General features: G+C 50.3%; 1 protein-coding gene, 2 long non-coding RNA genes and 1 other non-coding gene across 5 annotated transcripts; 2 read left to right on the top strand and 2 right to left on the bottom strand.

Moving 5' to 3' along the window:
• Window positions 1–26,598: 26,598 nt before the first annotated feature.
• RNF212 (ring finger protein 212) lies at window positions 26,599–76,471 on the bottom strand. 2 transcript variants are annotated; one of them, XM_032135365.2, is made up of 12 exons: window positions 76,263–76,471; window positions 71,672–71,733; window positions 65,130–65,204; window positions 60,030–60,086; window positions 55,650–55,708; window positions 51,349–51,401; window positions 51,201–51,249; window positions 49,424–49,469; window positions 43,803–43,866; window positions 28,687–28,759; window positions 27,141–27,307; window positions 26,599–26,806 (listed from the first exon to the last, which is right to left on the bottom strand). In XM_032135365.2, the coding sequence occupies exons 1-12, from the start codon at window positions 76,369–76,371 to the stop codon at window positions 26,802–26,804; spliced, it is 819 nt and encodes a 272-aa protein (XP_031991256.2). In that variant the 5' UTR covers window positions 76,372–76,471; the 3' UTR covers window positions 26,599–26,801. The 2 variants fall into 2 exon arrangements, with proteins under 2 accessions (XP_031991256.2, XP_058286133.1); XM_058430150.1 differs by lacking the exons at window positions 26,599–26,806; window positions 27,141–27,307; window positions 28,687–28,759 and adding an exon at window positions 43,227–43,338 and having other exon boundaries at window positions 43,799–43,866; window positions 76,263–76,438.
• A 75-nt stretch (window positions 76,472–76,546) lies between these two features.
• Window positions 76,547–94,749, top strand: LOC116456634 (uncharacterized). The gene is made up of 3 exons (XR_004244771.1): window positions 76,547–76,659; window positions 94,101–94,212; window positions 94,483–94,749. It is a non-coding gene; the product is annotated as an uncharacterized LOC116456634 (long non-coding RNA).
• LOC116456633 (uncharacterized) lies at window positions 78,026–85,970 on the bottom strand. The gene is made up of 4 exons (XR_004244770.1): window positions 85,924–85,970; window positions 79,975–80,100; window positions 79,097–79,243; window positions 78,026–78,238 (listed from the first exon to the last, which is right to left on the bottom strand). It is a non-coding gene; the product is annotated as an uncharacterized LOC116456633 (long non-coding RNA).
• LOC116457161 (small nucleolar RNA SNORA48) lies at window positions 81,717–81,850 on the top strand. Its single transcript, XR_004244932.1, has one exon. It is a non-coding gene; the product is annotated as a small nucleolar RNA SNORA48 (small nucleolar RNA).
• Window positions 94,750–121,995: the final 27,246 nt, after the last annotated feature.

Raw genomic sequence — 121,995 nt, 5'->3', positions numbered from 1 at the left:
GGGCCGGAGCCACAGGGGCTGAGACGTGCTCCCCCCGGCGGGAGAGTTCGGGTATTCTGGGCTTCGGGTGGTGTTGGGTGTGAGCAGTGCCCACGTGCCTGGCCAGGCCAGCATCCTGCACCCTTGTCTGAGTGGCGCCCTCCCTGTGTCCTAGGGCTGGCCCCTGTGGCCCTCAGTGCAGGGCCTGGTCACTCCCCAGCCCCTCCTCAGGCTTTGGTGGGTGCCCCTACAAGAGGCAGCAGACCGGCCTCAGAGCTGGGGATGGGGCCAGGCTCAGGTCACCTCTGACCTCAGGGCTCCGTCCAAGTGCCTCCCAGCCACCCTGCAGTGCTGCGACGGTGGCCGCCCCCGTCGTACCCGGTCAGCAGGAGAGGTTGGGGCTGCTCCACCCGGGGCCTTTGCCTGCCCAGGGCTTCCATTAGCTTCGTAAGAAAAGGCACCGGGGCCCCTCGTGCGTTCAGCAAAGCGTGAGGCCCGTTGCGTCCCCAGAGCCTGGTCTTGCTGGCGTGCAGGGCACTTTCTGACCCGCGCTGGTGCTGAGGGCTTTTCCCTGGAGGAAGCTCAGCCTGCCTGGCTTCAAAGACGACAGGTGGGCTCTGGGGAGGTGTCAGGGACCTCTCCCCAGCTGGGGCTTCTGAGGACCCCATGGCCTTCAAGATGTCCCCTTTCCGTCCTCTGTCCTCCCTAGGGTAGGCCCTACCCCTCTCCCCTGAGGAAGTCCTGACTCCAGGCGCAGTGACAGCTTCGGGCATGGCCCTGCTGAGGGCTGCGTGTGGCTGGCGGATGCTGTGGGCGGCCTGGCCACCCTGACTAGGGGGTAGTGGGGGCTCCAGGCGGCCCACAGCTGGCAGCCAAACAGATGTTCCCCAGACAGAACAGGCTGCAGGCCGATGCCTGGAGCAGGGGAGGGTGGAAGGGAGACCTCAGGCATCTGGCCACCTCGGACATCAGGGAGGCCTCAGGCAGCGGGTCATGGGGTCGCAGAGGACAGGCTGCCCCTCCCCAGGGAGTGGGCGGAGGGATGGGCAGTCCGAGAGGGCTGTCCCCTAGAGCCTCTGAAGGAGACGCTGGGACCACAGACCCCACGCCTGCACCCTGCCTGCTCTGAGGTTCAGGCCCCACTCAGGGCCACCCTCCACTTGTGGTCCAGCCCATCTTGCGCCTGCCCATGGGAGGTGCTGACTGATGCTGTGTGGTCCTCGACGGACAGGACAGGCCTGGCACAGCCTAGCCTCTGCGTCCTGGGCTCTGGACTTTGTCATGCTGTGGCCATGTTGGATGCCAGGCTGGCCAGGGGGACCCCAAGGAGTCAGGACAGACCCATCTCCTGCCTATCGGGCCCCGGCCACCCCCGGGCAAATAGCCTGGAGCTCAGACCCCTCAGTCTTTCCCTAGCCTTCCTCAGGGACTGCCTAGAGCCCCTGCTTTCTCCCCTGCGACCTCCAGACCCTTCCCCCTTGGCCGTCCAGTCCCGAGAGCCTTGCTCCCGCCCCCACGCCCCTCTGTTCCTGCGGTCTCCAGCCTGAGCCTACTGGGGCCCTGCCCTGTGGACGCCTGACCTGTGTTCCTGGCTGTCTCTTGCCTGGCCCTGCCCCGTGGACTCCTGTGGCTGTGGCTCCTGTCCCTCCACCAGCCACACGGCCATCCCGATGCCGTTTCCCACATCTCCGTCATGGCAGCACAGGTCCGTGCCCCGTGCCGGCTCCCTCATCGTGTGTGCACCTCCACACTTCCAAGAACAAAATTGCGTTCTCCTCCCCTCCGCGTGCAGGAGGCCTGGGAGCACAGAGGCCCCTGTGCTTCACGGACTTGAGGCAGGAGGCGGGCAGAGGCGCCCAAGGCGTGAGTGTGACCAGCAGGACACAGGGCAGGACTCGGCTTCTGACAGTGGTCCGCCCCGGCCAAGCACCTGAAAGATGGGGGGCCCTTCACCCCAGGCTCACTGGCCAGGAGGCTTGAAGGGTCGGGCGGGGCCTGTGGGAGGTGGGGATGCCGCTCTGTGGGCCCCATCTCACCTGTCCTGCACCGGTCACCTGCACACCATTGCACCATGGGGGCTCCAGGCCCAGGAAGACACAGACACACATGCATGGGGAGGCTCCTCGGGGCCAGCGGGCTTCTGGGCAGTGCCCTTGCAGGGGTGGGGCAGGGGCATGGAGTCTGAGGGGCAGGGCGACTGAGGGGGCCCAGGGAGAAGGAGCCCTGAGTGGCAGCTGTCTCACCAGGGAGGGGCTGCAGCTGGGGCTTCCTGGCTCCTCCACTGCCGCCCTTCACGTGGGCAAGACCAGGTCCCATGCCCCTGGCCACCACAGGAAGGTCGTGGGGCAGCCCGTGCTGTGGGGACGGGAACGGGGATGAGCGACCCCCCGGCTCTGTCCTGGGCTCCTGGGGGTGTGGGTTGTGGGGGTGGGGTTGCAGCCCAGGAGTCAGCGGAGGGGACCCAGCTGTGTCCTCGGGGTGGCCCCCAGGCCAGGTCCTTTGGGTACGAGACGGTGATGCCCAGGGGAGGCTCAGCATGGTGGGGCAGGGTGTGGGCACGGCGCCAGGCCCATGGTCCTCCCTGGCCCTGTCCGGGTGGTGATAAGCTGCTTCCCTGTAAAGCCCGGCTAACTTGAAAGGGCTGCCCAGGCTCCAACACCCCCGGGTGTGACTCGCCCCACCCGGCCCTCCTGGCTTCAAAGGGGTGCCCGCAAGCTGCCTGCAGCTGTCCGGGGGGTGCCTGCGCCTGCTGCCAGGGACAGGGTGGCAACGTGAGGCAGAGATAGGGGGATGTGGGCAGCCCCCGCTATGGGCCCGTGTGTCAGAGGACCTGGCCAGAGATCACAGCCTTGTCCCAGGCCTGGGCTGGGGGCGGGGGGACCGGGTCGGGAACGTGGGACGAGGAGCACAGATGGGGGCACAAGCCAGGAAGAGGGGTGCAGGCCGCGTGCTCGGGGTGCATGATGGAACTCCCTGTGCAGCAGAGATCCGGCCCTGGGACACAAGGCTCCAGGATGCGGGGGCCAGACAAGCCTCCCTGGGGCACCATGTGAGCCTGGGACCTGCCGCGGGGCTGGGGTTTGCCAGGGGTCCCCCAGGATTCGAACGTGGGAGCACCTCCTGGAGGCAGAGGCAGGGAGGCTGCAGGGCCAGGTGTGTGGGGCACTGGGCTGCTCGGGCTGGGCTGGGACATGGGGAGCAGTTCCCCTCCCACGGCTGGAGCCGGCTTCTGGTAGGAGAAGCTTCCAGATGTCCCGGAGGACAAGAGTGCTCGGTAGAACCACGCTGGGTGAGGCGAGGCAGGGACGCAGTGGGCGGGGCCTGGTGGTCTCAGGCTCTCTGTGCCCTGTGCTGGCCTCACAGTGTGCCTGGCCCAGGTGGCTGCCCGGGTTGGGGAAGCTGGGGAAGGGGCTCTCCTGGGGGCTGGTGGGGCCTGCGTTCCAGGGCTCTGGGTTGCCGATGAATTTTAGGCTTGCATTGCCGTGCCTGAGGAGAGACGCCTGTCCCTGAGAAGCACTGGCTCTGCGCAGGGGCCGCACTTGCCACCGTTGGCCTCCTTGGCTGGGCCTGTCTCTCCCTTGCCTCCTGCCTTGGGAGGAGTGTGGCCAGCGAGGGGGGCAGGTGGGCCCCGCCACTGCGCTGCATGCTGGGCCTGAGTGGGTGTGGCCAAGGCTGGGGCTCCCTGTGGCCTCCTGAAACAGAGGCAGCCTCAGCCCCAGGGGAGGGTTTTCCATTCCCTACTGCAGCCTTGGGCAGTAGCCCAGGTGGGTCTAGGGTCTGGGCCCACCTCTGGCCTCGTGACCCAGGCCAGCCTTGATGCACTCGGGAGGTGGGGGTGCCACTCTGTACGTCCCAATCGTGCCTGTTCTACACCGGTCACCTGCAAAGCCTGCTGCTCCCCTGTCCCCCAGTCCCCCAGTGCCACCCACAGAGCCACCCTCAAGCCACACAGGCTGGTCAGGCAGCCTCCTTGTGACCTGTGCCCAGGTTCCTCCTGGTCAGCCCCTTCCCCAGCCGCCTGGTCACTGCCTGACTGTGTGCGGCTCCTCAGCAGTCCTGACCCCGTGGGCAGCTCTGTCCTCAAGCAGCAGCTCCGCTCGCTAGACCCAACCAGGGCAGAGAGAGGTCCTCCTAATTCAAGCCCCCCAGGGCACCCCAGCTCTCTAAAATCCTTGCCTGAGCTCCAAGGCCCCCAGACCCGGGGTCCTGGGCTCGCGGGTCTGTGCAGGGGCAGGGGCCGCCCACTCAGGCAGTTTGATTCAGTGACTGGGGAGAAGGGGGGGCCGGTGGCTTCAGGGTGGGCTGGGGGCCCCTGGAGCAGCTGCCATGCTCTGAGACTTCCTTGTCCCCATGGCAGTGCTGGGGCAGCCGGGCTTGGCACGCAGCACCCAACACGGTGGAGAGAGTGCTTGACCTGGGGTCAAAAGGTGACCTCTCTGGCCCCCTCACCCTGAACCTCTGCCTGGGGGCTGAATTTGGGGGTCCTGCTGGGAGTGTGAGTCCTGAGCACAGTGGGGCTGGGGCACCCGGGGTGGCTCCTGCAGCCTGAGAGATGGGGACCAGTGGGCGCCCAGGGACATCCAGCCCTGCAGGACCCTGTGATGGACGCCAGGTCCCGCCTGTCTCCCCGTGCCCCCGTGCCGGTGTGTGGACTGCAGCAGAAACTCCCTGGTGTCCAGCAGAAAGACCGGGACTCGGAGGCTGGCCAGAGTGTCATTTTATTCTCTTTAACAGGAGGTCTGGCCACCAGTCCTGGCCTCTGGCGATTCGGCCAGGGCCACGGCCGACAGAAGGGGTGGTGAAGCTCCACTCTCCACAGAGGGACCCAGGGATCCTGAAAAGGCCTCAGATGCCCTGAGACCCCTGAGGAAGGCAGCAGAGTGGGCACGGCCGTCCTGGGAGCCCAGAGCCCAGCTGCTAGGAACCGGGAGCCACAGGGGCTGCCCCGGGATAGCCCTGGACGTGCCCTGCTGGGCATGCAGGCCGGCCCGGATTCTGTGGCCGAGGCCGTCAGCGTGTGAAAGCCACAGACACAGGTGGGCCCGGAGCGCCTGTCCACCCCGAGGCGCCTGCCCTGGCCTGGCCTCTCCTGGGTGTCGGAAGACCTTCATCCATGCCCCCGCCCTGTGCCCGCTCAGTGGGCTGAGCACGCAGGGTGTGGGTCTGAGGGGCGACCCCACCAGCCTGCTTGGGCCCCAGCGTCTTCTCAGCGTCTGCCTCCCGTGAAACCTTCCACTCAGTGAAGGAGCACAGTAGGTCGGTTGCCGGGCCAGGCCGAGGGCGCAGTGGCTGCTGGGGGCTGAGGCGGCTCCTGGAGTGTGTCCTCTGGGAAGGCGCTGTCTGCCTCAGGGGCGGGCGCCGCCGTGTCCCTTGTACACGGGCGTCAGATGTGGTGGGAGAGCCGGGGGGAGGGAACTTCGGGACCAGCTAAGGGCGAGATGCCCACTCCGGGGCCCCCCAGGTGAGGGCTGTGGGAGGAGGAGCCGAGGCAGCTGCAGCCCCGCCTGCTCTCTGTGGCAGCCGCATCTGGCCCAGCCGGCAGGTGGTGACAGCTGCCAGCAGCTGGCTGGGCGAGGGCTGGCCTGAGTCCGGGGTAGCGGTGGAGGCGGGGCTGTGTGTCCGGATCCTCCAGGAGCCCCTGGAGTTACAGCAGGTAGGCGGTGGTCCAGGGAAGGGAGGACCACCTACCCCGAGCCCTGAAAGACCTTTGGAGACAGAGAGCAGCCCAGAGCGCCGGGGACCGGTGGGAATCAGCCCTGATGCCATGTGGGGCTGGGGACTCCAGGAGGCTCCGTCTGCCTCTGGGGGCTCCCGGTGTCTGGGGGCTCCCCTGGTGGGGAGTAGAGCTGCAGAGGGCAGAAGAATGAGGGTCACTGGCTAGAGTTGGGTCCTAGCCTCTCCCTAAGGCGCAGGTCTTTGCTAGAAAGCAGCGGCCCCATGGTGGGGCCAGGCCAGGTGGGCTGCAGCTGGGAGTTCCTGGGAAGGAGAGGCCACAGGCTTGCTGGGGAGAACTCAGCAGAGCCCACCCTAACCTTGACTTTCCTGGAAGCGTCCAGGGTCTCCAGCAAGTAGCTCCTCCCACACCTAGACTAGGGTGAGAGAGGGGTGTGGGGATGAGGACCGTGGCCTCCTCGTCCTCCAGCCCCCACCCACCTGTGCCCAGCTGTATCTCAGCAGCTGTTTTGGGACCGCCTACCCGGGTTAGCCCCGGCACTGGCTTCTCCTTGGCTGGGATGCCTCACCCCCAGCACCCTGGGGAACAGGTAGGGTGGGTGGGTTTGTGCCTGGGACCCCAGGGGTGCCTGGCTTCAGGCAGCACCAGCTGTGGAGGGTAGACTGCCTTTGCTGTGGCAAGACCAGCTGGACCCCTCTCCGGCCCTGCTCCGGGGCCACCTGCCATCTGTGAGCCTCCTTGAGGAATGGGCATCGGGCCGGACACCTTCTGTGGTCCCCTCACAATGCAGCCTGCTCCCGGCCTGGGCCCTGACCCTCTGATGTGTGGCAGGGAGGTGGAGCATCCCAAGGGTGGCCACCCCCACTCCCTCCTGGCCCCAGGCTGCGGGGAGCAAGGACCCCAGACTCCATCTCATTGTCCAGTGTGGCCTGGTCAGTGCCCTGAGCAGCTCCCCACTCATGGTGCACCTGAGCCAAGTCCTCTGGGGCCAGGCGGCCTCTCTGCACTGTCAGACCCCAGGCAACCACCTTGCCCCTCTGGCCCTCGGTGTCCTCATCTGTGACAGGGAGGAGCCATCGGCGACTGAGTGGATGGGAGGTGAGTCCAAGTCGCCCCGGAGCCCGCAGAGCTCGGGCCGGGCCCAGGCTCGGGGAGGGGCGGGGCGGTCAGGGTGGCGCCGGCCTTCATAGAGGCAAATTCCTTCTCTGTTCACAGCTTTTTCCTCCGCTTTTTTTCCTCTTTTTTCCTACACCATTCCTTCCTGGAGCCCCTCCAAGACAATCGGCACCCGGCTCCACTTGGCGGCCACAAAGCCTCTTGGACGGCCCAGGCTCCAACAGCGGGCGGCGGGGGTGGAGGCTGGGGCAGCAGACGCTGGAGGCCGGCAGGGCCCCAGCTGGGTCCGGCTGGGTGGGACGGGACAGAGGGGGGCTTCTGCTGGGGCTGGTGAGGCCTGAATCAGCCCTGGGGGTGTTGGGTGGGGGTGTCTCTTGTACACCGGTGTCAGACCCAGACTTCCCTGCCAAAGGCTCTGCCCAGATGAGCCTGCTGTGAAATCGGTGCTCCCTGCCCGGCCAGCTGGGAGCTGCGTGCTCAGAACTCAGCACCTCCCAGCTCCTCTGGTGGAAGAACAAATGGCTAGGGCCCGCTCGGGGCCATCCCTTGTGCCCCAGGTAGTTTTGGGGCAGGCTTACCTCACCAGCACCTCCTGGCCCAAGGCCTTGGGGCATCGTTCCCCTGACCCTGCGTCTGTCCTCAGAACTGGGTTCTGAGTGTGGGCGTCCAGCCAGCCAGGGACCAGGCCTTGCACCTGGGACGGAACGGTGCTTGCCATGGAGGATGGTGCTTGCTCATGGATTGCCTGTCCGCCTCCAAGGGCTCGGGTGGGCTTGCAAACAGTGGTGCTCATTAAGTGCTTGGTTGGGGCCGGGCGCGGTGGCTCACGCTTGTAATCTCAGCACTTTGGGAGGCCGAGGTGGGCTGATCACGAGATCAGGAGATCGAGACCGTCCTGGCTAACACGGTGAAACCCCGTCTCTACTAAAAATACAAAAAATTAGCCCGCTGTGGTGGCATGCGCCTGTAATTCCAGCTACTCAAGAAGCTGAGGAAGGAGAATCGCTTGAACCCAGGAGGTGTACGTTGCAGTGAGCCGAGATCGCGCCACTGTACTCCAGCCTGGGTGACAGAGGAAAACTCTGTCTCAAAAAAAAAAAAAAAAAAAACGCTTGGTTGGAGGAGCTGCTGAACTTACGCTGTTGAGGCCTGTGGTGCAGGGCAGTGTTGGTGAGGCTTGGCCACTCTCCCCTCCTGGGAGCAGAAACTGGGCTCCCTTTGACTTCCCAAAGCCAACCCTGCACATGGGCACCCCAGGGGCCTGGGGTCAGGGTGGCCTGGCCACAGAGGGACAGCAGAGCCACTCGTTCCTGGCCTGGCACAGTAGACGGGCAGTGGCAGACATTGCCAGACACAGGGGCGGGGGTGCAGGCAGGGTGGGGGTGCAGGCAGCGTGGGCCAGGGCCAGACACCCTTGAGCCAGGGGTTATGCCACCAAGTGGCCGCACAGAGGGAGGTGCCCGTGGGCACAGGCGAGAGGCCGGCCGCTGCCCTGGACCACGGGAAAGAGCCGTGGTCCACGCAGCATAGGACTGGTGGCTGGGCTCCTGGCCTGTGGTCGGTGCTGCATGCTATCCCGGCTGTCAGGGCTTACGAGGGTCGGTCTGGCCAGGGGAGCCTTACTTGGCTGGAAGCACAAACGCTGTCTGCAGAGCCCTGCTGGGGCAGCAACCAGGCGGAGTGAGCATCGGGCCGGGGCAGCGATTGGCCCCAGAGTGAGGCACAATCCAGCCTTTGTTCCGAGGCAGCCCGGCCTGCAGGCCAAGAGGAAACGAGAGGCGCGCCAGGCAGCACCCCCGCCCGCCGGGCAGCACTCGGCCGCCAGGGCCTGGCCCTGCAGAGGAGCTGCGGGGGCCCCACTCCGGAGAAGCAGGCACGGCCTCAGGCTGGCATCGGGACGTGGGTCCTGGAGCACAGCCCCGGGGCCATCCTGCCAGGAGTACGGAAGGTTCTGGAATTTGGAAGGCCGTGCAAGGCCTGGGGTGGGGTGGGCCCAGGGAGCCCCCCCAGGGGAAGAGACAGTGCTGGGCCCACTGAGGGGCCCTGAGAGGGTGGCCCTGGGTGAGGGTCCCAACTGTGTGGGTCGGGAAGCTCCATCCCCAGCTGCTCCCCCAGCCGGTGACCCAGCCTCCCACCCCAGGAGGCTCTGGCACCCCTCCCTCCACCCCACACCCTCCCGGCCCTCCCCTTCCCTGCCCCGGCCCTCACTCCTCCTCCACCCTCCCTGCGCCTCCCCCACCATGCCCCGGCTGTGCGCTGACCTTTTGGGTAACTGTGCTGGGGCACCCATGGGGGATTGGCCTGGCCTAAACCTGCAGGGTGCGTGTGGCCGCAGCTGCGTGTGCCTGGTGCTGGCTGCAGGCGGGTCTGAGGTGCAGGTCCGCACGGACCCAGCTCCCCAGTCAGCAGCCCACATTCCTCTGCCCTCTCGCCCCTCTGGGCCCAGCCCTTTCCTGGCTGTAGTGGAAGGCAGGGTCAACACAGTGCCCAGCCCGGTGGTCTGCAGGGCTCTGCTCTTCTTGCCATTCCCCAGGGCCCCCAGATGTGGCAGAGGGGTCTGCCACACACAGCGCAGCTCCCCTGTCCCTCTGCCCTCGCTGCAAAAGGGCAACCAGGCAGGCAGCTCTGCAGGGATCTGTCCCCGGCCACCTCAGAGTCCCACCCTCTGCCCTGATGGGGGTACTGGTGTGTGCTCGTGTGTGTGGGGTGTGCATTGAGACCCTGTCTGCCCCTTTCCTTCACACCCCTTCCCTGGTGAGGCTGGGGCCAGGGAATTCGGGGGCTGGGGATCAGGTGCCAGTGCTCCCTGGCTGGCAGCTGCCCTGGGCCCCACACCCCACAGGCTACCTGAGGGGTCTCCTGGCCCAGGGCTGAGCGGGGACAGCTGGGAGGCCCTTCTCAGGAGGCATTTCAGCCTCCCCTGTGCCCAGCGGAAAGGTGGTGCCTGCACCCCCACACTGGGCCAGATCCTTATCTCGGCCTTGGCTCCTTCCCAGCAACTCGGCTGCAGGGGCCTGGCCGTGACCCCTGTAGACAGAGGTCCCCACGGAAGCCTGGACTCCCAGGGGGCACACCTGGCTTTCCCGTCGGCAGCCACGCGCTCCTGCGCAGGCCCTGGGCTCAGCCCTCAGTTGTGCTGGGCAGCTGGAGACAGCCCCCCATGAAAGGGAGGGTCCTGGGAGGGCCAGCGGGGCCTGGTGGGGGCTGGGGGTTGTCACTATGCTCCTGAAGTGGTGCCAGGCAGACAGGGGCCGTCCAACTCCCAGGACTGATGCGTGGGCCAGAGTGGAGCCCCCAGGGCTGAGGGTACCTGCCCGGGGGGGCAACGGGGCTGCTGTGGAGCCTCTCCAGTGGGGCCTCAGCCTCGGCCGCCCAGCATGGAGGGACTGAAGGCCTGGGGCCCAGTGAGCCGGAGAGAGTAGGGCCCCTAAGGTCTGGGACCCCAGCTCCCTGCCTGAGGGAGGGGGAGGGTCTGCCCAGGCCCGAATGGCCTGACCTCCTGGCTATGAGTGTGCACACATGGGAGTGTGTGGCCCTGGAGGCAGCTGTCCCCAACCAGGCTCCTGCAGGCAGCCCTGAGGCCTGGGCCGAGGTGCGGGTGGCTGCTGCTACACACCTGGGGGACCGCACAGCAGAGCCCTCCCCAGGCCCCGCCCACCCCTGGTTTCAGCAGCACCCCCGGCCCACCTGGCTGCCCTGGGTCCCTGAGGCCTCCTCCTGACCACCCCCGCCCCCCCACAGCCCAGGCCTTGTACCACAGCCAGCCTGGGCGGCCTTCTGGCTGGGAGACCCCAGGGCTGGGGGTCCCGGCCCACCCCCCTCCCCTGCGATGCTCCCCACTCAGTCCATGCCGGCTGGAGCTTCTGTGACATCACTTGGCGAGGGGCCTGAGCTTGCAGCCCTGGCTCTGCCAGGATCACCGAGCCCCCATGAGGGCCTACTTCCTGTGACCCCAGACGAGGCCCCAGCCCACCCTCTGCCCTGGCGCTCCAAGGCAGAGCCAAGCTGAGTCGGGTGCAGACCCCGGTGGCCGCCGACTAACAGGTGACCCTCCTGGGCTGTGGGAGGGCTGACAGTGCCCCCCTTCACTACCTGGCAGGAAGGGCCAGGGGTGCTACACACTCAGGATAAAGAGGATCTGCCGAGAAGGTGCCAGGAAAGCCCCTGCCCACCCCGAGCTGGTCCTACAACCCATCCACAGACACCACCTACTTTAAAGGAGGCCCCCGTGGCATCGGCCAAGGGTGAGTCAAGATGGCTGAGCTGCCAGGGTGGGGCTGTACGGAGGGGCCTCCTGTCCCTGACACCCCACGGAGGCCAGGGGGCAGTGGTTTTTCTCTGGCGGGAATAGATGGAGAGCTGGGAACTTTCATGCCACAGAATCTTAAATACTTCCCAAGGTCAGGGCCATGGCAACCAGGGTGGCAGGCTGGGGTCAGGCCCCACCAGACAGCTTGACCCGCCCTCCCTGGGGCCGCCTGCCCGCCTGCCCCAGCAGCCCCACCTGCTCCCAGGGTGCGTGTCAGCTCAGGCGAGGGCAGTAGCCCTGCTGGGTCAGGGAGGGGCCTCAGCTTCCTCATGGGGCTGGCCCCGGGGGCTGGACAGGCGGACGCTATGGGGCACGACCCCCAGGAAAGCTGCTCTGATATTCCTATTTTTTTCTTGAGAGAGAGTCTCGCTGTGTCCCCCAGGCTGGAGTGCAGTGGCACAATCTCGGCTCACTGCAACCTCCGCCTCCCGGGTTCAAGCGATTCCCCTGCCTCAGCCTCCTGAGTAGCTAGGCACTCACCACCACGCCCGGCTAATTTTTGTATTTTTAATAGAAACGGGGTTTTGCCATGTTGGCCAGGATGGTCTTAAACTCCTGACCTCAGGTGATCCACCCGCCTCGGCTTCCCAAAGCGCTGGGATTCCAGGCGTGAGCCCTGCACCCGGGCCTTCTCTGATGTTCTGCCCAGCAGCGTAGCTGAGGTCTCAAAGGGCCCCCATTTATTTGATCTTCTCCACAAACATCCACAAAGCACTGGGCACGCTGCCTTCGGGAAGCTCTTCCCGGGTGTCAGGAGAGGCTGCAGTCACAGCTGTTGTCTTCTGTGTTTGTTGGTGAAGCTGGTGGCAGGGTGATGTCCTCCTTCCAGGACGATGAGCAGTCACAGGTTCACCCAGCCTGTTGGGCGCAGCCCCTCCGAGGTGGGGAGGTCACAGCGGCTGCCCCAGCTGCCTCAGGACTGTGGGAGCAACGGGGTCCCACCATGTCGGGCAGCACCTGGGCCCACGGACCCCAGAGGCAACCTCACTCCTGCTGGCTTCGTCCAGGGTGTGGTGTGTCGGCCACGAGGGCCCCGTGGAGGGGAAGGGTCTGCCCTGTGGTTGCCGGGTTGTCTGTGGCACCTGGGGGGCAGAGGGGCCTGGCTGTGTGAGGCCAAGCTGCCCTTGATTTGAGTGAACACCCCTGAGACACAGCCTACCCGGCCATGGCAGGGGGTCTTCAGGGCCTTCTGCCTCCCCCTTGCGCCCTTGTCTGCCCTGGGCAGCTGCCCTCAGCCTCTCCTGCACACTGGTCTGAAGGCTTCAGGTGTGTGTGGGGGTGGCGGGTGCTGGGCCGGGGCCGCAGGAGCTGGTCAGGCTTGGCCCTGAGTAAAGCCCTGGCCCCAGGCGTGGCGGCAGTGGTGGGGGCAGGCCTCTGTGTGAGCGGGAGTGGTTCTGGCCTCATGTTACATTTTCCGCTGGAAAAACAGCCCCATTTTGAGTGTTGGCTCCAAGCTTTTAAAAATTGCAAATATATCCAGTTTCCCAAACGAGTGCTCACCAGGCGAATGCGGTCGTTCCTGCTGGCCCTGCAGAGGGTGGGCGCCCGGCCCGGTGGGAGTGAGGGGTTGGGGGCCTTGGGAGGGGAGGGCTGGTGTTACAGCTCTGGGGAGCAGCCCTGTTGTCACAGCCTAGGGACACTGGGCCCCTGCCACCTAGATGGGCAACTGGGGCCCAAGCCCAGGTCCAGGGAGACGGGGAAACTGAGGTCCTTTTGGCCTGGAGCCTGCGGGCCTGTCACCGAGGAACCCTCGGTCCTGAAATGGGCAGCACCTGGCCGCGGCAGGCTGCAGCCCACACCAAGGTCAGGAAGCCCGGCTGTGGGAGGCCTCATCTCCCAGGTGCACCCAGGTTCTGCGTTCCTGCCGCTCCCTCAGGCACCTCTCCAGCCTGGCAGGGCCGCACTGACAGGAGGCGAGGTGCAGATCCAGGCTTCCGGGCTCTGAGTCCTGACTTGGGTCTGAGGCTTCACGATCCCTTTTCTGCAAAGGTGTCACCTGGTGCTGTAGTTGTGTGTGGGGCTGGGGTTTCATGTGTGTGTGTGTGTGTGTACATGTGTGTGCACACATGCATGTGTGCATGAGTGGGGATGTACACGTTTACTGGGGTTTCCATGCACGTGAGTCTGTGCACACTTGAGCAAGTGCACATGTGGGTGCCCGTGTGTGTGTGTGTGTGTGTGTGCATGGTGTGTGTGTTCATGTGTGTGTGTCCCTCACTTCCCCACTGCCTAGGGTCAGGGCAGTGCTCAGGGTCCCAGCACCTCTTGAACAATGGGGCGACCAGGACTCCAGAGGGGCACGTGGCAAGGGAGTCCCCAGGCCGCCTCCGTCTGTCCACCCAGGCAGGGTGGGCTGCAGAGGGTGCTGGCGGGCAGGCTCCTGGTTGGCCTAGTGCCCCTGGGGAGCAGGCTCACAAAGGTGCCGTGCACTCTTCCCGCTGTGCCAAAGCTTTGGGGCCTGTAGGGATGTCCCTGCCGTACCAGGCCCCTCCCCAAGCTGGGGTCAGGGCCCGTGCCCACCGCCCAGCACAGGCCTCCTGCTGGCTGGCTGCTCTCCTTGGAGGGCAGAGAGCATTCTTCAGAGTGGCACGGTTGCCAGACCAAATGACAAAAGTGCCCACGGGGTAGGCCAGAGACCCCAGGCCCGCAGCCCGGCTGCACCCCCAGTTTCACAGGAGACACTTTAACGCCAAAAACATCTGGAAATTGTTCCAAGGACTGGATTCCAGCCTTCGCCTTTGGAAGCTCAGCTGCCCCTGTGGAGGGTGGGAGGGCTGCTGGTCCGCAGGGCTGGAGCTGGGGCCATGAGTTCCATGAGCAATTCAGCCTCATGGGTGGCAGGCCCACGGCCACCGCAGGGCTGGCGGGCCTCCGCTCCCCTCCCGCTGCTCTTGCCTGCTGGCGCTGGCCACTCGAGCCGCCGTGCCTCTGAGTGTGGCTCCTCTGATGGCCAGTCTTGAGGTGGTGAGGGTGGTCATTCTAGAACTATGTGTCCGTGTGTGTGTCAGTGCACATGTGTGCACGTAGGTGTGTATGTGTGTGTGCTTAGCTAAGGCTGCACCCCCGGGGGGAGGAGCTGGCGAGTGCACACATACACACACACACACACCCCTACATGTGTGTGCTGGCGCATCTCAGCTCCTCCCCAGGGGGTGCAGCCTCAGCTAAGCCACCTCCCCCAGCCCCACTGGAGCAGGCAAGGAACCACGGAGGGGACCCCAGGGGGTGACCCCAGCCCCTGGGGGTCATGTGAATGGGGCTCCACCCAGGCCAGGAATCCGGCAGCACTTTTGTTCCTTTTCACAAAAGGCGAGCACGACGCCCTGTCTTGCTCACCGCTCAGTGAGCGTTACAAACGCTTGCCAACACGCACCTCCCTCGGCGCTGCCTGGCTGCAGCCAGCCAGGAGTGTCCGTCGGCTTCCCCAGTTCCACTCGGCAAAGAAAACAAACTCAACAGCAAGGATGTTCTCCTTGAATGCTCTGGGCCGTGCTCTGGAATCAGCAGCCAGCCTGTCCTCAAAGGGGTCTTGGCTCAGAAACATCCTATCGTGCACCGTTTTCTGCCAAGCTTCAGTCTAAGATGTAAAAGTGGAGAAACCAGAAGCACTGGAAGTGAAAATAAAATAAAGAGAGACATCCCGTGCGGGAGGAAAGGAAGAGAAGCGACCAGCACAGCGGGCAGGAGGGACACTCATGCCGCCACACTCCCGCAAGCCCTACCTCCCCTGGGGGCCCCCGCCCACCAGGCCACACTCCCCTGCTGGCTGGAAACATGGAGTCAGGACCAAGTCACCTGCACCTGGGGCCAGAAGGAGCTGAGCAGCCACCAAAGACCACCGTCCTCCAAACCGTCCTCCAAAGCGTCCTCCAAACCGTCCTCCAAGTCCAGGGTCCTGCTGCTCTCCCCAGCTCCCTCAGCCTCCCCAAATACTGAGTCTGAGAGTGCCCCCCAGCAGGGGCTGGGGAGAAGTTTACACACACACAGACACGCCCACATGCACACCCACACACCCCCCCACACCAACACAGACACATGCACACCCACCCCCACCCAACCCCCCACACCAACCCACTCCCACACCTACACCCACACATGCACACACATGCACATCTACACACACATGCACACCCACCCACACACACCGACACACACCTCCACATACACACCCCCCGCACACTGACACACACACGCACACCCACCTCCACACACTGACACACATCCCTGCACACCGACACACACCCATCCACCCCCGCATACCAACACACACCCAGCCCACCCTGCACACCGACATACACACACACACCCCCACACACTGACACACACACCCAGCGACCCCCACACCAACACACACACCTGCACATGACACACCCACCCACACACACACACCCACCCTTACATGCACACACAGGCACACATATACACATACACCCACATGCACACCCCCATATACATGCGTGCACACACGTATATACACATACACATACACCTACACACACCTACACGCACCTACATACACCTACATGCACCTACATGCACACGTACACACCTACATGCACACACATGCATGTGCACACACATCTGCACACCAACATGCATGCACACACACATGTCCACTGGCACAGAGCAGTGATGTACAGACACATTTCCCAGGCTGCCTGAGGTCTGGGTGGCCACGTGTGGTGCTTTGTGGCTGGGGTGTGCCCCAAGGGGTCAGGAGGGGCTGGGCCACACCCCAAAGGGTCCACACACTGAGGGCAAAGGGAGCTGTGGAGGACCTCGTCCAGGAGAGGCAGGCTTCCTGTGTGCGGTGTGCAGGCTGCATGGGGAGCAGGGCCTTGGCTTCCCCGACTGCAGCCACAGACTGAGCGCGTCCATCCCCACAGCTCCTGCCAACTCCAACACTGTGAGTCTGTTTGGAAGCCTCCAGTGACCACTGGCTCTGCGAGTGATGACTCACACCCATCACTCATCCCTTTCCTGAGTCAGCCGCGGGACCCTCTGCAGGGAGGCGTGCGAGTCATTGAGGTGACGCAACCCCTGCCTGGTCACTTGCTGACTCATGGACACCCCCCGCCCCAGTCCAGGGCCTCCCCTTCCATCCCAGACGGGCCTGGGGTGAGCTGCAGCCGGGCCGGGATGGCAGAGCAGGGGGCAGGGACCTGGGGGCAGGAGAGGCATCCGGAATGGGGTGGCCGGGAGCAGGGCTGCTCTGAACCCAGACTGCTGGCCCTGGCTCCGCAGCGCCCCCTCTGCTCTCTTGCTTGGTTTGAGGGACCCTCTCAAAGCCTGCTCTCCAAGCCTCATGTGAATTGAACCAGTCACCACGTGGTCCCAGGAGGCGCTGAGCTGGGCTGAGCCTGGTCCCTCTCATCCTGGTGTTCTGGCGCCAAGACCCCCAACCCACCCTAGATGCAGGTCCGAGCCCTCCGGTGCCTGAATCGCAGACAGCCTTGGGCTCCATCGGGCTTAAGGCCACGTTTCTCAGTGTTTCTATGAGGGCAGAAAAGACATTTCTTGAGAGTGGATTCCTGAGGTTTCTGAAGGTCCAAGAACCACATTCTTTCCAGCCCTCCTGAGTTCCTGCAGCCACGTTTCCCTTCCCTTGGGGAAAACGCAGCTCTGAGGGTCTGGAGCAGATGAAGGTCCCGTAAGTCCTGCCCTCCCCAGCTGCCAGGGTAGGTGCCTGGTGCTCTGAAGGTCCTGGGGAGCCCCGGCCCCGTGCCAGGCATGTGAGGCCTTCCCAGCCCACACGTTCCGTGAGGACGGAGCCAGGTCCTGCGTTGCTTTCTGCTGCCTGGACGGCTGAGAACCGAGCTGGAGCTGCCCTGTTTAAGGCAACTCCTGAGCTGTGAGCCCTGGTGGGGCCACCTGGCGGGTGTCCGCCAAAGCAACCTCACTGCCATGAGTGTTTTTCTGTTCCTGCGGTCATATGGGCTCTTGTGAAAGCAGTTTTCCAAGTAACTATGGTGATGATTTAAGTCTACTACATTTGGAAAAATGAGGGATGAACCTTGCAGCCCCGGTCCTGTCTCGCAGGCAGCTTTGGAGAACATCTTTTGCTGCCTTTGGAATCACCTGGTCCTGCCTGGGGGCAGTCACTGGCCCAGGCCAGCTCCCGAGCTGCCCTCCTGCCAGACTCGGAGAGGGGCTGAGTGTCTGTTCCCAGCCTCAGACCCCTGCCCCATGCCCATCGCCTGAGACTGTGGTCAGACCCAGCCACGTGTCTGAATGAGCCTGGCCCGAGGAACAGTGGCTCTGAGAGGCATCTGAGCCCTGAGCCCCCCATACAATGCAGGCCAGGGGCCGCCTCTGCTTCCCCCAAGATTCCAGGCTTTGTCTGATTTCCAGTGGCTCTGGTCATCCTCACCCTGGTGCCTGTGGAGACTCTGGTGATAATGGCAATGCCCTCCCTTCCCCACACGGGTGGAAACTGCAGGTCCCGGCCCCTGGGGTCCTGGCTGTGCACTGCTCTCAGCCTGGCGTGGCCAGGAAGGATGCTGCCTAGCAGCCCCAGCCGCTTGAGGCCAGGAGAAAGTCAGGGTGGGAACGTCCGTCTCTGCACGTTCCTGGCATCACGGCCAAGGTGGCCACACGTCTGTGGCAGGCCAAGAGCAGGGCCAATCCCAGGAACGACCGGAGTCCTGCACACGACTGTGGGTGTGTGCAGCCCGCATGACAAAGCAAACAGACAAGCCATCAACAGCGGGGGAATCCGTGTTAGGGCAGCCGGGTTCTGGCATCAACGCTAATATCGTTAACTGTTCTTTAAGTGTGGCATTCTTTCCCAGCTGAAAGTCACAAAAGGCTCTATTGATGGGGGGTGTGGGTGGAGGGGGGGCCCCTGAGCAGACCCGGTATGAACGGGCACAGCACTCTGGCCAGGGTGGGTGCCGGAGCTGGCTGGGCGCTCTTCCGTGAGCTGCGTCTGCAATACTGGTCATCCCTCTGCGGGGACATGGGGGCCTCTCCAGGTCTTCAGAGAAGGGTTTGCAAAGACAGTGGTGAGAACTGGAGTTCGGAGTCTGGCGGAGGGGGTGCCCGCCGAGCTGCCTCTCGAGGAAGGCTCTCAGGAAATCGGCCGCCTCTGCGAGTCTCAGTGCCCGGTGCCCTCTGCCTCCGAGCCCTTCCCCAGCAACCCCCCAGCCCTCCCTGAGTCCTCCCCGACCCGTTCCCCAGCCCTTCCGGAGGCCTTCCCGAGCCCTCCCCGAGCCCATCCCGAGCCCTCCCCGAGCCCTTCCCGAGCCCTCCCCGAGCCCTTCCCGAGCCCTCCCCGAGCCCTTCCGGAACCCTTCCCGAGCCTTCCCGAGCCCTCCCCGAGCCCTTCCGGAACCCTTCCCGAGCCTTCCCGAGCCCTTCCCCTGCCCTTCCCGAGCCCTCCCAAGCCTTTCCCCACCCCCTTCCCGAGCCTTCCCGAGCCCTTCCCGAGCCCTCCCAAGCCTTTCCCCAGCTCTTCCCGAGCCCTCCCAAGCCTTTCCCCACCCCCTTCCCGAGCCCTCCCAGCTCTTCCCGAGCCTTCCCGAGCCCTTCCCCGCCCCCTCCCCGCCCCTTCCCGAGCCCTTCCCGAGCCCTCCCAAGCCTTTCCCCAGCTCTTCCCGAGCCCTCCCAAGCCTTTCCCCACCCCCTTCCCGAGCCCTCCCAGCTCTTCCCGAGCCTTCCCGAGCCCTTCCGAGTCTTTCCCCAGCCCTCCCCGAGCCCTCCCCGAGCCCTTCCCGAGCCCTTCCCCAGCCCTTCTCCAGCCCTTCCCCAGCCCTTCCCGAGCCCTTCCCCAGCCCTTCTCCAGCCCTTCCCGAGCCCTTCCCCAGCCCTTCCCCAGCCCTTCTCCAGCCCTTCCCCAGCCCTTCCCGAGCCCTTCCGGAGCCATGCCTCCCCAGCCGCGCTCCAATGTGAATTCGGTGTGTAGTCTTGGTTTTACCACAGAAGAATTTTAGGAATTTCCTCTTAGTCTGAAAAGAAAACGTGTTCAAAACCTTTCTTCGTGTTTATAGTTGCTTGGGTTTGAACGCATTTTCATCCTCTCCAGAGCGGCAGCAGAGGCTTCCTGGCAACCAAGCTCGTGGCTGGGGAGGGGGCTCTGCGCCTTCAGGCTGCCCGGCCCCAACTCCCCTTGATTTGGGGGTCCAGGTCAGGTCAGCGTCAGGGTGCCACCCGGCAGCTGGCCAGGTGCACGCGGCTCCTCCCGCCTGGCAGTGGGTGGGCACACCTGCCTGGAGGTCCATGCAGAGGCGCGGGAACCGCTGAGGCGACTCAGGCCCGGGTGCGGGGATTTGGGTGTCTCTCGGAGGCGGCGAGCATCCAGGCCGAGCCCAGGCTGCAGGGGCGTCCACCGTGACAGGTCTGCAGGTGTGGCCGGACCCATCTCCTTCCAGCCTGCCGACTTCCCGAGCCTGGCTTCTCCCTGGCCTTCCTGTCAGTTCTGGGGGCTTTCTGGATTGTTCTTTCAATAAAATTCTGTCTGCCGCGGCTGGCGGTGGAAGCCCAGGGTTCTCCACGCCCTCCAGGCAGCCTGTTTGCTGCACACCGCCCCCCCCCGCCCCCCACACCAAACCCAGGCCATCTCACCTGCTCCTGGGTTCCCAACGCCAGGCCCAGGGCAGGGCAGCCCCACTGCAGATGCTGTGTCCTGGTAGCGACAACTTCGCGAAGGTCAAATCGTCACCCCCTCTCGGCAGCCTGCAGGTGTTTACTTTGCTGCAGTTGGGAAAATAGTGCTAGCTGGAAATTCTTTCACTTTTGATAAACACATCTAGCGATTGTAAACCAATACCTTGCTTTACACTATTCATCCATGGAGATTTTAAAGCTAAGAATGAGACTTCTGCCAGATGCCAGTCAGTTGCACTCCTCGAGGTGGCTGCCAAGGAAGGCCGGGCCCAGCCGGCCGCCACAGTGTGCAGTGGACACTCGGCCTCGGGAAAGCCACCCGATCCGACGCGGAGCGAGACCCTCACTTAGGAAGGCTGGTCTCTTTCCAAGAAGTACCCAGCCTGCTTTGGTGATGATTTAGGTGAAGAAGGCGGGAAAGGGTGGTGGTGGTGAAAACTCTTCAGGGCGAGGAAAGGAAAGGCCATCCTGAGGGCGGGGCCCCAGCGTCTGTGGGGAGCATCTGTTACCCCTGGGGCTTTGTGCCGGCCCGAGGGGCCTGAATATGAACTCTCTCCTATTAGAAATGGAAGCACACCCAGAGTGCCCCAGATAGACGCCCAGCCTGCTGCAGGAGCTCCTGTGAGCTCATCTGCCTTCGGAACATGCACCTGCATCAGGCGACTGCAGCACAGTTAGACTGATGGGCTGCCCCAAGCACAGGGCACGAGGAACCTTGCGCCCCTCCGCGTATCCGATGGGAGGCGCCCACACATGGGTCTCCCGGAGGGTCCCCGCGGGAGGCTGCAGTGTGGGGCAGAGGTTCGGACGTGGCCGGATACCCACTCTCCCGTACCAGGGGCCCTACGCTGGCCACTCCGGCCACATGTGGCTGCTTCTGCTTTGTAGTGAGTGACTTTCTCAACCAAGCCTGGCCATGGCTCTCCACATGCCAGTCTCTTGAGCTGCAGGAGAGACCCCCAGATGTCTCAACCCAGTGGCACTGTCTACTGTCCCCTTCTGTGCCTGTGCCTGACTTGCCCCCAACTCGGCTCCAGCTCTGCCCCTCAGCCTCTCACCTGCTGCCCTTCCCCATCTTGGCTGAGCCAAAGAATCACTCACGCCCTTCCGCGGCGTAATAGTCCATTCTCACGCTGCTATAAAGAACTGCCCAAGACTGGGTAATTTCTACAAGAGAGAGGTTGAATTGACTCACAGTTGAGCATGGCTGAGGAGGCCTCAGGAAACTTACAGTCATGGTGGAAGGCAAAGGAGAAGCAGGTCCCTTCTTCACAGGGCGGCAGGACGGAGTGAGTGCAAGCGGGGGAAGTGCCAGACGCTGATGAAACCATCAGATCTCATGACTCACTCAGTATTGCAAGAACAGCTTGGGGGAGTCACCCCATGATCCAGTCACCTCCACCTGGTCCCGCCCTTGATACGTGGGGACTATGGGGAGTACAATTCGAGGTGAGATTTGTGTGGGGACACAGCCAAACCCTGTCACTCAGCTTCCCTTGGGTTTCCTGCCCTCTTCTCCATCACTGCCCCCCAGCACAGCCGGCAGCTCCTGCCCAGGGTCCCGGGGCCCTGGCCTCCCCTGTGGCCACAGATCCTGGCTCTCTGTCCCACCACTCAGGCAGGCACTGCTCAAATCCATCTCCTCACTGAGGCCCTCCTCTGTGGCAGCTCTGAGCCTTGATCCCCCAATCCCCGTCCGGTCAGGACTGACAGAACTCATCAGAGGAATCGTTGGAACTCTAGTCACCCTTGCCCCTCCAGACCTCCCAACTTCTCCCCTCCCCACCAGCCCTAGCACCCCCTCACCCCAGGCTGCCTGGGTCCTACCCAGTCCCCAGCACTGAGACCGGCCTTCTGCTCCCCTCCCTCAGCCTTGCTCCCCTCCTGGGACAGGGTCTCAGAGTGCGGCCTGCTCATGACTTGCTCAGGGTCTCAGCCCCCTGCCTCCCACTGCACCCGTGTCCTCGGTCACGTGTTCCGTCAGGGTGCTGGGCATGGCACCGACATGGAAGCGCTGCCTGTCTGCTCCTCAGTATACCCCTTGCAGCTTGGCTGGTGAGTGCCGAAGGGGCGGAGGAGGCTGGTGCCCGGCAAGAGATGTGGCCCAGGAGGACCCCCGGGCTTGGCTCGTCGCCGAGGACGATGCAGTGGTGCTCACGGCTGCGCTGTCTGTGACAGGGAAGAGAGGAAGCCGCGGTGCCTCTCAGAGCGGAACACGCAGTCGTGCTTCACTTCTGTGAGTGAGCTACAAGAGCTCACGCCACACAAAGGGGCCAGTCCATGGAACAACCTCAGGTGTGACCCCCCCTTTTTTTTGAGATAGAGTCTCACTCTGTTGCCCAGGCTGGAGTGCAGTGGTACGATCTTGGCTCACTGCAACCTCTGCCCCCCAGGTTCAAGTGATTCTCCCATCTTAGCCTCTCAAGTAGCTGGTATTCCAGGTGTGTGCCACCCACGCCTGGCTAATTTTTGTATTTTTAGTAGAGATGGGGTTTTGCCATGTTGGTCAGGCTAAGTGTGACCCCATTTTTATTAAAATCAAAACAAAGAACCTCAGTCCAACAAAATAGGAATTCTGAAAGACCAGAAACAGATGTAGAAGGTGCTGTGCTACGAGTGGGGGAGCCCCTGAAGGTGGAGGCTGGGCCCAGCAGCTGGGGAGAGGCCTGGGGATGCCCCTCAGCCACTCCATCTCCAGGTGTCTGCCACAGTTGGGGCCACGAGGAATCGGGAGCCATGATGGTGGAGAAATAGTCAAATATTGATTTAGTATCTACTGGAGTAAAATGCTGATTACCCATCAATGGATTAGGTAGAAGATGCAAATCACATCATTGGACACATTTGAATATAATGCATCGTAAGGCACAGCCCAGGCTGTGGAGCCACCCTGAGAAGTTCACAGTTGGTCTCATCGTTTTATGTCCATGCTGTGCATTTGCTTCTGAAGGACCATGGTGGGGGTCTGCGCTACTTGTAGAAACAAGAATCCAGTCTAAAGACTTACCCTATGGCTCCGCCTGTTCTCTAAATACGGCAGTTTCTGAGCGCCACGGCCTCTGCCTCTGCATTCTTTCCTTGAATGCTGAGTGTCTAACCTCGGCTTCTGGGTTTGCTGCTGCTGTTTCACAGAGAGCACCCCACACAGAGCAGCTTGAGGATGCCCCGCTGCTTCCCTGGTCGTGGATAAGCCAAGCAGCTGGCGGATGGCGTGGCACGAGCGCTGGCCGTGCCTGCTGGGCACTGCCTTCACGCACAGCAAACGGAGCCTCCGAATCCTGCCTCATCAGCCCAGGTCGTCGCTTTGCTGAGTTGCTCAACGCTTTTACACTCGGCGGGCAGCACTAAACAGTTTCCCAGACGGGCGCGGGCACCGCTCAGGCTCCCTTGGTCTAGTGCCCTCTAGTGTTGCCGGCCAGCACTGCTGCAGAGGCCGCGGGTAGCTCGGACGGGAATGGACGGAAAGGTGGCTGAGGCCACTGTTAACCCGGAAGTATTTTGCCTATGTTTGTTAACTAGCTATGAAACTAAACATTCTCACACTGCCAGCAAAATGACCATTTTTCATTTAATTTGCAGACAACAGCATTATTAGTGGCAAACATCTTGAAGGAAACAAAGTGTGGTCAGGTTGAGCAAACATCACATTATTTTCCTGAGGAATGCTGTCCGTCTGCACTAATCCGTCCAGTGAACGGCTTCCTTCCTCCTGGCCGAGTTCCTTCTCCAGCATTTCCTCCAAATCCCACCCAGCATTAGTGACATCTGTCTATAAACATTAGTTTTAGTCTCAAATATTTTTTTTCCCTCAAAACTCAGAAGCTTAGCGAGAAAATAAAAATCACAGTGAGCAATGTGTCCATTCCCCTGGCACTTCTGGACTTCCTGTAACACACACAGCTCGAACCACATGTCTTGTTGGCAACTGCCTCCCTATGCCATCACCAAGAGGGCCTTGCTGTGCTGGTTGATGAGATGGACGTGGTGCTTAGACGGGCAGGTGATGTGGTTTGGCTGTGTCCCCACCCAAATCTCATCTTGAACTGTGGACGTGGTGCTTAGACGGGCAGGTGATGTGGTTTGGCTGTGTCCCCACCCAAATCTCATCTTGAACTGTGGACATGGTGCTCAAACGGGCAGGTGATGTGGTTTGGCTGTGTCCCCACCCAAATCTCATCTTGAACTGTGGCTCCCATAGTTCCCACATTGTGGAAGGGACCGGGTGGGAGGTAACTGAATCATGTGGGCGGGTCTTTCCCATGCTGGTCTCATGAGAGTGAATAAGTCTCACAAGATCTGATGGTTTTATAGGAGCAGTTCCCTGCGCACACTCTCTGCCTGCCGCCATGTAAGATGTGCCTTTGCTCCTTCTTTGCCTTCCACTGTGACTGTGAGGCCTCCCCAGCCATGTGGGGCTGTGAGTCCATTTGACCTTTTTCCTTTATAAACTATCCCGTCTCGGTTGGGTATGCCTTTATTAGCAGCGTTGAGAACAGACTAATACCGCAGGGAACCATTTTTTTCACCAAAAAAGGCAAAATTTAGTAAAACATCCAGACAGTGGCACAAAGCTATTCCTTGGACAGAGCCAATGGATAGCACTGCCGAGGCGGAACTCCCACCTGTCCTCACGGCAGTGCTGGGCCTGAGGGATGATGAGTGAGGCTGCACAGCGGTGGGGGACTCAGCCCCAGGTTATGTCTTGGCCCTGAATCACAGCTGCGCCGCGAGTGGTGGAGGCAGCCCCGCACTGCCTGCAGCACAGCCCACAAGACACCACCGGGCAGGACAACTCACGGCAGGTGGTGGGGGGTGTGGGGAAAGGCTTGGCTGCAGTACACCCACATGTGGGAGTGGCAGAGCCCGCAGAAAAGGTGCCGCCCACTTCTAGCCCAGGACGCGCATGAAGAGCTGAGGGCACTGCCCCTCCGTGGTCCTGCCCCCTGCCAGTCTCTGCTGCTCCATCACGACCCCACGGCTGACCCTGGGCTTTCACAGTCTTGTTTCACACAGCTCGTGCCTTCACGCATCATCCCTCAGGCCCTGCGCTGCTGTTCCTGGGCTGAACGTGGCCTTTCCTGCACTGCGTGAGGACAGGAGGGAGTTCTGCCTCGGCAGTGCTGTCTGTCGCCTCCATCCACGGAGTAGGCTCGTGCCACTGTCTGGGTGTTTTACTAAATTGTGCCTTTTCCGGTGACAATCAGTGGAAAGGAAAGAAAGGTGTGCCGAGGTGGGCCCGTGGCAAATCGAGGCGCGAGGGCTGCCCCTGGCGAATGTCTGGACAGAACCAGGTGCTGCGGGGTGGACCCTGGCTAAATGCAGCCTCAACTGTGAAAAACAACAGCACTAAAGAACAGAAAATGCTACAAGTATGGCCTCAAGTTTATGTCTCGAACGATGAAGTGATGGAAGAAACTGCAATTTTAAAATCAGGCACCACTCATCAGCCCCCAGACAGAAGGGCCCGGCGCTGCCTGGAGGGAGGGTGAGGCGGTGGCGGGCGGCCCTGGGGCAACATTTCTTGGCAAAGTTTTCAAAGAAGTCCCCTAAGGAACACCACAGGCATGAGGACGGCCCTGGCCACGTTCCTTTGCGGGATCAGGTCCAGCAAGTCCACCTGCCAGAACCAGGGCGGCCGCTGCAGACTGAGCCGAGCCCTGCGAGGTAAACCGTGAGAACGGCAGCTGCAGGAAGAGAAGCGATTCCTACCGCTTGTATTTCACATGTAGCCTGCAGCTGGACGTGTGAAGCCCGCATGTACATATCACATAGCACACACAGGGAATGAAACACCAGTGCCATAATTTGATTAGTGATTTTACGTTTTGAAATTTCTGGGAATGAAACCAACTTAGAACATGCACGTTACTACAAGATTTTTGCATATCTGATTTCAGCACGAGTTTTTGGAGCACAGTAAGCTCCCGGAGGGGACAGTCAGCTCCCGGTGGAGCGGACAGTCAGCTCCCAGAGGGGATAGTCAGCTCATAGAGGGGACAGTCAGCTCCTGGAGGGGACAGTCAGCTGCCAGAGGGGAAAGTCAGCTCCTGGAAGGGACAGTCAGCTCCCAGAGGGAACAGTCAGCTCCTGGAGGGGACAGTCAGCTCCTGGCAGAGGGGACAGTCAATCCGGGACAGCCATGAATGCCATGACTTCCAGAAGGACATGGGCACCCTGTGTCCAGCAGCCCAGGCATCCTGGCATCTGGAGGGCCCAGGGGAGGCGCCTGGGAGGCTGCTGTGAAGGCAGGGACGCCTCACCTGAAATAAAGTTTCTATTGCAGCCTGGCAGTGCCTCAGCTCCGCCTACAGTGAAGGTGAGGATTCTCCTGCTTCACGTGGTGCTCGGCTGCTGTTAACTTGGTTAACTCGAGTGAGATAACAAAGTTCTTTGGCACTTTTTAGGTAAATGCAAACTAAAAGATTAGAACGAACCCCATAAGCCTCTTTTCCAACCCTGTGTGGTCCCGGAGACGTGAGCTCTGAGACTCTGGGAGCCACGTGCACAGGGGCGTCTCCTGCAGGAGACCCCACCCTCCTGACGGAGGCGGCGGCTCCACCCACGCAGGCCGCATCTGCAGGGCGAGCTCAGGCCCGGAATTCATCTCCAGACCTGACAGAGATTCATCTGCTGAAGCCGGCATCACAGGCCAGCTGTGAGCGCTGTGAGAACAGAATGCGTAGTAATCACCTAACACAGGATGTGGCGGAGCCGACCCATGCTGCGTGCGCACCCCACAGCAGACCTGTCTCCCCCAGGAGCTGCAGCCAGAACCTTCTAACAGTAAATCAACAGGCAGGTGTTCGTTTTGCCTCCAGCATCAACATTTTAAGGAAGTTCCAAGTTGTTAAGAGTAAAGTTGCAAACATATCACATATATGCTACTCCTGATAATCAGAAACACACTGTATTCGACTACATTACTTAATTATTTAATCAAGAGAGAAAGTACAGTCGCACTGGCTGTGTAACGTACACATGCTGGTGGGCACGAAGGCTGGAGGACTGGAAGGGGGCAGAGCGGGTGGCTGGATGCCCCAAGGTGAGCAGGTCCCGCAGGAGGTATCGAGAGTCACGGTGAAAACACATCAACTTTGTGTTTGAAATGACTTCAGAACTTCACACTGTTGGGGAAAATGAGGGTGCACATGTTACACACAAAAAATAAGGTGGGGACAAGAGTTTATTCACTAAAATGTGTATTTTAAAAAATTCAGATGTCATCTTAGTATTTTCAGAGTATTATCAATATGTTTAAGTCATAATTTTGGAAGTTCACAATGAATATAAAAGTGAACATTACTGCGTTTCTGAACAACTAAGGCAAAGCTCAGAAACACAGCTCTTGAGAACGTTTAGAGCTCCGGGTCTGCCCTTGGCACACGCTCAGTTAAAGGGCTTCTTTACACACGCGCTTTCCCAAGAGCGTTTTCTTCCTGAGGCTGGCTGAGCACTTGCCTAAACACTGCCTCTGCAGCAGGCTGGAGATGCTGATGGGCGGCCGGTGGGGCGGCCTTGCCTGGGAGCCCCCGAAGCTTGGAGAGTCCCCTCTTCCTGCTCTCCCTGGTAACTGTGGTGTTGGCGTTAGCGGTGGTCCCTTGTAGGGGATTTGCAGAGGTGGAACCCTAATAAATTCAAGAAACACAAAATCATGAATGCTCCGAGCATCTCTGGTGACACGACAATTACAGCACTGACCGTTTTGTGGTTTTAAAGGCCTGGATTCAAAAGCATCTCTGAGTACCTCTGACCAGCATGCACACCCCCGCCAGGCAGCCAGCAGAAGATGTGGACAGATGCTGCAGGGCCCGTGGGCACCCAAGGAGGGTCGACAACCCAGGCCAGCGGGGACAGGAGGGGGGCGTGAAAGAATGCTGAGGCCTGCAGGCAGCCAGGGGTGGACTGGACCACAGGCATCAAAAGCCGCTCAAGGGCTCTGGGGGGCTGACATGGGAGGGTCTGCCTTTTAGAGAGACCACCAGACCTTTGAACACACGCGTTCAGTTGACAGAGACATCGGCGTGTGCTTAAATATGCAGCAGACAGAGTGGGAGGCCACCCAGAGGTCTGAGAAGAGCATGGAGAGGTGAACTGTGCTCTGTTCCGGGGCTGGGGCTGAGTCCAGCCTGCCACCTGTTTTTGTAAATAAAGTTTTACTGGAACCCAGCCACACCCATTAATTTACACACTGCCTGCCCCGGCCTTCTCAATACAGAGGCGGAGCTGAGCAGCTGCCCCAAAAGCCAAACATATTTACTACCTGCCCTTTATAGAAGACGCCTGCTGACCCACGGCCTATTCCTGTGGTAAAATAGCATGCAGTCACCACGTGGTTCTTTTGAAGTTTTTAGCAACAGGGCAAATGCCTACGTTATATCTTAGCTTCAAAAAAGCAACCTCCCGGCCAGGCACGGTGGCTCATGCCTGTAATCCCAGCACCTTGGGAGGCCGAGGCAGGCAGATCACCTGAGGTCGGGAGTTCGAGACCAGCCTGACCAACACGGTGAAACCCCATCTCTACTAAAAGTACAAAATTCGCTGAGTGTGGTGGCACATGCCTGTAATCCTAGCTACTCGGGAGGCTGAGGCAGGAGAATCACTTGAACCCAGGAGGCAGAGGTTGCGGTGAGCCGAGATCGCACTACTGCACTCCAGCCAGGGCAACAAAGAGCGAGACTCCGGCTAAAAAAAAAAAGCAAACTCTAAAGTGGTATATACAACAAAACCTGACTCAAAGCGCTAAAAACAGGGATGAAAAGCAACATATTAAACTTTTAGCAGTAATTCTCTCTGGTGAGTGGGATGATGATGAGTTTTATTTTGCTGACAACTTCCTTTAAAACGCTGTGAAAGAAGGTGCTTGCAGGGGTTAAAATGCTGTGAAGAAGGTGCTTGCGGGGGTTAAAACGCTGTGAAGAAGGTGCTTGCGGGGGTTAAAACGCTGTGAAGAAGGTGCTTGCGGGGGTTAAAACGCTGTGAAGAAGGTGTTTGCAGGGGGCACTACCTGAGAGACTTTCCCACGCTCCTCTGACTTGGTGTCAGGCCGGGATGCTCGGGGCCCCGGGAGGAGACGCTGCCTGTGGTGGAACAAGAATAAAACACGAGTCGTTCACATTAACACATCACGGTGCTTTGAGGACGACGACCAGGCCGGCCTGCTGCGCTTCTCTGTAGCTGTCACTGCCTCCCTGCCACGAGGGCAGTGGCAGGCAGAGCCACACAGGCACGCGAGGTCCTCTTAGGTCGCGGGCAGCCCTGGTGCCAACACGACACTCTGAGAAGCCCCAGGTTTTCCACAGGAGGGTGTAAATATCCTACATTTTAATCTTTCTACCTTGATGCACCTCTGCAGCTTACAGAATATGTAAGCCATCTGAATCATCGGCAGCTGGATAGCAAGACCTGGAAACGAACTGGCCAGCCCCAGCTGAGTTTCAGCCTCACTGAGGGGCCCTCGGCCCGTGGGCTCTGCGAGGGGGGCCTGCCCGTCACGGGGGCAGCTGTGGGCATGCGGACTGTGCCTGGCATACACGGGTACTCAGTGAGCATCTGGAGCACGAGCTTCCTCTCCCTCCTCTCCCAAGCCTTGGCTCCTGCTACCCTGAGAACTGCCGGAAGGGCAAAAGCGCATCCAGAAGTTCTTTCAGTGCCCCACCCATGTTTGCTTTCTCCAGGCGCCTTGTAACGTGAAAGGGGACATGTGGCGACTGAGTTCTCCAGCAACACCTGCTCCTGGACCCCAGGCTGGGAAAGCCACCCAGTGAGGGAGCCCGAGCATTAGGCTTCCCCAGCGCAGTGACTGGTGACTGGCCAGTGCCCTGCCTGCTGCGGCACGTCGGGGGGTTGCGGGCTTGTGGGGTAGGAGGACCCGAGCACAAGGCAGCCTCCGTGCCCCCGACGGGGGTCTTGTCTTTGCCCCGGGGCTGTGCGGACCTTGTGAGGATGCTGCCTGCGGGAGGCATCGTAACTCCTCAGTCTGCAGGTGACCCTGAGAAGGCTCCAAAGAACAGCTAAGAGCAAGAAGGAAAGCTGTCTTACTAGGCTGTGTGAGTGCTGCCTTCACTTCTGTCTTGTATCACGGTTTGGCATCTGGAGGCTTGTGGACCCTGCAGAGACTGCCCTCCTAGGGACAGCCAGTTCCTAGAGGCAGGAGGCCACGGTGAGCACACTTCTGACATGAAAGCCAACAAATCCAGAGCCCGTGTTCAGAGCCAACCCCAAGCCTGGGCGGCCTGTTCCACTCACCCTGCCTGATCCTCCCATGAGAACCACAACCAAGGAGCTTGGTCTCCCCTCACTCCCTCCCTGGGGGTCTCTGGGAAACTATGAGTGGAAACTCCTTTCCTCATAGCCGTTGCCTCCTCATCCGTCAGCCTCACACCACTTGATTAAAACGAAACCCTGTACATTGAACACACAACCACAAATAATAACGATGGCAGGTATCTTTTGTTAAGTAACTCATGCTCAATACTGTATGGTCAGTTGAAATTGTTGGCTGGGTGTGGTGGCTCACGCCTGTAATCCCAACACTTTGGGAGGCAGAGGTGGGCGGATCACCTGAGGTCGGGAGTTCAAGACCAGCTCGACCAACATGGAGAAACTCTGTCTCTACTAAAAATACAAAATTAGCCAGGCGTGATGGCGCATGCCTGTAATCCCAGCTACTAGGGAGGCTGAGGCAGGAAAATCACCTGAACCCAGGAGGCTAAGGTTAGGTTGCGGTGAGCTGAGATCGCACCATTGCACTCTAGCCTGGGCAACAAGAGTGCGAAACTCCGTCAAAAAAAAAAAAAAAAAAAAAGAAAGAAATTGTTTCCTATTTACTCAATGGAAATTTTTCAAGATAACTATTATCAACAGAGACGAAGAGACTGAGGACCCAAGAGGCCAACAATTCACCCAGGGTCTGGCAAGCAGTGCTCAGAGAGCCAAGTGTGGGCCATAGGATCTCAGACCCAAAAGACCCCTGCCGCTCAGCCCCCTGCGTATCCCACAGGGCTTGGAGAATCCTGAGGAGTCCTTCAGGTTCTGCTGAGAAGTCGCACCAGGCGTCATCCTGAAGAGCGGTGGCTTGGAGAAAGGGGCCGCCAGGGAGTGCTAGAGGAGGGCCCGAAAGCCACCCAGAGCCAGAACAGCTCTCCAGAGCACAGCAGCCCTCAGGTGGGAGGAGCTCCTCAGGGTGCCAAGGGGGTGCTGGGTTTCAGTCCCACTAAGAAGCAGGTGACCAGAGGGACAACCCATTCCCACACACCTTCCAGCACAGCGGTCTCCGTTCAGGGGAGTAATGCTATTTAATATGTTTCACAAAGATGTCCATTTGAAAAATTTAACTGAAACATGCTGACATTTGAAGAGAGTAAATTTCACCATCTGGATGCCCAACAGCCTGTTTCCCTGTGATGCCAGATCCACTGTGTTGTGTTCTGGAGGGGAGCGCGTACGGAGGAGTGAGCGCCCTGCGCCCCTGCTGACAGGTCAGACAGCCCCACACACTGCTCAGTGAGTCTGCAGGGCAGACAACGCAGATGGCCTGCCTGCCGCTCCAGCATGTGAGGGGTCCAGGACCTGCCGTTCACCAACTCATTCAATGAGTGCTTGTTGAGGAGGACTGCTGGCTACAGTGGAGCAGAAATCAGTGAGTTATCTCTACGAAGCCAAGTGCGAAACTGGACAAAATGGTAGAAACAACCATTCAGGCCTCTGGAAATCAATTCAAGGCAGACAACAAATCAGAAAACATTGACTCCTGAAATCGGAACACACTGCCCCCTGAAATCAGAACACACTGCCCCCTGAAATCAGAACACACTGCCTCCTGAAATCAGAACACACTGCCCCCTGAAATCAGAACACACTGCCCCCTGAAATCAGAACACACTGCCTCCTGAAATCCCGCTGCAGCTTTGGGAGGAGCGGGACTTGGCTTCCCAGCCTGAGGGCGAATACAGACACAAAATTCCTCAACAAAATACCAGCAAACCAAATCCAGCAGCGTATAAGCAGCTGCTCCACCTCCCCCTACCCCACTCTACCCAGCAAGAGCACAGCTGCACCAGGGTGGGTAGCTGAGGACCAGCAGCTTTGCTTCCAGAGAGGGTGGGCTCAAGGTGGGAGGGGAACACTTTCATCAGCCACAAGGGGTCCATCTGCAGGACCTGGAGAGGCCCACAGCCCTGGCCGGGGAGGGGTAAGGAGAGCAGGGACCAGTCAGAAAAATAACAGGGAGATGCTGAGAACAAGAGAGCCAGACAGAGGCAGCTCCCCCGGAACCCTGGCCGACAGAAGCAGCACAGGCATGTGCAGGGGGATCCAGTGCGGCCACAAAAGTGATGCCACAGGGGACCGGGAACTGACTGGATATCGGCTCCCCACATGCACAGATCGTTGGCCATGGGGAGCCTCGGGGATGCGTGGTGTTGGAGCACAACCACAGACACAGCAGCGGCCAACCGCTGAGCTGTAAAGACAGGTGGACACCCCGGGACATCTCAGCTCAACAAGAAAAGAGCAGAAACCATGAGCGGACACATCTGCGGCTGCCGTGGACACAGATTCTCCAGCTTAGGTCCAGGTAAAATACCCAAGTAAACAAAAACCAATCAAACAACCTTGGATAAAAATACAAGAATCCAGACTTGCTCAAATACAGTACCCAGGTTGTCCAGATTGCAGCCCCAAATTATGGGATAAGCAAAGAAACAGAAGCGTGACCACACTCAGGGAAAAGGGCAGATGGCAGAGGCCCAGGCTGCGCGGCCCAGATCGCATTTCCTAAGGACTTCAGGGCGGCTACTGTAAATGAGCCAAAGAATTAAAGGAAAATATGATAGTGACTCAACGCATAGGGCTTTCAACACAAAATCAGAAATGCTAAAAAAAAAGAACCAAGAAGGGAACATTTTCTAACTCATTCTACGAGGACAGAATGAGGTCCTGACGCCAAAAGCAGACAGAAACGTTACAAGGCTGAAGTGTGCTGACCAGTATCTCTTATGAATACAGACACAAAATTCCTCAACAAAATACCAGCAAACAAAATCCAGCAGTGTATAAGAAAGATCATACACCATGACCAACCGGGATTCATCTCAGGAATGCACAGTTCCTTCAACATACAGAAATCAACACCATATTAATATATTCTATCAATGGAAGTAATTCCATCTATGAACACATCATGGTAACAGAACAAGACCCAACGATCATCTCAAAAGAGAAAGAGAAAGCACGTGAAAAACTTAACACTTCTTCCTGACAAAAAAGGACTAGAAGGGCACTTCTCAACCCTATAAAGGGCGCCTCCAGGAAACCCTCAGTGAACACCATCCTTCATGGTGAAAGGCTGAAAGTTTCCTCCTAAGATCAGGAACAGAACAAAGACAAGGATGTCTGTTCTTGCCACTTGTATTCAACACTGTATTGAAAGTTCTAGAGAGGGCGGTTAGGTGAGAAAAACAAATGAAAGTCCTGCAGTGGGATGGGAAGTGAAAAAATAAAAATAAAAGTAAAAGATAAATAAAAGGCATCGTGGTTGGAAAGGAAAAAGTAAAATAACCTCCACTTGCAGATGACATGATTTGCCATATACAGAAAACCCTAGAGAATCCACAAAAAAATCCCCAGAGCTCATAAATGAACTCAGTAGATTGCAGGATACAAGATCCATCTATTAAAAATCAGTTGTATTTCTATGTACTAGCAATGAAAATCTGAAAATAAAGGTTAGAAAACAATTCTATTTACAGTAGCACCAAAATAACAAAATACTTAGGAATACATTTTACCAATGAAATGCAAGATTTCTTCACTGAAAACTGCAAAATACCGTTGAAAGAAATCAAAGACCTAAATAAAGGGAAAGCTATGTCCAACATTCAGGGATTGGAAGACGCAGTGTTAGTATTAGATGGCAATACTCCTTACATTGATGTACAAGGTGAATTAAAACTCTACCGAGATTTCAACCTGCTTTGTCAGCAGAAATGGGAAAGTTGATCCTAAAATTCATATGGAAATGCAAGGAACTCAAAATATGCAAAACAATCTCAAAAAAGAACAAAGTTGGAAAACTCACACTTCATAATTTCAAAAGTTACTATAAAGCTTTAGTAAGTGAAAGACAAAAAGAAAAATACTTAAAGCAGCAAGAGAAGAGCAACTCGTCACCTACAGGATAATATGATTAACGGCTGACTTCTCATCAGAAATAATGGAAATGGCTGGGTACGGTGGCTCATGCCTGTAATCCCAGCACTTTGGGAGGCCGAGGTGGGCAGATCACCTGAGGTCAGGAGTTTGAGACCAGCCTGGCCAAAATGCTGAAACCCCGTCTCTACTAAAAATACAAAAACTAGCCAGGTGTGGTGGCAGGCACCTGTAATCCCAGCTCCTCAGGAGGCTGAGGCAGGAGAATCACTTGAACCCAGAGGTGGAAGTTGCAGTGAGATCACGCCATTGCACTCCAGCTTGGGCAACAGAGTGAGATTCAGTCTCAAAAAAAAAAGAAAAAGGAAAAATTAGCCAGGTGTGGTGGCGCATGCCTATAGTCCAAGATACTCAGGAGGCTGAGGTGGGAGGATCGATTGAGCCCAGGAGGTCCAGGCTGCAGTGAGCCGTGGTCAAGCCACTGCACTCCAGCCTGGGTGGCAGAGTACCCAGTCTCAAAAAAAAAAAAAAAAAGAAAAAAGAAAAAACCCAATATTAATAATAATGGAAGCCAGAAGACAGAGGAATGACACATATACCAAGGGCTAAAAAGTCGACCAAGAAAATGTATATTCAGTGAAATTATCCTTCTAAATGAAGACAAAGACATTCAAATATGGAAAAAAAAAACAAAAAAAATGAAGAGAATTCACTTCTAGCCAATCTTCCCTGCAAGAAAAAACTGGAAATGGTTAATATGTTGTGAATGATGGAATAAAAGATTTTTTTCCTCTAAAGGGCTTTAAGAAATGTAAGTTTAATTCAGAAAATAATGACACCATATTGTTAGATTTATAACACATAGATCCCACATATATGTACATAAATAAACATGACAAAGTAGGTGGGAGCAAGTGGAGCTATATGGGAGCAATGTGGTTACGTTCCACTGGAATTCAGTCAGTGTTCACCTCAGTGAGTGTTCACTGTGGTGAGTTCAAGATGCATGTTGTAATCTCTAGAGGAATCACTAAAATAATAAAGCACACAGATAAAGTAGCAACAGAAGAACTAAAACATGTATTAGTCTGCTTGGGCTTCTGTAATAAAATACCACAGACTGGGTGGCTTACACAACAGAAGTTTATTTCTCGCAGTTCTGGAGACTGGCAAGTCCATCAAGATGCTGGCTGATGTGGGTCCTGGCTTGCAGACAGCAGCCTTCTCACTCTGTCTTCGTACGGCCTCTTTTGTGTGTGTGCAGAGAGTTAGTGAGCAAGCTCCCTGGTGTCTCTTTTGTTTTTCGAAAATTTATGATGATACAATTTCCTACCTTAACCATTTTCAGTGTACAGTTCACTGGTATTAAATACATTCCTAATGCTGTGCAACCATCACACCACCCATCTCTATAACTGTTTTCATTTTGTGAAAATGAAATTTTGTGAAACTCCCATTAAACGAGAGCTTCCCACCCCTCCATCCCACAGCCCCTGGCAGCCACCATCCTACTTTCCATCTTTAAGATTTTGACTGCCTCACACACGTGGACTCACACAGCATTTGTTTCTGTGACTGGCTTATGCACTTAGCATAGCGTCCTCAATGTTCATCCACGCGGTAGCATGTGCCAGAGTTTCCTTCCATTTTAAGGCTGAATCATAGTCCATTGTATGGAGACACACATTTTGCCTATCCATTCATCTGATGGACACTTAGGTGGCTCCCATGTTTTAGCCACTGTGAATAATACTACTATGATCTTGGGTATACAAGCATCTCTTAGAGACCCTGCTTTCAATTCTTTTGAGTATTGAATTGAAATGCAGGATCATCTGGGAATTGTGTTTTTAAGTTTTGGAGGAAGGGCCACACTGTTTTCCACAGAGGCCACACCATTTCACATTCTCACCAACAGTGCACATGCTTCCGATTCCTCCGTGTCCTTAACACTTGTTATTTTGGGTTTTTAAAAATGATTACAATAAACATTTATTTAAAGTAAAACATCTGCAGACCAAATAATTCTTAAGTTTGTCTCAGGTTTAACCATCTTCATAAAAATACTTTGAGGACAGCTGCATCCACAGACTTCAACTATGTGATTACTTCTTTGTCCATTCTCCTCTCTCGTTTTCTTTTCTTTTTTTTTTTGTGAGATGGGGTCTCACTCTGTCAACCAGTCTGGGGTGCAGTGGTATGATCACTGCTCACTGCAGTTGACCTCCCAGGCTCAGGCAATTCTCCCACCTCAGCATGCCCAGAAGCTGGGACCACAGGTGTACGCCACCAGCCTGGATAATTTTTTGTAGAGAGGGGGTTTTGCTCAGGCTGGTCTGGAACTCCTAGGCTCAGCTCCACCTCGGCCTCTCAGCTTCCCAAGTAGCTGGGACTACAGGTGTGTGCCACCACACCTGGCTAGTTTTGGCATTTTTAGTAGAAACAGGTTTCACCATGTTGGCCAGGCTGGTCTTGATGTCCTGACCTCAAGTGATCTGTCCGCTTCGGCTTCCCAAAGTGCTGGGATTACAGGCATCTGTGCCAGGCCTGTTTCTGTTTTTAAGAGACAGGATCTTACTCTGTCATCCAGGCTGGAGTGCAGGGATGCAATCACAGTTCAATGCAGCCTTGACCTCCTGAGCTCAAGCAATCCTGCCTCAGTGTTCCAAGTAGCTAGGACTACAGGTGCAATTTTTTTTTTTGTATTTGTTTTTTTCTTATTTATTTATTTTTTCACAAATCCTTGTGTTGAGGGCTGACTTTCAGTAGAGCGCAGCGAGGGAGCTGCTCTGCTATGTACGAAACCCCAATCCAGAAGCAGGTTGTCTACGAATGGTTTAGCGCCGGGTTCCCCATGAATGTGCGTTGCGTGACGGGTGAGTGGGTGGCTGCCTTTCTGGCTGCACCCCATTTCCCAGGACGAAGGGCACTCCGCACCGGACCCTGGTCCAGAGGGGCAATTTTTTAAATATATAGTAGCCATCCTAATGGGCGTGACATATTATCTTGCTGTTTTTTTTCTCTCTCTTGCAGATGAGGTCTTGCTATGTTGCCCAGGCTGGACTCCACCTCCTTGGCTCGAGCAGTCCTCCCACCTCAGCCTCCTGAATAGCTGGGACTACATGCATGAGCCACTATACCCAGCTCTTGCTATAGCTGTGATTTGCATTTCTCTAATGATGAATGATGAGTATCTTTTCATGTGCTTATTGATCATTTGTGTACTTTGCCCATTCAAGTCATTTGCCGCCCTCCGCTTTTCTTTTTTCTGAGACAGGGTCTCACACTGTCACCCAGGCTGGAGTGCGGTGGCGCAATCTCTACTTACTGCAACCTTTGCCCCCCAGGCTCAAGCAATTCGCCCACTTCAGCTTCCCGACTAGCCGGGACTACAGTTGTGTGCCACCATGCCTAACTACTTTTTAAGTTTTTTTGTAGAGGTGGGGGTTTCACCATGTTGCCCAGGCTGGTCTGGAACTCCTGAGCTCAAGCGATCCTCTTGCCTCGGCCTCCCAAAGTGATGGGATGACAAGTGTGCACCACTGCGCCCAGGCTTTGCCCATTTTTGAATCAGGTTGTTCGTTGTTAAGTTTTAGTTCTTTATGTATTCTGGATTGTAATCCCTTATTAGATACATAAGATTTGCAAATATTTTCTCTGATTCTGCAGGTTGCCTTTTTACTCTGTTGATGGTACCTTTTGATGTGGAAAAATTTTAAATTTTCATGAGGTCAGTTTGTTTAATTTTGTTGTTGTTGCCTGTGCTTTGGGATCATATCCAGGAAATCACTGCCACATCCAACATGTGAACCTTTGGCTCTATGTTTTCTTCAGAGAGTTTGCTATTTTATGGTGTTAGGTCCGTGATCCATTTTGAATTAACTTTTGCACATAGTGTTAGGCAGCAGTCCAACTTCACTATTCTGCAGGTGGATATCCAGTTTTCCCAACACCATTTCTCGAAAAAACTGTCCTTTCCCCCACTGAATAGTGTCTTTCTCCATTGAATAGTGTGTTTTGTTTTGAGGACATGAATCTTATTGGATTAGGGCTAATTTAACTTTACCTCCTAAAGGTTCTAACTCAAAATACAGTCACATTGGAGGTTAGGGCTTCAACATACGAATTTTGGGGGGACTCAAATCAGTCTATAGCAAAATGGTATGATAAAAATATTTATTGCAAACAAAGGCAGTTAAGGAGATACCGATAAACTAAAAATCCTGTCATATATAAAACAAGAAACAGAAAGACAGCAGGCACAAATCCAACCACAAAAATTAATAATTATATTAAATACCAATGGACTAAACAATCAAATCAGAAGGTATAGATTATAATAGATCAAAAAACAAGATCTAACCATATGTTGTCTATCAGAGGCACATCAGGGATTCAAAGACACAGGCAGGTTGAAAATAGAAGGATGGAAAAAGACATACCATGTGAACTATAACCAATATAAAAATTAAATGAAGAAAATTACACCATAAAAAATAATGAAATACCTAGGGCCAGGCGCGATGGCTCACACCTGTAATCCCAGCACTTTGGAAGGCTGAGGTGGATGAATGGCTTGAGGCCAGGAGATCGAGGCCAGCCTGGTCAACATGGTGAACCCCGTCTCTACTAAAATTACAAAAATCAGCCGGGTGTGGTGCTGCACGCCTGTAATTAATCCCAGTTACTTGGGAGGCTGAGGCATAAGAATTGCTTGAACCCAGGAGGTGGAGGTTGCAGTGAGCTTAGATGGCACCACTGCACTCCAGCCTGGGCGACACAGTGAGACTCTGTCTCAAAAACAAACAAACAACACAAAAGAAATAACTAAGTATAAGTCTATCAAGAAAGTACAAGGCCTGTAGAGTGAAAATTACTGAGGATTCTTGAGAGAAACTAAAGAAGCTCTAATCAATGGAGAGACATAGCACACTATGGACTGAGACAGTTAAAACTGTGAAGATGGCAATTCTCCCCATACTGATGTAGAGATTCAGTCAAAATCAAAATCCTGGCAGACTTTCTTTGTAAAATTTGACACTATCCTAAAACTTACATGGAAATGAAGAGAACCTGGAATAGGCAAAATTATGTTGATAAATTAAGAAAAAGGTTAGAGGGCTATGCCATCTAATTCCAAAACTTACTGTAAAGCAAAAGTGACCAAGATATTGTGGTATTTGTGAAAGGAGAAAATATACTCATCGACAGGGTCCGGAAGAAAGCCCTCACTGGCCGTTCTGCTATTTATTCTCCAGTGCCTCTGTCTCCTTTGTCCTTCTATTGTCTTGATTGTCTTTGTGTTTAACACATGCTTTACACGTCATTTAAAAATCCCTCTTGATTTTTCAGCTGTGTTTTTTAGAGTTATGTTTGCTGTGGTTGCTTTAAACAAGTCTAACTTTCTGCTCCACTGTTGCTCCATCTCCTCGCCCTTCCTTTGTGCTTATTATCCTCTATGTTATATCTATTTGTTATAACTCCAACAATACAGTGTTACAATTGTTGCTTCAATGTTATGTTTTGTAAGGCAATGAGAAGATAAAATAATTAACAATGCAGTATCTTATTCTCATCCCATATTCACCATTCCCCATGCTCTTCATTCCTTCTAACAGATTGAAGTTACTGTGTGGCGTCAGCCTAAATGCCTTCCTTTACATTTCTTGTAGGGCAGGTCTATTAGCAATGAATTCTGTTTCTGTTACTCTGTGAATGTATTTAGTCTTCATTTTAAAATGTTAATTTCATTGGATACAGAATTCCTGGTTGAGGTTTTAAAAATGCATTTTGAACACAACCATATCTGGGAGGATTTTAGCAGAAAATACAAACCTCTGAACAAAATAGAAATCTATGAATCTGGCTGGACGCAATGGCTCACACCTGCAATCCTAGCACTTTGGGAGGCTGAGGCAGGTGGATTGCCTAAGCTCAGGAGTTTGAGACCATCCTGGGCAACATGGCGAAACTCCATCTCTACTAAAAATACAAAAGAAATTAGCTAGGTGTGGTGGTGCATGCCTATAGTCCCAGCTACTTGGGAGGCTGAGGCACAAGAATCGCTTGAAACCGGGAGGCAGAGGTTGCAGTCAGCCGAGATTGCACCACTGCACTCCAGCCAGGGCAACAGAGCAAGATTCTGTCTCAAAAAAAAAGACATCTATGAATCCATATTGTTATAAATTAGTGAATACATAGATATCTGAATTGGATAGAAGAAAAAGCTGTTCTTTATAGTAGAATGACAATTAATACATATAAAAGGAACTGTGGAAACGGAAAAATTGCGATGAGGCAGTCATCAGGTGGCTGATTGTTGGGGGGTGAGGCCGGATGAGGAAAAAGGTATCAGTGTCATTTGGACTATCTCTCCACAAGACACTCATCCATTATGGGGGACATAGTGACTGCAGTGAGAAAGCCTGATAGATGCCTGTGTGGTCAGGCGACCAAGGTGAACATCCTCCTGGAGGAATCAGGAGACCAAGGTGAACACCCTCCTGGAGGAATCAGGCGACCAAGGTGAACACCCTCCTGGAGGAATCAGGAGACCAAGATGAACACCCTCCTGGAGGAATCAGGAGACCACGGTGAACATCCTCCTGGAGGAATCAGGAGACCACGGTGAACATCCTCGTGGAGGAATCAATCAGGTGACTAAGGTTAACGTCCCTGTGGCAGAACAGGTCAACTCTGTGCTCTGATGTGATGTGCTAAGCAGAGCAGTAGCATTTCCGGGGGCATTCCTGCCAATAGAGGATGGCCTGGTCTCCGGAGGAAGTACCAGACAACCCAGGTTATGGGTCACCCTTCAGAATTTGAGGCCTTTATTCCTCGAAACTATTGAGGACGAGAAAAAGAAGCAGGAAGAAATGTTCCAGTCAGGAGGAGAGAGAAGAGATGTTACAGCTGGATGTAGCTCATCTTTCCATGAGATTCTTGACCAGAGGAGAAGAGAAACTCTGTGGTGACAGCTGACGGGACGGTAGAGCTGTGTCAGCATGGACGCCTGGCCTGAGTTGCGGGTGGTTTTGTAGGACTGTGTTCTTGGTTTTTCACGGTGCTAGGGCACCACATTGGTAACATGCTCAGTGGTTCAGAGAAATACCAGTGATGACAGATTGGGAGCAAATTAACAAAATGTTAACATTTGGGGAATCTGGGCAAGGGAGATGTTGGAGTTTTTTTTTTTTTTAATACTGTTCTTACAATTTTTTCTGTGTGCTTGAAGTATTTTCAAAATAAATTATTTTTAAAAACTAAGTTGTTTTAAATACTGTTCTTACAATTTTTTCTGTGCTTGAAATATTTTCAAAATAAATTATTTTAAAAAACTAAGTTGGTTTTTAAAATACTATTCTTACAATTTTTTCTGTGTGCTTGAAGTATTTTCAAAATAAATTATTAAAAAAACTCATCTTACAACATACCTCAAGATAAACTCCAAAGAATTTGGAAGAAGGTAAACATTAAAAACTAGAAGAATTCTGTTCTGTGAAAGATAATGTCAAGAGAACAAAGGACAAGCCACAAAATGGAAGAAAGTATTTTCAAGACACATATTTATCTGATAAGGAAATGTCATGCAAAAAAAGGACACGCAAAAAAGAAATGTCATCCAAAATATACACAGGACTCTTAAAACTCAACAATAAGAAAACAATCCAATTAAAAAATGGGCCAAATACCTTAACAGACACTTCAGCAAAGAAGATATGCAGATGAAAAATCAGCATAAGATGCTCCTAGTCATATGTTATCAACGAAATGCAAAATAAAACAGCAAGATACCACTACATACCTATCAGCTGGCCGAAATCCAGAACGCTGACATCATCAAATGTGAGGATGTGGAGCAACAGGAACTCTCGTTTGTTGCTGGTGGGAATGCGAAAAGCTGCTGCCACTTTGGAAGGTAGTTTGGCAATTTCTTTCAAAACTAAACACCCTCTCACCATCTGATCCAGCATTCACACTCCTTAGTATTTACCCAAAGAGCTGAAAATATGTCTACACAAAACCCTGGCACATGGACATCTATAGCAGCTTAATTCATAATTGCCTAAACTTGGAAGCAACCAAGATGCCCTTCAGTAGGTGAATGGATAAACTACGATACATCCAGATAATGGAATATTATTCAGTGACTAAAAAAATGAGCTAGCAAACCATGCGAAGAGATGGAGGAACCGTAAGTGCGTGTTGCTAAAGTGAAAGGAGTCAATCTGAGAAGCCACATACTGTATAATTCCAACTCCAGGATAGTCTGAAAAACGGACCGTAAAAAGATCAGTGGCTGTCAAGGGTTGGTGGGAGGTGGGGGAAGGATGAACAGGTGGCGCACAGAGGATTTTTAGGGCGTGGCACTATTCCATATGCTGCTACGATGGGGGATACATGTCACTATATATTTGTTCAAACACACAGAACATACACCACCCAGAGTGAACCCTAATGTAAACCATGGACTGTGGGTGATAATGATGTGTTCATGTCGGATCATCAGTTTTAACACATGGACTGCCCTGGTGGAGGATGAGGATGATGGGGGAGCTGTGTGTGTGTGGAGTCAGGGGGTATGTGGGAAATCTGTACCTTCCTTTTTTTTTTTTTTCTGAGACGGAGTCTCGCTCTGTTGCCGAAGCTGGAAAGCTGGAGTGCAGTGGCACAATCTTGGCTCACTGCAAGCTCCACCTCCTGGGTTCACGCCATTCTCCTGCCTCAGCCTCTCCGAGTAGCTGGGACTACAGGCGCCCGCCACCACGCCCGGCTAATTTTTTGTATTTTTTTAGTAGAAATGGGGTTTCATCGTGGTCTCGATCTCCTGACCTTGTGATCCGCCCGCCTCAGCCTCCCAAAGTGCTGGGATTACAAGCGTGAGCCACCGCGCCCGGCCGAAATCTGTACCTTCCTTTCAATTTTTCTGTGAACCTAAAACTGCTCCAAGAAAAAGTTTTAAAAACCACCCACTTAGAAAAAAATGATTTAGGTATGTGAAAAAAACCTCCCTGAGCATGAGAACCTATAAAATAAAAGGGATAGTAACAATAGATATGAGTATATAAAAATATTAAGTCTCTAAAATTCAAAGGTCAAATATAAAATTACAAAGCAAATTGGGTAAAAGGTTAATATCCTGCACACTGAGGGCTTCCACATAAATGACAAAGGAATAAAGCATATAATTCATAGAAAAACACAGAGGAATAAATTTAAAACACTCAGAATCATTAATAGTCACATAAATGCAAGTTAAAATGACTATTTCCTTTCAAATTGGCAAAGAGGAAACACAGCAGACACAGTGGGTGTTCTGAGCATGTCCAGGGTGCCCTCAGCCTGCTGGAACAGAAACAAGGCAGCCCTTTGTACCTCAGCATACATTGGAAGTGTTTAGAGTTGGTGTGCTCCCCGTGCCTTCCAGAACTGAATGCTAGGGGAGGACAGACGTCTATGCAGAAACATGGTGAACCTCTGGAAACAACACACTCTCCGGGAACGGGGGCTTAGACAAGGCCAACCATGGGATGAAACAGAAAGAAGCTGTTAGACGTGGCCTTGTGGGAAGATGCGGGAGACAGTGTGCGGGGAGGTGGCCTGTGTGGGCTGAGGTCGATGTGTGCTGAGGGGTGAGGGAGGGATTCACTTTGAAAATGGACCAGCAATTCAAAGCCAATTACCAGGAAGCAAACCCAGTGACACTATTTTTGTCTAAAACCAAGAGGACATAGAACGCAAAGGAGCCAGTTATCTCCTGTGACTTGTTACACGGTCCTCAGGAGCTTCTCCCTGGAAGGACTCAAAAGCTGCACCATTTTGGTAAATATGTAGCCTCCCATGCACCTGGAGGAAGGACAACACTCCCTTGGGTGGGTTCTGACGGCTTTGATTAAACATGACCTTTCAGGGAACATATTTTAATTGATACGTGTATCGATCTGAGGTAAGGTTACAGGAAATTTTACTTACCCATGCGTCCATCTTGCGGCGGACTAATCATGGAGATTCTCGCAGGGCCGGCTGCTATCTCGGACTAAGAATGCAACAAGAAAACAATGGATAAAATTCCAATATTGCGGCTTACGAGATTCGGACTCCCACTGTCTGTTAGGAACACATTTCTGGGAACCCCATCTCCCTCATCTTTATCGCCCTCTGACAAGTTCCTAACTTGATTCTGTGGTTCATCTCCCGACTCTGCCTGCTGGTGTCAGAGGGGGTGTGGGTGGGTATTACCTGTTTGATTCCCTCTGTTCCACCAGGGCCTAAAACAGTGAACGGGTAAAGGGCTCTACTAGGAATTTTAGGTGAAAAAAACAAAGTTTGCGGCTGATGTTAGAAAATGTGAAATCCTGAGTAAATCATTCTTGGGTGCATAATTTTGTCACCTTGAAATCCAGATGCTGACGGACAGGGTGGAGCTAATGCCGCTCAGAGCTGTGTGTGCTGGGCCCTCCTCTGTGCCCACCCTTCACCCTATCCAGCAACCACGAGGCCGCTTCTGCCACCGTCCCTCCTCCACCCACAGGAACCTGTGAACCCAGAGCTGCCAGCGCAGGTTCTGAGACTGGTAAGGGAGGCTGCTCTGCTCTGAGCTCCTGCTGCCTCTCAGTGCGACTTGGGGGCATGACAAGGTGCTATTTCTAGTCGCTGCCCCTTTCTGGGCTCGTTCTTCTGGCTCTCCACTCACTGCTGGCATCTCCTGTTCCCAGGCTCCTTGCCTCACCCCGCTGGTCCTCAGGCTCTGCCGTCATCAACTGTGCCCTGCCAAGACCTCTGTTGCCCACCTTCCTGGCTTTTGCCCCCGGCACAGCCACCCCACAGATCCTTTAATCTACAGGCCCTTCCAGTACACCATGGAAGCCCCTCTGTGTCCTCGTGGCCTCACTACCAGCACAGGTGTGCCCTGCTCCAGGGACACTCTCTGCCACACCCTTGGCCCTGCCCTGCCAGTCCTCCACTCCTGCTCGCTGGCAAGACTCTAACCTTGGAAGGACGGACCCCCCTGCTTGGCACGGCCCTCTGAGCTGCCTGCAGGCCAGCTTTCTCATGGAGTTGTCCCCTGAGCACATTCCCCATCCACCTGAAGCTCATGACCTCACTCCTACCCCCAAGAGACAGAATCTTGTGCAATCGGGAGCTTTTGTCTCTGTACCTTTAGCCTCTGCCTGCCATCCTGTGAACACCAGACATATTCCTGCCTCATCAGGACAGGCTCCAGGTACTTCCTTTCACCTGCCTGGAGTGCTGCTATGCCATCATTTCTGGATCCTTCCCATCCGCTAGGATGTCTTCAATATCACGTTCATCCTAAGAACCCCCGTGACATCACTGGCCCTTTGAACTACGTTCCATTTGCTGCTCCATTTAGAGAAAATCTCTGCAGAGTGTTCGAGTGCTGGTGTCTTTCCCCGTCCTGGTGCTGACTGACAGCTGTGAGTTACAGAAGAGAGCGGTGCAAACCTTTCTTGCCCATGGGCCATCGCAGACTTGGCTGGGCAAGACGCTGGTTCCTGCCACGTGGGAGGGGCTGTGTACGCACTGGTGTGCTCACATCTGCATTTGGCTGCCTACACGCATGTTTGCTCTTTGGATTCTCCTTTAAACCAGTTTTCACATTTAACTGGTGTATTAGGCCATTCTTGCACTGCGATAAATACCAGAGACTGTGTAGTTCAAAAAGAAAAGAGGTTTAACTGGCTCATGCTTCTGAGGGCCGTACAGGAAGCACGGCAACAGCTGCTTCTGGGGAGGCCTCAGGAGGCTACAATCAGGGTGGGAGGCCAAGGGCGGGCAGGCACATTGCAGGGTGAGCAGGCAAGAGACTGGGGGGCGGTGCCACATGCTTTTAACCTGCCAGATCTCGTGAGAACTCACCCACCATGGCAAAGACAGCACCAGCCATCAGGGATCTGCCCCCATGACCCAAACTTCTGCTACCAGGCCCCACCTCGAGCACTGGGGATTATAATTCCACATGAGATTCGGGCAGGGACAAATATCTAAACTATATCAGCTGGTTTCCCTCATTAAGTCATAACTTTTTTTTTTTTTGAGACAAGGTTTCACTGTCGTCCAGGCTGGAGTGCAGTGGGGCAGTCACAGCTCACTGCAGCCTCAATCTCCTGGTGGTGATCCTCCCACCTCGGCTTCTCAGTAGCTGAGACTACAGGTGTGCACCACCATGCCCAGCTAATTTTTTGTAGAGATGGGGTCTTGCCATGTCGCCCAGGCTCAAGGGATCTGCCTGACTCAGCTCCCAAAGTGTTAGGATTACAGGCGTGAGGTACTGTGCCTGGCCAACTCATAAGTTGAAGGAAGTATGTGGATGGTATTCATTTTGTATTTGTGAGTCATTATTTTACCTTTTCAAAAAGATGTTAATCCTGGTCAATTTTACATAATAGAAAATGCCGTGCTCATTTAAGGTTAACAGGCTTAACTTAGAAATTATCCCACCAAGCCCGATACCTTAGTCAACACTTTCATCTCCATGTGAAGGCAGACTCTCCCTCGCCTTCCCGGGCACCTTGTCCAGGAGGGTGGGGGCCTTAGGCTCTGCTTCCCCTCCTCCCCAGCGCCAGCAGCCTGAAGTCCCCAGGCCTGGAGCAGAAAGGGTGGAGGAGGAAGGAAAAGAACCAATGCCCTCTGGGCAGGCCCAGCTGTGCCCCAGGCGCTGTCATGGGATGGCGCTGGCTTTGCTTCTCCGAGTCCACCCAGTGAGAGACCCTTGCACTGTGGCCCTCCCTCTGACGAGCCTTTGGGGCAGGAACCCCACCAGGAGCACCCCCGATAATGCTCTTTCCCAGGCAGCCCTGGACAGTGTGGGAGGTTCACCTCGAAGGAGGCCTGCACACTGCTCTCTGCAGGCCAGAGTGAGACCTCAGTCTGCACAGGCAACAGGTAGTGTCCCAGAACCTCTGCTCAGGCTGAGGGTTACCAGAGCACCTCTCACTCTAGGCCATCATGTGGGGCAGGGAGGACAGGAGCTCTTTACAAAGGAACTGCTACACATATCCACTCCAGGGTGACAAGGCGTTTCAGGAGGTGAAAAGTTGGTTTTAGACACTTTCCTTGAAACTTGCATTCTAGTGTGGCACAGGGGTTGGCAAACTATGGCCTGCAGCCTGTTTTTGTTAGTGAAGTTTTATTATAACACAGTCATGGTCATGCCTATTAGCTTCCGTACTTTCTATGGTTGCTTTTGCAATTCCATTACAGAGTTGAGTAGCTGTGATGGACTGTCTGGTCTGCAAAGTCCAATTACTATCTGGCCCTTTAAAAAAATGTGTGCCGGCTGGGCTGTAATCCCAGCACTTTGGGAGGCTGAGGTGGGCAGATCACGAGGTCAGGAGTTCGAGACCAGCCTGACCAATATGGTGAAACCACGTCTCTACTAAAAATACAAAAATTAGCCAGGCATGGTGACGTGCGCCTGTAGTCCCAGCTACTCGGGAGGCTGAGGCAGGAGAATTCCTTGAACCCAGGAGGCGGAGGTTGCAGTGGGCCGAGATCTCGCCACTGCACTCCAGCCTATAGACAACAGAGTGAGACTCTGTCTCAAACAAACAAACAAACAAACAAAAAACAAAAGACAATATGTGCCCATGTCTGGTCTTTGCCCCTCAGGAACTTTGATTCATTACATTCTCGTTCCTCAGCAATAATTTCCAACAGTAGCACCAGGTGAAGTGCCAATCAATTTAGCCTGCCAGTCTTTTCTTTCTTTTTTCTCTTTTTTTAGAGACAGGGTCTCACTATGTTGCCCAGGCTGGTCTTAAACTCCTGGGCTCAAGTGATCCATCCTCCTTGGCCTCCCAAAGTGCTGAGGTTACAGGCATGAGCCCGACATGCCTGCTGCGTGCAGTCTTCTGTATTCTCTATCCTCCTCAATTACTCAGATCCTAAGGAAAGGTAGAAAGCTGACCTGACAGAACCAAGTTCTTCCTCCTTAAGCCCTGGGGACTTGGAGGCTGTGAGTTCATCCGTGAAACAAGGCCCTAGTGCACCAAAGGACAGCTGGAAGCAGGTGTCCAGCCTTGGGGGAGCCAAGGCAGGTGGTGGGGACCTACAGGGACCTGGGGGAGGGTTCCATAAGAGCTTCCAGAGGGGCCTGAGGGGGCAGGTGGGGTCCTCGGTGTGGGCCAGTTGTCTAGGGAGGAGGTGCACCCACGAGGAAGTGTGTCCCTCTGGAAGCACGGCTCCAGTGTTGCCGGTAGATGTGGGCGTGGCCATGAGGATGGGGGAGGTGAGCTGGGCAGGGAGAGGATGCGTGTACTTGACCCAACTGCCAAGGAACTGGAGTTTCTCTTTCACCGAAGCTGTGGCAGCTCTTCGTTCCCTACTGAATCCAGTTCTGCCTTCTTATCCCGACTCCAGGTTCCTCCATCATCTGGTCCCAGGTGTGATTACTCATGTCACAGGGCTGCTGGGACGACTGAGTTCATATCTATAAAGGGCTCGGAACAGTGCTTGCCAATGAGCCACACTGTGTCGCACAACCGGAAGCAACACATAAATCAAATAAGCCAATAACTGGCACTGTGGAACACAGGCATTCACTGCCGCTAGAACCCACTCGGTTTTCCTGCCTTTGCTCCTTGGCCCCCTCCTGCCCCACAGGCTTCTCAAGTCCTGATCCCTCCCATGGGGTGCAGCTCACTCTGCCCTGAGTCCTTCCCAAACTGCCTCCTCTCTCCCGTTTCCGAGCTGCCTGGTGTGTGGCCGATGTGGTGCATCTGGCGCTGAGCTCTGCCCACCCGGGCAGACGACGGGAGAGCTGGGCCTGGACTCTCCCTGAGTTCTGGGCAATTTCCTCTGGTCTTGCTTCTCTCCAGCTTGAAGTTGTTGCTTCCTGTTTCCCAGAGTCCTTAGCTTTTCTGACCCATTTCTTTTCCTGGGCTGACAAAGTTTACTGTTGTCTTCTTCAGCACTGTTTGTCACTTCATGAGACAGCAAGTGAAGGCAGGTAAAGTACAGGGCCACCAGCTTTGCTGCCGTTTCTCCTTGACACCAACAGAGACCGACAGGGACCAGCACAGGACCAACATGGGACCAGCAGAGGATCAACGCAGGATCAACACAGAACCAACACAGGACCAATACAGGGTCAACACAGGACCAACATAGGACCAATACAGGGTCAACACAGGACCAACACAGGGTCAACACAGGACCAACATAGGACCAATACAGGGTCAACACAAGACCAACATGGGACCAACACGGGACCAACATAGGGTCAACATAGGACCAACATGGGACCTGCACGGGAACAACGCAGGAACAACACAGGACCTGCGTGGGACCCTGCCACACTCCATCTGCATTTGCTTTTGTTTCTCCAGATGCAACTGCAGTCCTGGCCATTCAGGCAGAACAGGAGCGTTCTCATGACCCAGCTTATAGCCACAGCCCACCCCTCTCACCCACGGGACCAGCACAGGATGTGGGAGCCAGCACACGATGCGGGGGCGCTGTGCAAAGTCTGTCTACTGTTGCACGAGACGTTATGTTTTTCAGTACTGAGGAAAATGGGAAATGCCACATGTCTGGTATATAGAGGAACTCGGCAGGAGAGATGCACTTACTTTTCTAATCGGAGAAGGAGAGAGATCAACTTCCATCGACTCCAGTCTGTTAAACACATAGTGAAAGGCTTTGAGTGAGCCCAGGACTTACCTATAACAACGTCAGTTGAAATACACACATGACGAGACCATGAGTAAATGTCTAAATCTTCCTCTAGCTTTGTGCTGCAGCCAGAGTTTAGCCACTTAGGCATCTGATCACTGCCATTTTCCTCCCTCTTTAGGGCCACCTACCATCCGCACTGGGATGTAGCCTCTCTAGGACACAGAGGCCACTGGCCGGCCCATCCTGGCTGGGCTCTCCCTGGCATTCCACTCTTGCACCTCTGCACACTCGGCTTCTCCCTCCAGACCACCCCTTGTCTTCTCTCTGCCAACACCTGCCTGGAGCCTGCTGGACTAGGACGTTCTGAGAGTGGGATCCCGAATTGACTTCTGTTATCACTTGCGCCTGGCCACACATACCACACCGTGCACGCTCAGTACGCACTAGTTCCTTCATTTGCCAAAGGCAGACAGGAAAACATCGGATTCCTTTTGCGTTGGCCCCCTCCTAGCCCTGCCATCCTTATGGCTCGTGATCTCTGCGGAAAGAGGCTCACTCTTTTCCAACAGCTCCAGCAAGAGTCCCAGGGATGACTCCCATTAGTCCAGCCTGGCTGGAGTGAATTCTTCTAATTTTAGGTGGCCTCAACATTCATTTTGAAGACAGGTTTAACTTTCTCATACCAGAGGCAGAGCTCAGTCACCTTCAACAGTTTCCAGTTCTCCACCCCCTCCCAGTGTCTCAGTGTGGTCCATCCGGACACTTGCCTTCCAGTGGCCACCTCCCTGTGGGAGGGTGGACAAAACCCACTTGGCTGGCCCCGCTGACCCCTCACCCTGTGCCACAGTGACGCCCTCAGTCACAGCGGGACCCCGTGGAGCTTTCGCCTGCCTGCTCTAAACCCACCAATTAAAACTCCCCACGGGAAACCTGCCTGGATGATGCCCTGAGCCCCAATGAAGGTGCTGGCCCACGGGGCCCCCTCTCTGCCTGAGCCTTCTTTCCTGCCTCTTGCTACCTGTGGACAGAGCACTGTCCTCCCCACGCATGGTGCCCTCTCCGTCCAGGACCTGTAAGTAATAAATCTGAATGTGTTTCCTGTCACAGGGGTGGACTGAATTCGTGCCTTCCATCTGAAGAGCTAGGAGCTACCCCAGGCCGGGTTTTCTCTGGGACGCTGGAGGGAACATGAGGTTGGGCTCCCTGTGCCAGAGTGATGGCCAGGCAGGCATAGCCTGGAGATGGGGCAGACACAAGCCACAGGACATCTGCCAGTATGAACGTTTCCTGTGTGAGGGACCCCCAGCCATGGGTTGGGTAATAGGTTCAGACCATCCCCCAGGTGAAAGAAGGATTCCATGAAAGGCACACCAGGTCAGCCCCTTAATTTCCTGTTAGGGCAGGGCTGTCAGCTGCCGGGCACTGGAATCCCAGTTGGCAGTGGGTGGGGGGGGAAGGGGGCACGCAGAACACGGGGTCACATGATCATTCCCAAACCAATCACTGTAGCTGCAGGGATGGAGTGCTCTGATTGGCCAGCCTGGATCACACAGTTTGGGACCTGAGCCTCACAGGGATATGAAATAAGTACCAAAATGAGTTGATGTCCAGTCAATTGTCTGGATTAGCAAAATCTGGGGACTTGGAGAGGGGATGGGGTTGGGATGGGAAGGGAGGTACAGAAGCGGAAAGACCTGTGGGTCCTGTGATTTCTGCGAGCGACCCACACACCTGTCGGGGGTTGATGAGTGAGGTGGCAGCAGGCATCCGTGTGGTTTTGCTGGAAGAGTGATGAGGAAAATGCCAATGTCAGGGCACACAGTGTGATTTAGCAACATGCATCTCTATTTTGTTCTCTTTCTGGCATGATTTTACTTACTTGAAACTGAACTTTTTATTGTGCTGAAAGCTGTTTGTTGTGATGATCTCATACTAAATAGATGGAGAAAAGGTATTGAATTAAACCATAAAAACTGACTTCCCCCCAGGCCATTCCAACTGAAAGTGTAAGAAGGCTCTGAATCAGTGAAATGTTCTTACTGGGTTTGGAAAGGGCATTTCACATGAATTCAGCAGTTCCCAAAGCGTTCTGTGAGTCCCACGGCCCTGCTCCTCCCCAGTGCTGAAGCCAAGTGAACTCAACACCCCACTGCCATTTACATCACTGGCTCTTACAACTGCAACTGTCACTCAGCACATGGCCACCACAGGTGTTAAAGGTGTGAAATTAAGACCTGACAACAGGAGCCACTAATGCACCAGCTTTGAAAGGCCACTAAGAGGCCAGCCATGGTGCCTCATGTCCATCATCCCAACACTTTGGGAGGCAGGGGTGGGAGGATTGCTTGAGTCCAGGAGTTGGAGGCTACAGTGAGCCGTGATTGTACTACTGCACTCCTGCTTGGGTGACAGAGCAAGAACTCGTTTCAAAAAAGGGAAAGGAAGGGGAAATGGAAGGGAAAGAAAAGAGAAAAGAAAGAAAAACAGGCTAGCAAGAGAAATATGGACAAGTTACTTGGTCATGTTTTCCGGTCTAGCAACCCTAGACTGATCTCCACGACGGCCGGTAGCAGAGACCGCCTGCTGTGCCCCCGACTCCCGGCCACAGAAGGCTGCTGCACCTGGGTCCTCTCTGCCTCACGGGGCCTGGTGGACATGCTGAGACGCACATGTAAGACTGAGGGAGCGTGTCTGTTTCTGCGGACACACTGAGGTGCATGACTGCAGATGAGGGGTGGGGCTGTCTCCTGGCACCGAGTGCCTGTCTATGCTGGCTGGGTTTTGAGGTACGAACAGTCTGCCCTCAGCAGTTTCAGTTTGGGACCAAGCTAGCTACGAATAGGCAGTTGCGCAACAGCTCAACCACTCGGGCCTCTGCTCTGCAGTCACCTCCTAGAGCCTGCCCTGGCACTGCCCCTCAACCTCTTCACCCAGAGTCACTTACCCTGACAGCCTGTGTCCCGGCCTGACATACAAGCTCACTTTCTGCCTCCTCTCCCCCACACAGAAGCTCCCAGAGGACGGGCACTTGGCTTGTTTGGCTTACTCCGAATTGCCAGCCCCCAGAACAGCGCTGAGAATGCACCTGGTGCTCAGTAAACACTGGCTGCCTTGCGTGGCTGACTGTGGTGGGTGGAAGTACCTGAGCCTTCTGCGTCTGGCAGGGCTGTGGCCTGGCTCCTCTGAAGGGCACTTGCTCCTGCTTCCAGACCACTCTAAAACACACTTTGTTTAGTGGGAGCAAGAGGACGATGACAAAAACAACAACAAAAGTGGGTGGCATGAACACCACAGTGAGGCTGGGCAAGACGGGGTTGGGGGCGCAGCGGTCTGGGGCGGGTCAGCCAGGCTGGCAGAGCACATGGGAATCCTCTCTCGAGGAAAATGCAGGCAATACCAGGTATGTAGAGAGTGGGATTGACCTGTGCAACCTCACCAGAGATCAGCAGAAATATACCTCCTCCAGCGAGAGTGGAAGAAAAGAAGGCAGATTTGGATTCCTGAGGATATCAGGTAAGGAAAATAAAAAGGCTGCCTGTGAAATGACTACATAAAAGACGAAGATGCAACAATGAGCAAGGACTATTTTCCAAATGGTGAAATGAGCAGGAATGTTCTAGAAATGTTAACTGTAATGGACAGAACAAAAACTCAATGGGGGCCGGGTGTGATGGCTCACACCTGTAATCCTAGCACTTTGGGAGGCTGAGGTGGGCGGATCACCTGAGGTCAGGAGTTAAGAGACCAGCCTGGTCAACATGGTGAAGCCCCGTCTCTACTAAAAATACAAAAGTTAGCTGAGCGTGATGGTGCTGTAATCCCAGCTACTCAGGAGGCTGAGGCAAGACAATCGCTTGAACCCGGGAGGTGGAGGTTGCGGTGAGCTGAGATCGTGCCACTGCACTCCAGCCTGGGTGACAGAGCGAGACTCAGTCTCAAAAACAAACAAACAAACTCAGTGGGGTTCACTGGCGTAACTTGAAAATCAGGGAGCTGGAAGAAGCAACCTGTGTGGTTGTGACCAGTTGGCCTAAGATGACGGAGATCACAGCAGAGGCTGACGTGGAAGGCGGGGAGCTGCAGGTTGTGGCTGGGGATGCAGAGGGTGCTACTTGAAAAGATAATGGGCAGGAATTTTACAGAATTGATGCAAAACATGAATCCACAGAATGAAAGAAAATGGAAGGAGAAGGAGAAGCTGAAAGTTAATTCCATACTTTGATGCATTTTTTTGTTTTTTGTTTTTTTTGAGAGATGGAGTTTTGCTCGTTACCCAGGCTGGAGTGCAATGGCGTGATCTTGGCTCACTGCAACCTCCGCCTCCCGAGTCCAAGAGATTCTCCTGCCTCAGGCTCCTGAATAGCTGGGATTACAGGTGTGCACCACCACACCTGGCTAATTGTGTATTTTTTTTTTTAGTAGAGATGGGGTTTCTCCATGCTGGTCAGGTTGGACTCAAACTCCCGACCTCAGGTGATCTGCCCACCTTGGCCTCCCAAAATGCTGGGATTACAGGTGTGAGCCACCGTGCCCAGCCTCTTTGATGCATTTTAAGTATCTGCCTTTCCTCTTGTGATGCTTTAAAGGAGGAATTTGCAAACGTTTCTGCAAAGGGCTAGCTAGTAAATGTAGGAGGCTTTGCTGTCCACATAAGGTCTCTGTTGCAATGTGTTTACAATCTTCTAAAAATGTAAAAGCCATGGTCAGCTTGGCGGCTACATGAAAATACATTGTGGCCGGGTGCAGTGGCTCACATCAGTCATTGCAGCACTTTGGGATGCTGAGGCAGAGGATCACTTGGGCTCAGGAGTCCAAGACTAGCCTGGGTAACATAGTGAGACCCCATCTCCACACAAAATAAAAAAAATTAGCTGGGTGTGGTGGTGCGTGCCTGTGGTCCCAGCTACTTGGGAGGCAGAGGCAGCAGAATCACCTGAGCTTTGGGAGGTCGAGGTGTGAGCTGAGATCATGTCACTGCACTCCAGCCTGGGTGACAGAGAAAGACCCTGTCTCAAAAAAAAAAAAGCGAAGGAAAGGAAGGAGAAGAGAATACACTGCAGGCTGGATTTGGCCTGGAGTTTGCTTGCTGACACCTGGAACACACCCTTCACAACACAAGCCCATGGCAACTCTTAGAACCCAAAGTAACGACAGGGGAAAGAATCCCTCTTCACCAGAGGCAATCAGAACCTCGTGTCAGGAGCAGCGCCACCAGCCAGTGTGACTGGCGTCCCCAGCTTCCCTCAGGCCCCAGGGCCCCAGTGAGGCCATGCCATGCTCAGCTTCCTGACACAGCAGGGAGGCGGGCACCTGCACACACGCTGGAGGCTCACCCGCTCCTACACACACAGCCAATGGGAGGCAGACAGGGCTCCTGACTCCTCGACCACCACGTTAGTATGCAGCCAGCAAACGGGGGCTTGTGACTATTCAGCACGTCTCGTAAAATCTAAGGCATCGCTGAGCGTAGGATGTGCTGCATCTATGTATTACCATGGTAACTGAACTCTGGCCTGTTATTGACTCCAAGTTCCAGAAACACTGAATACAGTAAAACTGCATTCAGAACAGAGGCAATACGGCAAAGGCACGGATGAGCTAAAATGCACAAGAAAGGAGGGTTTCAAATGGCTAGATTTTCCAGATATTGAAATGTAATGCTTTAAGTCCCCATTTTGGTTAATCCTAGCAACTCTGGATGTTTCTTCCTAAGATGCATCACCCATTCACAGCAGTGCCTTTATACACAGAATGTGCCACATATATGTATGTGCCTTTTGCAAACGGCTGCGACTCCTGGCAGAAAGCAGGCTGCCAGGCTGCAGGTGGAGTCCCGCAGTCCCTGGCTGCAGGGTCACCCCGCCTGTGCTGGGTCACTCTGAGAGGCTAGGGCCACCTGCTGCTCTCTGAGGCCCCTCACACTGCCTCAGCAATCACTGGGGCACCTGCCCCAAGGGGAAACCATTCATCTCTTTTTCACTTTTTCTTTTTTGTCTCCCTTCTTCCCTTCGGTTTTCCCACAGCATTTGTGCTCTGACGAAAGTTTCTAGTAAATGAATGAGCTCTTCCCTCTGCATCTGCAATCATCTTTCATTCTTGATCTTGGAGAGCCAGACGACCAATGCATGTGGCAGTCGCTGCCTGGACTGCGCACTCACGGGGGGTTATGGGGGGCCTTACCTTTGTAGCTGTTCTATCTGCAGCACTGACTTCCTAAGGGATTCTTCCAACCTAGAAATCTAAACATAATTACACAACCTCTTGTTATCAGACAGGCTATGCTGAGTGACATTGTGACCCTCTAAATTTCTTAAACCCTGAATCAGAATGTGGGTTACTCTGCATGGAGTTGCCCTCACGTTGTTCATGAGTAAATCTGCCTGGAGTCCGGCCCATCAGATACTTAGGAAATCGGCCTTGGGGGCCCTGCAGAGCGAAGTCAAACCCAAGCCCCAGGGGACAAATTTCAGTGCTGCACCCCCCACAAGCCGGCAGGATGCAAATTCAGTGTCAGCCCTTCCAGGGGAGCACCCGGCCTCAAAGTCAGACACAAGCACCTTCCACACACGGCCACTGCCAGGTCATCCCACAGCACAGCCTCTGCTGTCAGGCTGGAACCCCGCCCTGTGTGTGGGAGCTGCCAGACCCCGAGGGAGTGACTAGAGTCTAGGTTCCCACTGTCCAGTCTGTATTCATGGCTCATGCCCATCCTCGAGGTTTGCTGGGAGGATTAGGAGATAGCATACACAAAATATCACAAAATCTGAGCCCAGGCTGCCTCCTGCAAGAAGCCTCCAGGCAGGGTTTTGGGTGGTTGCCAAGGAGCATGATGGGGCTGTGGTGGCCTGGGAGGGGTAGGGAAAAGAGGATGGCATGAGGGTGGCAGACAGGGGTGGGGGTGAGAGGATGGGGTGGGGGTGAGAGGATGGGGTGGGGTGACAGAGGATGGGGTGGGGTGAGAAAGGATGGGGTGGGGGTGGAAGGACAGGGGTGGGGGTGACAGGATGGAGTGGGGTGACAGGATGGGGTTGGGGACAGAGGATGGGGTAGGGGTGAGAGGATGGCATAGGGGTGGAAGGACAGGGGTGGGATGAGAGGGAGGAGGGGAGGGGGAAGAGGAGGGATGGGGTGGGGGTGAGAGGATGGGGTGGGGGTGAGAGGATGGAGTGGGGGTGAGAGGATGGGGTGGGGGGTGACAGGATAGGTGGGGGTACCAGGATGGGGTGAGGGTGATAAGATGGGGTGGGGTGAAAGGGTGGGTGGGGGTGACAGGATGGGGTGAGGGTGAGAGAACCAAGGTTGGGGGGGTGACAGGATGAGGTGGGGGGCTCACAGGACAGGGGAGAGGCTGACAGGAGAGTGTGGGTGTGACAGGGGCAGGGAGTGGGTAATAGGATGGGGTAAAGGGGTGACAGAATGGGGTTGAGAGGTGACAGAATGTGGTGGGGGTATGATATGGTTTGTCTGTGTTCCCACCCAAGTCTCATCTCAAATTGTAATCCCATGTGTCAAGGGGAAGGATCTGGGGGACGTGACTGGATCATGGGGGTGGTTCCCCCATGCTGTTCTCATGACAGTGAGTTCTCACGAGATCTGATGGTTTAAAAGTGTTTGGCAGTTCCCCTCACCCCCTCTCCTGCTGCTATGTAAAATGTGCCTTGCTTCTCCTTTGGCTTCTGCCATGATTGTAAGTTTCCTGAGGCCTTCCCAGCCATGCAGAACTGTGAGTCAATTAAACCCCTTTCCTTTATAAATCACCCAGTCTCAGGTAGTTCTTTATAGCAGTGTGACAATGGATTAATATAGAAAATTGGTACCAGTAGAGTGGGGCACTGCTATAAATATACCTAAAAATGTGGAGGCAACTTTGGAACTGGGTAATGGGCAGAAGTTGCAACAATTTGGAGGGCTCAGAAAAAGACAGAAAGGTGTGAGGAAGTTTGCAACTTCCTAGAGATTTGTTGAATGGTTTTGACCAAAATGCTGATAGTGATATGGATGGTGAAGTTCAGGCTGAGGAGGTCTCAGATGGAGATGAGGAATTTATTGGGACTGGAGCAAAGGTCACTCTTGCTATGCTTTAGCAAACAGACTGGAGGCATTTTGCTCCTGCCGTCAAGATCTGTGGAACTTTGAACTTGAAAGAGATGATTTAGGGTATCTGGCAGAAGAAATTTCTAAGCAGCAAAGCATTCAAGATGTGACCTGGCTTTTTCTGAAAGCATACAGTCATGTCTGTGTTCACAAAGAGATGATCTAAAATTGGTACTTATGTTTAAAAGGGAAGCAGAACATAAAAGTCTTAAAAAAATTGCAGCACGACCATGCAGTAGAAAAGAAAAACCCATTTTCTGGGGAGAAATTCAAGCCGGCTGCAGAAATGTGCATAAGTAACGAGGAGCCAGGACAGTGGAGAAAATGTCTCCAGGGCATGTGAGAGATCTTCACAGCAGCCCCTCCCATCATAGGCCCAGAGAAAAAAAAAGTAGTTTTATGGGCCGGGCCAAGGCCCCCTGCCCAACTCTCGTGCAGCCTCAGGACATGGCGCCCTGCATCCCAGCCGCTCTGGCTCCAGCCATGACTAAAAGGGTCCAAGGTACAATTTGGGCTGCTGCTTCAGAGGGTGCAAACCCCAAGCATTGGCAGCTTCCACATGGTATTGGGCCTGCATGTGTGCAGAAGACAAGAGCTGAGGTTTGGGAACCTCCACCTAGATTTCAGAGGATGTATGAAAATGCCTGGATGTCCAGGCAGAAGTCTGCTACAGAGGCAGAGCCCTCATGGAGAACCTCTGCTAGGGCAGTGCAGAAGGGAAATGTGCAGTGGTTGCTCCCACACAGAGTCCCAACTGGGGTGCTGCCTAGTGAAGCCATGAGAAGAGGGCCACTGTCCTCCAGACCCCAGAATGGTAGACTCACTGACAGCTTGCACTGTGCACCTAGAAAAGCTGCAGGCACTCAACCCCAGCCCAGAAAGCAGCCACTGGGGCTGTACCTTACAGAGCCACAGGGGTGGAGTTGCCCAAGGCCTTGGGAGCCCCCCTACCCTTGCATCAGCATGTCCTGGATGTAAGACATTGGGTAAAAGATAAATTTAAGATTTAATGGCTGCCCTGCTGGGTTTTGGACTTGCATGGGGCCTGCAGCCCCTTTGTTTTGGTCAATTTCTCCCATTCGGAATGGGAACATTTACCCAATGCCTGTACTCCCATAGTATCTTGGAAGTAATTAACTTGTTTTTGATTCTACAAGCTCATAGATGGAAGGAACTTGCCTTGTCTCAGATGAAATTTGGGGCTTGGACTTCTGAGTTTATGCTGGAATGAGTTAAAGCTTTGGGGGACTGCTGGGAATGTATGATTGTGTTTTGAAATGTGAGAAGGATATGAGATTTGGGAGGGGCTGGGGGTGGAATGATGTGGTTTGGCTCTGTGTCCTCACCCAAATCTCATTTTGAATCGCAATCCCCATGTGTCAAGGGAGGGATCTGGTGGGAAGTGACTGGATCATGGGGGCAGTTTCCCCCATGCTGTTCTCATGATAGTGAGTTCTCATGAAATCTGATGGTTTAAAAGTGTTTGGAAGTTCCCCCTGCCCTCTCTCCTGCTGTTAATGTAAGATGTGCCTTGCTTCCCCTTTGCCTTCCGCCGTGACTGTAAGTTTCCTGAGGCCTTCCCAGTCATGCGGAACTGTGAGTCAATTCAGCCTCTTTCCTTTATAAATTACCAAATCTCAGGTAGTTCTTTATAGCAGTGTGAAGACAGACTGATACAGGGTGACAAAACAGGGTGGGGGTGAGGGGTGACAGGATGGGATGGGGGTGACAGGACGGGATGGGGTGACAGGACAGGGTGGGGGTAGCAAGACAGCCTGAGTGGTGACAGGATGGGATAAGGGTGACAGAATGGGGTTGGGGTGACAGGACAGGGATGGGGTAACAGGATAAGGTGACAGGATGGGGTGAGGGGAGAGATGGGGGTGACAGGACAGGGCAAGGTGACAAGACAGGGTGGGGGTGACAGGATGGAAGGGGAGGCCAAGGGTGATCTGTCTGCTCCAGGTCTGGGTGTACATAGAATGCTCACGCACAGACAGGAGGCAGCAGGGTCACAAGCTGGCTTCCAGACTCAGGGAAGCGGCCCCAGGGTCCCTTGTCTTTAAAGCTGGGTTCCTGACTTTACCAACTACATAACCTTCAAAGTTTTTTAAAAAGGACTTGTGTTTTAAAATGGGATGGTTGAGCAGAGAAGCCTTCAAGCTGCCTCCCAAACTCCCAAAGCCCCAGTGTTGCCCCCGTGGCTGAGGGGATAAGTGTGGCCGGGCAGGGAGGCCCATGTGGTGCTGCACCCAAGGGGCTACTTGGTAACTACAGACAAGGGTTGGGCAAATAGGCTGCTCAGAAGGGGACAGTGACAACATCCCCATAGCTAGAAACACGCAGAGAAATAGATATTGCATCTAGCAGCCTGTCCCCTTTGAGAACAAGGTGTTAATGAACAAGACTGCCATTTAAATCTAAAGGTCAAAAAAATTCAAGTGGCGATGAATCAATTCAACTTACCTTTTCTCTGTAGAAGGCTAACAATCTCTTCCTGTGTTTTTCTTGAAATTCTAAAATCTGAAAAGAGCACACGTTTCAGCTGCTGACACGGATGCACAGTCTGTGGCTGGAAGTTTTGTTGGGGGAGGAGGAGGCTGGAGGGACTCTCAGGACAGCTCACAGTGCTTGTCTTACGTGTGTCCTGCCCTCACAGATGCCCATGGCCAGTGCTTGCCCAGGGCAGACACCCCCCACGGGTGGGCAGAGAAAGCGTGAGTGCCAGCAGGCAGGGCCAAGGGCAAACACAGGGGAGGCTTAATGGGCACGACAGGAGTCTCCCCAGCAACGTGCTCCATTCAAGTTGCGAGTGGTGCTCCACCACGGCCAACCACAGAGTGCTGTCCCTCTGATAACGGCCACTGGTTTGAGGAATGGCCTCCTGACCAAACAGTGCTGGACCAATGGCTGGGGCAGGTGGAAAGAGAGCCGGCACACAGAATGAGGCTAAGCGAGACCCACAGAGCTGGCAGATGCCTGGTGGGCCTGTCTGCACTCCCAGAGCCAGCCATGCCCGACACCAGCACCTTCCCATGTACAGGAGCCCTGGGTTCCAAGCAAGCTGTCTAGACAGCTTGAACTGGGTTTCTGAGAGTACCAACATAAGGAGGAAAGAGAGGCCTGTGATTTCCTCAGAGGAAGAAAAGAGCTATTTCATATGAGTTGAGTGTTCAGACAATGGTGCCTACCCTCTGGAAAGACCAGGCTGGAAGGGCGGACAGACAACAGGGCTAACTGTGGCTCCACTGGACTGAAAGTCGGCGTCCTCTAGCTCCATCCCCCACTTCACTCCACCTTGCCATCTGCGATGATAATACAAGCAGGTGGGAATGGCCTGTGCCTGCCCATGGCTCACTGGCCCGGTGCAAACACAGGGCAGGCTTCTTCCCTCCTGTGGAAAGGCAGGCCCAGCACATGCCAGGCCTTTGTTCCCAACCTCCTCCATGAGAGGCTGTTTCCAGAGGATGGGGCTGCACAGGGGCCCTCCTCCAGGACAGCAGGGATAGCAGCCTCACGGTCTCCTGGCTGCTGTGTCCTCAGAGTGACTCGGAGCTCTAGGGTTGTCCCCTACTCGACAAGGGGACTGCGTCTCCACCAAGGAGGTAAGACGGTCCTGGTTGCTACCCCGTGGGCTACGAAGTGAAGTGGACAGAAAGACTCTGCAGGCTGCCCTGACCCCAGTTCTCGTGCACATCACAGGCCATGGCTAGGGCACCTTTCCCACCTTTGCTGACGCTTCGCAAGTCCTGCTGCCTGTCGGGGACAACTGCACATGCCCCTCAAAGTCACACTCAATTGTGCCTGTGTGGGAAGCTTCTCCAAAGCACCCTCAGCAGGAACATTCCACCCTGCAGGCAAGGGCCTCTGCTCCTCAGCTTCACATGTTCGTGGAGGAACCTACTGGCAGATGCGCCTCATCCCAACTGTGGGGGTGCCTGGTCTGGCTGTTCTTAGAGAAAGGCCTTGGGGAGACGAGGTCAGTCTGTGGCTGGCCCTGATTTGGCAGGGCAGGTGTGGCTGCAGCAAGGACTGGGCTGCAGGGAAAGTCTCCAAGGGGACCTTGAGCAGCAGATGGGGTGAGTTCTACTGAGGGTGGAGCTGGGGAGCCTCATATGAGCTTGGGGGGGCAGCCAAGGCCCACTTGTCCGGGTGTTGTGGGGTCTACACCAGCCTCCAGGGCTCCACTAGGGGGAGCCACATAGGCCTGCAGCCTCATGCCACTGCCGCGGTTTGTCTGGCCTGCACTCTGACCAATGTTGGGGCCCAGAGACTTGAGACACACTGGGTGTGGCCTCAGAAGAGGGTAGACTTTAATAATAAAACAAAGTTTAAAAGGGACAGTGAGTGTTTATCTTGCAGAGAATATGACTCTTGAACTGAGCCAGAGAAACACGTCAATGAAATCATTGCAAAACTCCAGGGCTGCGATGGTCACAGAGGCTGTGCTGGGCCAGGTCAGCCCGGGGTCCCAAGGAAGAGCTGCCCGGTGCTCACGCATGCTTTGCCCACATCCTGCGAACTGGGAGGCCGCGAAGGCCTGAGTCAAGGCAGTCGGGGGAGAGTGCAGGTCACTCACGCGGACTCTCGCCAAGAGGCCAGGAGAGGCGGCTGCCTGGTCTGGAGCACACTTCTCACTCTTTGGTTCAATACCGGTTCTCCTCCATGGAGTGGCCTGTGCCTGCATTCGTCAACAGGAGCTCCCGACTACGCCAGGACCAGGGTCTGCATGCTCAGTGCTGATGAAGCCTGTGGTAGGGCAGAGGCTGGGTGGATGGAATGGATCTTAGAGGATTATTGAGAAGAGGAAGATGTTTGTTACTAGACTAGGAAGGGGACCGGGGCAGGCAGTGGCTGAGGTGGTTTGTTGACGACGTCCCAGGGTAGGCCCCGAGGCCTGAGCCTTGGTGCTCAAGAGTTTTGGTCTTGGGCCAGTTTTGCATTCTTTTTTTTTTTTTTTTTTTTTGAGACAGAGTCTCGCTCTGTCGCCCAGGCTGGAGTGCAGTGGTGCAATCTCGGCTCACTGCAAGCTCCGCCTCCCGGGTTCACGCCGTTTTCCTGCCTCAGCCTCTCCGAGTAGCTGGGACTACAGGCGCCCGCCACCACGCCTGGCTAATTTTTTGTATTTTTTAGTAGAGACGGGGTTTCACTGTGGTCTTGATCTCGTGACCTCGTGATCCGCCCGCCTTGGCCTCCCAAAGTGCTGGGATTACAAGTGTGAGCCACCGCGCCCGGCCAGTTTTGCATTCTTAAAAGTTACTGAGGGCCCCAGAGAGCTTTGCTTATGTGGGTTTTATCTGTCGATATTTACCCTATTAGAAATTAAGACTCAGACAAATGTAAAAGTATTTATTAATTCATTTAAAAATAACAATAAATCCATTATGTGTTAACATATTGTAACAAATATTCCAATATTTATGTTACGTTGATATTAGAGCATAAATATTACAATACCACGTCACGTCACGTAGCTGCAGGAGAATTCCAACCTGTGCTTGTGGTGCTCACCTCCGTAGTGTAACTGACAAACAGTGGGGCCATGAGGTCACTGGGCAGAGCCTGTACTGCCCAGGCTGGAGCCAGCCATCTCCACGGTCCATGCCTAAAGCCTGAGAGGCACGAGAGGCAGAGCAGACAGGCGGCTGGAGGGGCTGGCCGGGTCTGCTGGGTCTTCTCTCCTGAGACAGCACCCGGCCTCTGCAGCACTTGGCAGAACTACCCTGGAGCGCGCAGCCTGTGGCTCTGATGTCTGTGATAACATACGTGTTTTATGAACTCAAGTGACTTCTGGCCCCAAGGGACTTGGCTTGAATGAGGGTCCTGCTGGGATGGAGCAGGGTGAGGGGCGAGGTGTGTCCTGGATGGTGTTTCCATGGGACTCTGGCTGGCTCTGGGACCGCCGGCACCCTGGTCTGGGTGCCCGTGTTGTGCTGACCCAGTGTTCTCAGGGACCTCTGGCTGCTGCTTGGCTTCCATGGGTTGAGCCTCTGGGCACCTCCCTGGAGGATGTGGCTGGGCATAACTTGAGACGGGAACAGCCTCGGACAGCCTGAGATACTGTGGGTGATTCAGGCTGTTTCAGAAGCAAGGAAGCTTGCTGCAGTGGGACAATCTCCTAGAGGAGGACAGTCTTGGGGACCTGGCTGACCACAGCCTGAAGGCACAAGCCCACGAAGGAGAGTGACATGCGGGAGTCCATCCTCAGTCTCCTGCTTCACATCCTGGCTGCCCCCACTAGGCCTCTTTCCCCACAAGGCAGGTGGGGCGGCCAACGGTGGGACCTGCACTCTTCACAGAAGAGGGAAAGGAAGTGCGGGGCGGGGGCCAGGGGAAGGACCCCTTCCTCTCCTGGCAGCTCTCCCCCAGACTGGTGGACTGCAGCTGTCCAGTGACATCCAAGGAGGCCAGAAGTGCCACTCAGCATGTGGGGATGGGCACAGAGGACAATGACCTGCGTCAGAAGCTGGGGGTGGGGGAGGCTTGGAGGCGCGTGCTGACTGTGGGGAGGGTCAGGAAGAAACAGGTAGAGAATGGACAAGCCGCAACAGAGAGGACTGGCACAGCAGCTGGCAAAAGCTGCCAGGGGAGGGGACCAGGGAGCCAACACTGCCACGGCAGGGGCTCAGCTGCCAGGAGAGGGGCCCACGGAGCCAACACTGCCACGGCAGGGGCTCAGCTGCCAGGAGGGGGGCCCACGGAGCCAGCATTGCCATGCAGGGTTCAGCAGAGATCGGAGGCCTGGCGGGCAAAAGGCCCCAGGCGACTGTCAGGGAAGGACAGTGTCAAGAAGAAACCTGCTGCCCTGAACCCAGAGAGCCCTGATCTGGTGGGGAGGGCTCTCAAACCTGAGATTCTAAGGTGTGATTATGGGGAGGGGGCATCTTGCGCAAAGGACCCCAGAGCTGAGACCACTTTGTCTCAATGTGACACCAAAAGCAAAAACAACAATAAAATAGACCAAATGGACATTGTCAAAATCAGAACCTTTTGTATGTAAATGTTTCACCATTAAGAAAGTAAAAATTCAACCCACAGAAATATTTTGGCAGAAAATATTTGCTGATCAAATATCTTCAAAGGAACTTGCCTCCAGAACACAGAAAACACATGGTCTCAGGATAATGCACCCGGCTCATCACGGAACCAAGCGCAGCCCCCCCCAGCTCCATGGTCTCAGGATAATGCACCCGGCTCATCACGGAACCAAGCGCACCCCCCAGCTCCATGGTCTCGGGATAGCGCACCTGGCTCATCACAGAACCAAGCGCACCCCCACAGCTCCATGGTCTCAGGATAGCGCACCTGGCTCATCACAGAACCAAGCGCACCCCCCACAGCTCCATGGTCTCAGGATAGCGCACCTGGCTCATCATGGAACCAAGCGCACCCCCCAACTCCATGGTCTCCTGGCTCATCACGGAACCAAGCGCACCCCCCAGCTCCATGGTCTCAGGATAGCGCACCTGGCTCATCACGGAACCAAGCGCACCCCTCACAGCTCCATGATCTCGGGATAGTGCACCTGGCTCATCACGGAACCAAGCCACACCCCCCACAGCTCACCTGGGAGGTTTCCCTGGAGTACTTCTTACACAGACTGTCTATGCTCATGAAGAACGCCTGGATATCTGCGTCGGTCTGAAAGAGAAAGAAATGACTCTACATTTATTGCGTCTAATAAATGCTTCTGGCCACCAGTTAAAAACTGTACTTCCAGACCTAGAATCAGCTGTAGATGACTCAAGTGGCCAGTACATTGTGAATGGCCTCTCAGGGGCCCTGCCAGGGACAGCCTCAATCAGCAGGACAGCCCCGTGTCCTGGCCGCTTCCCTCTAAGGGCTGTGCCGGGCAGTGGTGAGGGCTGGGAAGCAGAGCAGCCTAACTGGCAAAGATACGCTCCCTCCTCAAAAGGGTCTTAGTGAGGGCAGAAGGTCACTATGAATGAAGGCCTCCGGCCCAGCCTACTGCAGAGTGGAGACATACTACAATCAGAAGGATGATATAAGCTGACAAGCGTTAATTCACCACCATGTAGTCACAAGTACATGTCGAGTTATTTAAAAGGCAAGTGTAAGGACCTTAAGAAAGGACGCAGGTTTAAGAAACAGCATCTGGTAGGCCAGGCGCGGTGGCTCACACCTGTAATCCCAGCACTTTGGGAGGCCGAGGTGGGCAGATCATGAGGTCAGGAGATCGAGACCATCCTGCCTAACACGGTGAAACCCCGTCTCCACTAAAAATACAAAAAAATTAGCCAGGTATGGTGACGGGCACCTGTAGTCCCAGCTACTCGGGAGGCTGAGGCAGGAGAATGGCCTGAACTCGGGAAGGTGGAGCTTGCAGTGAGCCGAGATGGCGCCACTGCACTCCAGCCTGGGTGACAGAGTGAGACTCCGTCTCACAAAAAAAAAAAAAAAAAAAAGAAACAGCATTTGGTTACAAGACCTCATGCAGACGCTCCCAACTGCCTTCTCAAGTGCCCCCAGGATGCCCTGCCTCGCCTCCCCACACCCCTGACCTTCCCTCACTTTCCCTACCCAGGACCATGTTAGCACAAAACACTAGGCGACACCTGTCCTAGGTATGGAGCTGCCGTGAGCCAGAATCACCTGAGCACTCCAAAGAAAAGGGGTTCACGCCTGTAATCCCAGCACTTTGGGAGACTAAGGTGGGCGGATCGCTTGAGGTCAGGAGTTCAAGACCAGCCTGGCCAACATGGTGAAACTCCATCTCTATCAAAAATACAAAAGTTACCTGGGCGTGATGGCAGGTGCCTGTAATCCCAGCTACTTGGGAGGTTGAGGCAGAAGAATCGCTTGAACCTGGGAGGTGGAGGTTGCAGTGAGCCAAGATCGTGCCACTGCACTCCAGCCCGGGCGACACAGCAAGGCTCCATCTCAAAAAACAAACAAACAAACAAAAAACAAAACACCAACATCCAAAACCAAAAAACAAAGAAAGGGACAAACACCAGAATGACAAGAGGTAGGAAGAACCTCGTGCCTCCTCCCATTTTGTGGTTCAGGATGATGAGTGCATAGAGGGTCAAGACGGTCATCTGAGCCCATCCACCTACCTACCAGTGGCTCCCCAAATCCCACTGAAATGATAGTAAAATTTAGGAAAAAATACTCTTATTTGTGGTAGAAAACAGGAAATAGTATCTTGAATCGACCAGACTGAAGAATTCTAGAAGACAGAGTATAGACTGGCTTGGATCAGGATTAAGGCACCAGCTCCGACACCCGGGGCAGGTGCAGACGAAGAGGTCCTGGAATCCACTCCAGAATCCACTCCCAGGCGCCCAGAGGCAGAGGCCAAGCAGAGCATCCCGGAAGTGAGCTCCTCTGTAACAGGGGGACTCAGACCCAACAGAGGGGAGACCTGGCTCTGGCTCGGATGGGGTAGGAGCTCGTGTGTAACACCCTGCCATACACACCAAACTGCAAAGGCACAAGCAGTATGTCCAATGCGACAGGCGTCAGGAGCTCGGAGTCTGGCCTAAATTTTCCAGAGAAGAGGAAAATAAAAATAATTTACAACTTGTTTTATGAAACCAGAATAGACCTGATTTACCAAAATGTGAAAAGGGCATTACAACAAAAAAAATTTACAGGTCCAGCTCTCCTATGAACACAGGTGCGAAAAACCCCCTGCAAAATAGTAGCAAACTGAATTTACTTACATATACAAGCTACCTTATATCACTACAAAGTTGAATTTGTTCCTAGAATCTAATGTGGGTTTCAAATTCTAAAAATAAATGCAACTCACCACATTAACAAAATAAACGAGAATAATTAAATGATAATCTCGACAGCTATAGAATAAGCTAATAAAATAGTTATAGTCAATAATCACAGAAAAAGTAACAAAATTCAATACCATTCATGATGATTAAAATAAAACCTTAGCAAAAACTTGATGCACATATAATACTTGATGAAATACTGGAAGCTTGACCCTGAAATTAGGAAAATGACGAGGGCACCAGCTAATGCCACCGTTTCTCCTCAGCACTGTAACGCAGGTCCCAGCCAATGCCGTAAAACGAGGAAGCACATAAGGATTAGCAAGAGAGAGCTAAAGCACCCTTATTCAACGATAACATGTTGGCATATGTAAATGTTCTAGCAGAACCCACACATAAACCAACAGAGTTATCAAGTAAATTCTGCAAGGTCACTAGTGACAGTTAAGAAAATCAATTGCATTTTTATATACTAGCAATAAGCACTTGAGATAAATTTTTAAAACTACAATAGTAGCAGTCCAAATCATGAAATACCTAAGAAAAATACTAACACTGATGCACAAAGCCCCCCTAAAGAACAGGAAGTCCACAATAAAAATCCCAGCAGGATTCTGTGTCTGTGGAAATTGACGATTTGCCTCCAAAATTTATGCGGACATACGAAGATGAATGTAGGCCAACTGGTGTATCAGACAACCCCCAAATCTCAATGGCTTATTGTGGGGACACTTGTTTCTTGCCCAAGCAATAGTTCAAGACCAGGCTCAGTGGGTGGCCTTCCACACAGGCCCTGGGCTCAGGTGACTCCGCCCCCAGCAGCTCTGCCCTGTTCTCCTGGGCTTCTGTGGTGACGGAAGGGCGGTGTAGGGCTGTCCAGGAGGCTGTTTTTATGGGCCAGGCCTGGAAGTGGCCTTCATTGTTCCTGCTTGCATTTCAGCATGGGAAGGTAGGTGGGGAGAATGAGTACAGCCAGGTGCCCAGGAAGAAAGGGAGCAGGTATGGCGACAACTGCCCAGCCTGGCCCGGTCTGCCATTCTGGTCACTGGTATCCAGGTCACTCCTCCCCTAGACAGAAAGTCACCCCCCAAGAGTGGAGTGCCCCCACCACCACTGTCACTGGCCCAGCTCAGATGCTGGGGCAGCAGATGGCCCCTTCCTTCGGGTCCCTATTTGGCCTGCAATCTATGAGCTAGAAAGACAATGAACATGTCTGCATCCTCGCCATGACCTGACGTCTAATGGGGGCACGGGGCAGGACAGCTGAGAAACACTCCCCGCCGCACCAAGGGAGAAGGAAGAACACAGGTGCATGTCATGAGGCGTTTGAGGACAGGTGCTGGGGGCTCCTCCCCTGGGAGAGCCTGGGTTGGACTGCAGCTCTGCCTTCTGGGGGAGCGCTCTTGTCTGCTGTCTCCAGGCCCTGGTTCTGCCTGCTGGGGTTCCCATCAAGTGAAGTGAGGCAGAGGTGCTGCCTCAGCTTTCAGGGCCTTCACCCTCGAGACTTACCTCTTACCACTCGGAGTTCAAAAGCAACTGGCATGTCCGTGACTGTGGGGCATCCTCGTCCTTCATCTCCTTACTGTAGCTACTCCTTTCCACGTGTGTGTGTAAAAACCGGCCTGGTCTAGCTTACACTCTCCCTCCTCAAGGAGGCAGATGCAGGGGCAACACAGCCCCTGCTCTGCTCCGCGCTCACCAGAGTCTCCCTTCCTGGCGGCCCGGCCACCCACCACATCCCCAGGCACTGGCTTCAGTCTAGCCTGCTCCTTGGCCATCCACCACCCAACCAATACGGTGGTGCCCTATTTTGTGCGTTCAATCGTAATGGAGCATTTTAATGACAAACAAATCAATATATAAAGATATCTCAGGTGGTGACACAGACTGCGAAGCAGAATAATCCACGTCAAGGAACACAGTGTCAGAGGGTCACTTTTACACGGTGGTGTCTGTCACAATCAGGTCTGGGGAAGTCCACTCACAATGTGTTTTGTTTCAAAGAAAAAACAACATGAGAACAGAAACCATCAGAGGGTACTGCACTAAGCGAGGATAAGAACTGCTCTGTGAAAGTGATTTCACCGAAGTGCTCACACACGGATGCACCCATGTGCAAGTGCACACGCTGCCATAGTATAAAGCGTCCTTTCTACCGTAGGTCAGGGTCAAAGAAGCCAGCATGACCCAGAGCTGTTGGTGATGTCTCCTCACATTCCATAGAGACCTTAAGGCTGTGGGGGATGGAGCCTGTGGCCCTCTGAGAGGACGTTCCAGTCAGAGGGAACAGGAGAGCCAGGCACTGAGGCGGAAGACCCTGGCTCCTGGAGAGGCTGCAGGCCAGGGTTGCTGCCTGGGGACCACGAGGCTGCCAGAGGCCAGACCACAGGGCCTACGCGCATGGGGGACTTTGGCGCTTCCTCCTGGAAAGTTGGGATGCATTTAGGCAGATCCCTCTGGCTGCAGGGTGAAGAGGCTCTAGGAAGCCAGAGTGAGAGGAGGAGGAACCAGCAGCTCCTATTGGGGTGAAGCAACAGGGAAGGGAAGACCAGCATTCGGAAGAGACTGTAGAAGAAAGAGCCCACACAGTCTGTGATGGTTTAGAGAAAGAGAAGCAGGAACAACTTCCACATTTTAAACAATTTTACTTACACACACACACACACACACACACACAGACACACATATACTCACTCAAGACACAGATAAAAGAACACACGCCTTTTTAAACACCCATCAAATATGAACAATTACCGTGTATTGAACCACAGTGAAAATCCTGATAATTAAAAAACCCATATAGCCATGTTCTCTCTTCAGAATGCCACAGGACTAAAAATTAACGATGAAAATGGCAGGGAGCTAAAATCTAACCACTTAGAAACTAAAGCATATCCTTTCAAATAATTCTTGAGTTAAAAAAATAAAAAGACAGATTAGAGATTATTTAGAAATGAGAGAAAAGCAGTACTCAAAATGATACACAATAGCAGTGCACAGAAAGACACGGATGGTCTTAAACATTCTTACTAGGAAACAAGAAAGTAAGTAAATGACCCGAACATTCCACCCAAGCTAGAGAAAGGCTTAGGGCTCACCAGCCTCCAGCCCGACCGTGTGACAGGGCTTAGTGCGAGGGTGCTGTGTGAGGAGCAGGAGCAGGCAGGCACTGAGCCTCTAAGCTGCCACGCGTGTGGAGGAAAAGAAAGTATTTTCTGTTGAAAGTGTAAACATTTACATCTTTTGCCATTGCTTTTTCATCACTTCAGGAATTTATGCCACAGAAATATTCTTACAAGTGTGGAGAGATACTGGTTAAAAATGTTCACTGAAGGTTGTTTGAAACAGCAAAAAAAACCTGAAAAAATCCAAAGGCTCACTGATAGGAAAATACTAACATAGAATGCAGTCACTTTAAGAGTGAGTGTGCCCAAAATATAATGTCAGCTGAGAAGATACCATTTTTTTTTTTTTTTTTTGAGACAGAGTCTTGCTCTGTCGCCCAGTCTGGAGTGCAGTGGCGCGATCTCGGCTCACCGCAGCCTCCGTCTCCTGGGTTCAAGTGATTTTCCTGCCTCAGCCTCCCGAGTAGCTGGGACTACAGGTGCCCGCCATCACGCCCGGCTAATTTTTTGTATTTTTAGTAGAGATGGGGTTTTACCATGTTAGCCAGGATGGTCTCGATCTCCTGACCTCATGATCCGCCTGCCTCGGCCTCCCAAAGTGCTGGGATTACAGGCGTGAGCCATCGCACCCGGTGGGACTTACACATTTGCCATTATAATTTTCTGTACTGTATGAATGTTGTGTAACTCTGTATTATGTTTGTAATCAGAGAAAAACAACTATTATATTTAAATCATCAGACCAAATGCACATTTTGGAGATCAGGCAGAGAAAAGACCAATCATTTGTTTATACCAATAACAAGTTAAACTGAATATTTTATAGAGAGAACAAAAGGCATTGTTTTAAGCCTTCAGCAGTAATTGATTTTAAACTTACTTTACGAACAACACTCTTAATTATATATGACCCCTATACAAATCCAAACTCTATCAGCCTCTTAAGGTGCTTGTATTGTGCTGCAGAAATCTATTTAACCCACTTTCATTTCTAGGAACACAGCACGATTCAACAACCTAGGAATAAGGTCAATCTATAGCTAAGAAAGTTTTAAAAATTAAGTTTTAAAAACTAAATCCTAACTGCATTTTGATTACTCAGATATCTTTGTTAACGTAGCAAAGTAACTGAAAATTTTAGACACCACAAATGACTAAAAATTAAATATCAAATTTAAAAGGAAAGATGATTGTGATTAAGATACAGATACTACAGATTTCAACTTACATGTTTTGAAAGTAAAACTGTACGACAAGGAGCTTTACAAATCAAGCATTCATTCTTTGTACCTATAAAATAAAAATAGGCTTTATTATATTAGCCTGACTACTGCTTTTAAATATGTATACATGCAGACTTTACAACGTTTCTTCAAGAAATAGGCAGGATTGTATCACTTACAGGTTTTCATGTTCTGACAGGATGAGGCTGCGGGTACCAGTACAGTTGGAAGGATTTATAGAACTAACATCCTTTTCCCCTCCTTTACAAATATGCACAAAAACAGTGACCATAAAGATCAACAACATTTAAGGCTAAGTCTATCCCAGGTATTTATTACAATTAGGCTTTTTTAAAATTAAAATTAAAAAATTTTTTTTGAGACAAGGTCTTGCTCTGTTGCCCAGGCTGATCTGCAAGTGGCATGATCACAGCTCACTGCAGCCTTGACCCCCCCGGGCTCAACAGTCTTCCCTTCTCAGCCTCCCTGAGTAGCTAGGACCACAGACGTGTGCCGCCACAGCCAGATAATTTTTAGATTTTTTTGCAGAGGCAGGGTCTCACTATGTTGCCCACGCTGGGCTCAAACAATCCTCCCACCTCAGCCTCCCAAAATGCTGGGATTGCAGGCGTGAGCCACTGTGCCTGGCCATAATTAGGTTTTTTTTTTTTTTTTTTTGAGACAGAGTTTTACTCTGTCACCCAGGCGGGAGTGTAATGACGCGATCTTGGCTCACTGCAACCTCCACCTCCTGGGTTCAAGTGATTCTCATGCCTCGGCGTCCCAAGTGACTGGGCGTACAGGCGCCTGCCACCACACCCGGCTAATTTTTGTATTTTTAGTAGAGACAGTGTTTTGCCATGCTGGCCAGGCTGGTCTTGAACTCCTGAACTCAGGTGATCTGCCCGCATCGGTCTCTTAAAGTGCTGGGATTATAGGCATGAGCCACCGTGCCCAGCCCATGATTAGGCTTTATAGTGATATCTTAATCTAAAATTTGTAACTATTCAAAATGAATCTCAAGCTTGATTTTCTCACTAGTCAACTTGCAGCCCAGGGCTGACCAGGCACTATGAGCCTTCATGCTCCTATCGTTCCAGGGAGGACACCAGGCCCAAACCTGAACAAGCCCACATGGGGCTGTTCAAACCAGGGCCCTCATATCATCTACTCTGAAGAAGCCCTGGCTCATGACCTACCTCCATTTCTCTGCCCTCTCCTCTAGACTGACCCACCACAGAACAACCCACTTCAGGCTGCCTCCTTCCTTTCTGCCTTGGAGGCAGCATCTCTTCCAGCCCAAGCCCAAGCTTTCACTTGTGTATCCACACTCACCTCAGTGTCCGCAGCTCCCAGCACACAGAACGGTGTCCTACTGTGGAGTGAGGGGGCCCTTCTAACAGCCTCCAGAATTGTCTCCCCTCCTCTCTTCTTCAAGTTGCCCTCAGCTAAAAACATCCACCCTTGACAGGAGGCCCCTCCCTTCTAGCTCTTTAGGTGCAAATTCTGGAGCAAGAAAATTCCTCTTATGCACTATCACAGCCAGGAGTCATGCAGTAAAAGATTAACAGAGCCGACTCATAAAAATCGAAAAGTTCTCACAAGGGAGGAGGATTAACAGACATGACAGAAAGGAAATCACGTGCGGCCAAAAGACAAAGGGATTGATGCCTGATCTATAAATAGTGCTCACTAGTCAATTAAAAAGAAACACCTCAATAAAAGGCTATGAGGAGACCTGAATAGGCATAGGAAAAAATGCAAACAGCCAATAAACACACAAAATGAAGGTCAAGGTCACTAGTAAGAGACACCAAAGAGGGGAGAACAACAGGTGCTCACGTGTCACTACAGGGAATAGAAACAGGCACTTCCTTTGTGCCTGTTTGGGTCACATTTGGGTCAGTTTTCCATGTGCGCACCCGCAGCCTAGCCACTCCGCCCCTAAGAATATATTCCAAGGAAAAAAATCAAGTAAGAGAACAAGTGGTGTCTCATAGCAAAACAGCAGAAACTATGTTATGGTACGACAGCCAAAAGATGCATCGTGCAACCTTAAGAATAATGATAGAGACTTATTTTAACACGGAAGGAGGCTCATGTTTGAGTAAGTAATAAAAGCAGATTACTGAATGGTAGACACACTCTATTGCTTTTGTTTTACAAATCTGCATCTATAGGAAATGCTTGGAAGGATATACACCAGAGCTAAACAAGGGCTTCCCTCTGAGTGACACACCACTGGACAGCTACAGAGCTACAGTCAGGACTCCGCCCAGAGCCTCCACCCCTCTTCACCACTTTTTTGTGTGTCCTCGGATTTGGTGTGGTCCCAACATGCAGCATCTGTGGCTTTTTGGAGGAATGCACTCAGACTACTGGAATCTGTGTTGACCTCAGGCTTTAAGAGCTAGGCAAACCTGGGAATCTCTACCTGCCCCAGGCCCTTAACCAGTCACCTGCCAACGCAGGGTATGCTGACCTCGAAAGCTATGACACTCTGAGCCCTGTCTTCACACTTCCCAACACCACGAAGGCACACGCGTCTCCATCATTCCTAACAACGTTATCTTCGGAGAACACTATGTTGGGTCGCCAGTGCCCTCCTCACTGGTCCAACGGACACTTTTAAACACCAATTCCTTGACTTCACTGGGATGTCCAGTTCATCAACATCTCTCTTTTTTACCTGGCATCTTCCTTACCTCCTTCAACAAATGCTCTTTCCAACAAGATAGTCTCTTCTAGTCTCCTTCACCTTTGGGGCTCTCCACACTCCAGTATCTAGGATTATTATCCCATATTAATCGCTCCCCAAATGTGTTCCTGGCTGTCTTGAGTTCCAGACCACATGTGCAACGGCCTCTTGTCTTCCCCTGGATGGCTCTCACAGGACACAGGCCGGGTCCAAACATGAGCTCAGGGACCCTCAGGGGCCTGCACCCCACCGTGCTGGGTTCCTCTCTAGTGTTTTGTCTAGCAGTGAAACCCTGTCCAGCTCTCCAGCCCTCGTCTCCGACTCAAGTCTGCTGAATCTACCTAACTCCTCCTGAACCTATCACTTCTCCCCATCACCTCTCATGTGCTCAGCTGCAGTCTCTCCCACAGTTTCTATCTCCCTCCAATCTACTTTTCACCCGGCTGCCCGAGAGACTTTTGTTTTTAAATACACACCTGAAATCAACAACTCCACTCCTAGGTTACACACCTAACAGAAATGTGTACCTAAGATCACCAAAGACAGGAGCAAGAAGATTCACAGTAGCACTATTTCTGCAGGCAAATCTGCAAACAACCCGAAGGGCCATGGACAGTGGAAACGATGAGTAGCTTGGGGTGTAACCATACAACGGAATACCACACAACAATGAAAGTAGATGAACTACAGTTACATACAAATGCAAAGATGAACTTTGCTAATCCCACACTTCGGGAGGCCAAGGCGGGTGATTGTTAGAGGACAGGAATTGGAGACCATCCTGGGCAACAAAGGGAGCCCCATCTCTGCGAAAAATTAAAAAAATCAGAGATGCGTAGCTGCACATGCCTGTAGCCCCGGCTACCCTGGAGGCTGAGGCAGGAGGATCACTTGAGCCTGGGAGGCAGAGGCTGCAGTAAACCGAGATCCCGCCACCGAACTCCAGCCTGGGCGACAAAGCAGAGCTCTGCCTTGAAAGGGGCAAAGAGAAGGAAGGGAGAAAAAGGAAGAAAGAGGGGGAGCCACGGAAAGCGGCTTTGCTGTAGGGCTGGTTGTAGGGCCGCATTCACCAAGGCCCCATGGGTCTAAGGCCAACTCCGAAGATGGAGGTCAGCACAGTGGGCGTCCCCTGGGGCTGGCGGGCTGTGAGCCACCGGCACCCAGCTGGCTGCTTTCACGGGGAAGTTCGCTTGGTAAAAGCTCACTGTGCTTTTGCTTTTGTTCCTGCATAAACATCAGTTCAACACAAAATTTTCGCAGAAAGAAAAACGCCTCCCTGACAATGCGACTGTCCACTTGACACCAGGGCCCCGCGCTGCCCATGGAACAGGGCCAGAGTCCTCCACGAGCGTTAAGGTTGCCGCCTGCCTGCTTCTCCCCCAGGTCCTCCAGGCGGGACCCGCAGCCTGCAGGCCAGAGCCCCCGACTGACAGGACTCGCGGCCCGACCCCCGCGTCCCCCTCATCCTGCATCCCGCGTCCCCCTCATCCTGCATCCCGCGTCCCCCTCATCCTGCATCCCGCTCCCCCCGGCGGCCCCTTCCTGCCTGCGGACCCTCCCCCGCGCCCTCCTCCCCTGGCGTCTCCCTTCCCCTCCAGCCTTGACCCCTCACATCCCTCCCTTGCCCCCCTCCCCTGGCGTCCCCTTCCTCCCTGCGTCCCCTCTCTCCCCACCCTCCTGCAGCCCCTCACTCCCCCGCTCCCTCCCCACCACTTCCCCGGTGTCCCCCTCCCCCCAGCGGCCCCTCATCACGCCCTCGGCCCCCTCTCCGTGGCCTCTCCTCCGAATCCCCCTACCTCCGCGGCCCCCCACGTGCCCCCATGGCCCTCCCACCCAAGTCCCCTATCCCCCGGAGTTCCCTGCCCCCCTTGCCGCTCCCCTCCCCTCTCCAGCCTGACCTTTGCCGAGGCAGGCGTCGCAGTACACGTGCCCGCAGTTGGTGAGGCTGAAGCACGACGTCCTGTGGGGCGGCTGGAAGCAGCGATTACAGAACACCCAGTTGGCCATGCCAGGCAGGCGACCGCAGCGGCGAGGCCGGGCCCACGCGAGGCCCACGCAAGGTTGGGACCAGCCTCCCCGCGCAGGGCCCGAGGGCGGGCAGCTCTGCGCCTGCGCAAACTCGACGGCAGCCCCGCGCCCGCGCACTGGAGCTCGCGCCCTCCCGCCAACCCCGCGGGTTGTGCCGCAGCACCCAGGAGGGCGCGTCTGACTCCTCTCCCAGGTCGTTTGGGCTGGAGTAGGCGGAGGAACGCACCGCGAGCACCAACGTCCCGCCCCTGTCTTTGCGGTCCTCAGGTGTTTTGTGGAAGCCCGGCCTGGGTGGCGGGCGCGGGGAATGGCGGCTGCGCTGAGGAGGCGTCGGGCGCGACCGCAGTGGGGGAGGGGGAGGGGGAGCGCCGAGGGCGGGGGATGCGGGCCAGGCCCACCTCGAGGGCAGGAGGCCAGGGCGGCCAGGGTAGTGCGCTGGGCGAGGCAGGGGAGGAGTAGGGAAGAGTGGGCGTGGGGGCCTTGGGGGCCCGGGGAGCGGGATGGGAGGGAGGGAGGGAGAAGTGAGTGTGGGAGTTGGGGTGGGGGGAGGGGGGGGGGGGGGGGGGGGCAGTCGGGGGTGGGGGCCAGGCCGCGCTGCTCGCTTTGGGGCTAGTGTCCAGGTGGCCGCTGGCGCAGAGATCTCAGCACGGGAGGCCTGAGCCTGCTTCCCTCGGAAACGGAAGGCGTAGCCCGGGAAGGGCCTCTGCTGCTTCCAGCTTCCAGCATGAGGACGTGACTTTTTATAAAATTGTCCTCCGCGTGATTCTGAGAGTTTCCACCCGCTGGACGCTGCAAAGCTCGGATCGAGAGCCTCAGGCAAGTGCTTGTGCTGGGAGAGCGCAGGGTGAGCGCTCCCGGTAGCTGCGGGCCAAGTGGCCCCTGCGCCCTGAAAGGTGTGAGTAAAATCCAGCTGTTTCCAGGGCCTTGTATGAAAAACATCTTAGTAATTTTATATTGATTACATGTTAACATGATATTTTTGATATATTAGGTTAAATATATATCACTAGCGTTGATTTTACCCTTTCAAAAAATCCTTTTCAATGTGGAGACTAGAAAACTTAGAATTACGTATGGGCTGGGTGCGGTAGCTCACACCTGTAATCCCAGCTGCTCCGAAGGTTGAGGCAGGAGAATCGCTTGAACCCAGGAGGTGGAGGTTGCAGTGAGCCGAAATCACACCACTGCACTCCAGCCTGGGCAACAGAGTGAGACTTCGTCTCAACAACAACAGCAGCAAATTAGAATTATATATGTAGCCCACTTTTATTTCTGTTAGACAGTGCTGATCTCTACCAAGTTTAAAATAGCAAGACCAGCAACGTGGCAAAACCCCGTCTCTACAAAAAACACAAAAATTAGCTGGGTGTGGTGGTGGGCCCCTGGGGTCCCAGCTACTCGGGAGGCTGAGGCGGGAGGATCGCTTGGGCCCTGGAGGTCGAGCCTGCAGTGAGCCTGACAGCACCTGTGCAGCAGAGCGAGACTCAGTCTCAAAAATAACTTTAAGAATAGGATGAGGTGCCTAATCTATCAAATTCAGAAGCTGCCTTATAAAAGCATTCTATCAATGTTATAATGATACGTTAATTTCGATCTCTGGTATCTTTGAAATCATAAAAGTAATACAGATTTATGCAGGTATTTTGATTTATTAACTCAAACATTATGCAGATTATTTGTCCTTATTGATAATATTTTAAACAATCTTCTTAGCTATAAAGAAGTCTTTCAGGTACTTCATTTGGAAAATTCCGACTGAAATAAAGATTAGTATTTGTGCAAAAGCCCACCATAAAACATTGCTATTTGTATCTTCACTGGTCGTTCGAAAATTTTCTTCACGGTCCTATGCGGAAAAGAAATAGACAGGTTTAGTGTCATAAAGTACTTAACTCACGATTTTGAGGGCAGGGTTGTTGTGGGCATTCAAGGTATTTAATATTACCCAATTAATATCTTACACCAACGTATCCGTGCAGTCTGTTTTTTCTAAACCAGAAACCATTGCTTAGCCAAGTATAAGAGAGTAAAAATCAACCTTGTAAAAGATGTTTTTGTATTTTGGTGTAAAATATCAGGAATTTGACCATTTATAAATTTTATTTGCTACCATCAGGCAAAGCGAACATTACCCAATAGTGGTAGATTTCATCATTTGAGTCCAGCCTTTATGCCAGGCATTAGGCCAAGCACTTGCATGCCTTATTTGCTTGTCACACCTGTCCTTATCTTCCTGATAAGGAAACTGAAGCTTAGAGATGACACAGATTACTGACAGGTAGTTGAGATTTAAGCCCATATCTGACCAATATCCACTTAGTGTAGTGACTCAAAAAGCACTTAATGTCATAAGAATAAAATTGTGATTTGGAAAGTGAGCATACATGAGCCTCTACAAATACATGGGATGCCTTTGGAAGCATTTATTCATTCTGCAAGCTCACACCCTGTGCTACTGGGGACTTCGTTAGGCACAGGGCATAAAAAGATGAATGAACTGAAATTCTCTTTCCTAGAGGAGTTCATAGTCCAGCAGACAGAGTGAAGACAGATTGCTCTCTCTAGTCCCTGTGAATCCACACAGTTCTACCTCAGAGAGAAAGTGAGGAACAGGCAGTTCATTCTTTCCTTGGTCCAGGGGCTTTGTGTTGAGAAATGCGTTGCTGGTAGCAAGAGATAAAATAAGCCGAATAGGCAGACTGACCCTTTGATAGTTTTGTTCTTTGACTATTTGCTCAATTTGTTCAATTAGATGTTCAAGCTTGAAGGTAAGTTCATTAACTTTGTCCTTTGCTTGAGCAATGGCCGCATCAAGGTCGTGTTCACCAACTCGAATATCTAAGTGGATCCGCTGTACAAACAGTAAAAAGGAAAAAATTGCACGTTTTTAAAAACAGCTCCACTCTTTTTCCTTACTTTCTCACTCTTGTATCCTCGTCCTTCCTTTTTCTCCCTTCCCCCTTTTCATAAGCAGGGCACTGCTTCACTCTTCAGTTCCCTTTTTCCCTCACTGCCACTCTTTCTTATCCTACTTGGTAGTCTTTCTTGTAATAATAATGCATTAAATGGTAAATTACTGAACTTATAGTATATTTATACCTTCCTGAACATGAAATTAACTGTTAGGTAAATGACTTTGGTGTGGAGAAAATTTCATTAATGTTCTGAGGGAAATTTTCTTTCCATATAACTAAATTTCTTAGACTAAAGTACAGATTGTTTTCATCAGTTCTGAACACATTTAGAAAATAGCCAATCACCATCTATCGTGTAACACTTTATTAGAATTCCATTATTAATTCACCCTTCAGCCTTCACTTGTTTTCAAGCCTGAATAATCACAGTTCTTTTAACCTTCCCTCACAGCTCTTATTTTTCAAACCCTTTAATCAACTTCATGGCTCTCCTTTGAACCCCTTCCAAGCTCTCCAGCTCCCTCTTTGGTTGCTGCGCTGAGATCTGGGCATAGGACTTTAATAAGTTTCTAGCCAGTTTGAGTGTAATGGTTCTGCATACCAATGTCATGCTTGAATGGTGCTGATGCTGTGTTCATCAACAAGGACATGGGAAGCATATACTCACCAGCCTACTCCCTCCAAATGACACAAGCCTTGTAGAATTAGATTCTAAGCAAATGATGTGTTCACCAGGTGAATGTGAAGTAAAATAGAATGTCCCTTGCGGGCCATATAGCTTCGACAATATTACCTAGGATTAAGGATTTCCATAGATTGAGTTTATTATTTTCTAGTTTCCATTCTTAAAAATAAATCTCCTCTATATATTATCTAGTAAAAAGTTGTGCCATTCCTAAACAAGAAATCAATGGCTAATAGACATGAAAAATATTCAGCCTTGCTAGTAATTAAAAAATTCAAACCGCACTAAGATAGCCCTTGTTCATTGCCAGATTGACTAAGATTTAAAAGTATCCAGGGATAGTATGGACAACTACTGTTGTCCCACAGAATATCCAAGAACTGTGGGACAACTACAAAAGGTGTAACTGGACGCATAATGGGAGTACCAGATGGAGGAGAAACAGAGAAAAGACATATTTTAAGCAATAATGACTGAGAATTTTTCCCCAAATTAATGTCAGATACCAAGCCGTAGATTCAGGAAGCTCAGAGTATACCAAGCAGGATTAATCCCCTCACCCCCTCAACCCCAAAATGAAACCAAAAAGCTACACCTAGGAATATCATTAAAACTGCAGAGAAGCAAACAGAAATAAGAAAATCTTGAGCAGCCGGAGGGGGGAGAAACCTTACTTACAGAGCAGCAAATGTAAAAATTGCATCTGACCTCTCCTCAGAAGCTATGCAAGCAAGAAGAGAGTAGAGTGAAATATTTAATGTATTGGGAATAAAAAAATGACCAACCTAGACTTTGGTATCCTGCAAAATTATCCTGCAAGAGATAAGAGGGAATAAAGCCTTTCGCAAACAAATAAAAACTGAAGGAATTTTTTGCTGGTAGATCTGCCTTGTAAGAAATGTTAAAAGAAGTTCTTCAGAAAGAAGGAAAATGATGTAGGTCAGAAACTCAAATCTGCATAAAGGATGAGCATTGGAAAAGTGGAGGTAAAATTAAAACTTTCTATTTTCTTATTCTTAACTGACCTAAGAAATATCACTTTATTCAAGATAATAGCAACAGTGTATCAAATGATCATAGTTTACATGTAAGTGAAATTAATGACAGCCACGATAAAATCAGGGGCAGCAGGGAAGAATTAGGAATATTTTGTTAATAAAAGGCACTTGCGGCTGGGCATGGTGGCTCACGCCTGTAATCCCAGCACTTTGAGAGGCTGAGGCGGGTGGATTACCTGAGGTCAGAAGTTCAAGACCAGCCTGGCCAACATGGTGAAACCCTGTCTGTACTAAAAAATACAAAAAAAATTAGCCAGGCGTAGTGGTGGGTGCCTGTAATTCCAGCTACTCAGAAGGCTGAGGCAGGGAGAATTGCTTGAACCCGGGAGGCAGAGGTTACAGTGAGCTGAGTTCGTGCCAACCTGGGTGACAGAGTGAGACTCCATCTCAAAAAAAAAAAAAAAAAAAGGCACTACCCGTGAAGTAGTAGTGTAGTGTTATTTGAAATTAGACTTGGACTAGTTGTGAATGTATATGGCAAACTCTAGGGCAACTTCATATGCTAACAGAGAGAATGGAATCACAGAAAATGCTCAGTTAAAACCACAAAAGGCATGAAAAAGAGGAGAAGAAAAAAATAATGAGGGCAATGAATAGAAAATGGTAACAAATATGGCAGATATTAATCCAGCTATATAAATCATCACTTTAAATGTTAATGGTCTGTGTCCTTGGCCTGGGTAGAGTGGCACCTTGTTGGTGGTGCCCATCTTATATCAGCCAGGGAAAAAGCAACCCTTGTTCATCCCAGCTTGGCTTTTGATCTGTACCCATACCTGGTTCATGCCTTGGACACATGGAAAAAAATGTCAATGGTCTAAATACACCAGTTAAAAAATAGAGTGGATCAAAAAATGAGACCCAATTATATGTTGTCTGTAAGAAAATCATTTGAAATGTAAAGACACATAGATTAAAAGTGAAGGGATAGGGAAAGATACACCATGCTAACCTTAATCAAAAGAAGGCTGGAGTAGCTGTATTAATTTCAGGCAAAGTAGACTTCAGAAGCAATGAAAATTATCAGGGATAATTACATAACGGAGCAGTACATAATGATAGAGGGGTTAATTCTCTAAGAAGACAACAATCCTGAACGTGTATGTACCTGACAATAGAGCATGAAAATATGTGAAGTAAAGCCTGATAGAACTGCAAGGAAAAAACAGATGAACACTTTATTATACTTGGAGTTTTCAACCCCTTCTGTCAGAAATGGACATATCCTGCAGGCCAAAATTAGTAAGGACATCATTGAACTCAGTAGCACCATCAGTTGACTGGACATAATTGACACCTGTGATTACTTTATCCAGTGATAGCAGAGGACACATTTTTCTCAAGTTCACATGGAACATTCACCAAGATAGACCATATTCTGGGCCATATATCACACCTTAACGAATTTAAAATAATAGAAATCATACAATGTATGTTCTCAGGCCTCAATAGAATTAAACTGGAAATCAGTAACAGAGAGATAGCTGGAAAATCGCAAAATACTTGGAGATTAAACAACACACTTCTAATTAACACATGGGTCAAAGAAGAAATCTCAAGACAAAATGAAACTACAACTTACCAAATTTGTGGGATGCAACAAAAGCAGTGACTAGAGGGAAATTGAAAGCATTGAATCCATATACAATTGGCTGTCTATAATACCAGGTTTCACATCCATGGATTAAGCCAGCCATGGATTGAATATATTTGAAAAATACATATATAACAAAAATAATACAAGTGAAAAACTACAGTGTAATAACTATGCAACATTTACATTGTAAGTAATCTAGAGGTGATTTAAATTAATGGGAGGATGTGCACTAGTTACCTGCAGACTACACCATTTCATATAAAGGACTTGAGCATCTTCAGAATTTTATATCTTTGGAGAGTCCTGGAACCAATCCCCCACAAATACCAAGGGATGACTGTATTAAAAAACGAGATCTAAAATTAATAATCTAAGCTTCCACCTTAGGAAACTAGAAAAAGAAGAGAAAATTAAATGCAAAGTAAGCAGCAGAATAAAAATAATAAAAACCACAGAAGAAATGAATTAAAAACAAGAAATAGAAAAAAATCAACAAAACCAAAAGCTGATTCTTAGAAAAGATTAAAAAGCTTCTAGCCAAGCTAAGAAAAAAACGAAGATGACACAAACTACAAATATCAGAAACAAAAGAAGGGGCATTACAAATCCCATGGACATTAAAAGAATAATAAAGGAATACTGTGAACAACTCCATGCCCACAAATTTGATAACCTAGGTAAAACTGACCAATTCCTTAAAATACACAATCTAATAAAATACAAGAAGTAGACAATCTGAATAGACCTATATTTAGTAAGAGGTTGAATTAATAGAAACTTTCCAAAGCAGAAAGCACCAGGCCCGGATGGGTTCACTGGTGAATTCTACCAAACATTTAAGGAAGAAATTGTGCCAGTTCTCTACAATCTCTTCCAGAAGATAGACACAGAAGGAATACTTCCTGATTCATTTTATGAGGCCAGCATTACCTTAATACCAAAACCAGACAATAAGAAAACTACTGATCATTTTATCTCATGAATATAGATGCAAAAACCCTTAACAAAATATTGCAAATGAAAATCCAACAATATATAAAAAGAATTATATACCACAACCAAATGGGCCTTATTACAGATACACAAGGCTGGTTTAACATTAGAAATCAATTAGTGTAATTCATCACATCAATAGGTGAAAGAAGAAAAATCATACCATCATATCAATAGATGCAGAAAAAGCATTTAACAACAGCCAACACCCATTTATGATAAAAACGCATCAAACTAGGAATACGGGGGAACTTCATTTGATGAAGAACGTCTACAAAACACCTATAGCTAATATTCTTACTGGTCAGAAACTAGAAACCTTTTCTTGGTGGACTGGAAGTCCTAGCTAATGCAGTAGAAGGAAATAAAGAGTTTGGGAAGGAAGAAATAAACTGTCTTTGTTCACAGGTGACATGACTGTTTATAAAACAGTCATAAAACCCAAAAGAATTGACAAACTGCCGGAACTAGTAGGTGATTATAGTAAGGTTGCAGGATACAAGATGAATATAAGAAAGTGAATCACTTTCCTGTATACTAACAATGAAGAAGTGGAATGTGAAATAAAAAGCACAGTATCATTTACATTAGCACTCTCCCTCAAATTACTTATTTATACATCTAACAATATGTGCAAGACCTATATGAGGAAAACAAAACTGTGGTGAAAGAAATGGAGAGAAGTCCATGTTCATAGATAAGGAGACTTATTATTGTCAAAATCTCAGTTCTTCCCAACTTGTTCTATAGATTCAACAGAATCCCAATACAATTCTAGCAAACCATTTTGTAAATATTGACAAGCTGATTCTAATATTTATATGGAGAAACAGAAGACCCACAATAGCCAACACAACATCGAGGGGGAAGAATAAAAGAGGACTGAGACTACCCAACTTTAAGATTTACTATGAAGCTACAGTAATCAAACAGTGTGATATTGGTGAAAGAATAGACAAACAGATCAATGGAACAGAATAGAGACTTCAGATGTTGTTTCAGGCAACTTTTATGTCTTTTAAGAAAACAGTGAATGGGTTTTAACGTGATAGTTTTTGGCCTAACTAAAATTTGGCTCTGGGTTTAATGTGCTTTGGAGACACTTTCAGATTGGTCAGTAAGGATTATTGGGAAAGTACAGAATTGGGGTTTGATATAACAAGGACCAGAAAGTATGGGCTAGAAGCATAGATGTGGCTTTGCAGGGAGCAGAGGGTAGCTGTCTTGACAAGTGGCTGGAGCTAGGAAAACAGTCCCAGTGGAGTTATTGTCAGTGAGGTGCCAAATGTGCCAAGAGAAAACTACTGAACAGGTGAAAATCAAGTGTCCAAAAATCCAACTGGATTGGAGTCTTCAGCACAGCTGTCTGTCTCCACGTAAGTGGGGGTGTCACAGTGTCTTCCTGAGCTTGGGCCAACCAGTTATCCAGTTCCATGAGAGTGGGAGTCCTGTCCTGCCTACTTCAAGCACCCTTTTCTTGCTAGCCAGAAAGAGTCCTATTCTGTTCTACAAGTCTTTGGTCCACCACCATTCTGCTACCCCATGAGCACAGCTCCAGGACAACTAGGTTTGAGTTAGTGGGCTGAGGAATTCATTGTCTTGAGCTTACATGGTGGGGGATGGATATCTCTGTTATATCCATTGTATATAAGAGAAAATAGCATCAAAGCAGTCAAATAACCCATCCAAGGTTTTAGCTTATATGTGACAATCTATGCTTGAGTTTGATTCTGACTCCAAAATCCGTATTCTTTCCACATTCCCTGGTGACTTTTATACTCCTCTGCTAACTCCTACTGAGTAAGAGGTATATAAGACCAGACAGTCCCAGAGGGTGCTGCATTACTAGAGAACGCCCATGCCAAAATGGGAGGAGGGAGGACTTGGCTTATCTGACCCTTGTGCTTGGGTGGGGCTGCAGCACCAGCAAAGTAGATGGGGCCTGGTTGGTGCAAAACCACAGGGATGCTTTGGCCCCAAGGTCCCTTTTGCCTAGCAAGATCAGCAAACCTCAAGATGACAAATCTGGGACTCCTCATTTTATTTTTTAAAAGCTTTTTGTATTATGAAGCCTGTCTCTGCTTCTCAACTAAACTATAGGCTCATTGAAGGCAGGCACTTTCTATGTTTTTATGTCATGCTATCATTTGGTGCTATATGCATTAAAAATTGTTAATTCCGGGTAGTGAGTGCTTCTGTAGAGATTTTAAAACTGGGCTACATGATGCCTGAATTTTTGGCAAATGACAAATTTTAGTAACAAAGTATAAAAGAATGTTTTACCTCATCATTGTAAGTTGTAATAGTCACAAACATTCCCAAACCAGGAGCAGATTCAAGGAACGTATGTCTGCCTATGTCCCATTGCTGTATCTTGAAAGTCCCTGTTTCAAAAATATAAGACATTACAAAATGTAAGAAACAGTAATAATGTTTATTAGATGTTACTGCTAAATTAAATGAATTTATCTTTCTCAGTTTACCTAAATTGTAAAACACTCTTCGTCTGAACAGCTATAGCTTGGTGATTCGGTATCTAACAGAGTAGAGGACTCTGGAATATAGAGGAAGACTTGAGTTCTTCATTTCTCACTCTTGTTGACTAGGTAACTTAACAAATTATTTCACCACTCTAAGCCTCCATTTCCTATTCAGAAAAATAGGGGTAATATATATCCCTCTCAAATCTCAGTTGTGAGAACGGCCGAAAATAAGCCTATGAAAGGTTTCCACCTAGAATGTAAACTCCATGTGAGCTGCCACTAAGAGATGGAACTCTTGGATCTTTTCCGATACCTCCCCAGTAATTCTCCCTGCTTTAACTTCTTCCTCCCATAACTCGATCCCATACACTTCCAGCAGAATTCCTTGCTAAAACATCAGTGTAGTCATGTCAAGTCTTTCGTTTCATTGTCCCCAGAGGTTTCTGCTGAAGGTTGGATCTGAAGGAGTGTCTGGCTTTCTCCCATTAGTATGTGGTAGCTATCATATGACTTAACTCCCCTCATGTGCACTTGAAAGGTACAATGGGAATGAAAACCCAGCTAACATTCGTTGGACCCATATTATGTGCCAGGCACTGTGCTAAACACTTAACATGCATCACTCATGTATAGATTTATATAACTATAATATATGCTTATAAAGTACAAATATAAAATATTATGAAGGTGAGAGAAAAGGCACTACACTGTCTGGGTTTGAATCCTGACTACTGCTTGCTAGCTATGTGGGCAAATTAATTTTTCTATACTTTAGTTTCATTATACCTAAAATCGTTATAAAAGTAGTATTTACCAGCCAAGCACGGTGGCTCACGCCTGTAATCCCAGCACTTGGGGAGGCTGAGGCAGGCAGATCACTTGAGGCCAGGAGTTTGAGACCAGCTTGGCCAACATGGCGAAACCCTATCTCTACTAAAAATACAAAAACTGGCGGGGTGTGGTGGCACATGCTTGTAATTTCAGCTACTCAGGAGGCTGAGGCAGGAGAATCGCTTGAACTGGGAGGCAGAAGCTGCAGTGAGCTAAGATCGTGCCACTGCACTCCAGCCTGGGTGACAGCAAGACCCTCTCAAAAAAATAAAAGTAGTATTTACCTATGTAGGGTTATTGTCATGAAGATTCAGATGTTTGTAAATTGCTCCCTTAGAATGGTGTTTGACACAGCACTGAATAAATGTGTTATATGTAAATATATATACGTACATATATAAATTATACATATATACAATTATGCCTCAGTATCCATGAGGGATTGGTTCCAGGATGTCCTCAGGACACCAAAATTCACAGATGCGCAAGTTCCTTATACTAAATGGCATAGTATTTGCATATAACCTATGCACATTCTCCCATATACTTTAAATAATTGCTAGATTACTTATAATGCCTAGTACGTAAATGCTGTGTAAATAGTTGTCATACTGTATTGAGTTTTTATTTGTGTTTTTATTGTTGTATTGTTATTTCTTACTATTTTTTCCCAAATATTTTCCATCTGTATTTGGCTGAATCTGCCAATGCAGAATTTGTGGATGTGGAGGGCCCACTGTATACACTCACACACTTTTTAGTAACTGAGGTGATTTTTCCCTTACCAGCACATTATGCTATCTCCATGTGGAGAAAGGAAATTCTTTGCAGGGACATATGCAAAAGTCCTGAGGGCAGGAGGATGGCTGGAGTGAGGTTAGCAGAGAAAGAATGGTAGGAGATGGGGTTGAAAAGGTAGCAGGGGCCAGATCATAGAGAGTCCCTTATGTCCATTGTAAGAATTTGAGGAAGCAGTTGGGTAGAGGAGTGACATGATGTGACTTTCCTTTTAAGTTTCTTATTGTTGCTGTTATGCAGAGAAAAGGATGAAGAAGGGTCAAGGGTGGAAGCAGTGACACTATTGTAATCTAAGTGGCTTAGACTATGTGATAATAGTAGAGGTTATAAAAAGTCTTTGGTTTCTGTATTATTGTCCCCATCTTACAGGTTGGAAACTGGTTCTCAGATAAAGTTGCATAACCAAGAAGTTGTAGAGGCAGAATCAGAACTAAGGCAGTCTGATTCCAAAGCCTGGAGCTACTAGCTCCATTATCACAGTGCCTCCCTGGAAGGAAAGAGAGAGACAATTCCCTGATAGGGCTTGAGAAGGGAACGTGAGGCTGGATACTGGCCAGGAGGGCATCCCATGGAATATGTAATCTCTGGGAGACAACTAGAGGGAACACTTCCAGGGATAAGAAAGCTGCAACTAACTTTCAAGCTCTGCCTGCACTTTAGAGTGACCTCAGTCTTAAGGCATCTTTCAAATAGTTCTGGCCCATCTCTCCCGTTCTTCCCATCCCAAAGTTTGTTAACTATATGTGTAATGTGTATTCAGTACTTTTTAGTATGATCCATTTTAAGAGGTTTTACAAAAGGTATCATCAATGGTTCTGGACAAGATGGGATAGGTCCATTCTGCCCTATTTCTCCTGCTGATTACAACTAAAAATTCTGGGCAAAATGTATAAAGCAACTACCAGAAGACTGAGAGGTGGAGAAAAGAAGCTAGAGTGGCCGAGGACCTCAGGACTCATAGCACCACTCAGCGGTGGGTTATCTGTTTGTTTTCTTCCTCCCGTATATCCTGGTCTGGGTGCTATGGCAGTCTGCAACCTACAATTGCAGACCAAAATTTTGAAAAGAACCTAATGTTTCTAGCCAAAAGATCTGGAATAGGATGCCCTGCAAGATGAAGCTTCTTTGAGTATACCTCCCTGTATTAGGCTGTTCTTGCATTGCTATAAAGAAATATCTGAGACTGGGTAATTTACAGAGAAAAGTGGTTTAATTGGCTCATGGTTCTGCAGGCTTTACAGGAAGCATGGTGCTGGCATCTGCTTGGCTTCTAGGGAGTCCTCAGGAAGCTGACAAGCATGGTGGAAGGTGAAGGAGGAGCAGGCCGTTACATGGCAAAAGGAGGAGCATCAAGACCAATGAAAGTTTCAATAAAAAAGAAAAACAGGAGCAAGCAAGAGAGAAAGTGGGGGTAGGTGCCACATACTTTTAAGTGATCAGATCTTTTGTGAACTCAGAGTAAGAGCTCACTTATCACCAAGGAGATGGCCCAAGCCATTCGTGAGGAATCCACCCCCATGGTCTAAATACCTTTCACTAGGCTCCACCTCCAGCACTGGGGATTAAAATTCAACATGAGATTTGGGTGGGGACAAATACCCAAACTATATTACTGCCCTACTCCAAATGAACACCTTAAAGAAATTGCACCCCTCCCACTGGATGCTTCAGCATGGAGACTACGGAGTGGAGCCCTGTCAACGTCCCCACCAAGCACTAAGTGAAGGACAATAGAGTCAGTGTCTCTACACTAGAGGCTTGGGGAGGATTTCACAGAAGAGAGAACTGGAGAGAAAGATCTTTAACTCTGTGTATGAAGTCCTGAGCACACCTCTGAGCAGCTCATGCTTGAAACTGACTAGAATCAATAAAGCAAAAACTTTGAGAATTCAACTATGGTGTGGAATACTGCCTGGGTTTCAGATTAGCCTCTAGGTAGCACACAAACAGGGCAGATGGAATACTGCTCGGCCATAAAAGGAATGAATTAATGGCGTTTGCAGCAACCTGAATGAGATTGGAGACTATTATTCTAAGTGAAGTAACTCAAGAATGGAAAACCAAACGCTGTATGTTCTTACTCATAAGTGGAAGCTAAGCTATGAGGATGCAAAGGCATAAGAATGACATAATGGACTTCAGGGACTCAGGGGGAAAGGGTGAGAAGGAGGTGAGGGATAAAAGACTACAAATTGAGTGCAGTGTATACTGCTTGGGTGATGGGTGCACCAAAATCTCACGAATCACCACTAAAGAACCTACTTATGTAACCAGACACCATCTGTTCCCCAATAACCTATGGAAAAAAATTTTTTAAAGAAATTATAACAATATCTGATATGCTTTTCATTGTATGCAGAGGTAATATTCAAGACAACTATGTTATAAAGAATGGGAGAGCAAAGGGACTTAAATGGTGTTAAGGTTTCTGTATTTCTCTTGAAATGGTAAAATACTGATATTACTAGACTGATAAGTATGTGTATGATAATCCCAAGAGTGACCACAAATAAAAATTATAGAAAAAGATAAAGTGAACAACACTATAGGTAAATCAAAATGGAGTAGTACAAAATGTTCAAATAGCCCACAGGAAGGCAGGAAATGGAAAATGGGAATAAAAAACAGGGAAAGAATAAAAATAATAAAATGGCAGACCTAAATCTTGACATCTGTAATTACATTACACGTAAGTGGTCTAAACAAAGATTATCAAAATAGATTTTTAAAATGACCCAATTATAATGCAGTGTACAAGAAAATCACTTTGAATATAGTGCTATAGGCAGGTTAAAAGTAAAAATATGAAAAAAGATATACCACTTTGACATGGGTTTTTAAAAATCTTGAGTGCCTATATAAATATCAGACAAAGTAGGTTTCAGAGGGCTGGATGTGGTGGCTCATACCTATAATCTCAGTGCTTTGGGAGGCTGAGGCAGGAGGATTACTTGAGGCTAGGGGTTTAAGACCAGCCTGGGCAATGTAACAAAACCCTGTCTCTACAAAAAAAAATTAAAAGTTGGCCAGGTGTGGTGGCATGCACCAGTAGTAAAAGTTGGCCAGGTGTGGTGGCATGCACCAGTAGTAAAAGTTGGCCAGGTGTGGTGGCATGCACCAGTAGTTCCAGCTACTCAGGAGGCTGAGGTGGGACGAGCGCTTGAGCCTAGGAGTTCAAGGTTAACAGTGAGCTATGATTGAACCACTGTACTCCAGCCTGGGCAACAGCGAGGCCCTACCAAAAAAAAAAAAAAAATAGGACACTTCAGAGCAAAGAAAATTACCAGGAATAAAGAGAGACATTACACAATAATAAAGGTATCAATTCACCAAGAAGACATAACCACCCTAAATGCACCAAACAAGAGAGCTTCAAAACGTGGAGTAAAACTGACAACTGAAAGGAGAAGTAGACACATCCCTGTTTACAGTTGGTACTTCTGTACTCCTCTCTTGGTACTTGATAGAACTAGACAGAAAACCAGCAAGGATGCAGAAGAACTGATCAGTATCATCAACCAACAGGACCTACTTGCCATTTATAGAACATTCTCCTGTACAGTAGAATACACATTTATTTTAAAGTGCATTTGAAGCATTCAGCAACACAGGCAACAAAGCCCTAAAGGTGATTAGGCACCTTTGCTGAAGCAGCTGAATGTTCCTGGAGAGAAGCGCACAGCCAGGCTTTCCAAGTCACTTTCCAAATATATCACCACCTAAAAATCACAGTTATGTGTGCTCACTATTCTCTAAAACAACTGGTTCATGTGTGTCTTTTCTCCTTAGCCTCTTTCAGTACCTTCCTGCCCCCACTGCCACTTCTCCAATGGTTACCTTGCGTCTTATGGAAATGGTAAGAGTCTCCACCTGCTGTGGCTTGATTGGCTCCCCTGGAGCTCATGTTGCTATTTAATTGCTATTTTACCAATATTTGGGGTGGAGTCTTCAAGAAGTGATTGGGTCATGAAGCCTCCACTCTCATGAAGGGGTTAAAGCCATCGTGGGAGTGGGGTTCCCATCAGAAAGATAAGTTTGGCCTACTTCTCCCTCTGTCTCATGCACTTACTTGACCTTCCACCGTGGGCTGACCCTTGCCAGATGCTGGTGTCATGCTCTTGGACTCTCCTGCCTCCAGAACTGTGAGCCAAATAAACTTTATAAATTGCCAAGTCTGTGGTACTCTGTCAGAGCAGCAGAAAACAGAATAAGACACCATCTTTTCACCAGCAAATGTCCTAAGCCCCCCACATTTACCCTTTCTGGCTCCCTCTTGTTGGGATGGGTGGGGGTTCCCTATTCTGTCAGTGGCCACCCCCTCTTATGTTCTAGGACTTTGCTCTTGTTGCTGCCCCCACTTGCCCATATGGAGCATACCCACGTGTTCTGGTGGCCCCCCTTGTCTGTATTCCGTAAGGTACTAGAGGGCAGGAAATGTATTTTATTCCTGTTTCTTTGGCTGTCTAGAGCCTGGCAGTAAACCTAGGGTGGTGTGTGGCTCCTTGGTAGGGGCTCAATACATCTTTGTGGAACGAATGAAAGTGTGTCCTACCGTACATGCTTAGCAAATGATTTTGAATGAGTGAGTGCCAGTTGCCCCCCCTCCTCCCATTAAAATGCCAATATTCATGGCATACTACTTTGAGTTATCAGAATGGAGGAGGAGAATTTCTGCTTGATTCTGCCAAGATCCTCCAGCCTTAAGCACACGCCCCCTCAGGTGTCATGCGCCGTGGCTGCCACTAGATGGCAGAAGAGAAGCATTGCTCCTGGGCAGAGCAAGCCTGGGGGAGCATTCAGTGCAGTGTAGATGAAATAGTCGTGTGACAGGAGGTGTCTGTACAGAACGCAGATATCCACGGATGAGATGCTGTGTCTTGCTTCTTACTGCTTGGCGAGAGAGCCTGCAGGGTTTGCTGCTAGGAACTGGGATGCAGCTTCCTAGCTGTGCCGTCTTGGACAAGACACCCAGCTGCTCAGTGTGTTTCTCTACCAGTAAAGCAAGGATAATCATGGCATCTCTCTTCGGGTATGAAGAATATGTGGCTTAATAGTTGTGTGCTATTTAACACAGAGATTAGCACCTTGTAAATGAAGCTCCGTGTAAGTACTTGATACATAATTCTTTACGTTATTACTAGGTTGTAACTCACAAAGTTTTTCTAGCGACATTCCCATTTAACCCCACAACCCTGTTAAGCAGGTCTAACAATACCCAATTTTACAGAGGAGGGGCCTGAGGCCTGAAGAGGCTGAGATGACTTATCTAAAATCCAGATAATAAGTGGCAGCTCCAATATTAAAATTTAGCAGGGCTGATTCCCAAATTCAGGGCATTGGCCACCAAAAGCAACACACTACTCCCTACAGACTTGGATGTGGGGTGTGTGTGTGTGTGTGTTGTAAACCAACTCCACATGTGGTTCTTGCAGAGCCCCCAGGTACAGGCCTTACTCCTCTTGGGTGTTCAGTAAACACTGGGCGCCTACTGGGTGCCAGGAGCATCCGGACCCTGTGGGAGGGGAGCTGCCCCAGGGATGCAGATGCTGTCCACCAGGCTGCACCTCTCCTGGCCTCCCTGGTACCCTGTGCCCACCCTTGATAAGGCAGCCAGCCTTTCCCTGTGATCCCTGGCATGGCTGCCCCGTTGGCTCCAGATGACGAGTCCTTGAGGCTGGCACTGTGGGTCATTTGGGTTTGTATTAGAAAAGTAAAACATTCATTGTAGGGGGTTTAGAAAGTAAAATCTCCATTAGAAGTTTTTGGTATTTCATATTATCCTTTTAGCCTTTTTCCTGTAAGTACATTTTTATATTTTATAATAAATGAGATCATACTGCACATACTATCCATAGTTTGATTTTTCCACCTAATGTTTTGTGACTGTCTTTCTGTTTTAAATATTCTTCTGTAAGCTAAATTCAGGCATATCCAGAGAACTGAAGAAAGACCCAATATTATCTTCCCAGTGTTGAGTATAGAGCTTGGCAGACACTGAGGGTCATTCTGTGTTTGAGGAAAGGATGAGGCAATGGGAGGCCCTGCGCATGGTGGTTTAAGGCAGAATTATCTGGTTGACCCTGGCTCTGGCTCCGCCACTCCCAAGCTGTGCGATCTCGGGTGACTTTACAAAACCTCTCAGAAGTAAGACGAGGATAGTAGCAGGCCCTACGTCAGGGTGGTCATGGAGATTAATCTGTGCATTCCCTGAGACTCTGCCTGCCCATGGTCATCACTCAAAATGTGCTAACTACAATTAATTCATGTCTAACTAAGGCAGAATGGGGTAAGTGACAGAAGAGGGATGATGTTTACTTAATTTCTTCAGTGCCTCCTTATTGCTCTTAGAATGAAATCCAGATTCACTAAAGAGTTCCTCGGTCCTGTAGGACCTGGCTCTTTTTTCTCATTGATCATACTGCCTGCTCCTATTCTGAGGGTAACAGGAACCTCGAGGAGGGTAAGTGACATTTAGACTGAGACTCCAAGGGTGAAGGGAGACTTCCAGGCTGGGGGATGGGGTCTGTAAATTCCCACTGTCATGTGGGAGGGAAGATCGTCCAGTGGGGGTCCTGAAGCTGGCTGCACGTTGGTGTCATCTGGGGACCTTTACATGCTGCTGATGCTCAGCTTCTGCACCACGTGCTCTGATTTAGTTGATGAGGTGCAGACCTGGGCATAGAAAGCAGTTGCTTTCGAGAGTAGCTGTAAACATAGTGATCTCTTCTAGAATGTCCCCATTTCCCAGGAGGATCTTCTGTTTCCCTGTAACGTTTTGAAGAGTCTCAGTAGAAGACGCATATTTTTGACAAAAAGATCATCAGAGTACAGCTCAGCGCATTCTCACAGGTGGAATCACCCTGGTCCAGACATCGTCAGCATCCTGGAAGCTGCCATGCCACCTATCACCACCACCACCAAGGGAGCCACTACACGGACTTCTAAAGACAGATTATGTTTGTCTGTTTTTGTGCTTTATATAAAAATGTATGCTTTGTGTCTGGCTTCTTTTAATCAACACTTTGTGAGCGCCGTCTGTGTTGCTGTATGCCCATGTAGATCACTGTCATTGCTGTTCAATATTGCATTTTTGAATACACAGCTATTCTTATGAATTTGCCTATTGATGGGCATGTGGGCAGTGTCCAGTTTTTGGCTATTTCACATCATGCTGCTATGAAGATTCTCGTGCATGTCTTGTGAACCAATGCATGCATTTGTGTTGGACATATCCTGTTTACCCGGTCATGGGAGGTGCCCATGTTCAGCTTCGGTAGACAGGAAAACGGTGGTGCCTGTTCCACATCCACTTGTATGCGTGTTATTTTCTGCCTTCTTCATTTTGGTATTTGGTGAGTGTGTAGTCACATTCCACTGGGCTTTGCTTTACGTTTTTCCTGATGATTAACAAATTCAATCACCTTCTCATCCACTTCCTGGCCATTCGGGTCTCTCGTGTGAAGCATCTTAATCTCCTGCCCATTTTTCTGTCCTGTGAATACGGGATAGCCCTCTGTGACTGGTTTGTTTTCAATGTAGACATTATGCACATTTATCTTACATTTATTCTTAGATGTGTGTCATTTTTCATCACCAAAGAGAAACAATTGAAAGGTTAGACGCTTCCCCCAAGTCAGCATCTTTAGACACCATGAGTACTTGCAAAGGGCCTGTGGCAAGGCCAGGCATCAGCAACACTCCTGGGGTGAGAGCACTTTTCCTTTGCCACAGAGAAGACAGCTGCCATGACTTGGGCCCACAGGGCTGCGGTGGGCACTGCTGATGACCCCTGGCCTTTAAGGTCCCTTCCTGCCCTCTTAGCCACCCCTGGCTTTGGCATGCTTGACTGCAGCTTGCGGCCTTAGAGGAGGCCTTGGGTGCTGGAGCCATACCCCGCACAGAGGACAGGGAGAGCCTGAGTTGAGGTCTGCGCCTCCCCAGCCTGAGCCAGTGCCAACGAATGGGGTGTGAGTACAAATGCCCGGCTCCTTTGCCTGGAGGTGGAACAAGCTGTGGTATATCTTATCCAGATTTTATTTTATTATTACTATTTTTTGAGACGGAGTCTCGCTCTGTCACCCAGGCTGGAGTGCCGTGGTGTGATCTCGGCCCACCGCAAGCTCTGCCTCCCAGGTTTACGCCATTCTCCTGCCTCAGCCTCCTGAGTAGCTGGGACTACAGGCGCCCACCACCACGCCCGGCTAATTTTTCTTTGTATTTTTGGAGACAGGGTTTCACCATGTTAACCAGGATGGTCTCAATCTCCTGACTTCGTGATCTGCCCGCCTCAGCCTCCCAAAGTGCTGGGATTACAGGCGTGAGCCACCGCATCTGGCCCTTACCCAGATTTTTTAAAAATGTTTTTAAAAAGTGTGGTAAAATATACATAACAGAAAATTTACCATTTTAACCATTTTAAGTATACAATTCAGTGACATTAAGTATAGCCACATTGTTGTGTAACCATCACTACCATCCATTTCCAGAATGTTTTCATCTTCCTGAGCAGAAAGTCTACCCACTTAAGCAATAACTCCCATCCCCCTGACTCCCAAGAGTCTCTATCTGTCTCTGTGGATTTGACTCCTCTAGGTGCCTTACATGTAGTCTCATACAGTATTTCTCTTTTTGTGTCTGGCTTATTTCACTTACCATAATATTTCCAAGGTTCATCTGTGTTGTGGCATGTAGCAGAATTTCCTTCGTTTTATGGCCGAATGATACTCCATTGTGTGGATGGACCATGTTTGTTTATCCATGCATTTATTGATGCACACTTTTTGGCTGCTGTGAGCATTGATATATAAGTATCTCAGTCCCGGCTTTTAGTTGTTCTGAGTATGGATCTAGGAGCAGAATTGCTGGATCTGTAGTTACCTCATGCTCCTGGGCTCCACCAGGGCTTAGGATGAGTCTGGGGTTAACCTGAAATAATGCCCTTGCTTGGCTTCTTCCCCTCTCTTCTCCTGGGAGCATTTCCTTAGCAAATCACTTGCACTTGAATCCTTGGCTCAGGGTCTGCTTTGTAGAGCACCCAACCCAAGACAATCCAGAGAGGCAGTGAGGTCTCCCATGAAGACAGGAGTGGGGCCTGTTTGCCCCACTGGAATGATGAATGATGACACCCATTTAACTTGACCTCATCTTCCCCATCTAGTCTCTAAGACTTGTACTTTGAAAAATAAACAAAACTACGGGTATTTTGCAGAATGTTTGAGATAGATCAGGGGACCCTTTGAAAGGGAGCATCCAGGAGCAGATGTTTTTGCTTATTAGTTTTGAATTCTAAACATTTTATGAACAGTCTGCTGCATTATGATCACTATGCTTCATGGCACTTCTCCCTTTTTAACAGTCCCTACTTTTTATGAGGGACTAACGCTTTTTTTTTTTTTTTAAAGTGCACCAAGGACCAGAAAGCAGGTGGCTTTAAAGGCTTTAAAACTAAAACTTGGCCAGACGTGGTGTCTCACGCCTGTAATCCCAGCACTTTGGGAGGCCAAGGTGGGCAGATCACCTGAGGTCAGGAGTTTGAGACCAGCCTGGCCAACGTGGTGAAACCCTGTCTCTAAAAAAATACAAAAATTAGCTGAGCGTGGTGGTGCGTGCCTGTAACCCCAGCTACTAGGGAGGCTGAGGCAGAAGAATCGCTTGAACCCGGGAGGTGGAGGCTGCAGTGAGCCAAGACGGCACCACTGCACTTCAGCCTGGATGACAGAGGGAGACTCCATCTCAAAAGAATAAAAAAAAACAAAAAACAAAAAAACTGAAACTCACTAGGCAGGTGGGAAGAACGTACACAGTTACCCACCACCAGCGTCTTCCCTCCCTGTTCCTCTCATCTCTACCCCTCAAACTTACCATCAAAGTTGCTTTATCCGTTTGTTTTTTTTAATTCAAGACAATTGAATTTATTGTTAAGGGACATTAATAAGAAGGACTAAGAGAAACAAGATAAAAAATACAGAATATATTTGGCTTAGGAATTTCCAAGTAAGTTTACAGGGCAAGGATTTCTTACCCCAGGTTTGTCAGCTGGCGCCGTTGGCAGGTGCGCAAGCCCTGTACCATCCCCCTCTCAGTGTCAGTTGGGGAATGCAGGCCTTTCTCTGCTTCTGAAGCAGCTTCTCTTTCTTTCAGAGAGAGCTTTGAGCCAGAGTCAGAGCCACACCTGCGTCTCTAGTAGTCTTAGGCTACCCAGAGGCCAAGGTGAAGAGAGGGTGGGAACCCACACCAACAGAGCACCTGCAACATGTCAAGGGTGTGCCAAGTGCTCTGCCGCTCCAAGGCTCATGTTATCTTCAGTTTGCAGAGAAGGAAACAGACTCAGTCACCTGGCTATTAGGGAATTAAGATGGATGTCATGGCTTGTGTTTTTGTCTACAAAGCCTGTTTTCTATTCTACAGTGGTCTCGGCTACCTCCACTTGGGGAAGATGGAATATCAATCTCTTGCAGACTGTTTTTAGTCCTAATGAGAAAAAACAAACTTTTAGGTAGATTTTGACGACTGGCTCTAAGGTCGTCTATCTCTCTTAAACTTTCTTTTTCTTTTCTTTTTTTTTTTTTTATTTAGACATGGGTCTTGCTCTGTCGCTCAGGCTGGAGTGCAGTGGCACCATCTCAGCTCACTGCAGCCTCCACCTCCTAGGTTCAGGCAATTCTCCCACCTCAGCCTCCTGAGTAGCTGGGATTACAGTTGCCCGCCACCATGCCTGGCTAATTTTTGCCTTTTTAGTAGAGATGGGACTTTCACCATGATGGCCAGGCTGGTCTCAAACTCCTGACCTCAGGTGATCCATCCGCCTCAGCATCCCAAAATGCTGGGATTATAGGCGTGAGCCACTGCGCCTGGCCTCAACATTCTTTTAAATAAGGTTCATAACAGCTGAGTAGGAAACACGCCCTAAACATCTTTCTGTGATTGAAAGCAACATTGGTGATTTGTGTACCCCTGTAACTCCAGTAATATTTATTTTCTTAAAGTCTACTTTACACTATCTTTCTTTTTGTTCTTATTTGCATGGTATGTCTTTTTCTATTCTTTTACTTTCAGACTTTCTGATATTTAAAGTTTTCTTTTGGAAATAGCATGTGCTTGTTTTTTATTTTTTGTTTTTTTTAATCTAGTCTGACAATCTTGGTCTTTTAATTGGAGTGTTTTGCCCGTTTGCACTTCATATAGTGTAAAATATATTTAGATTTAAGTCTACCATATTGCTATTTGTTTTCCATTTGTCCTATTTGTTCCTTGTTCCTTTATTCCTTTCTTGCCATTCTTTGGATTAATCAAGTTTTTTTTTCTCATTTTTCTCTATTAGCATATTAGTTATGCATTCTTTTAGTACAGTACTCTTTTATTAATTACCTTGGTAATAATATGCATCCTTGTTGCGCTACCTTCTTCCTTAAATTAGCGTATTTATTACTTGCTGAACATTGCAAGAATCTTTCAGCTATTTAACTCCGTTTACCTGCTTTCCTCCTTTGTGCTATTGTTGTCGTATATTTTACTGCTACATGTGTTATAAACTCCACAAGTCAATATATGTATACGTTCATTTCCCTTCGACTTGAAGAGCTCCCTTCCGTATTTCCTGTAGTACAGATCTGATAGCAAAACAATCTCTGAGCTTTTGCTTGTGTGAAAACATTTTTATTTCACTTTCACTTTTGAAGGATATTTTCACTGAGTACAGAAATCTAGAAATCTAGCTTTGTATTTTTTCCTTTATTTTTTAAACTTTATTAGGTTTATTTTATTGTGGCCAGAACACAACATGAGATCTACCCTCTTAACAAAATTTTAAGTGTACATTACATTATTGTTGACTGTAGGTCCAATGTTGTGTAACAGATCTCTAGAACTTACTTATCTTGCTTAACTGGAACTTTACACTCATTAATTAATAACTCTTCATTTCTCCCGCCCCCCAGCCCATGAGAAACCACCATTTCACTCTTTGATTCTACAAATTTCATTGTTTTAGATACCATATGTAAGTGGAATCTTGCAGTGTTTGTCCTTCTGTGACTGGCTTATTTTACTTAGCATAGTGTCCTCAAGGTTCATCCATGTTGCTTAAGATTGCATAATTTCCTTATTTCTTAAGGCTAAATAATATTCCATTGTATGAATATACCATATGTTCTTTACTCATTTGTCCATCAATGGACATATAGGTTGTTTCTACATTTTGACTATTGTAAATAGTGCTGTTATGAACATGGGATGCTAATATCTCTTTGACATCTTGATTTCAATTATTTTGGGTAAATACCCAGAAGTGGCATTGCTAGATCATATGAGGTTCTAGTTTTAGTTTTAGTGTTTTGTTTTGTTTTGTTTTGTTTTTGTTTTTTCATTTGTTTTTTGAGACGGGACCAGATGGCTTCACTGGCAAATTCAACCAACATTTAAAGAAAAATCAACACCAATCCTTCTCAGATTCTTTTCAAAAGTTGAAGAGGAGGGAACAATTCCAAACTCATTTTATGAGAGCAGCACTACCATGATACTAAAGCCAGACAAAGACACTACAAGAAAAGAAAACTATAGGCCAGTATTCCTGATGGATATAGATGCAAAAGTCCTCAACAAAATACTGAGCCAAATCGAAGACACTTTAAAAGGATCATATCATTACACTATAACCAAGTAGGGTTTATCCCTGGGGTGCAAAGATGGTTCAGCACGCAGAAATCAATTAATATGGTATATTGTATTAACAGAATAAAAGATAAAAATCACATGATTATCTCAATAGATGGAGAAGAAGCATTTAACTCAATTCAGCATCCTTTCATGATAAAAGTTATCAAGAAATTAGAAATAGTAGGAAAGTACCTCAGCGTAATAAAGACATTATATGAAAAGTCCACAGCTAACATCATAATGGGGAAAACAAAAGCTTTTCCTTTACGATCAGGAAAAAGGCAAGGATACCTGCTTTTGTCACTTTTATTCAACATAGTACTGGAAGTCCTAGCAAGAGCATTTAGGCAAGAAAAATAAAAGACATCCAAATAGGAAAGGAAAATAATATTGTCCCTGTTTGCAGATGACCTGATCCTATACATAGAAAACCCTAAAGACTACATAAAAAACTGAGAACTGGCTGGGCATGGTGGCTCACACCTGTAATCCCAGCACTTTGGGAGGCTAAAGTAGGCAGATCAGGAGGTTAGGAGATCAAGACCATCCTGGCTAACACAGTGAAACCCTGCCTTTATTTAAAAAAATACAAAAAAATTAGTTGGGCATGGTGGCAGGCGCCTGTAGTCCCAGCTACTCAGGTGGCAGGAGAATGGCATGAACCCGGGAGGTGAAGCTTGCAGTGAGCCAAGATCGCACCACTGCACTCCAACCTGGGTGACAGAGCGAAACTCTGTCTCAAAAAACATGACAAAACAAAACTGTGAGAACTAATAAACGAATTCAATAAAGTTGCAGGATACAAAATCAATGCAGAAAATGAGATGCATTTCTATACACTAACAATGAACTATTTTAAAAGACAATTAGGAAAACAGTCCCATTTACAATACCACCAAAAAGTATAAAATACTTAGGAATAGACTTAACATAGGAAGTGATAGACTAGTATACAAAAATTACAGAACATTAATGAAAGAAAGAAGACAAATCAAAAGCCATCTCGGGTTCATGGATTGCAATACTTCATATTGTTAAAATGTCCATATACCCCATGCAATCTACCAAATCAGTGCAATCCCTATCAAAATTTCAATGGACAGAAATAGAAAAACAATTCTAAAATTCATATGGAACCAAAAAAGACTACAAAGAGCCAAATTAATCAAGAGAGAACAAAGTTGGAGTCATCACACTTCCTGATTTCAAAATCTATCACAAAGTCGTTTTTTTCCCTTTCCATTCAGCATCTTTGAAGATGCCATAGCTTCTGTTGAAACATTAACAAAGATTGAAGTAACTGTGCCCTGAAACGATTGTGGTTTTCCCTTTGGTTATTTTTAATTTTTTTCTCTTTGTATTTGGCTTTTGGTAGTGTGACAGTCATGTACCTAGGTGTGGTTGTCCTTATATTTATCCTAATTTGGGGTACTCTGAGCTCCTTGAAATTCTGGGTTGATGTCTTCCATCAATTTTCAAAAATTTTTGGCCATGATGTCTTTAAATATTGCCTTTTCTCCATTCTCTCTCACCTTTCTCTTTGGGGCTGCAATTGCATGTATGTTAGACCATTTGTCTTCCTCATGTATCTTACACTCCTTTCTGGTCTTTTCATTCTTTTTTCTATTGAAGTCTCTTCCAATTCACTAATCTAATCTCCTTCACTAATCTTCTTTCCTGGTCTTTTGTTGACTCTTTCCAATGAGTTCTTCAGATATTGTGTTTTTCAGTTCCAGAATGTCCACTTGATTTTTTAAAAAGAGATCCTAATTGTTGAAATTCTCCCTCTTTTCATCTATCTTGTTCATCAATTTCCCTATTTTCTTTAACATATTGATAGTAATTTTAAAGTCCCTCTCTGAATCATCTTCGTATCTCTTTCCATTGCCTGTTTAATATTTTGGCTTCTGGTCATTCAGTCTTTTTTTTTTTTAAACCATGCCTCATAATTTGGGATTGGATGCTGTATATTGTAGAGGGTTTTTTTGTTTTGTTTTGTTTTGTTGTTGTTGTTTTTGGTATATTGTAGAGGGTTTGAATAATGCTATCCTCCTCCAAGGAGGGTTATTTCCTGCTAGCAAACAGGGCGGATCTATTCCAGTTTTGTGCTTATTCCTAAAATGTAACCCATCCCTGGGATGTAGTCCTTATTTCTAGGGCCTGATCTTATGCCCAGAGTGTAGCCCTTGTAGGGTCCAGGGTGTTTTCTGAGATTCCTCCACCTTGTTGGGTCATGGTCATTTCCCGCCAGGTCCATGTGGCTGATGAAACCTCTGCTTCATTCTTTAGCAGTTGCTGTTTCCTGCTGGTTGTTTTTGTTTGCCTGTTTTGAGTCTCTCTCCACTTTTATGTAACTTAGGTATCAGCCAGTTATTTGAGGAAGATTTTTATCCAGATTATTAGGCTCCTTATTTTTGTTTCCTTCCTTTTCTGGATTTCCCTCCTCACTTCCCAGCCACCTTGGCAGTCCTGAACTCTGAGCTCTCTTTCCTTAGCCCTTTCTCTTGAGATTTATTACCCTAATATGCAATTTGAAATTTTCCTGAGTGAAAAACACCAGGATGATTGTGGAGCTCACCTCGTGTCTTTTCCCTCTCCAAAGATCATGGCCTCTTAAGTCCTGTCTGTGTTGGTTGTACTCAGTGCCTTCAAACAGGTGCTTTAGATGCCCATTGCTATTGGAATTCCCAGTCTTCAGAACTGTGAGAAATGTATTTCTTTTCTTTATAAATTACACAGTCTGTGGCATTCTGATATAGCAACACAATATGGATTGTGACAGATGGCCAACAGGCATCTCAGATTTAATTTATCCAGAAAAAAAATTCCTGACCCCCCACCCTCCCACCCTGACCGAAACCATGGTCTGCAGTCTTCTCTATCTCTATAAATTCCTCTTTACTTGTCTCTTTGTAAACCCCATTTTCATTCTGTCAGAATGTCTTAAAGGTTCTGCCTTCCAAATGCATCTGGTATCTGACCATAGCTCCCCTCGCTGCGGCTCCCTTGATCCAAGCCCCATCCTCTTTCCTGGATGATGGGAGGAGCTTCCCTGGATATCTCTGCTTCTGCAGCCGTGTGGCATTTAAAATGTGAATTATACTAAAAGCCTTGTCATTCAGAGTCAAATTCAAAGTCTGTCTGTGGCTGTTGACCAAGGCGCCATGATGCTGACCTTCCATCCCCACCTTCTATCCTCCAGCCGGTCCAGCCTCACTGTCTGCTTCCTCAGACACACTCCCAAGTCTCCCCCATCCCCGGTATCACAGCTTCAGGGTTACTATCCCAGTGAGTTCTTCTCCATCCATGCTGGGAGCCTCCTGTCCCCCTCTCTGAGTTGTTTTATGACTTGCTCATTTTCTAGGTTACTGTTTTTCTCTGTCCATGATACCATAAACACCCTGAAGGCAAGATTCCATTATTTTGTTTCTTTCCAGTTTGAATCCGCAGAATCAAGAACAATGACTCTTAGGTGAGCAATAGATATTTGCCGAATATATAAAGGAAGATGGGGAGAAAAGGAAGAAGAGAGAGAGGGAGATGATCTTTAAAAGGAAAAGAGTGGAATAAACATAAGTAAAAACACAATCTTCAGTTGCCAAGAGAGCTTGAAATTAAGTCCTGGGCAACTGACTGTTTCTGAGCGTTGAGGAAGAACCGCAGTGAGCCTGTGGCTTCACCAAGAAAAGGTTGTGCCGCACGTCTCATTCCTTTTTTTGTTACGGAATACCAACAGGGAGAGCTTAGAACACCGTGGATATCGTGGAAATGGCACCAACGGGGAGAGTTTAGAACACCATGGATATCATGGAAGTGACACCAACGGGGACAGCTTAGAACACCGTGGATATAAAGGAAATGGCACCCACAGCGAGAGCTTAGGACGCCGTGGATATCATGGAAATGGCACCAACGGGGAGAGTTTAGAACACCGTGGATATCATGGAAATGGCACTGACAGGGAGAGTTTAGAACACCGTGGATATCATGGAAATGGCACTGACAGGGAGAGCTTAGAACACCGTGGATATCATGGAAGTGACACCGACGGGGACAGCTTAGAACACCGTGGATATCGTGGAAATGGCACCGACGGGGAGAGTTTAGAACACCGTGGATAGGATATCACAGGAAATGGCACTGACAGGGAGAGTTTAGAACACCGTGGATATCATGGAAATGGCACGATAGGGAGAGTTTAGAACACCGTGGATAGGATATCATAGGAAATGGCACTGACAGGGAGAGTTTAGAACACTGTGGATATCATGGAAATGGACTTCAGAAAGGCTTTTGTGTGTTATTTTTCAGCCAAGTCAAGAAGTGAGATGCATCCACATCTGGCTGCATGCTTGTAATTAGAGTCTGACTTTCGAATTCATCTCAATGTGTCTGGAAGTCTTAGAACCACAGTTCATCCTGCAGTTTGTCCAGTTCTGATTAAAAGCACTCACTCCACATGTGCCAGGCACTGCAATACGCTTTGGGGATACGAAGGTTAATAGAAGAGTTCATGCCCTCAAAGAGCTCATTGAGTCCTAATACACCTTCAAACCAGAAGCGTCCCTGCTGACACAGAGCAAAATGACCACTTTTATGAGCGACATGAAACTGGGAAGGGACCCAGATATGCTCCTGTCCCCATCCCCATCCTCCTGGCACAGGGCCTGTGTCCCAGCGGCCTGCTGGTAGACCACAGCAGCCAAGGGAAAAGGCCAATCCCGGCTCTCCCCCCGGCCAGCTTCGCACCACTCCATCTGTGGGAAATTGTGGCCCATTTTGAGGGCATCATATTTGGACCATGGCTTACTTGTGGTTGTTTGTTTAATTGGTTTTGATGAGTTTGGTTTGCTTTTCTCTCCTTGTACGATTTGCCCATTTTCTGTCCTTGGTTTTTCCATGTCTGAGTAATAATCCTCTGTTATCTTATGCCCATCCCCCATTTTTGCTGGAGCCTTCCACCCTCCTGCCTCAGTCTCCACAGCCTGCTCCCTCGGCCTCCTCTGGGCTGGCTGTACTGGGTCAGCAGTGAGTTCTTCCTTGGGTTACGTGCTTTGTGGCTTCTTTGCTGAATGCAGCCTGGGGCGGGGCAGGGGTGGGGCAGGGGCGGGGCAGGGCCAGGGAGCTCGCCTGTCTTGCCCTACAGAGTCTCCAGCTCCCAGCTCTTAGCTTGACCCAAACGAGATACTTTCACGCATGCGTGTTACAAAGTGGAGCGAAACCACACACTTGGCAACTAAGGAGAGTTAGCCTGCAAAGAGAAATCTGGGACGGGTGGAATCTCTGACTTCAGTTATGACGGACTTTCAGGTGAAAAAAATGTGGATTTATTTTGAGTGGACCCAGATAGCAGAACAAGGATGATTGGATACAGTTGTGGAGATGTAGTTCCTGCACTGACAGCTGTGGGCTGTGCTCCCCACAAGGAAAAGGAGAGCAGCCACCCCAGAGCGCCAGTGCAGAGGCTCCCTTGGCACTAGGGTGTGGGGCAGGCGTGGGCTCCTCCACTGGAGGGCAGTGGGTGAGGGGCACCAGCCCACAGGATGGCTTCCAGGACCAGAGTCTATAGCTCTTGGACTTTAAGGTCGCACTGTTCTCTTTTAAAGAATAGTTAAAACCGTGGCCTGATGTGCCTTTTTTTTTCTTTTTTTGACACGGAGTCTCGTTCTGTCACCCAGGCTAGAGTTCAGTGGCACGATCTCAGCTCACTACAACCTCTGTCTCCCGGGTTCAAGTGATTCTCCTGCTTCAGCCTCCCAAGTAGCCAGGACTACAGGTGCCCACCACGACTCCTGGCTAATTTTCTTTTTTGTATTTTTAGTAGAGATGGGGTTTCACCATATTGGCCAGGCTGGTCTTGAACCCCAACCTCAAGTGATCACCTGCCTCGGCCTCCCAAAGTGCTGGGATTACAGGTGTGAACCACCATGCCTGGCCCTTATGCACTTTCAAAGTTTTCCGTAACGGTGAGTTTTTTTTTTCTTTTTTTTTTTTGAGACGGAGTCTCGCTCTGTCGCCCAGACTGGAGTGCAGTGGCGCGATCTCGGCTCACTGCAAGCTCTGCCTCCCAGGTTCATGCCATTCTCCTGCCTCAGCCTCCCAAGTAGCTGGGACTACAGGCACCCACCACCACGCCCGGCTAATTTTCTGTATTTTTAGTAGAGACGGGGTTTCACCGTGTTAGCCAGGATGGTCTCGATCTCCTGACCTTGTGATCTGCCCGCCTTGACCTCCCAAAATGCTGGGATTACAGTCGTGAACCACCGCACCCAGCCAACAGTGAGTTTTAAGTAGCTGAGCTCTAAATCTAAATAATTGCCCAAGGATGATGGTTAAGGAGACTGCAGAGTGGAAAGAACAGAGAGGAGGGAGGCTTGGGAAGACCAGGCGAGGAGGAGCAGTCAGTCAGGGAAGAGCCCTGGCAAGAGCAGAGGAGGGAGGAGTGGACAGCAGCATCCGAGAGAAGGAGGACTCCAGAGGCTCCTGACTTGGGCGAGGGAGTCAGCCACAGTGGGCCCTGGTCTTCCAGCCAGATGGGACCGCTGTCAGAGGATCCTTGGGGTGTCACATTTCTAGCTGGAAACTTCTGTGGCTGGTGGCACCCTTGCCTGAGTTTTGCTTGGGTCCACTGGGCTTGTTCTGCCCACTCAGCCTGGCACGCTGCACTCAACTCATGCTACTGGCCTGGATCCCACACCTGCCAAGAGTGAGTCAGGCACAGAGCAGTGAGGGGTGTGTGAGTGAGCATGGGGTCCAGCCACTGTGCAGTCAGGCACGCCGGCAGCTGCAGCAAGATGGGCAGCTGCAGGTGCTGACATGGGCACTGGCTCTCTGCAAGGCTGCAGCTGGACCAGATGCACTGCAAGCAGCTTCCACAGCTGGCACTGGGGAATGTAGTATGCCAGGAACCACAGGGCCCCAAAGAGGGAATCCAACTCAGAAGGGGCAGGGCTCCTGCTTATCCCTGGCCTGGGGGGCTCCCAAGTCTGGGCTCCCTGAAGGGCTGCAGCTCTTCTCTCCTTCTCTTCCCCCATAGCATGGCAAGCAAGGGGCATGTTTCAGCCCTGTTTGTGTTACACCAGCTCTTTTAGCCTTGCCATTCGACGAGTCCCAAGTTCTTGTCCTGTGACTAGGAAGAATGAGGTCTGCAGACAAGCGGAGTGTGAGCAAGAGGAAGACGAGCTTTACTGAGCAATACAACAGCTCAGAGGAGACCTGCAGGGGCAGCTCCTTTCCACAGCCAGGGTGTCCCAACGAGTGTTCAGCTCCTAGCACAGAGGAGACCCTAGAGTGGGAAGCTCCTCTTGGCAGGCAGGCCTTCCCGTCATCTCTGAGGCTCTCAGCAGACAGGAGGCCCTGGAGTGGGTTGCTCCTCTCTGCAGACAGGCCATCCTGTTGTGTCTGCGGCTCTCAGCAGAGAGGAGGCCCTGGAGTGGGTAGCTCCTCTCTGCATTTGGTTGCCGTGATGTCTGCTCAGCTCTGGTTGAGCCTAGGACTTTTATGGGCCTTAGAGGGGAGGAAGTGCACTCTGATTTGTCCATCGGCAGTCACAGGTAAAGGCATCACAAGTTCCCACTCTGGTCTGTACGACTGGCAGCCCAGTCCCCAGCCTTCAGGACCTCCCTGGCCTGAAGGTGGGGGCCTCACCAGGGACCTGCCCCCTTCCACCCAGGAACTTGTCTGCCTCCTGCTGCCATTCGTGCTGCCCAGACTGTAGGTGCCAAGGGGTGCCTGCAGGCCAGTGCCAAGCTACCCTCGGCCCCCCCTTGGCTTCCCTCCTATCCTCGGCACTCAGAGTCTGGAGGGGGCTGTGGCAGCAGGGGGCTGGTGTATCAGCACTGCCCTGAGTGTGTGCACACCTGGCCAGGCTGCGACAATGCCCAGGCTTGCTCCGACTTTATTCTGAGATCAGAGTGGACACTGACAGCAGGGAGAAGCCAGGCAGCAGGAGCAGGCATTTCCGAACCTGTGAAGGCCGGGTATGGGGCTTCCTGGGCCCCCAAGATTGCAGAGATGCCTGGGTCCGCAGCCATGGTTTGGGCGGCTGCAGCTGCGCCCAGGAGAGTGGGGCTTCTATCTGCTCCCGGCTTCCCGCAAGAGCACAGGGATGCCTGGGTCTGCAGCCACGACTTGGGCAGCTGCATCTGTGCCCGGGGGGTGGGGCTCCTGCCTGCTCCATGGAGCAGGAGGCCTGGATCTGCACCTGCCTGTTCTGTGGATCAGGAGGTCTGGGTCTACAACTGTGACTTCAGTGGCTGCAGCTGTGCCCAGGATAGTGGGGCCCCCATCTGCTCCCAGCCAGAGAGCACAGGGATGCCTAAGTCTGCAGAGAGCTCCCACCCCAACTTGGAAGGGGCAGGGCTCCTGCTTGTCCCCAGCTCCTGCCAGTTCCATGGAGCATGCAGCCCTGGCTGCACCTCCCTGCTGCAGCTGGCATGATGGCACCAGCCGCTCTAGATGGACCATGGTGCCATCACTGAGACCCTGCCTTGACACCGCTGTCAGGACACTCTAGCCACACGTTCCTTCCTGCTGCCAATGCCTCCATGGCTCAGGTGGCTGCAGCTCCTTGAGATGTCCCAGTGGGTCCTGGGTGAGCCCATCCAGCGGATGGGCCATGAGGCAACAGGCAAGTGGACAGGCCAGCACTGTCCCCCTTCCTCCGCCTCTTCCTCTGCCCCTTCAACTGCAGGCTGGAAAATTCACATGTTACCAGGAAAACAGCCGGCTACCCAGGGCTATTTACCTCAGGGGCCAAGCTTCCCTTGGGATGAGATCGTTGGGCTCAGAGAACATGTTGAGCAAACACAGTACTTTCTGTGAGGTGGATTAGGTTCTAAAAGCCTTACAGAGTAAACTAATCATCAGCACAACCAAAATAAATAGATGTTTGTTTGTTTATCATCATTTCATTTCACAAATGAAACAGAGAGGGTAATTCACTTGCCCAGTGGCACACAGCTGTCAGGTGACAGAGCTGGGATTTGGATCCAGGCAGGCTCGTACAGACTCCAGAATCCCAAATATGGCTTCATCCACAGTGACGGAGCGGCGGCGGGGGCTCCAAGACCACCCAGCTCTCCTCCCGGGCATTTTTTCCATTCTACTCATCCCAATACTTGATCTCACATTGCTCTCTCTCTTTCTCTGCCTCCATGCTTGATGCATTTACTTAGTCCTTTGCAGGATGGGTCATTACTTTTTGCAATAGCACACTCAAAGGTAATGACCAAGATAAATTGAAAAGAGGATTCAACAGTACTCATTGTAAGATTGAATGGGATATAAAATATGTAATCAGCACTTGTGAGGAATATCACTAGATTCTCTTCCTCCTACTTTTTTTTGCGTGAAAACCAGGGAATTTGATGTTGATTCTGTCCTGAATGTTAAGCACATGCTGGATTTTCTACACCGTTCTGACACCACGGGTACTTGTTTCTTTCTCAGAAGGCAGGTGAAGCTCAGCTGTGTGGGGCTGTGCTTGGTGGCAGTGTGGGAAACGTGTGGAAGTCACTATGGTGTTAGCAGGTTTTACTAGCAGTTTGCTTGGAAAACAGTCTCCGATCTGCACTTTCACGCCCACCACGATGCCTTCTCCCCACGGCTCTGTGGACACCAGGAGGCCAGGGCACAGAGGACGTGCGACTTGTGCTCCTGTCCTGCTGCACAGTCTAAAGACCTGACGTGCGTTTTGAATGTTCAACCACTATTAGAGTGAGAAACGGCATCCAAGATGCTTTTACTAAGGAACATTGACAACTGGAAAAACAAATCAAGCTTGGATTCCAGGGAACCGTGTCCAGATTTCCTGTTTTATGAATTTTACCATTCACTCTTACGGCTGTTAGGTTTGAATAACTTGGTAAACTATCAAGAGAAAACCGTGCAGCAGTATGTTCACTGCCAAGTAATATGGACGTAGAGGATGGCATAATTCTGTGAAACCATTTCTGGAGTTCAACATTTAACCGAGCACATTTTACTCACCTGTTACCAACGTATCGCTTGGAATGTCTTCTATTAGGCATTTCTCCTCACGTTCCCCTGCGTGGAAATAAAAGGCAGTTGAAAATGGAAAACCAAAACAAAGAAGAAGTGTTAACATTTGCATTTCTGTTGCTTGAGCCACTTCTGGTAATACTTTCTTTGAAATGGATCCGTTGCAGGTGCCACTGGTTAGTGAGTGTTTGTATTTCATTGGCTAATTTTGTAAAATTGATTTTCATGAGAAGTGACACGTGGCACTGACACTGGGCAGATACTTGCAGCAAATCCCACGAACAAGATAAAAAGGCGTAAGAATTTGGGGCCTTTCCAAGCTAATGATGCAGAGTTCCTTCTGCTCCGCCACTTTGAAGATATTGAAGCGTTCTGAGTGAAGAAGCTTCTAATGAAGATGGTGTCATGGAGTATGAGAAATGAGAGATGGGGAGGCAGATGTAGGCAGGAAGGGAGGGAGGCTGGGTGTGGGGGTGAGGCTAGGCATGTCGAGGGGAGGCTGGGTGCGGTGGGGAGGCTAGATTGGGGGGGTGAGGCTGGGTGTCTGGGGGGAGTCTAGGTGTGTCAGGGGAGGCTGGGTGTCTGGGGGAAAGCTGGGTTTGTGGGAGGGAGTTTGGGTATGTTGGGGGAGGTCGGGTGCCAGGGGGAAAGCTGGGTGTGTGGGAAGGAGTTTGGGTGTGTTGGGGTGTTGGTGGAGGCCGGATGCCGGGGGGAAAGCTGGGTGTGTGGGAAGGAGTTTGGGTGTGTTGGGGTATTGGGGGGAGGCTGGGTGCTGGGGGTTAGGCTGGGTTGGGAGGAGTCTGGGTGTGAGGGTGAGGGTGGGAGGCTGGGTGCGGGGGAGGTAGGTGTGGACCTGTGGGTGGGAGGAAGGGAACCTGGCTAAAGTGGAACCACCTGGACTAGGAAGAGTGCGTGCCCTGAAGAGACTAAGTCTGTTTCCTCATTTAAAAAAGGAGTGAAAATCACTTAGTGATCCATTAGGTCTTGGCTGTGATATCCAGTGTTTTCTCTTCAAACCTTTTATTTAAAAATGTTTGTAGACTAACAAAAAGTTACAAAAATAGTGCAGAGAGGTCCTATGACCCATCCCTCAACGCCCCCAGTGCAACATCTTATGTGACTAAGATCACTGCAGGACTGCGTCACGGGGACTGGGCATTTGACAGTGGCAGAGAACAGCTAGCTCGGCTGCAAAGCTCACGTGGTGCTCACATTTTTGCACACACTTGTTTTTTGTATGTGAGTGCACCATCATGAGAATGCTTCAGCGAGCCCTTACGAGCACTCTGGAAAGAAGTGGGAAGACGGAAAGAATGCATCGTGTGGTTTGGAGCAAGCGCTGGCGGCCGAGGGCCTGGGCTGTCTGACTGCACTGCTTCTCAGTGATGTGAGTGTGGACAGATCGACGGACCTCCAGATCGTCACCCATAAGGCAGGGGCGGTGCTGCCCCACAGCATTGTCACAGGGATTGGACGACACAGGCAGTGTGGGCTTCTCAGCCCTGGTCTGGTGCACAGCGGGCATTTGGTTAAGGGTGTAGCTGTTGCTTTTCTGGTGCCAGGTGGAGCTGTGGCTGGATTCCAAGCATGTGGCAAGGGCGACCAGGCACACACCTGCAGCTGTCTTCATCCACGACCTGCCCTTCCTCCTACCTAAACCCAGCTCCAGTTTCAGAGCCCACATTTTCCTTCCTCCTCAGAAACCTCTCTCCCTTCCCACTGGTCTGTGCCCTCTGCCTCAGTCTCCCCAACAGCCAATGTTTTCCTTTAGAGGCGTTCTGTAGCACAGTGTTGACAAGCCTAGACTCTGGGGCCACACTGTCTGTCTGTCCCTCCTTTGCCCCTTACCTCCTGTGCGATCCTAGGCAAGTTCCTTAGTTGTTCTCTGCCTCAGTTTCCTCATCTGAGAGAATAAAGAGCCCACTTTATACGGTGGTTGTAAAGACCAAATGATACTCTCTGTGTAAAGTGCTAAGAACAGTCCCTGGCACACAGCACACTCTATGTAAGCGTTTGCCAGTGTTATTTCATAGCCTGACATCTTGAGGGGTTGCCAGATAGGCTAGCTCCACTTCTCCACTTCCTCACACAGCTAAAAAAATACCAAAACCGTCTATTCTAGAACATTTTAAGCACATGAAACTAGAGAATTGTGTGATGAACCCCAAACTAGTTTTACTTAACCAACACACACACATACACACCACACACACTTTTAAAGTGTGTCAGGTCAGAGGCCGTTTTCACCTATCAGCACTTCAGTATGCGTCACTAACTAGTGAGGACCTTATTAAATGAAACAGTCACCAACCGTGCCATCACAACAAGGTTAATAAGAAGCCCTTCCTGTCATCCGACACCCAGTTCAGTCACGTTTCCCTGATTGCCTTAAAAGGTCTTTTTCACAGTTGATTTATTTTGATCAGCACCTAAACAGAATCCACACATGACACTTGGTTGCTATGTCTATTAAAACTCTTTTATTTCATAGGGTCTGCCTTCCCCACACCAGTCTCTTTCTTAACCCACTAATTTGTTGGAGGCCCTGGGGCCCTTGCTTATGGCGGCCGGCATCTCAGGTGCGGGTGAAAGTGTCCTCAGGTGCCGTTGGACTCAGCACACCTTCGCTGTGACTGCAAATCTCTGGGGGTTCTTGTTGAGCTCACGCCCTGATCTGGAGGCGAGGACGGGGCCTGGGCATTGACACTGCTGCTCCAGAGACTGTGCTGGGAGTGGCGAAGGGTTGGCTGGCTCTTCCTGCAGCTTTCCAGATACTGGCGTGTGCAGTTAAGAGTTGAGACTCGGGCTCGGACTTTAATTTAGAGTCGCTGCTGAGTGCCTCCTGGTGCCTCACAGTGGAGGCCATGATGTCCAGTTGTCCTGCCTTGAGTGACCACAGCCTGCCAGGGGCTCAGTGCTGTCCCCACTTGCCCCTTGTCAGGTTCCCTCAGCCTCTGCCTGGCAGTTTTGACATCCACTCTCTCTCGATTCCTCTTTCCTCAGTGTTGCTACAGGAGAACTTCTCACCAACTAGCTGCTTGCCCTGAAGCAGTTTGTACAGGAAAGGCCGGCCATGGGCTTGGTTCTTTCCCTAGAATTAGCGGTTTTCAAAGGAGTATGTTTGTTCCCTAACAGTCGCCATGTAACCAATGGGGATTCTTTAAAGTATCATTATGAATTCATGAGTGGTTGGGTATTTAATGCTTTTCTGATATATTGGAGTCATTATTCTTAATACTTAAATTGGCCAACCTTTGGCTAATGGTGACCCTTCAGTTTCACTCCTGTGTCCTTTAGACAGAATAACATTCACTCTTTAATATAATATAAAAGGCATTCACGTGAGGGGCATTTGCTTCTGCAGATTGTCATTGCCCTGAGCTTTCTCAGAGGACAGAGCTAGGAAAGGTTTTATTGTGGGCTTATTTTTAAATTAAAAAATGAGCTCATATTCTCATGTCCAATCGAAGTGTAAGACTAAAGAGTTTTACTTAATTTCATTGAATATATACTTGTATCTCTTTTATGCCAAAAATCTACTTGCTGGCATTAATATAATTTATTTGCTTTATCCTTCAATATAGCTATACAGGCCATACCTTGGAGACATTGCGGGTTCAGATCCAGACCACCAATACAGCAAATATTGCAGTAAACCAAGTCACACAAATGTTTTTGTTTCCCAGTGCGTATAAAAGTTATATTTATACTGTAGTCTGTTGAGCACTGTGTCTACAAAAAAGATGTATGTACCTTAATTAACATACTTTATTGCTAAAAAATGCTAATGATTATCTGAGCCTTCATGGAGTGGTAACCTTTTTGCTGGTGGAGGGTCTTGCTTGATGTGGACGGCTGCTAACTGATCAGGGTGGTGGCTGCTGAAGGTTGTGGTGGCTGTGGCAATGTCTTAAAATTAGACAACAGTGAAGTTTGTCATATCAATTGATGCTTTCACAAAAGATTCCTCTGTAGCATGTGACACTTTGATAGCATTTTACCTACAGTAGAAAGTCTTTCAGAATTTGAGCCAATCCTGTCAAACTCTGCTGCTGCTGTATCAACTAAGTTTACGGAATATTCTAAACCCTTGGTTTCATTTCAGTGTTCACAGCATCTTCACCAGGACTAGATTCCATCTCAGTAAACTGCTTTCTTTGCTCATCCATGAGAAGCAACTCCTCATCTGTTCACGTTTCATCCTGAGATTGCAGTAATTCGGTCCCATCTGCAGGCTCCGCTTCTAATTCTGTTTCTCTTGCTGTTTCCACCACATCTGCAGTGACTTCCTCCACTGAAGTCTTCAACTCCTCAAAGTCATCCTTGAGGGTTAAGATCAGCTTCTCCCAAACTCCTGTTCATGTTGATAGTTGTATGTCCTCCCATGAATCATCAGTGTTTTGAATGGCATCTGGAATAGTGAATCCTTTCCAGAAGGTTTTCAATTTACTTGTCCAGATTCATGAGAGGAATCCCTATCTGTGTCAGCTATAGCCTTACAAAATGTATTTCTCAAATAGTAAGACTTGATAATTGAAATTACTCCTTGATCCATGGGCTGCAGAATGGATGTTGTGTTAGCAGGCATGAAAACAACAGTAATCTCCTTATACATTTTCATCAGAGCTCTTGGGTGACCAGCTGCATTGTCAATATTTTCAATGCATAGTAATACTTTGAAATAATCTTTTTTTTTTCTGAGCAGTAGGTCTTAAAAGTAGGCTTAAAATATTCAGTTAGCCATGCTGTAAACAGACGGCTGTCATCCAGGCCATGTTGTTCCATGTATAGAGCATAAGTGGAGTAGGTTTAGCATAATTATTAAGGACCCTAAGATTTTCAGAATGGTCAATGAGGATTAGAGTCAACTTTAAGTCACCAGCTGCATTACCCCCTAATGAGAGAGTTAGCTTGTCATTTGAAGCTTTGAAGCCAGACACTGGCTTCTCTCTAGCTATGAAAGTTCTAGATGGCATCTTTGTCCAAGAGAAAACTGTGTTGTCCACATTTAAAATCCACTGTTTAGTGTAGCCATCTTCATCAATGATCTTAGCTACATCTTCTGGGTAACTTGCTGCAGCTTCTACATCAGCGCTTGCTCCTTCACCTTGTTCTGTTTTGTTTTTTTTTCCTTAAACCTCATGAACCAACCTCTGCTAGTTTCAAACTTTTCTTCTGCAGCTTCCTTACCTCTCTCAGGCTTCACAGAACTCAAGAGAAAGCCTTGCTCTGGATTAGGCTTTAGCTTAAGGGAAGGTTGTGACCGGTTTCATCTTCTATCCAGACCACTCAAACTTTCTCCATATCAGCAACAAGGCTGTTTCACTTTATCATTTGTGTGTTTACTGGAGTGGCACTTTTAATTTCCTTCAAGAACTTTTCTTGGCTGGGCACAGTGGCTCATGCCTATAATCCCAACACTTTGAGACTGAGGCAGGAGGATTGCTTGAGGCCAGGAGTTTCAGACCAGCCTGAGCAACATAGCAAAACCTTGTCTCGACAAAAAATACGTAAAAAAAAATTAGCTGGGCGCGTGCCTGTAGTCCTAGCTAGTTTGGAGGCTAAGGCAGGAGGATCCCTTGAGCCCAAGAGTTCAAGGTTACAGCAAGCTATGATCATGCCACTGCACTCCAGCCTAGGTGACAGAGCAAAACCGTCTCAAAAAATAACAATAGTTTTTTCTTTGTATTCACAACTTGGCTGACTGTTTGGCACAAGAGGCCTAGCTTTCAGCCTATCTCAGCTTTATGTTAATCATTTCTAGACTTTGATTTCGAGAGAGATGATGGCTCTGCCTTTCACTTGAACACTTAGAGGCCACTGTAGGGTTACTTGTTGGGCTAATTTCAATATTAGTGTATCTCAGGAAATAGGGAGACTTGAGGAGAGAGAGGGAAATGAGGCAACGGACAGTCATTGGAGCAGTTAGACCACACACAACATTTATCTACTACGTTTGCCATCTTATGTGGGTATAGTTGGTGGTGTCCTAAAACAATTTCAACAGTAGCAACAAAGATCGAAGAACACAGATTGTCATAACAGATATAATAATGATAAGATACGTGGAAATATTGTGGCAGTTACCAAAACGTGACACAGAGACATAAAGTGAGCACATGCTGTTGGAAAATGGTGCTGACAGACTTGCTCAATTCAAGGTAGCCTCAAACCTTCCATTTGTAAAACGCACAGTATCTGCAAAGCACAATGAAGCAAAGTGCACTAAAGCGGGAGTGCCCGAAAGAGTTTCCAAAGAGCCACACCAACATTTGCTGCTATCAAAAAGACTACGAAATGCCATCTAAGATTTCTTTGCCATTCTCTTTTGTCTTTTCCCAGGGACATATGCACAAAAACACCATTTAAAGTTATTGAAGTGATTATTTTATTTTCATATAAAGTATATTTCATTTGTGTCAGTTTGTTTTCAATATTTACAGTTTAGTCATTTTGCCTTTTTAAAGTTCACTTTTTTATTTTTAATTATGTAAAATATTTACATGGCTCAAAAATAAAATTATATGCAAGAAAAGAAAGAACAGATTAGATGAATAAAAATGAAAATGGTAGATTGTCTTCAATTAAGTCCATCGATGTAAATGACACAAAGGCAGAGATTATCAGACCAGTAAAGAAGCAAGACTCAAATAAGTATCGTCTACAAGAAATTGGCATTTAAAAAGATATTCCATGCAAACTCTAATCCAAGAAGTTGGAGTGCCAATATTAATATCAGGCAAGATAGATTTTTAAATAAAAGAAGATTACTGGAGGTAAAGGAGCATTTCATAATGATAAATGGAAACTATCTTAAATATATATGTACCTAATAATAAAGCTTCCAAATTCATGAAACAAAAATTGCCAGAATTGAGGGAGAAAGAGATACATCTACAATTATAGTTGGAGATGTCAACAATCCTCTATTAGTAATAGAACAAATAAAGGGAAATCAGTAGGGATAGTGAAGACCTGAACGATGCCATCAACCAGTGTGACCCAACTTGAGCAAACTAACATTAATGAAACACCACACTCAGGCATGACAGGATGCACAGGGAATATTTGCCAAGATAGGTCTTACTTGGGGCTATAAAATAGTATCAATAAATTTACAAGGATTGAAATCATACAGAATATGTTCCTGACCATAACTTAATTGAATTAGAAATCAGTATTAACCCATATATGAGAAACTCCAAATATTTAGATATTAAACACAGTTTTAAATAAACCATATATCAGAGAAGATGTCACAGGGAAGGTAGGAAGTATTTTAATTGAATTGCAATGAAAATATATTTCATTTGTGGTATGCGGCTAAAGCAATTTTTAAAGGGAAATTTATGCCTTTAAATACCTGTATTGAGTTTGAGACCAGCCTGGGCAACATAGTAAGATCCTATCTCTATTTAAAAAATTTAAAAATTAGCCAGGCATGGTGACATGTGCCTGTAGTCCCAGTTACTTGGGAGGCTGAGATAGGAGACTTGCTTGAACCCGGGAGGCGGAGGTTGCAGTGAGCGGAGATCACGCCACTGCACTCCAGCCTGGATGACAGAGACTCTGTCTCAAAAAAAAAAAAAAAAAAAAAAATGCTTATATTAGAAAAGAAGAAAAGTTTAAAATCCACGACCTAAACTTCTACCTTAGTAAACTACAAAAAGAAAAGCAAATTAAACCTAAAGTAAGAAGGAAGGAAATATTAAAGACTGATGGAAGAAAAAGTAAAAGTAAAGTGTGGAAATCATTGAAACAAAATGAACAAACACTAGAGAAAGCTAATGAAACCAAAACTCGTTCTTTGAAAGATCAATAAAATTGGTAAGTCTGATCAGGGGAGAAGGAGAAAAGCCACAAGTTACCAATATCAGAATGAAAGGGGATATCGTTATAAATTCTACAGATAATAAGAGGGTAATAAAGAAATTTTATGGGCCAGTGTGGTAGCTCATGTCTGTAATCCCAGCATTTTGGGAGACTAAGGAAGATGGATATCACCTGAGTTGAGTTTAAGATCAGCCTGGACATCATAGTGAGACCTTGTTGCTACAAAACAATAAAAATCAGCTGGGTGTGGTGGGGGGGTACCTGTAGTCCCAGCTCTCAGGAGGCTAAGGTGGGAGGATGGCTGGAACCTGGAAGGCTGTGTCACTGCACTCCAGCCTGACGACAGAGGGAGAGCCTGTCTAAAAATAAAAGAATTTTGTGAATGAGTTGTGCCAATACATTTGACAATTTAGATGAAATTGACAAATTCTTCAAAAGCACAAATTACAAAAACTTTAACAAGAAAAAAATATTTTTAATAGCCTAATAAATTCAATCTAATAAAGAATCGAATAAATTTGTTTGTAATTAAAAACTCCTCCCACAAAGAAAATTCTAGGCCCAAATGGCCTCACTGGTGAATTCTGTGAAATATTCTATAAAACGTTTATGAAAAAGTTAATATCCGTTTTTCACAAAGTCAGAGAAGAGAGCACTTGGATTCATTTTATGAGGTCAGCATTATCCTATACCAAAATTATACTATGACATTATAGAATCTAGTAATAAATGTATTTGGAACTGACAATTCCCTGTGCTTTTAAAGATTCTGTGGTTAAAAATTTGCCCAGTTATTTGAATTTGGGTGTTTGTTTTTTTGGGTTTTTTTTTTTTTTGAGAAGGAGTCTCACTCTGTCGCCCAGGCTGGAGTGCAATGGTGTGATCTCGGCTCACTGCAACCTCTGCTTCCTGGGTTCAAGCAATTCTCCTGCCTCAGCCTCCCGAGTAGCTGGGATTACAGGCATGCACCACCACGCCCGCCTAATTTTGTATTTTTAGTACAGATGGGGTTTCACCATGTTGGCCAGGCTGGTCTCAAACTCCTGACCTCAAGTGATCCACCCATCTCAGCTTCCCAAAGTGCTGGGATTACAGGCGTGAGCCACCGTGGCCACCCAGTTATTTGAATTTGTGAACCTGAACTTCCAGCTTAGAATTTGTTTTCCTCAGGCCTGCTGATCAGCTCTCACTTTACCACTGCTTTTCAGCTTCTCTAATTTTACTGTTATTTTTTTCTCCATCTTTGGGGAATTTATACTTTTGTTATTGGAGAGATTTAAAATAATTTGTATTACCATTCCTCAAATCTCAGACCATCCTTTTGGGATAATTTTCCTCCACCCTGAACAACATCCTTTAGAAGTTTTTCAGGGTAATTATCTTGGTATTAAGATTCTTCAGTTTCTGTTAATCTGAAAATGTCTGCATTTTGCTCTCATTCTTAAAAGGTGTTGCTGAGTTCCCAGCTGTGGGTTGACAGTTAATTTCTCTCAACATCTCAAAAGTTATTATCCGACTGCCTTCTGACTCCCTTTGGGCTGTTAGGAAGTAGCTGCCATTCAATAGATGTTCCTTCATAAGCAATCTGTACATTCCTCTGGGTCCTTTGAAGGTTTTTTGTTTTGTTTTGTTTTGTTTTGTTTGAGACGGAGTCTCACTGTCTCCCAGGCTGGAGTGCAGTGGCACAATCTTGGCTTACTGCAAGCTCCGCCTCTGGGGTTCACACCATTCTCCTTCCTCAGCCTCCCAAGTAGCTGGGACTACAGGCGCCCACCACCGTGCCCAGCTAATTTTTTTTTGTATTTTTAGTAGAGACGGGGTTTCACGTGTTAACCAGGATGGTCTCGATCTCCTGACCTCGTGATCCTCCCACTAGGCCTCCCAAAGTGCTGGGATTACAGGTGTGAGCCACTGCGCCCCGCCTGAAGGTTATTTCTTTGTGTTTAGTGTTCCCCAGTTTCAATATACTGTGCGTGGGCGTGGACGGCTTTCGCTTCTCCTCTTTGGAATATATTATGCTTTCTGTTTCTGGAGACAGCTTTTAATTTTAACCAGTGCTGTAAATTTGCACTATTTTCTCTTTAAATATTATATCTTCGCCACTCTCCCTATTATCTCCTTTAGAGTCTCTGATTTAAAACATTTTAGAACTTTCTGTCTTGTCTTCCATATCTTTGTGAAATTTCCCATTTCCTGTCTCTCTGTGCTGCATTCTGCCTGATATCTTCAGCTAGATCTTCCAGTTCACTAATTCTTTGTTCAGCTATGCTAATTAGCTCTCCAACTCACTGACTAAGGCTTCCTCATTTTATAATTTTTCCTTTCCAAATGTATCTGTTTCTAATTTCCCTTTTTGGTTGGTCATTTCTGTTCTATTTGTTTTATATTACATTTCTGACAAGTTAGTTATCTGAGATCTTGGGTGTCTGAATCTGTTCAGTTTTGGTTTTTTTTCTGGCTTTCGATTATAGTGACTTGTTTTCTTGTTTATTTAATCTTTGTGTTGCGCTTGTTGCCTGATTTTGATTGTTGGGGCTCACACTAGGGACTGGGAAACTCCTGTGGAGAGAATCGCTCCTGTCCTTTCCTGTATCACAAGGCGTTGCTGGCCTCGGGGGTCCCTCTCATGTGGGGTGCCAGGTTCACCTTTTCACTCTGCTGCTAGCCAAGCTCACAGCAGCCCTCCGGAGACCTGTCTCTCCCAGCTGCCCATGAGCTTGTTTCCTTGGCCTGACACCACCTCCTTGCTTCAGCCTCAATGTGTTTGTTTACTTATTTTTAGAAGTGGGGGTAGAAAGTGGAGTCCTCCCTGCATCTTATGAAAGGGGCAGTGTCTCAGAGCTGTATCCATCCCATTTCGCCATTCTGTGGGTGGAGGGTGTCCCCTGAGAGTGCCAAGGCAGGCGTCTGGATTGTGCCGTCCACACACCCTCTTCTGCAGCTCCAGTGGAGTATGGCGGGAGTGGAATCAGGTGTCAGTGCTCAGTCCTCAGCCCACCATCTTTGCCAGGAACTCCCTGCCCATCGCTTCTCCATGTTCTACCCTTTGTCTTCCTCCCCCAGTGCCACAGACCCCTCAGCCCCAGTCCCCATGGCCTGTGTGTTGCTGCTGAGCACAGTGGGCCATTCCATGATTATCCTATTATCCTCCTGTGGCTTGGACACTGTGGACGCCGACCACTTCTCCTCAGCACAGTGGGCTGGGCCAACCCTCACCCCGTAGGCCCAGCAGCCCCCTGGAGCCCAGCGTATCCACATCCCACTAATATGAGGGGCATGCAGTCTCAGTGTAGATGTGGGGCGCCTCCTTCCGGCCCCGGTGCCCCCTGTCCACCTGTGGCAGCTCAGTGTGCGGGGGGCTACAGACCACGAATGGGTCCCTCAGGTGTGAACTTGCCCTCACTTGCTCACTGCCCCCCTGGCTCCCCAGGCTGACCCAGTTGGGACAAGGCCTTCCTGAAACTGGTATGGGGTCAACTTAGGTATCTCTGGAGGCATGTTAAACGCAGGTCTGTAAGTATTCACGTTGCCTTTTCATTAGAACAAACCCAGACTCATCCATTTCTTCCCATGTCCACGGGTGTCTCTGAGGTCCAAACCTCCCTCTTTCGGGACTGTTGCAGGGGCTTCTCCTCTCCATGTTCCTGTCTATACCCACTACTCACTGCTATCAAGATGGCGGCCACTGATGCAGTGCTGTTTCTGCACTCTGCGCCTTCCCGTGCTCCCCACCTCATTCAGGCGAGGACAGCCA

This window comes from Hylobates moloch, unplaced genomic scaffold (genome assembly GCF_009828535.3).
Source record: "Hylobates moloch isolate HMO894 unplaced genomic scaffold, HMol_V3 SCAFFOLD_17, whole genome shotgun sequence".
Taxonomy (NCBI): Eukaryota; Metazoa; Chordata; class Mammalia; order Primates; family Hylobatidae; genus Hylobates; species Hylobates moloch.
This window is presented reverse-complemented; position numbering and strand designations above follow the sequence as displayed.

Coding starts and splice junctions, on each gene's coding strand:
- RNF212 (XM_032135365.2), bottom strand. CDS start 76,371: ATGGCCAACTGGGTGTTCTGTAATCGCTGCTTCCAGCCGCCCCACAGG. Junction 55,709..60,029: donor TAGCCTTCTACAGAGAAAAG/GTAAGTTGAATT, acceptor AATTATGTTTAG/ATTTCTAGGTTGGAAGAATC. Junction 51,250..51,348: donor AATAAAAAGTTCAGTTTCAA/GTAAGTAAAATC, acceptor TCACTCTTCCAG/CAAAACCACACGGATGCCTG.